The sequence below is a fragment of the Culex pipiens genome, chromosome 3, assembly GCF_016801865.2.
Source record: "Culex pipiens pallens isolate TS chromosome 3, TS_CPP_V2, whole genome shotgun sequence".
Taxonomy (NCBI): Eukaryota; Metazoa; Arthropoda; class Insecta; order Diptera; family Culicidae; genus Culex; species Culex pipiens.
This window is the reverse complement of record NC_068939.1, coordinates 129042253-129186431: the sequence shown is the minus strand read 5'-3', so window position 1 is coordinate 129186431 and position 144179 is coordinate 129042253. Positions and strand designations below refer to the sequence as shown.

Genomic DNA, 144179 nt, shown 5'->3' with positions numbered 1-144179 from the left:
TGATCATGTTTGCCCACACAAATTAAAGCCAAATTAATTAAGACGAGATAGAGAGCTCTCGGCGGCGGCATTTTCAAATGGAGACACTCTACTGCAAGCTGTTTTGAAGGAGACACGCGCGAGCTTTACCGTTTTACCGGAAAGTTTCGAACTGGGTGTCGACAGTCGTCGCCTGGCCTGGCTGGTTTGAGACGAGATTGGTTGTGATATAATTGGATCCACGCGGTGACTTCAACGAGGACGAAGGCAGTGAGCGTATAAACTTAAAAATGGAAGTAAGAAGTCGTTGCAGGTGTGGAATGAACTCTTTCTTGGTTGGGCCGAATTAATGGAAAAAGATTGTGAATGAGTCTGCGCGCGACAGACAGGAAACTAATTTTGGGTTTGGGTTTTGGGTTTTACACCTAGCGAGAGTGGCCAAATCAAGAGATACATTTGTAAAATGGCAGAGTTCGTTGCTCGTGGTCCAATGGTGATGTTCGGAAAAGCGGCAACTTTTTATTTGGTTTATAAATAGGGTGATTCACGATTAGGGTGTTTCTGAAATTATTTTTGGGATTTTGTTTAACTTTTAGAAAGTTGAAAGGCTTACCTATCTAAGTAACTTTGTTAAAGACTTCAACATTTTATCTCGCAGCCTACGCCTTCTACGACCAAATTTCGAGGAAGCAAAATTACTCGATCGTCCTAGTAAATCTTCCACCGGGACCCCGGAACATGGGCCAATTCTGTACTGTCTCGTAAGATCGTTATTCTTACAACTTTGATATTTCCATAATGATGAATTGTTACTAGTAACTTTGAAGTCGTGCCATCTATAGAATCTTCTTTTTTCTCTGCTTAGAATATAATTTATCTAATGTTTCTGATTGGCTCACGGATTGGCTTTATATTAGTTTGCTTCAATTTGCCGGGACCGTATCGACCAAATTTCCCGGGGATCAAGAGTTCCAAAAATGGCAAATTTCCCGCTTGTCGCCCTCTAGTTTTATCATTTCGTTGTTGAAAGCTGTTTGATAACCTTGTTCAGGTGGAACAAGTGCACTGTAAGGATTTAGTTATGGAGGATATGTACACAGCAAAAAAAGTAGTAATCCAGCTGCGTGTGAAAGGCTTGGGTGAAAATAAATGTTGCATTATTTTATGAAATTCTATGTAATAATACACCCTGGAATATGTAACCCATCAGTATGGGAAACCTACTTGACCGAAATGTCAAGCTTATATACACAGAAAAAAAAGTTGAATTTTGGAATGTTGAAAATTTGGTAGGTTGAATATTAACTCTTTTTTGAGTTAAATATAAAAAAAAATGTGTAAAAATGTGAACCTGATAAATATTTATCAAAAACTGATGAAAATTCATCATTTTCTGGGGTAAAATTAATCATTTTATTTGCCACAAAATTTGTCACCATTTCCTGATGAATTTTACCATCATTTTTTTTCTGTGTATGCGTTCATCCTTTCCATTCTTCATTGGTCTAATGGCCGAGCGGGCTAAGGCGCCAGTTCTTACTGTTGGTGCTAGGTTTGAATCCCGTCGGTTGCAACTTTTTTTTGTGTTTACAAAAAATGTACATGCAGTGTGTAATATTTAGTGTCTTTTTTGACGAAGGTGATATACATGCTTTTGCATGCGATTTACCTTCGGATTTATTGCTGTGTAGTTAAAAATTGAAAAAATGTATAACAATAGTCTATATAATTCTAAATAATTTTTTTTTCGAAAATGCGAAAAAAATGTCAGGAGTATCGTGCAAGCAGTGGTGATGGGAAGGTGGATTTTTGTGGTGTTCTCTTTGTGCTATGTCCTTGTTCATGTTCGAGTCATGCATGCAGTGGGGGGTCATTATGGTAATTGATATTATTGCGCGTCAGTATCGTGCAAGCAGTGGTGATGGGAAGGTGGATTTTTGTGGTGTTCTCTTTGTGCTATGTCCGTGTTCATGTTCGAGTCATGCATGCAGTGGGGGGTCATTATGGTAATTGATATTATTGCGCGTCAGTATCGTGCAAGCAGTGGTGATGGGAAGGTGGATTTTTGTAGTGTTCTCTTTGTGCTATGTTCGTGTTCATGTTCGAGTCATGCATGCAGTGGGGGGTCATTATGGTAATTGATATTATTGCGCGTCAGTATCGTGCAAGCAGTGGTGATGGGAAGGTGGATTTTTGTAGTGTTCTCTTTGTGCTATGTTCGTGTTCATGTTCGAGTCATGCATGCAGTGGGGGGTCATTATGGTAATTGATATTATTGCGCGTCAGTATCGTGCAAGCAGTGGTGATGGGAAGGTGGATTTTTGTGGTGTTCTCTTTGTGCTATGTCCTTGTTCATGTTCGAGTCATGCATGCAGTGGGGGATCATTATGGTAATTGATATTATTGCGCGTCAGTATCGTGCAAGCAGTGGTGATGGGAAGGTGGATTTTTGTAGTGTTCTCTTTGTGCTATGTTCGTGTTCATGTTCGAGTCATGCATGCAGTGGGGGGTCATTATGGTAATTGATATTATTGCGCGTCAGTATCGTGCAAGCAGTGGTGATGGGAAGGTGGATTTTTGTAGTGTTCTCTTTGTGCTATGTTCGTGTTCATGTTCGAGTCATGCATGCAGTGGGGGGTCATTATGGTAATTGATATTATTGCGCGTCAGTATCGTGCAAGCAGTGGTGATGGGAAGGTGGATTTTTGTGGTGTTCTCTTTGTGCTATGTCCGTGTTCATGTTCGAGTCATGCATGCAGTGGGGGGTCATTATGGTAATTGATATTATTGCGCGTCAGTATCGTGCAAGCAGTGGTGATGGGAAGGTGGATTTTTGTAGTGTTCTCTTTGTGCTATGTTCGTGTTCATGTTCGAGTCATGCATGCAGTGGGGGGTCATTATGGTAATTGATATTATTGCGCGTCAGTATCGTGCAAGCAGTGGTGATGGGAAGGTGGATTTTTGTAGTGTTCTCTTTGTGCTATGTTCGTGTTCATGTTCGAGTCATGCATGCAGTGGGGGGTCATTATGGTAATTGATATTATTGCGCGTCAGTATCGTGCAAGCAGTGGTGATGGGAAGGTGGATTTTTGTGGTGTTCTCTTTGTGCTATGTCCGTGTTCATGTTCGAGTCATGCATGCAGTGGGGGGTCATTATGGTAATTGATATTATTGCGCGTCAGTATCGTGCAAGCAGTGGTGATGGGAAGGTGGATTTTTGTAGTGTTCTCTTTGTGCTATGTTCGTGTTCATGTTCGAGTCATGCATGCAGTGGGGGGTCATTATGGTAATTGATATTATTGCGCGTCAGTATCGTGCAAGCAGTGGTGATGGGAAGGTGGATTTTTGTAGTGTTCTCTTTGTGCTATGTTCGTGTTCATGTTCGAGTCATGCATGCAGTGGGGGGTCATTATGGTAATTGATATTATTGCGCGTCAGTATCGTGCAAGCAGTGGTGATGGGAAGGTGGATTTTTGTGGTGTTCTCTTTGTGCTATGTCCGTGTTCATGTTCGAGTCATGCATGCAGTGGGGGGTCATTATGGTAATTGATATTATTGCGCGTCAGTATCGTGCAAGCAGTGGTGATGGGAAGGTGGATTTTTGTAGTGTTCTCTTTGTGCTATGTTCGTGTTCATGTTCGAGTCATGCATGCAGTGGGGGGTCATTATGGTAATTGATATTATTGCGCGTCAGTATCGTGCAAGCAGTGGTGATGGGAAGGTGGATTTTTGTAGTGTTCTCTTTGTGCTATGTTCGTGTTCATGTTCGAGTCATGCATGCAGTGGGGGGTCATTATGGTAATTGATATTATTGCGCGTCAGTATCGTGCAAGCAGTGGTGATGGGAAGGTGGATTTTTGTAGTGTTCTCTTTGTGCTATGTTCGTGTTCATGTTCGAGTCATGCATGCAGTGGGGGGTCATTATGGTAATTGATATTATTGCGCGTCAGTATCGTGCAAGCAGTGGTGATGGGAAGGTGGATTTTTGTAGTGTTCTCTTTGTGCTATGTTCGTGTTCATGTTCGAGTCATGCATGCAGTGGGGGGTCATTATGGTAATTGATATTATTGCGCGTCAGTATCGTGCAAGCAGTGGTGATGGGAAGGTGGATTTTTGTGGTGTTCTCTTTGTGCTATGTCCGTGTTCATGTTCGAGTCATGCATGCAGTGGGGGGTCATTATGGTAATTGATATTATTGCGCGTCAGTATCGTGCAAGCAGTGGTGATGGGAAGGTGGATTTTTGTAGTGTTCTCTTTGTGCTATGTTCGTGTTCATGTTCGAGTCATGCATGCAGTGGGGGGTCATTATGGTAATTGATATTATTGCGCGTCAGTATCGTGCAAGCAGTGGTGATGGGAAGGTGGATTTTTGTAGTGTTCTCTTTGTGCTATGTTCGTGTTCATGTTCGAGTCATGCATGCAGTGGGGGGTCATTATGGTAATTGATATTATTGCGCGTCAGTATCGTGCAAGCAGTGGTGATGGGAAGGTGGATTTTTGTGGTGTTCTCTTTGTGCTATGTTCGTGTTCATGTTCGAGTCATGCATGCAGTGGGGGGTCATTATGGTAATTGATATTATTGCGCGTCAGTATCGTGCAAGCAGTGGTGATGGGAAGGTGGATTTTTGTGGTGTTCTCTTTGTGCTATGTTCGTGTTCATGTTCGAGTCATGCATGCAGTGGGGGGTCATTATGGTAATTGATATTATTGCGCGTCAGTATCGTGCAAGCAGTGGTGATGGGAAGGTGGATTTTTGTAGTGTTCTCTTTGTGCTATGTTCGTGTTCATGTTCGAGTCATGCATGCAGTGGGGGGTCATTATGGTAATTGATATTATTGCGCGTCAGTATCGTGCAAGCAGTGGTGATGGGAAGGTGGATTTTTGTGGTGTTCTCTTTGTGCTATGTCCGTGTTCATGTTCGAGTCATGCATGCAGTGGGGGGTCATTATGGTAATTGATATTATTGCGCGTCAGTATCGTGCAAGCAGTGGTGATGGGAAGGTGGATTTTTGTAGTGTTCTCTTTGTGCTATGTTCGTGTTCATGTTCGAGTCATGCATGCAGTGGGGGGTCATTATGGTAATTGATATTATTGCGCGTCAGTATCGTGCAAGCAGTGGTGATGGGAAGGTGGATTTTTGTAGTGTTCTCTTTGTGCTATGTTCGTGTTCATGTTCGAGTCATGCATGCAGTGGGGGGTCATTATGGTAATTGATATTATTGCGCGTCAGTATCGTGCAAGCAGTGGTGATGGGAAGGTGGATTTTTGTAGTGTTCTCTTTGTGCTATGTTCGTGTTCATGTTCGAGTCATGCATGCAGTGGGGGGTCATTATGGTAATTGATATTATTGCGCGTCAGTATCGTGCAAGCAGTGGTGATGGGAAGGTGGATTTTTGTAGTGTTCTCTTTGTGCTATGTTCGTGTTCATGTTCGAGTCATGCATGCAGTGGGGGTCATTATGGTAATTGATATTATTGCGCGTCAGTATCGTGCAAGCAGTGGTGATGGGAAGGTGGATTTTTGTAGTGTTCTCTTTGTGCTATGTTCGTGTTCATGTTCGAGTCATGCATGCAGTGGGGGGTCATTATGGTAATTGATATTATTGCGCGTCAGTATCGTGCAAGCAGTGGTGATGGGAAGGTGGATTTTTGTAGTGTTCTCTTTGTGCTATGTTCGTGTTCATGTTCGAGTCATGCATGCAGTGGGGGGTCATTATGGTAATTGATATTATTGCGCGTCAGTATCGTGCAAGCAGTGGTGATGGGAAGGTGGATTTTTGTAGTGTTCTCTTTGTGCTATGTTCGTGTTCATGTTCGAGTCATGCATGCAGTGGGGGGTCATTATGGTAATTGATATTATTGCGCGTCAGTATCGTGCAAGCAGTGGTGATGGGAAGGTGGATTTTTGTGGTGTTCTCTTTGTGCTATGTTCGTGTTCATGTTCGAGTCATGCATGCAGTGGGGGGTCATTATGGTAATTGATATTATTGCGCGTCAGTATCGTGCAAGCAGTGGTGATGGGAAGGTGGATTTTTGTAGTGTTCTCTTTGTGCTATGTTCGTGTTCATGTTCGAGTCATGCATGCAGTGGGGGGTCATTATGGTAATTGATATTATTGCGCGTCAGTATCGTGCAAGCAGTGGTGATGGGAAGGTGGATTTTTGTAGTGTTCTCTTTGTGCTATGTTCGTGTTCATGTTCGAGTCATGCATGCAGTGGGGGGTCATTATGGTAATTGATATTATTGCGCGTCAGTATCGTGCAAGCAGTGGTGATGGGAAGGTGGATTTTTGTGGTGTTCTCTTTGTGCTATGTTCGTGTTCATGTTCGAGTCATGCATGCAGTGGGGGGTCATTATGGTAATTGATATTATTGCGCGTCAGTATCGTGCAAGCAGTGGTGATGGGAAGGTGGATTTTTGTGGTGTTCTCTTTGTGCTATGTTCGTGTTCATGTTCGAGTCATGCATGCAGTGGGGGGTCATTATGGTAATTGATATTATTGCGCGTCAGTATCGTGCAAGCAGTGGTGATGGGAAGGTGGATTTTTGTAGTGTTCTCTTTGTGCTATGTTCGTGTTCATGTTCGAGTCATGCATGCAGTGGGGGGTCATTATGGTAATTGATATTATTGCGCGTCAGTATCGTGCAAGCAGTGGTGATGGGAAGGTGGATTTTTGTGGTGTTCTCTTTGTGCTATGTCCGTGTTCATGTTCGAGTCATGCATGCAGTGGGGGGTCATTATGGTAATTGATATTATTGCGCGTCAGTATCGTGCAAGCAGTGGTGATGGGAAGGTGGATTTTTGTAGTGTTCTCTTTGTGCTATGTTCGTGTTCATGTTCGAGTCATGCATGCAGTGGGGGGTCATTATGGTAATTGATATTATTGCGCGTCAGTATCGTGCAAGCAGTGGTGATGGGAAGGTGGATTTTTGTAGTGTTCTCTTTGTGCTATGTTCGTGTTCATGTTCGAGTCATGCATGCAGTGGGGGGTCATTGTTGTAATTGATATTATTGCGCGTCAGTATCGTGCAAGCAGTGGTGATGGGAAGGTGGATTTTTGTGGTGTCCTCTTTGTGCTATGTTCGTGTTCATGTTCGAGTCATGCATGCAGTGGGGGGTCATTATGGTAATTGATATTATTGCGCGTCAGTATCGTGCAAGCAGTGGTGATGGGAAGGTGGATTTTTGTGGTGTCCTCTTTGTGCTATGTTCGTGTTCATGTTCGAGTCATGCATGCAGTGGGGGGTCATTATGGTAATTGATATTATTGCGCGTCAGTATCGTGCAAGCAGTGGTGATGGGAAGGTGGATTTTTGTAGTGTTCTCTTTGTGCTATGTTCGTGTTCATGTTCGAGTCATGCATGCAGTGGGGGGTCATTATGGTAATTGATATTATTGCGCGTCAGTATCGTGCAAGCAGTGGTGATGGGAAGGTGGATTTTTGTAGTGTTCTCTTTGTGCTATGTTCGTGTTCATGTTCGAGTCATGCATGCAGTGGGGGGTCATTATGGTAATTGATATTATTGCGCGTCAGTATCGTGCAAGCAGTGGTGATGGGAAGGTGGATTTTTGTGGTGTTCTCTTTGTGCTATGTTCGTGTTCATGTTCGAGTCATGCATGCAGTGGGGGGTCATTATGGTAATTGATATTATTGCGCGTCAGTATCGTGCAAGCAGTGGTGATGGGAAGGTGGATTTTTGTGGTGTTCTCTTTGTGCTATGTCCGTGTTCATGTTCGAGTCATGCATGCAGTGGGGGGTCATTATGGTAATTGATATTATTGCGCGTCAGTATCGTGCAAGCAGTGGTGATGGGAAGGTGGATTTTTGTGGTGTTCTCTTTGTGCTATGTCCGTGTTCATGTTCGAGTCATGCATGCAGTGGGGGGTCATTATGGTAATTGATATTATTGCGCGTCAGTATCGTGCAAGCAGTGGTGATGGGAAGGTGGATTTTTGTGGTGTTCTCTTTGTGCTATGTTCGTGTTCATGTTCGAGTCATGCATGCAGTGGGGGGTCATTATGGTAATTGATATTATTGCGCGTCAGTATCGTGCAAGCAGTGGTGATGGGAAGGTGGATTTTTGTGGTGTTCTCTTTGTGCTATGTCCGTGTTCATGTTCGAGTCATGCATGCAGTGGGGGGTCATTATGGTAATTGATATTATTGCGCGTCAGTATCGTGCAAGCAGTGGTGATGGGAAGGTGGATTTTTGTGGTGTTCTCTTTGTGCTATGTCCGTGTTCATGTTCGAGTCATGCATGCAGTGGGGGGTCATTATGGTAATTGATATTATTGCGCGTCAGTATCGTGCAAGCAGTGGTGATGGGAAGGTGGATTTTTGTGGTGTTCTCTTTGTGCTATGTCCGTGTTCATGTTCGAGTCATGCATGCAGTGGGGGGTCATTATGGTAATTGATATTATTGCGCGTCAGTATCGTGCAAGCAGTGGTGATGGGAAGGTGGATTTTTGTGGTGTTCTCTTTGTGCTATGTCCGTGTTCATGTTCGAGTCATGCATGCAGTGGGGGGTCATTATGGTAATTGATATTATTGCGCGTCAGTATCGTGCAAGCAGTGGTGATGGGAAGGTGGATTTTTGTGGTGTTCTCTTTGTGCTATGTCCGTGTTCATGTTCGAGTCATGCATGCAGTGGGGGGTCATTATGGTAATTGATATTATTGCGCGTCAGTATCGTGCAAGCAGTGGTGATGGGAAGGTGGATTTTTGTGGTGTTCTCTTTGTGCTATGTCCGTGTTCATGTTCGAGTCATGCATGCAGTGGGGGGTCATTATGGTAATTGATATTATTGCGCGTCAGTATCGTGCAAGCAGTGGTGATGGGAAGGTGGATTTTTGTAGTGTTCTCTTTGTGCTATGTTCGTGTTCATGTTCGAGTCATGCATGCAGTGGGGGGTCATTATGGTAATTGATATTATTGCGCGTCAGTATCGTGCAAGCAGTGGTGATGGGAAGGTGGATTTTTGTAGTGTTCTCTTTGTGCTATGTTCGTGTTCATGTTCGAGTCATGCATGCAGTGGGGGGTCATTATGGTAATTGATATTATTGCGCGTCAGTATCGTGCAAGCAGTGGTGATGGGAAGGTGGATTTTTGTGGTGTTCTCTTTGTGCTATGTTCGTGTTCATGTTCGAGTCATGCATGCAGTGGGGGGTCATTATGGTAATTGATATTATTGCGCGTCAGTATCGTGCAAGCAGTGGTGATGGGAAGGTGGATTTTTGTGGTGTTCTCTTTGTGCTATGTCCGTGTTCATGTTCGAGTCATGCATGCAGTGGGGGGTCATTATGGTAATTGATATTATTGCGCGTCAGTATCGTGCAAGCAGTGGTGATGGGAAGGTGGATTTTTGTAGTGTTCTCTTTGTGCTATGTTCGTGTTCATGTTCGAGTCATGCATGCAGTGGGGGGTCATTATGGTAATTGATATTATTGCGCGTCAGTATCGTGCAAGCAGTGGTGATGGGAAGGTGGATTTTTGTAGTGTTCTCTTTGTGCTATGTTCGTGTTCATGTTCGAGTCATGCATGCAGTGGGGGGTCATTATGGTAATTGATATTATTGCGCGTCAGTATCGTGCAAGCAGTGGTGATGGGAAGGTGGATTTTTGTAGTGTTCTCTTTGTGCTATGTTCGTGTTCATGTCCGAGTCATGCATGCAGTGGGGGGTCATTATGGTAATTGATATTATTGCGCGTCAGTATCGTGCAAGCAGTGGTGATGGGAAGGTGGATTTTTGTGGTGTTCTCTTTGTGCTATGTCCGTGTTCATGTTCGAGTCATGCATGCAGTGGGGGGTCATTATGGTAATTGATATTATTGCGCGTCAGTATCGTGCAAGCAGTGGTGATGGGAAGGTGGATTTTTGTAGTGTTCTCTTTGTGCTATGTTCGTGTTCATGTTCGAGTCATGCATGCAGTGGGGGGTCATTATGGTAATTGATATTATTGCGCGTCAGTATCGTGCAAGCAGTGGTGATGGGAAGGTGGATTTTTGTGGTGTTCTCTTTGTGCTATGTTCGTGTTCATGTTCGAGTCATGCATGCAGTGGGGGGTCATTGTGGTAATTAATATTATTGCGCGTCAGTATCGTGTGGGCAGCAGGGCCAGGTAGATGGTTTTATTGTTGTGTTCGTTTTGTAATGTATTTGTATTAAAATCTAGCATGGGTTTTTTTGGTGATGGTATGGTTTTGGTGGTGGTGGTGATGGTGTTAAAAAAACAAACGTTCAATTTACTAACATTGAGTCCAAAACCTCCCTACAAACATCTATACCACTAGGTGACGTAGAGATCTCTGCGCATTCTAGATAGATGTTTACTAACATACCTTCCAATCCCCGAGGTTAGCAAGGTACCGGCCAGGAGCCCCTTATCTTACTGGATAGTATTACACGCTCATCTAAAGAGGAAAACATGGTATCTCCCGTGTTGGAATATTGTAACCGGATGAGAGTCTAGTGCTATCATACGTTTAATTACAGTTAAACAGCAAGATAAGCGTTGTGCAGCCATCCGGAATTGTGCGACCTTTATTGCTAATGCTAATTGCTTGCTAATGCTAATGCGAAAAAAATGTCAGTAAAATTTTATTATATCATCTGAAAATTTTCCTCTTGTCCCAACGCGTTGTTTGTCTAGCCCCACTAGTTGAGCAGAAGGTACTGAAAATCAATAATTTTAAAATATTTTTTTTAATTAACTTGGTTTATAACAGTCATAGCCAAAACCTGGAATGAGATGATTGTAAAAACATAGGACAAATTTTTAAAGGTTTGAATCGGTTTTAACGAGCATTTCACAGCAAAAAATCCGATGGTAAAATTGCATGAAATAGCATGCACATCACCTTTGTGAAAAAAGACACTTAATATTACACACTGCATGTCCAATTTTTGTAAACATAAAAAAAATCGCTACCGACTGGTTTCAAACCCAGCACCAACAGCAAGGACTGGCGCCTTAGCCCGCTCGGCCGTTAGACCAATGAAGAATGCAAAAGATAAACGCCTATATCAGCTTGACATTTCGGTCAAGTAGATTTTCCATAGGGACGTGGCGATACATCGTGCTGCCATCTGTTTTTTTAAGTGCAAGAGTGGAAAAGTGCTGAGTCATCGTCTAAAAATAGACGACTTCCTATCTCGCCCAGCTAGAGCGTCCAATTTCCCGTCCCGGGAAAAAAATTCCCGGGAATTCCCGGGATTTCCCGTAAAATTATATTTCCCGTTTCCCGGGAAATTTGTAAATTTCCCGGGAATTCCCGAAATTCAAGCGGAAGTATACATTTTCCTTACTTTTTGGTCCCAATTTTTTGAAAATTTAAAAAAAAATAAAATAATGAGAGATCCTAACTAAATTTTATTCATTTAAATCTACTGTGCATATTGAACTAATAATAAAAAATCAGGTTCATTTCAGGTGTATTTCAGATAATATTTGTTGTAAAACGGGGTAACAATGATAGGATTTCATTCTGTTTTTATATTTTTTCCCAACTGGTAAGGTTTGTCTCAAGATTATTATTTTGTAAAACATGTACTGGGGTAGGCCACACAAGGTCCATTCACTATCGTTGCAAAATAAAAATTTTACAATAGTATTTGAAAAATAGTGGCGTTGAAAATTGTATTTAGCATTTTGGGGTGACTTTGTAATAAGTATTTGTTGGTAAAATCAGATTTAAAGTGTTCAAACGAAGGTTGCTGATAAGTTTTTAAGAAGAAAAAAAAATCAATGTGAAAATTTACTTAACTAAGTTTATAAGCTTTTTAACAATATACATATAATATAAAGTCAAAATTTTGCCTAAAAATCTTTAAAATGTGTTTTGTTGCTAACATTACGGTCTAGAACAAGTTATTTTCCATGACAAACATAATTTCTGCATGAGTCAACGTTATTCTTAAACATATTCCCTTGAAATGGTAACAGAGACAAATTTAAAAGCATTTTTATGGTTGAGAAGTATGGATTTTACACACTGATTTTAAAATTTGATTTAAAAAATAATACTTCTTAACAACAAAAAAAATACAATTGATTTTTTTTTTGATTTGGTAGGAGTTAAAAGACAGCATATAAAATTATAAAATTTCAATATTTTTATAAAGTTGTATGATTTTTAAAAGCAGTCAAGCCATTAATTGACCCCCACACTCATTTTGAACATTAAAGTTGCTGTTCTATACATATTTGTTGCAAAATATCAATCAGAAGCAGGATAAGATCAATTTTCGATAAATTTCAAATTTCCCGGGAATTCCCGGGATTTCCCGGGAAATTTGTTAAAAATTTCCCGTTTCCCGGGAATTTTGTAACCCCGGGAAATTGGACGCTCTACGCCCAGCGAAATGAAGTCGATAAAGAAGTCGGTTTCGATGGAGAAAAAGTGGAAAACGTGGTCTAAAAAAGTTACGCCATCCCCCTATTCTGATGGGCTACATATTTCTGGGGGTAAAATTACATAAAATTTCATAAATTAATGCAAAATTTATGTTTGCAAATTCTATGAATAAAAACAAAGCCATTTCGGGATCTTTATGGCACATTTCAAAATGCTATGAAAAAAGAATTGAATTTCATAGAATTTTACGAAAATCCGAGGGCAGCGAGTGACCAAGAAGGTTAAAGCTGCCAGAAATAAATGAATCAACAATATCAACCGAGCAATTCTAAGCTTTGTATGTATCAGGGCACCTCGATATGTCCTGTGAAAAAATCGTTCTTAAAGGCATTTGGAAAAAAAATGTCTGTCAAACACCTTAACTCATTTATTTTTGTTTTCGAGCAGTGAACTTTTTAAGTTTACCTGCTAAACCAACGCGAATTCTGAGCAAATGTCTGTGCGTGTGTGGGATGTTGATCAAAATTATGCACTTGATTTCCTCAGCTTTGGCTGAAAGAATTTCGTCCGGATATGGTCTACGCGGTCCAGTTTCGGGTCCCACAGCTTGATTTTTAAAATTGTAATGTTTCATTTAGTTGTTTAGAAGTTATGAATAAAAAAACTTTAGACGACTACAAAATGGGTAATTTACAACATAACCTCAAATGGCCTTGTCTGATCGTCACGAATGAGCCGTGTAGAGGGTTCTCATTTTCTTTAAAGGCGATGTTTGTATTTTATTGACAAAAAGTCTGCAATGAAGGCACCAACCAGGTGGATTAAGACTGTGCTCTGTTGTTCTTTTGTATTGTATTCTTTTCATTAAAACTTATTGTATTTCTGTATTTTTATCCAAATCCTGAAACTCAGAAAATCCCACAATAGACCCAAGGACACTGCCCAGTGCCAGTCCGGCAATCACGTCCGTAGCACGGCCGATGATGGCCGCATAAATTGATCATAACTATAATGGTTTTATTGATATTGCGCCTGCAATTTGTATCGGCGGTATTTCTATTACGGGGGGTGGGGTGAGAAGGGGGGGGGGGGGGGCAAACTCTATTTTCCATTACCGTCGGTTAGCGTCGCGTCAGCTCCGCTGGACGTTTGAGCTGTCAATATGACCGATTCAGAGTGATAAATTTTCGCAAATTATGATCCCGTCGGAAGGAGCGCCACCCGTCGGCTGGTTGGCCACAGAGCTTAAATCAAAATGGGCCATAGATGAATAGATAAAACTCTTTTTGATACTTAAATTTATCTGCAGCATTTTTTTTTACAATTTTTAAAATATTTTTATTTTGCTTGTATTCCCAAATCATAAATTATATTAAATAAATCTGTGTCTTCATACAACAGGTCAGATTCATTGTGGTCACCTGGTGGCCTTCCACCGACGGCGTGACGACCGGTCACGGAACCAGGTTGGCAACCGGGCTGACGCCACCCTCTCCACCAACAAGCGCCCGCCCGGTAACGACGCCCATCAATTGTGGCAAATTTGTCTATGACTTAATTGCCCCATCGGTGTGGCGTGGACAGTTGACTGGCGCGACGGGAAATTCAATCAGCTTGCCTATCGGGGTCCACCTTATAATGTTGTTGTGGAATCGACCCGGGCAATTTATCGGGGGCTTTAGCAACTAATTAACATGTGTTGCTGAAGAAATTTAGATAAAAATGGAAAACTTTATGTCCTGGCTAGTTGGTTTGCTGATGGTTATGAATATTTAGAAGGTGAAAGAGATAATTTATCCGAGTTATTGGGATACATTTTCTTTAAGTGGCTTGTAGAGGGAAGCAAAACATTGTTTTTGTTTGTAAAATAGTACAAAATCGTATTGTTAAAAATATATGAATAATTTACATTGTTTTATCAGACTTGTTTTGAATTAGGTTTTCATTCTTCTAGTACTTTTCTGCAACATCATTACCACTTTAAATGAAATCCCTTGCAGCTAATTCCCAGAACTCTTCCTCGTAGGCCTTCTAATAGCACATTTGCATAAAGTGTTGTTTTATTTTCCTCCCCCACAGGGTTAGCCGCCCCGGACATTCACACGCCCAGCGGTCAGTCAGCGGAAAGTAAATCACGGATTGCACTGCACCTCTTAAGAGCCATCTTCTCCTTCGAAACAACATCATCATCCCCCGCAGCAGCAGCAGCAGATGCACATGACTCATGAAGATGCTGTTTGTAATGACGGTAATGCGTAACGGCCCCCTCCCAACTGCAGCGGACGACTCCGACTCCGCGGGACCATATTTTACACGCTTAAAACGCCTTTTAGAAAGCTTTTAAGGCCTTTCCGAAACTGCTGGCTGGCGGTTGAATGCTGACGATATGGTGGTGTAGGAATTACAAGAGCCAGAAGACTACAAGCCGGCAGGTAATCTTCTTTTATTCAGGCTTGTTTTTGCCCCGTTCCGAACCCGTTGGAATATCGGACTTGGACGCGTGCGCGGGAGGAATTAACGCCACGAGGTTCGTCGCTCACAAACATGGAAAACGGGGAACAATTCGATCAAGTCTCTGCGAGGGGTCCATCGAAAAATTCTGTGGCATTTTTTTATTAGTTTTCTTTTTATGTCTTTTTTGTCTTTTTTTGTCTTTTTTGTCTTTTTTTGTCTTTTTTTGTCTTTTTTGTCTTTTTTGTCTTTTTTGTCTTTTTTGTCTTGTTTGTCTTTTTTGTCTTTTTTGTCTTTTTTGTCTTTTTTGTCTTTTTTGTCTTTTTTGTCTTTTTTGTCTTTTTTGTCTTTTTTGTCTTTTTTGTCTTTTTTGTCTTTTTTGTCTTTTTTGTCTTTTTTGTCTTTTTTGTCTTTTTTGTCTTTTTTGTCTTTTTTGTCTTTTTTGTCTTTTTTTTTGTCTTTTTTGTCTTTTTTGTCTTTTTTGTCTTTTTTGTCTTTTTTGTCTTTTTTGTCTTTTTTGTCTTTTTTGTCTTTTTTGTCTTTTTTGTCTTTTTTGTCTTTTTTGTCTTTTTTGTCTTTTTTGTCTTTTTTGTCTTTTTTGTCTTTTTTGTCTTTTTTGTCTTTTTTGTCTTTTTTGTCTTTTTTGTCTTTTTTGTCTTTTTTGTCTTTTTTGTCTTTTTTGTCTTTTTTGTCTTTTTTGTCTTTTTTGTCTTTTTTGTCTTTTTTGTCTTTTTTGTCTTTTTTGTCTTTTTTGTCTTTTTTGTCTTTTTTGTCTTTTTTGTCTTTTTGTCTTTTTTGTCTTTTTTGTCTTTTTTGTCTTTTTTGTCTTTTTTGTCTTTTTTGTCTTTTTTGTCTTTTTTGTCTTTTTTGTCTTTTTTGTCTTTTTTGTCTTTTTTGTCTTTTTTGTCTTTTTTGTCTTTTTTGTCTTTTTTGTCTTTTTTGTCTTTTTTGTCTTTTTTGTCTTTTTTGTCTTTTTTGTCTTTTTTGTCTTTTTTGTCTTTTTTGTCTTTTTTGTCTTTTTTGTCTTTTTTGTCTTTTTTGTCTTTTTTGTCTTTTTTGTCTTTTTTGTCTTTTTTGTCTTTTTTGTCTTTTTTGTCTTTTTTGTCTTTTTTGTCTTTTTTGTCTTTTTTGTAACCGGGACCGTGGTGTAGGGGTAAGCGTAATTGCCTCTCACCCAGTCGGCCTGGGAGAGACGAGACGGGAAGTAAATGTTGGCCCCGGACTAACCTAAAAAAAAGGTTAGGTCGTTAGCTCAGTCCAGGTGTAGGAGTCGTCTCCCTGGGTCCTGCCTCGGTGGAGTCGCTGGTAGGCAGTTGGACTAACAATCCAAAGGTCGTCAGTTCGAATCCCGGGGTGGATGGAAGCTAAGGTGTAAAAAGAGGTTTGCAATTGCCTCAACAATCAAGCCTTCGAACACCTAGTTTCGAGTAGGAATCTCGCAATCGAGAACGCCAAGGCAATGCTGTAGAGCGAATAATTGGATTTTTTTTGTCTTTTTTGTCTTTTTTGTCTTTGTCTGTTTGTCTGTTTGTCTGTTGTCTGTTGTCTGTTGTCTGTTGTCTGTTGTCTGTTTGTCTGTTGTCTGTTGTCTGTTGTCTGTTTGTCTGTTGTCTGTTGTCTGTTGTCTGTTGTCTGTTGTCTGTTGTCTGTTGTCTGTTGTCTGTTGTCTGTTGTCTGTTGTCTGTTGTCTGTTGTCTGTTGTCTGTTGTCTGTTGTCTGTTGTCTGTTGTCTGTTGTCTGTTGTCTGTTGTCTGTTGTCTGTTTGTCTGTTTGTCTGTTGTCTGTTGTCTGTTGTCTGTTGTCTGTTGTCTGTTGTCTGTTGTCTGTTGTCTGTTGTCTGTTGTCTGTTGTCTGTTGTCTGTTGTCTGTTGTCTGTTGTCTGTTGTCTGTTGTCTGTTGTCTGTTGTCTGTTGTCTGTTGTCTGTTGTCTGTTGTCTGTTGTCTGTTGTCTGTTGTCTGTTGTCTGTTGTCTGTTGTCTGTTGTCTGTTGTCTGTTGTCTGTTGTCTGTTGTCTGTTGTCTGTTGTCTGTTGTCTGTTGTCTGTTTGTCTGTTGTCTGTTGTCTGTTGTCTGTTGTCTGTTGTCTGTTGTCTGTTGTCTGTTGTCTGTTGTCTGTTGTCTGTTGTCTGTTGTCTGTTGTCTGTTGTCTGTTGTCTGTTGTCTGTTGTCTGTTGTCTGTTGTCTGTTGTCTGTTGTCTGTTGTCTGTTGTCTGTTGTCTGTTGTCTGTTGTCTGTTGTCTGTTGTCTGTTGTCTGTTGTCTGTTGTCTGTTGTCTGTTGTCTGTTGTCTGTTGTCTGTTGTCTGTTGTCTGTTGTCTGTTGTCTGTTGTCTGTTGTCTGTTGTCTGTTGTCTGTTGTCTGTTGTCTGTTGTCTGTTGTCTGTTGTCTGTTGTCTGTTGTCTGTTGTCTGTTGTCTGTTGTCTGTTGTCTGTTGTCTGTTGTCTGTTGTCTGTTGTCTGTTGTCTGTTGTCTGTTGTCTGTTGTCTGTTGTCTGTTGTCTGTTGTCTGTTGTCTGTTGTCTGTTGTCTGTTGTCTGTTGTCTCTTCTCTGGTATTTTTTTTTGTTTTGTTCAAGATTAAGAAATCTACGCCTCACTTCATGGTGGACCCCTCGATCGATTCCCAGGTACTATCGCGTTCGCACTATTGGTACCACACAACAAGAAGAAGCATCTCCCTCTCCAAACTGCGCTTCTTCGAAAACAGCAAAAACACAACATCAAAAGACGATAATCCTGCGCTGTGAGTCGCGTGGCGTGGGTGACACCCACGTGGTTCCCCAGAAGATGGGGCCTGGGCTCATCATCATCATCTCCAAACGGCTTCACGAGAATTGCTGCCTCGCTGCTGGGGAACTCTTTTTCGTAGTTTCTTTCTCCTTCAGGTAAATCATCATAATAAAATCGTATGAAATGACGCGAAGCTGAGAATAAATAATAGCCACACGGATGACTCGTTGTCTGTCGAGATGCACTCTTCTTCCCAGAGGTTTCGTTCTAGAAGGCGATCTCCCTCAGGAAAAAAAAAAACACACATCATAACAGAGTTCAGAGCACAAGTCAGCCCCACGACAGTTCAAGTCCCGGAAGAGGAAGAAGAAGCTAAAGTTTAGGCGCGTGGCGTCGGCTTGTAAAAACATCGCAAGTACAAGATATGTTTTCACCCCCGCCCATGCGGCTTGGCCCATTTGGCGCGGGATCTTGGAAGTCGAACGGCTTGTTGTCGTCTGCTCTGGCTGGTGGTGGCAGACGAGACCAGGTCGGAGAGCACCCAAAGCTCATGTCACTCAAACGGTGTTCTGTACAATTGTGGATATGATGTGATACACTGGGAATCTTGGATGGTTTATGGATTCTTGTATCAAAAAATGTCAATAATTTTCGAAGTTCTACTCAGTAATAATTTTATTAAATTAACCCTCTACTGCCCAAATTTTTTTTCCGGAAATTTTTATTTTTCCCATGTTCAGGAGATCATTTTGAGCAACTTTTGTTCTATGAAAAACTTTACTTCTCTTGTTTTATGTTTTTCTTGTTTAATTTTTAGTATTTTAATTTGCATTTATCTTGTTTAGTTTATGTTTGTTTTTGGTAGTATTTGGCCTATTCTACCACCTAATATCATTACATTTTGCCTATCTAATTTTTTCATGTTTTTACAGTCACTTTTTCAATTTTTTGCCTGTTTTTCACATTTTCTGCTATGAAATGGCACTATTATCATTTAAGTTGTAAAAAAATGCGTAGAGGCATAGTCTGGGACACTAGAAAAATTACTGCATACTTCTTTTTACTAAAAATATAGGAAATGTTAGTAAAAAACACAGCCAAAGTTGACCCCTAAAAAAATTACAAATTTAAAAACATTGGCAAAGTCACATAAAACAAGTAAAACTTCCAACCCATAAATTTTCTAAATTTTAAGAGTTCTTCTTTCCAATGCTTTTTAAAGATATAAAATTGATTGAAAATGGATTTTTGGAGATTTTTTAAATCGAAGCCCGTCTAAAGGTGGGGTTGGGTTGTAGAGGGTTAAAGGAGCAAAATTATGATTAATTTTAAAATTATTTAGGAAATTGTCCAAGAAATTTATTAAAAATAAAATGTCAACCCTCAAATGCCATCCAATATTGCTTCTTTGCTGTTTATGATTTAAAACGTGATTTTGTCTCATTGATTAATATTTTTTTTTAATTTGATACATCGTGTTCCCCGGACAATTTTAAATTAAAATAGTTGAATATCTCAAACTTAACCAAACCATTGCTGAACCCTCGAAAAATAAAAAAATATTAATATTTGTCAATTTTTCCACAGAGTAAAAAAAATCATGGTAATATTATATGTGGAAAAGGGTAAATCTTCTATGTCACAAAATAGTTTAATTTTACCTCTGAAAATGTGTAATTTTACCATTTTTCTGGTGAAAACTTTTTCAGTTTAAAATGAGGTAAAATTAAATCATAAAAGAGGTAAATATTACCTTTCAAATTTACACACTTTTTTACTGTGCCCTTTCACAAAACACCATAACTTATCCGGAGCGTTTGGTATGGTACACCACGCCTGTTGAATCTGTGAAATGAGCTCAATTCACAGAATCTGTCTCAGCAGTCTGTTTTACAACACATCATTTGTTTAAAATTTCAGTATCAAATCATCGGCAGATGCCCGATCATTTTGATCCATATTGCAGAAATATAACAATAAAGTGATTTTCAAAACATATGAAGTTTTATGAAAACCTGAGTATTTAAAACAAATGCTTTTATTATCGATATCTATGAGGAAATCTCGCTCATATCATAATCATCTTATAATATCGTCAAATTGGATATTTTTTTAAATAAATTATTTGGAGAATTTTTTTGTTTTTTTGATTTGAAAAAAATCTAAAATCAGCCATCAGCCTGATCAGCCATGCCAAATATAAAGATAAATTTGTATTTTACAGATTTTTCGATCCCATGTATCAAAAATATCTGTACAAAAAAAAATTGTACAAAGGTGTTTTTTCTGAAATTTTTACAATTTAGTAATTGAATTATGCTTTGATATAAATGAAAAGCTCAAATTTGTTGTTTAAAAATATCTATGGCACTTTGGGAGAAAAAAACTTGTAATTTCATCAAAAATATTTTGAACTTTAAACGAGACGAAACAAGCTAAATATAATTATCAATGCTGAAAAAGGCATTTTAGGTTGTTTTGAGCTTATTAGACTTCTATTTTCATTGAAATTTTCCAGTTTTGAGAAAACATATTTTTTTGCCCCCTGATTTTTCGAACCAATTTTGAAGGGGCGACATAAACTTTGAAAAATATCTGCAACGCACTAATTTTTTTTTAATTTTTTTTAGTAAAATCAAAATAATGCATTCAGTATCCATATTTATGCGACATCCGATCATTTCATGAGGGGTTTTCATAGTGTTAGGTAAGCTAGCTACGCTCAAAATAGCAAAACCACGGGGACCATTATTTAATAACACTCAATTTCACGGAAATTCTCGAAATGTGGAAAATGTTAAATTAACCTAGGAAATCTAATGTTAGAAGTACAGATAGTATTTTATACACATTATTATGTATCGAATTTAAATGATCTCTACCCATATTAACAGTGATAAAAATAGTTTTTCTTTTCGTTTGTTCTGCATTTTTTAAAATTCAGGTTAGATTGTAAAGTTGTTTAATCAAATTACCTAAAAAATAAATCCTAAAAAAAAACGGAATCCAGAAGATTTTAAGAAACAGATTTTTTAAGGCTGGTTTTAATAATTTTGTTTAGTAAATATAGAAAAGTATTTCATTTTTAACATTCAAAATATGTATAAAATGGATCAAGGAAGCAAAAAATTAAAAGAGTCGAAATCATATCATTTAATTGACCGCGACGTACAAAATTGTTGCATGACTGTACTTTTGTACAGATTTTTTATTACAATTTTTATTCCTTTCAACTCATGAAAACATTTGAAAATCTCGAGATTATAAAAATATTTTTTCTTCACGGAATACACAACTGATTTGTAAAATCGTTTTTCGCTAAAAATCCAGAAAAATATCCCAAACGTGTTTTATGCACGATCTCTAAGTGTATATCAAAAAGAATAAATAAGTTATAAAAATCTAAACATTGCAATAAATCAATAAATGATTTTTTATCATTCAAAACTCTTTTTCAAGATATATTTTTACAAGTTCATTCAAAACACTCTACCCATTATCCGAGGTGCTAATATTTCCCCCTGTTCATAGCGCCTCAACTCAAACGTCCACGTGTCAACTAACCCGTATCTACCGTCCGAGGGTCTCACAATGGAAATCACTTAACCTTTCAGCGAGCCTTCCGACCGCACCGTTGTTCCCTGGCGTGGTCCACAGGGGTGTCAACAAGCGCCAAACGCGCGCCTTCCCCGTAAGCCATTTTTCCTCGCCACAAAAGCGGATTTTCTCATAAACCACGTGACACCTCCTCCTCGTTGGACCGCGTTCCGTCACCGTGGTCGGTTGGCCCCAAAAGCTGTCGTCGTTTGATATGCATTTGATTTACTGCAACGTGATGTGTTACATGCGCGGTTCTACGCGCGATACACCGTAATCCGCGGTCCGGGTTTGGCCGTTGGCGCGATGATTGACAGTAATAAGTACCTGGGTTGGCACCGCGCGTCGGTTTCAATCCCCGTGATACTGTGTGAATGGATAGCTGGCCGACTGGCTGGATGGATAAGTTGGGGCAATGACAGTCGGGGCAAAGCTTGTGACGTGTTTGTGTACCATAGAGCACTTATCAGTAAACTGGTAGATATCTTCGGTGACGATGATAGAATTCGAAAATGAAACTAGAAATAGCAGTAATCTATCGGGATATAGAACCTGGATTGTGTTCTTCGGTCTTTGAGGGTTACATTACTTTATAATTTCAATTTAATACATTTCTTCAATATCGTAACAATTTTCTTAATAGCTTTTATGGAAACTTTGTTCCCTCGAGCACCCTCGTTAAATTTAATCAATCACCTCAAGCGCAAAAGAAATTCAATTTCGTAAATCCCACCGAAATCATCCGCACTCATCACAGAGGCCCTCATAACCGCACCGTAACCTCAAACTTATCGCAAAGGGTTGATCCAACACGCCTTGCAAAAGGGGCACCACCCCGATCCGGCACCCGGGCTCCAATGATTGATGATGATCGTCGGGATCTGATTGCGCACCCGGTCCAGGACCCAGTCCCAACAGGTACTTACGAGACGCGGTTAAGTACGTAATGAGGTGACCTTTTCAATTTACCACCACTAAAAGCCACATTACGACCTGCCGCTTTCTCACCTCTTGGAAAGTGGCTCCTGACGGTCGAAGACGATTCGACGAAAACTGATCCTGATCACGAAGGATTGGATAATGATGAGTCGCCTGCGCGCTCTCTCTCTTTAAGTGTGTGTAATCACCTCGTCCATTTGGGCTCAGGAAGTAGGTCACACGACGAGTCAATGGGGGTGATTGAGGATAAAAACAGTCATTGAGCACGTTTTGTTGGGTAAATTGAAAAGAATTGTGATTGAATTATCTGATCCTGGCTGGATAAAGGATAATGATTGAAGCGACGCACGAAACCATAAACTCAAAATGATGAATTTGAAATGGGATTCAGTTACGCTATCGCACATTTAGTACATAAAGGACGATGTCACTTAAAAGCTGTTGACACCGTTTTGTATGCAGGAACAATGTAACAAATTGTTGTCCCCACAAAAGCGTGGACAATCCCCGACAATCTGGAACGATGAATCAACGGGTTTCCGCCTTCGCGCGTTTTGTGGGTAGGGATTTATGAATGCAAAAATAATTTATGCACTGACAAAACGTGCTAACGAAACAATGACAGAATCAGGACATCTTTAACGCGTTATTAATGGGAGGGTTTATGTTGGAACGAGTTGAAGATATTTGTATCAGGATAAAATTTGGTACTAAACTGTTAAAATGGATTTCATAAAGTATACAAAAATCAAAACAACTTGAAATAAATCATTTTGATATTGAGCGCTCACTCATTCATGAGTATAAGGACTTAACAGGTAGCTGGTGCTCGCTACTGCTCATCGCATTCGCTCGCGCTCGATGAGCGCTCATCAGCAAAGTAGGTAGATTTTTAGTAATGTTGATGAATCTCGCACAGACCAATTGAGTTGCCACTTTTGAAGCTCATTAAATTTTAATTAAATTTTTAATTACATTTTTTTTTATTCCTGAGATGATTTCATCACGAGAAATGTGCATGTACTTATCTAATGTTGTCAGCTTAGTATTTTTTTGATAATTAACCCACTACTGCCCAAATTATTTTTCGATTTTTTTCTTTTTCCCTTGTTCAGGAGGTCATTTTGACCATTTTTTGTTCTACGAAAAAGTTTACTTCTCTTGTTTTATGTTTTTCTTGTTTTATTTATACATAGTATTTTAATTTGCATTTATCTTGTTCTGTTGCTTTATGTTTTTGATAGTATTTGGCCTATTCTACCACCCCCAATCATTACATTTCGCCTTTCTATTTTTTTCATGTTTTAACAGTAACTTTTACAATTTTTTGCTTGTTTTTCACATTTTGCCTTTCTTACTAAAGAAAGGTATAGGTTTTACTTTAAGGCTGGACGTCATTTTCATCTTCGTAAATATGTCGATTCAGCATGAATTTTAATCGGAAAAATCGTCAAAAAATCACATTGCATCGATTTTCGACGCTTTATCGATTCACCTTGACAGAACTCGTCTATCTCAAACCCTCGAATTTTGAGTATATAAATTCCGTGGAGTTCGAGTGATGTCCGTGTGTGGTAAAATTTTTGCCAAATTCTGTGTCGCGTAGTTCTCGGCTCACCTATTTTCGATTTTGATTGTTCCAAGTGCATTTGAAAGCTGGTGTGCTGAACAAGGGTCAGTTTGAGACCGAATTTCGAAATATCCATCTGTTTTCGGATGCGGCCAGACTTTTCAACAAAAAACACAGTTTTCAAATGAAAATATGGTCAAAATTTTTCATTTTCAAATCTTTTATTTATCTCAAAAATTGCATTTTTCGAGCTCTACAACCTCCCAAATTTTCATCCAGATCCATAATCTGGTTCTGGAGTTAGAGCCGTTTGATTAATCTACCAAATGAAAAAAAAAATCCATAAAAAAGGTAAAAGTCCACCTGGTGAACTTCGCCAACACTTTTTATTTCCGATTTTATCCGAAATTTCTTTCTACATTCATAGTACAGACCATGAGTGAGCATCTGAAACAAATTTGACATCTATCGGCAATCCGGATCAATTTTTAGAACGAATTACTTTTTGCCTTTCTTACTAAAGAAAGGTATAGGTTTTACTTTAAGGCTGGACGTCATTTTCATCTTCGTAAATATGTCGATTCAGCATGAATTTTAATCGGAAAAATTGTCAAAAAATCATACTGCATCGATTTTCGACGCTTCGTCGCCAAGTCGACAAGTTGTCAAGTTGAGCTTCGAATACTGGCGCGAGAATGCTGGAGCATATATTTTGTGGTTCGACTTATACTCGTTTTGTAGTAGCTTGTCTACCGATGTTACCTACAACATGCAAGATATCGTAGCTTTTCGGTTTCCTTTGCCCTGTCCGTTTTTGCATAACTGTCCAATGTTTATGCAAAAACTTTTGTGACATAGGACATTCAACCGGCTGCAATCAATTTGTTTCCCGTGTGCTCCTAAAATCGCCTTAAAGTAGGCTTAATTTTTTCGTGATTTCGTAAGTTTATTCAACAGAGTTCATTGGATTCCAATAGGAGCTTTCTAAGCTATTCATCGTTTATATCGTTTTCTAAGTTTTCAATGCTCGCGACGCCAATGGCTTGCTACCTAAGGTACTTGCGTTTGAGTGTGTAGTGGTGCGGTTGTTAAAATAGCTATCTCTGACTCTGTCACGTTCGTAGAAGCAGAATGGCAAAGTCGATTTTATGAATTTAACGAAGTTCTACCATTGTTATATTCTTTAGTAAGAAAGGCTCTATCTCACCCCAGGTGGGATTAAATCGGGTTTTTGTTCTAGAATGGCATCATTATCATTTGAATTGTAAAAAAAATGCGAAAAGGCATAGTCTGGGACACTACATAAATTACTGCATACTTCTTTTCACTTTAAATATACGAAATGCTAGTTAACAAAAAAATGCCAAAGTTGACCTCTAAAAATAAGATAGTTGATGCATGATGCGCATTTTTTTCATCTATGACACATTTCATCTATGACCGAGCCACTTAGCCCAGTGGTAACGCTTCCGCCTCGTAAGCGGTAGATCGGGGTTCAAATCCCGGCTCGGACCAACACAACTGGTGATCTTTTCTCTTCTGGAATCGATTGCTTAGTAAAGGGAAGATAGTGTATCGTCACAAACTGGACCTTATCACGACACCTTAGGGAGGCGACCTATGGAATGTTAACATTAACCTTAACATGTTTACATGAGTTGAGTTAAAAAACTGCCACTGAATCCGCTTTGTAAATGCTGGCCCCGATACTCTTTAAGGGTGTCCCCCTCAGGAACTGGGAAAGATTTACTTTTTTTTACATAGATTTGACATTTATTTTGCTAAATTATTTACAAATAATTGATTAAACAAGATGAGGTGCCCAGACTTCAAAACGTTCACGAATTTAAGAACATGACGTAATATATTACCAAGAAAACATTTGTGTGTTCCTTAAAAGCTACTTTTCAGCTTAATTGAATAGTTCACTTTAACGTGTTACTCTTTGATCAACATTATTTTTAGAAGTCGGATTATATCTTCAGATAACGAAGAAATCCCTAATTTGACACTAAACTCTGACTTCAAAACAAGCTTCGAAACAAAATAATGAAAAACATCATCATCCAATATTATTAAGATTAGCCTTTTCTAGCCATCATTAAAAAAAACAACCTCGAAGTTCTGCTGAAAAAAAAGTAACAGGTAAAAAATTACCGCTCATTTTGCTCAATGAGCAAAAAATGAGCGCGAGCGCGAGCGATGAGCATTTTCGCTCATAAAATTTATGAGCAAACATGAGCAGGAGCATACGTAAGAATGCTCGCGTAGCGCTCCTCCTCACGAATGAGCGAAAAATGCTCGTTCATGAGCGGGTGAGCGCTCAAAATCACAACACTGTATTGGGTTTGAGGGCTTAAGTGAATTTAAGGGTCATCAACCGTTGTTAAACTATTTATTTTTCCTGGAGCAAATTATTATAAACCAAGGTACCTCATCGGAGATTTAGATGTTGAAAGTTCTGTTTTACCGGCCTGAATCATATTCAGTATAAATTAAAAAAAAATTCTATTAGTAAAGATAGAGTTTTTTCAAATTAAAAGAGGTTTTTGACTTATTGTACAGGTTGTTAATTAACCTGCCCTTTAAGGTAAATCAATCTTTAAAAAGTATCTGTTATAAAAGATTCATATAGAAAATTCTTACCTTTAAAGTCCCTTTTAAATTTTGTACATCCGTTTTGACAGTCATAAGATATTCCAATTTCAACCCAAGCATATTAAGACCGATTTTGAGTGACATGCATGTTCCCAGAAATTCGCATTAAGAATTATTGTCTTCAAAGTGAATATATTTTGACAATAAATACTGATTTACAAACATTTAGAACAGGCCTGCCCAACCTACGGCCCGCGGGCCGGATCCGGCCCGTGAAGCCATTTCATCTGGCCCGCGAGATCTCCTGAAATTTTTTTAATGGCTGGCCCTTCAAGACATTGCAAATGTTTATTTAATGAAATAATGAAATGAAAGCAATAAACAATGTAGTTGATTTTAGCTTAAATGAAATTTTCATGCTTTCAAAAATATTTGCTTCAAATTTCTTTGTTTTTTTTTAATTTTTGGTTAATGCTATAAAAAATTATTTAAAATCCTGTTTTAAATATCAAGCAAAATTTTTCAAATTTGTAGCATAAAATATTTTGAACATAATAACTACGCTGCTGTAAAAAATTTGCAAAAAGTTTTGAAAATGTTTTCCCTATAATTTGGACAGCTTTTTATCATTGTTATTTGAATTTTTTTAATCTTTTGATACAGCAATAACAACCTGGGTGCAGAATAGTCGTTCGTAAAGCGGCCTCAATTTAGAACTGTCAAAGCGGAACCAATTTACTGTTTGAAAATTGATACCAAGAAGCGGCAAGTATTGTAATCGATCTTTAATTCAAATATTTTGTCGGGAATAAAAAAGTCGATGGCGTCGAGTTTTTGAGGTATTCGAAGTCAACAAATCTTAAAAAAGATGGTTGAAATCAAGATTGGCACCATTTGTCAATGAGTATGTCTCATGCAAAACCTATGTTTATGGCGCTTTTTGAAATGTTAGTGACGAATCATCAATAACTATGAATGGCACCTGGCAAATAATATTGAATAATCCTACTCCGATATTATCACTGCGCTTCAAAGATACACAATCATGGAATTCTATTCGGTTGCTCTTCTGATTCACTAAATTCCACCCATTTCTGACGCATTGTTTCGTCTCGTGGAAAATAAAAAAGGGTTTGTTGGCTGCTCATCGTTTAGTCTTCGAACAAAAAATGCGCGAAGCACTTAATTTTTCAGCGAAAACATTCACATCAGCAGATCCAAAATGTTTCAAAACAAGTCACTTCAGCAGCAAAAAATATGTCACGCTTGAGCTTAAACATAGCCTTCTACTTTGTTTATATTTACAGCTATAGTGCAGTTGTATTAGTGTGGAGCAGCGGGGAGCATACTAAAATCACGTTACGCATTCTGTCTTTTCAGCACCCAGATAACAACTATAAAAAAAAAAACAGAAAACGAGATTTATTCGAAGATTGTGTGCATCCTCTTTTTTCAGTATTCTTTGCAACTTATGTTTAGAATAAAAATTGAGAAATATTTATTTAAAAATTAAAACATATGCTTTTCGTCATCGAAAATTATAATCAAAAATTATCCGGCCCGCCAATGCTTTAGAAATAACAAATTTGGCCCGCAGGGCCAAAAGGTTGGGCACCCCTGATTTAGAAGGTTTTTTTTTTCTGTCATACGACTGCTAAGACCATACAAGGGTTTTTTTTAAGTTTTTAAACTTTTTTTTAAAGATCGATCCACCTATAAGGCCAGGCCATTTTAAAAATCCGTAAAAACAATCTAAAACCTAAAAGTTTTGTAAAACGCAAATTTCACCGACAGAATTTTTTTTTACAGATTCTGATTAAGGGCGATAAAAACACAACTTTCTACGTTTAAATCTCACATGGGGTATCTCAATTTATGGTTATTTGCTCAAGCCACGCTGTTAATGACATAACGACCTACTTTTCATCGCTAAAGTTAACAGCACTCAAAGGCAGCAAAGAAGTGCTTAAAAGTTCAACATTAGATTTTGGAATTTTACAGTGCAACGTTTGTTTTCCAGCTTGAATGTTGTAAGCTATCTTGTTTCAACCTCCAAAACAGTATCGAAAAGTATCACTTTTCGATACTGTTTTGGAGTTTGACACAAGATAGCTTACAACATTCAAGCTGGAAATTGTTTGATGCACTGTAAAAATCCAATTGCGGAATTAAAAAAATTTGTGACTGTATTTTTTGAAACAAAATATTTTGACAAAATACGAAATATTTATGGTGAACCATTTTAAAACTGAAAATCAACAGTTTACAAAAAAAAAATCAAGTTTTATCGTGCCATGGTCCAGCTATATAGAAGATCCTGGCAAGCTTTGTGAAAATTTGGAAGTGTTACTCATTGTTTTTGCTGTCACATTCAAAACTCGAAATTTTTTTTGAAAAAGCGCTTTCTCAAAAAAAATGCCAAAAATTAATTTTCAATCAATTGTGTATCTTCCTGAAGGCATGGGATAAAAGAAAAAGTCTCAATTCGGAAAGATTTTGAGCATGAGCATGAGCATGAGAGATCACCCATGGTTGCCCCTCCGTTGCTGAACAGAACCGTAATATCCAGTGCTGTTAAACGTTAATTAACGTTAACGCGTCCGTTAATCGTTAAAATTAACGTGAACGCGAACGGAGCCTACGTTGATCTTAACTTTAACGCGAACGGAGCACGTTAATTAACGTCGTTAATTAACGCGTTGATTAACGTCGTTAATTAACGCGTTGATTAACGTCGTTAATTAACGCGTTGATTAACGCGTTAATCTTTGTGAGGCTCCGACTTTGAGGGCCAGTATCTCCCAAACGGTAACATCTAGCGGGTTACTTCCAGTTGCATTTTACGGGCATTAACTGTGACTATGAGTTCCCGGTGAGGTAATTTGTCCAAAGTGGCCACCGGTTCCGGCAACCCGGAACATCCGTCAAGCATGTTTTTTTTTAAGTTTTTGCCGTTCAATCGTCATTTGAGCCAATGTTATGAGACGTTGTTTGTAGAACATAGGTATACTGACTATATTGGGTCAGTTCAGGGTATCTGTGGCCACTCCGGAACCGATTCCCTGGTACCATGCAAATGGTTCCGACGATTGTGATATTCAAAAGTCGACCTGTTGCTTATCAAACTTCGTATAATTAAAATCAATAATCATCCATTATCATGCTGTGCCCTTTGACCTGATCGGACCACTCCGGAACCGGTTACCGGTGGCCTCGGAGGAAGTGTACTGAGTATAGAAAAAGTCCTTTCATGTGACATATCAAACTTCATGAAACTGAAAATTATGACCACTTAGATGAATGTCGGTGCCTTATGATTCAGTATAAAGATTTTTTATATTATTCGGGAAATATTTCCGATGCACTTTTGTATTGGTTCCGGTTGACCCGTCTTTAAACTCCATTGCGCTTGCAATTAGTAGGCTACAAGATGAAGTCCCATTGCACTGTATCCAAGTAGGCCAATTAACCAGCTGAATTGTACAGGTTTGACACTCTCGCCGGTTACCATGGAAACCCGATCAGAGAGCCAGTAGTTGCTGTTTATTACGTCAATTGTCAAATTTTTAGTTCAAGACCTCCCAGATTGCGTTATGGAACCACTTCTGAATGTTCTGTCGATGATTTTAAAACAAGCCAACCAAACCAGTGTATAGCTAATATATATTTTTATTAACATAAAATTCTTCATAAGACGTCGGCACTTTCTCTATGATGCAGGAGAAGCGAGAGGGGGGAGGGGTAAGCACTGTAGCATCCAGTGACCGATTCCGGAAGGATCAACCCTGAAGACGTCAGTTTGGCCTTCGTTAGTTATAATTTTCAGTTTCATGAAGTTTGATATGTCACATGAAAGGACTTTTTCTATACTCAGTACACTTCCTCCGAGGCCACCGGTAACCGGTTCCGGAATGGTCCGATCAGGTCAAAGGGCACAGCATGATAATGGATGATTATTGATTTTAATTATACGAAGTTTGATAAGCAACAGGTCGACTTTTGAATATCACAATCGTCGGAACCATTTGCGTGGTACCATGGAATCGGTTCCGGAGTGGCCACAGATACCCTGAACTGACCCAATATAGTCAGTATACCTATGTTCTACAAACAACGTCTCATAACATTGGCTCAAATGACGATTGAACAGCAAAAACTTTAAAAAACATGCTTGACGGATGTTCCGGGTTGCCGGAACCGGTGGCCACTTTGAACAAATTACCTCACCGGGAACTCATAGTCACAGTTAATGCCCGTAAAATGCAACTGGAAGTAACCCGCTAGATGTTACCGTTTGGGAGATACAGGCCCTCAAAGTCGGAGCCTCACAAAGATTAACGCGTTAATCAACGCGTTAATTATCGACGCTAATTAACGTGCTCCGTTCGCGTTAAAGTTAAGATCAACGTAGGCTCCGTTCGCGTTCGCGTTTATGTTAACTTTTAACGATTCCGTTAAGTTAAACGTCGTTAATCTAAACGTTTAACAGCACTGGTAATATCCTTTCACCACTACTGATTATAGGCTTCGACGATCTAGTAGTGTTTCCCTTATCAACAGCATGTATGAATGCGCTGAAAAGATAAAACACCATGATTGCTAAAGCTAGATCAGTTGCGAATAGGTAACAGTCATTGGCCACCAACGGCGCCCGCCATGTCAGTTTGTAGACCTCGATTTTAAGGGACGGGAATGTTAGTTAGCGCAGGTTGCTACTAGGGCAGCTGATTTACTCTGTGCTTACACCCCACGAGCGCCAGGAACCTGAAAATTTGTTAGTAGGATAGGGTGCTTGGTCAGGATTCATCATAGAAGATGATGATGCGACCCAAAATCATAGTGTTTGTTGAAAGGTATTATATATTATTCTCAAGGCAAGCAATCCGATGCTGCGGATGAGAAATTTCCCGTTTATCGGTTGTTAATTTTAAATGAAATGGTTTAGTCTTAGACAGCCGGCTGTGGAAAGATGGAACCAAAATCATTTGTAATTAAATAATGAAGGATTAAACAATGTAAAATTTAGCTTGAGATGATTTTACGAGTTTTAAATGATTGATGTTTAGTGAGGTACTGATTAACGGTGCGAACGACGAGTTTCGATGTGTATCGAGCTGAAATGGTATGATAAGGTTATGTTGTTGTTGCGCACCGACGACGAACGCGAAAAATCTTACGACCCTACGGAAAGGCATCGCAAATCTGTCTGGCTCAACTGTCATCGGGACAGCCTGAGCCAGCCGCACCTTCACACACACACACGCACACGAAAAAAAAACGAAAAACGCACCGACGGCGGACGCGAACATTCTTACGACCCTACGGAAAGGAATCGCAAATCTGACTGGCTCAACTGTCCAGTCTCAATTCGAAAAGATTTTGTAGTTTTACTTGTATATATTCTTGAAAAGATATTAGGGTAATTCTCTACCAACTCACACGAATCGGGAAAAGTTGCCCCGACCCCTCTCCGATTTGCGTGAAACTTTGTCCTTAGGGGTAACTTTTGTCCCTGATCACGAATCCGAGGTCCGTTTTTTGATATCTCATGACGGAGGGGAGGTACGTCCCCTTCCATTTTTGAGCATGCGAAAAAAGAGGTGATTTTCAATAATTTGCAGCCTGAAACGGTGATGAGATAGAAATTTGGTGTCAAAGGGACTTTTATGTAAAATTTCCAAAAAAAATTACAGTCAAGTAACGGAAAATGGGAGAATTTTTAAAACTTTTTTAGTGTTTTTTTCGATGGAAAATACGTTTTTTCGGAATTCTGAGTACGCCATCAAATCGGGCGTCTAATTTTAAATAAAAGTCCCTTTGACACCAAATTTCTATCTCATCACCGTTTCAGGCTGCAAATTATTGAAAAACACCTCTTTTTTCGCATGTTCAAAAAAAGGAGGGGTCGTACCTCTCCTCCGTCACGAGATATCGAAAAACGGACCTCGTATTCGTGATCAGGGACAAAAGTTACCCTTTAGGACAAAGTTTCACGCAAATCGAAGAGGGGTCGGGGCAACTGCTGTAAGAGTTGGCAGAGAATTACCCATTATTTTTATCAGTTTTGGCCATTTAGAAAATCCATACAAATCTACTGTTGAGTCTGTTAAGAAAATAGAAAGTTGCAATTTTTCTAAACATTAGTAAGAAAAAATATTTACACATATTTGTAATTTATTATTGACAACAAAATTAATTTTTCAGCAAGAATTAAACAAATTTACAATGATTATTCAATTCCACCCTAATCATTCTGCATGATCTGCATCGAAAACCACAAAAAAATCCCAAAATTGCAATGCTGCACTGCGCTTCACAGACAGTAAAAATCCAATTTATTTCATGATTAAGCCATATTCATTAATATTGTGGCCCACCCCCACCAGAAGCAAAGGGCGGATCGTGGTCGGTCCGCCAAAGGCCTCGACCCCATGGCTGACGTGTCGTAATTAAGCCCAACTTTGTGCACTACCTGCAACTGAATCCATTCCGCAGATCTGGCGGCAGGCTGGGATTGAAACATTTCTCCTGGGTTTCATAGGGGAGAAGGGTCAGTAGTAGGTCGATTCACAAAATTAATATCAGCAATTTTGGATTTAAGAAGTATCTAAGTGTAGTTTAATAACTCGAAGAAATATTCTCGAAAAGTGTGACGTTCTTCCCCTACCAGATGTAGATCTGCAGATGTAGATCCACCTTCGGGACGGTGTAGCTATAATTTCCACTTGTCAAAAAGTTTGACCTTTTACCGGGTAAGGAGCCGAGAAAAAACGACCGATTAACGCAGATTTCACGGACCACGGATCGTCCGAGGAGGATCCCTCGCATGGGCCATTGTTTATCACTTTACAGCACCCATTAAAACATGATTTCAAGGGGGCTCCGATGTTTTTACGACCGCGGCACGACGCATAAAGCATTCCGGCCGGGAAGCGCTTTTTTTCGGGAGGGGGCTCAAGTATTTTTTGAGATTTTTTGTTGTTTTTGCTCGCGAAACCACTTTGAGCTGAAAGAGGTGCAGTATAATACCAGAAAATAATAACAGCTTCAATTAATAATAAAAACCATCCGACACCTCAATGATAACTGCTTCGATTTAACACCCGGTGGAGGAGCGCGATTTTCTCACCGAAATTTTCAAACAGGTTCATAGATTCGATGTGCGCCGATGGTTTCTTACACTCAAATATGTAATGTTGGTGATCTTTTGCCACAACTCTATTCTGGAAAAATAAACTATAATCATAGAATGCAAAATGATTAATCATCCAGTTATAATAATTTTAGCCAGTTTTGCATGAACTTTTTTATTATCAAAAGTGCATCAAAATCTTGATCAAAATACATATTTTTCCTAAGAAAGCATGACCATGCCAAATATGTTGCCAACACGGCTACTCCATACAACTGTTTTACTCCTGTGTGATACGTACTTTGCGTGCGAGTCGATAAGTGAAACAAGAGCAGGTAAATTTGCCACGTGAATAATGGTATTGTGATCATGTATCAGTGTGAAGTGTGAAACTAAATTTGCTTATAACTTTTAAAAAAATAATGTGAAATAAAAGTTAGCATTCCCTAAAGAATATGGTCTCTTTAAATATTATGTCCCAAAAATATTAAAACTTTGTTAACTGACAGATTGATTTAATTAGAAAACTTAGCAAACCTCAACATTCTACTGACTTATGTTTTTAACAGCTCAGAAGCATTTCATTCTTTATTGAGAAAACAATCTCATTGACACCTTTGTGTATGATCAATAAAAGGTTCCGATCATCAATTATGATTATGTGAAAATTACTATGAACATTTTCACAAAAAATGTAAGTGAAAAAATAGATTCTATCGTTAAAGTTTAAGATCCTATAAACATATGAAACACAATAGCTTATAGAACCCTTTCAAAAAATTTAAATTCATGAAAATAAATATCTATGTATCAGGTTCCATGTCATACTAAATCGATCTGCAGCTTAAAAATGTAATGCAATTTAAAGATTTCCAATTTTGTAAATCTATATATAAAAACAAATCATGTCCGATAACATACACTCAAAGTCAGAAGTATCCCTCAAAAGGGTACTTTCAATCCTCAAAAAGGATACTTTCTATCCTTTTTTAAAGTTCACCCGGCGTCACCCTTTTAAAAGGGTATGTCAAATTCAGTACATTTTCGATACCCTTTTAAAGGGTGACGACGGATGAACTTGAAAAAAGGATACTTTTTACTTTGAGTGTACACTGCCCACTTGCGAATTGGTTTTCTAAAAAGTCACTTGTTTTTAATGACATAATAGCATAGCATTGGTGTCTACCCGTAGTTGCTGACTCTGTTATTGACCAGGACCTCCAAGAATTGCTCCGTGGACCACAGATGAAGAGTAGGAACCAATCATCACCACTTCGCAACTTTCAAATGTCCCTATCATGCTAGCCAATCACAGCGCCGGTCACTTGTTTTTAATGACATAATTTCCAAAAAGGCTAAAACTGTTATACATTTATCTGGATATCCCATTTTTGTTTTAAACAGAATCATTTTCCAAAACTTTTCTCCAATAGTTTATTCTGAAAGAAAATTTTTTTCACTGATAATAGATTTGAATCCATTTAAATTATTTTTTTTAATAAAGAAGTGAAAAATTATTTGAAAAAAATAATTAACCAATGTGAATATCAATCATGACACTTCATCGATGACATAAGTTCTTGTTAACACCATTCCACAGTGGTCCAGATTGCAAAGTTGAGTGGAAAATGGATTTTCCGAAAAATGGTGACGTTTTGGAGCTTTGGTGTCTTCAGAAAAGTTGTTGTAAATAGAACTCGAGTTATCTTCTTTTGAAAAAGTCTAATTTTCAAGGGAATACCATATGGGACCACCCTAAGAAATTCGAAAATAGTCCAAATATATGTTTTTCCATGTTATTTTGCCCGCTGAATCTGAATCTGCGCTCAGAATTGAGCCAAAGTATCGAAAAATCTATTTTTGGTCATAATTTGGGTTTAAATGATAATTTTACATGGAAACCAAAATTATGACCAAAAATCGATTTTTCGATACTTTGGCTCAATTCTATGGGCAATTTCGAATTTCGTTAGGGTGGTCCCATATGGTTTTCCCTTGAAAATTAGACTTTTTCAAATGAAGATATCTTGAGTTTAAAGAAAAACATCGCTGAGATTGATTGAGTCTTATTCTCCTCTTTCAAATGCAACCTGGTGCTTCAAATTTGGCTTGCGCCTTTTCGAGATATTTAAGTTTGAAATTTGCATCTTTCTTACCTTAAAATGGCTGTAACTTTTGACCCTTAAGTCAAAATTGACATGCCAAAAAATAAAAATGTTTGTTTTTTAGAGCTCTAAAAGTGCTCGGAACAGGGATGCCAGATACACAGATTTGTCTGTGTTTCACAGACATTTGAGCTCGTGTCAGACATTTTTTGAGGTACACAGACTTTTTAAAAACTTCATTGAATTGTTATTTTGTTAAAATATCAATCGAAACTTATTTCGTTAGTCTTCAAATGCTTAAAAACACAATTTTTGATAGATTTCTATGACTGTAAATTGATTTATTTGAATTTTAGACTAAGACACAGACATACACAGACTTTTTCACAGACATTTTAAAAAATCATGTGGCATCCCTGGCTCGGAATATCAATTTACTCTAAAACTTACCCCTGAATTGCCACGTTCAAAAAACTGATTTTTGAAGGTTTGCACAGAAGCTATCTACAAATTTGGTCAAAGAAAGCGTAGAATACGAGATAAAATTTGGCAAGCCCAACAACTTTCTACAAGACGAAAAAAATCCCAAAAATATTCCTGTAAAGTTAGATTTTCAAAATCACCCTAATCGTGAACCACCCTAATTTTCAACCAAACCTAATGTTGGCCCTTTCCATTTGCAACAAATCTTTTGAAGACACCAAAGCTCTAAAACTTCACCATTTTCCACTAAATTTTGCGATCTGGACCACTGTGCATTCTGCTCAATTTGGTATCTTCAGCAAAGTTGTAGGTTTTGATTAGGACTTTACTTTTAAACAATAAAAGATTGATTCTTAAAATATATATAATTATAAAATAAAATATGTATATTTTGTTTTTAAAAAAATACGTTGTTAGAAGAAACATCTTTTGCGTATGAGTTAAGAATGGTGAAAAATCTGGCACCGGAAATATGATTTTTAAAAACAAGTGACCTTTTGATAGGGCTGAAATGATTTATTTGTGTTTTTAAATGTCGGTCATGATTTTTAAAATTTGAAATTACTATCGTAGCAAAAAAAAATTATGCAGGTTTAATGTTTTACATTTTATCCAATAAATATCTTCAAGAACAACCAGCAGTCCAATAAATAAGAAGTTTTGGTCAGCTTTTTTAAATATTTTTTTAGCGATGATTTCCTTCATGAAGTATTTTTGATTCGCAAAAAATGTAAACATTTTCCGAAAAACTTTACCTGAAAATGCCTATAACTTATTAGTAGTTAATTTGATTTTGCATCTAAAAGTAATTTTAGAAAATCGTTTGAATCGTTTTGACAAATTAATTTGTTTCCAGACTGGTGGCAAGCTTGTCAAAAAGTGTATCTCGCTTTTGACAGACCATATAGGGTGAACGTTCCGTAAAGTGGTTGCGCAAAATAGGGTATACAGGCCATTTTTGAGTAAATTTGAAAATTAATTTATTTAATGTAATTGTTTTTATTTCTTTTAATAGATTGTCGAGTTTATTTTTAGCAATTTGTTTTTATTGAGTTAATGGAATTTAATGTGACAATAAAAACTTATGTAGCGAATGGTTATTTTTGATTGTTGAGCTTTAGTACTGAAGTAATTCAGAATTTTTGAATTTCTCAATCCAAGATGGCCGCCAAAATAGCGGTGATGAAATATTGAAAAAAATGCATTTTTAAATTTAAAAGGCAATCAACCATTCAAATTTTACTAAAATGGTGTCGCAGAATTCGAATTTGATGATAAAAGTAGGAAAAAAATAAAAAAGAAAATAAACACATTTTTTCCACATCCACAAACCACGTGGACTTTTTTGTAAATCTAAACCCCCCCCCCCCCCATCGTGGACAATTTCCATACAAATAAAATCTTATTTGTATGGAGCGTGGACAACCACCATACCCCCCCCCCCCAAGGTGTCCACGTGGTTTATGGATGGTCCCATCCGAAAATTCCATTATTCGAAGTGAAATTTTCCCAAGGCCTTCGAATAATCGAGTCTGGACTGTTGGGGATCAATATTGAGAATTAATCATTGAACGAAAATGGACCTGTTTAAGAAACATAATTTGAAAAATATTTTGTTAAGACTAGAATTTGACATCATAAACTGCTAGTGATATCAATTTCATACACGTTTTATAAAAAATAAGGAATCTTTTATAGCCGAATATGCATCGACCGATTCTGGTGTATGTGTTTGAAACAATTCCTGAGAATTTTTAGAAATTTTTAATATGAATTGCAGTACTTGTTCCTTCATCTCAAAAACCATAAATCAAAGCAAAGCTGCGAAAGGCCACCACCGACACTGCACTGCACACTATCCGTAGAGCCAGGCGCCAGAAAGAGAAAGCCTTGACCAGAGAGCCTCACAACCAAAATCCCAAGGAACAATCCGACGCCGACGACTTCTCCGATAAGCGGCACCAGCGAACAGCTCAGCCGAGGCCACACGACCGGCGTCCTCTTCAGCAGAGTAGAAGAAGCAGCCGAAAAGGTTACATAACAACGCACACACACTACACTAAATGGCACTCTATTAATCAAGTGCAGATCAGCAATGAGAAGTAAAAAACAAGCACAATCAGAAAAGAGAAGAGGTTGAGAAAAAAAGGGGAAACAAAAAATGTTCCTAAAAGTTTAAAGTGGAGAAGCGAAACAAAACAATCTTTAAACGTTAAGAAAAGAAGTAAACAGAAAAAAAAACAGATAAACTGACACGCGAAATGGCACATCGTAATTGTGGAACATGCACTTGTGCCCAAACAATCGCGCACACACACAGACTCACATAATCGAAGTACTTGCAACGAAGGCGAAGAAGAGCACTCAAAGTACTCTTATTGTTGTTGAGGTTGTTGTTTTAGTTGTAATTGATAAATCCCCGGATGCTGGAAATTATCGGGTCGCATAATTCGGCTTCGGCATCTTAAAAAGAAAGAGAGAGAGAGAAAACAAAAGAGCTCGGGCACTTGCTTTGCATGCCAGAGTCGATCGATCAGCGATCTTAAAAAGAAAGAGAGAGAGAGAAAACAAAAGAGCTCGGGCACTTGCTTTGCATGCCAGAGTCGATCGATCAGCGAGAGTATGTGCCTGTGTGTGTGATCGTGAACTTTGTTGTGGTTTCGGGTTTGGGAGAGACCACGGTTTGACCTTTCGAGGTATTTTAATCACCATGGTGTGGGAAGCCTGCAACAGGTTGCGACCTTGACTACTGAACGTTAAAATTGGCTGGGAAATTTAATTGAAGCTTAATTACGTTGCATTTTTTTCCTTGGTTTAGTGAATGTTTATCGATTTTGCACAGCAAAGGAAATATTTTTAGATTGAAACAGATAAAAGATTTTTGTTATAGTACTGATCAAAATTTAACAAAATAAGTTTTTTTTTAACAGTTTTAATTCATTTGAACTGAATGGGAAAATCTAAGAATTTTATTTTTATAGAAAAGGCAGAATATTTATATTTTAACATTGAAATTCGAAACAGTTTCCGAGCTCGCGAAAAATGAGGACCAATTAGATGACACTCAAACCATATTTTTTAACAAAATTTAATCCGAATTAGGCTGTATCTCAGCAATAAGTAGTCTGATCAACAATGCCAAAAAGGAAATAGTTTTTTTGAATTTTGAAAATTTCTTTTTAAAGGGTGCTTTTCATGAAGTATTTAGAAATTGCAAAAAAAAAAATAAAAATCGAAAAATGTATCATTTGCGCTTTATTAAAAAAATGTGTTATGCAATTTTCGATTGAAAATTAGATTTGGCATCTAAAAATTATTTTGAAGTTTTGTTTGACAATATTTTCTATTTTTCCAAAAATCCCAATTTGAAAAAACTTTATCCTCGGTATCAGATTTAGCACAATCTTAAATTATAGTGCAAAAGTTGTCCCCTTAAACATATACAAAAAAAAAATATTGGAAAATTTTATTTGGGAATCTGCATTTAGCCGAAATTTTGCGACGATTTATCTGACACTACCGAAGGGATCTCTTCGCTAACTTATCTACTCTAATTCTGAGTGCAACGACATGTTGTGTTGAACACGAAGTTAAACGTTACTAAATAAACGAATGAAAGAGTTAGTTTCCTTTCCGCATTTTCTGTCAAACTAAATTTAGTATATTGCGAAATTTTGATTTATTTCCGAAACCTCCATTTATTGTCTATAAAAAATCCGTTAGTTTCACTTTTTACCTAAAAAATAGTTATAAATATTAGATTAATTTTCGTCAATCAAAACAAGAACACAACAAAGTTGGCTTACACACTGATCGAGTAATACCAAATTTAGTTTGACAGAAAATGCGGAAAAAAAAGTGCGGCGAGAGTTGAAATCGCTCGTTTTGATTTAGTGCCATAGTGACAATACACATGGTAGCAATTCTCCACCAAAAACGGAAATTAATTGTATTAATATTTTTTTATATGGTTCAAACTTTGTGGGATCATTCCTTATGACTAAAGAAGCCATTTTGTGTCTCCATACAATTTTTGCACACAGCAAATAAAGTAGTAATCCAGCTGCGTGTAAAAGGCCTGGATGTAAAATAAATGTTGCATTATTTTATGAAATTCTATGTAATATTACACCCTGAAATATGTAGCCCATCAGTATGGGAAACCTACTTGACCGAAATGTCAAGCTCATATATGCCGATATGCGTTTATCCTTTCAATTCTTCATCGGTCTGATGGCCGAGCGGGCTAAGGCGCCAGCCCTTACTGTTGGTGCTGGGTTGGAATCCCGTCGGTTGCAACTTTTTTTTTGTGAGTAGAAAAGTTGTACATGCAGTGTGTAATATTAAGTGTTTATTTTGACGAAGGTGATGTGCATGCTTTTGCATGCGATTTTACCATCGGATTTTTTGCTGTGCATGGTACGTAAATATTCGAAAATCTGTAAATTTTGAAGGAATTTTCTGATCGTTTTGGTGTCTTTGGCAACGTTCAAGGTTTTAATAAGGACTTTTCAGAAAAAAGCAAAAAAAAATATTCAAAAAATAAAAACTGTTGAGCAGCGTTCTTAATTTTTTGATAATTTTTCGGTGAAAATGAGTTTTTTTTAATATTGAGTAAACTATCAAATCGGGCGTCAAATTTTACATAAAAGTCTCTTTGACATTAAAATTCCAAATTACATATCACCTTTTCAGGCTGTAAATTGTTGAAAAATTGAAAGGGGTCGTACCCATGGTTGCCAGGTTGCCACACAGAAAAAAAATGATGGTAATATTCATCAGGAAATGGTGACAGATTTTGTGGCAAATAAATGATCAATTTTACCTCTGAAAATGATGAATTTTCATCAATTTTTGATGAATATTCATCAGGTTTACATTTTTACACATTTTTTAAGTAATATTACACAAAAAAGAGGTAATATTCAACCTACCAAATTTTCAACATTCCTTAATTCAACTTTTTTTTTGCTGTGCAGATAAATCTGGGAATGCCAGATTTTGCAAGTTTCAGCTAGAATAAAGATTCATCCTTTTCTAAGCCAGATATTGACAGATTCTGCCAGATTGTTCACATTATGCCCATTTTGAACAAAGTGTCGATTATAAATTATATAACGTGTTTTTCTTGAAAAAGAGTAAATTTAACATTTTTGAAGCCATATAATCAGTTAAAACATTGGAATTCCACAAATTTTTAAATTAACTTATACTTTCCCTCCCCTTCACCATTCAGAATTGTTAGATTTTCGTCAGCAAGATTTTTCAAGATTTTTTATCGATACTTGGCCAGATTTTTCAAATATTGACCTGGTAACCTTCTCTTAGGACAAAGTTTATCGTAAATCAAAGTGAAATCATGGCAACTTTCTAAGATTTTCTGTGAGTGCATAGAGAAAACCCATAAAACTAATTTAACTCTTCTCCGTGGATTTTGGAATTTATCTTAATTAACGATCTCACTATTTTAATTCGAACATCCAATTATTTTTTTTTCCTGTACAGATCTTTTACGTCTGAATTCCAGAAAACTCCAAGCGAAACTGAACACCAAACGAGCAAGTCTGTTTTCAATCCTGATCAAACTCTCAAAGCTTCAGTGCGCTCTCTCTCAGACCACCTCAACGACTCCCTCTCCCGTTTATCTCACGATCACTCACTCTCTCCCTCCTTCCTCTCTCCGATAACTGTACCTTTTCGTAACGCCATCACCCACCACTTCTTTGAGCCTCTCTCTGCATCACAGTTTCCCCCAACGAATCCCACGCGTTCATTCGCTGCGATCGTCGACGGAAAAGGCGGGTGCAGTTCCCTCACCCTTCAGACCTACCAAACCGTAACGCCACCAGCGGTGGTGGTGGTGGTCAAAGCAGATCGCGCGATCGTTGAGAGTGAATGAATCGAGAGTGAGAGCGCGATCGCGCGTGGGGGGCGAACCTCCTGAAGAACTCCCAGAGGTTACACGGACCACGCACACGCCGGATCGTAACACCTTGTGGTGACACACTGGGGGGACTCCGTGGCCTGGTGGGTCCGTCCGCGAGTCTCAGTGCGATTGCGTCTGTCGCGCGGGTTGGATGCGAGTCTCGGAAGGTTTTTTTTGGAAGATCAACGGTCGCGTACGATCAGCTGTTTGCGAAGGAGTTGTTGAGTGGTGGCGGAGTTCGTGTTTGGGCGGTTGGTGAAGAAACCGAAAGTGGTGGTCTGCGCCCATACGCGGGTTGTTCAAGTGGAGATATACCTTAGTGGTTGGTGGCGCCAGCGTAGTAGAAGATCCTCCCGGGGGTGATCGCGAAGGCGTTACGGAAAGTGATTTTGGATTTCGAAGGAGGTTGTGATCGCGGCGCAACAAAAGCAAAACACGGGTGAAGAATTGATCATTACCATATACTCAAGTGGTGATTGTCCGGCGCGGAACTTCAGGTCGCGGTCAAGGAAGATAACCGCTGGAGGTCTCCGTACGATCGAACACAAAGAAGTGCACGCGGTGACGGCGAAGGCGGCCAGACAACCGGACTAACTCCGCATAAAAGTGGAGTTATAAGTTGCGAAATTTTAATAAACAGCACTGCATACGATTATCGCGGATAATCTCGGTGGATTTTCATACCTTGGCTGGAAGCTGAACAGGCAGTTCAAGAAGTTGATCGGTGAACGGTGATAGTGACCGGAGCAACTCCGAAGGGAAGATACGCGGTGTGCCTGGAGTGCGGTGCAGAGTGGTCGCGGAGTCGTTAATAATATTTTAAAAGATCGTTTTGTGGAGTTGAAGCGAGAAAAAAAAAGGCAGCGGTATTACAAGCCGCGACGCGGTGATCGCACAGATATTTATCGAAGAATTAAATTATCGTTTTGCGCTAGTGGTTGTTAAGGATTGTAGTACTGCAGATCGACGAGACCAGGTCGTCGATTCGGGGGCTACCGTCGGCGCCGACGGAACGACGATTGTTGGATAGCAAATTGACCACGGTAGGTACCAATCGCGGACAAGATCGGGCATCAACTGAGTCGTTTTTTTTCTTCTTCTGTTTTTGTTTTGTGGGGAATGACCGCGGTAGGGTCGGTATCATTAATTTATTTTTAATGCTATCCTGTTATTGGGCGGGTTGTGAGGGGCACGATCCCGCAGGGATTGGAATGGGTTTTGTTTTTTAACGAGTAATCTTGATGGGGGAGGTTTCGGTTAACTGTGATTTTTGGTTTATTGATTTATTTTTTTTGCTCAGTTTATCGTAATGTGATGAATTTGGACCAGTTTTATTTATTGTTTCATTTTGTTATGAATTTGATTTGGACAGCATATCTGAAAATGTTAGTAATCAAAATTACCCACACGATAAGAAATACTGTAAGCTTATCCGGTATCGCTATGTTGTTGAATTTGTAAACATTGAAATGTTTCCAAACCCGTCAACATTTAATTTGATTTCGTTGCAAATGTTCTCAAAACAAAATGCTCAAGGAATTGTTACACTTATGTTGATGTCAAAACATTAAAAAAATTAAAAAATGATGAAAAAGGATATTGTTTCATTTACAGTCTGTGAATTAAAAAAAGCAAAAAATTATGATATGAAATTGACTGAAATTATGGTTAAAGACTCTCAATAAATATCCCATGTGCATGACAAAGCCCAATTTTTAAATTTTGTGTTATGTAAAAATAAAACAGAATAAATAAAACTAACCCCTTAAATTTGTTCAAACGATCATGGTGGAATTTGTTTTGTATCGTAGTTTGGCAACATAGAAATTTTTATGTAGTAATAGGCCAGATTTCTCGTTTTATCGTTTTGCTAAAAATTGCCCGTTTAAACTTTTGTTATATAACAAACGATAGGTTTAAGACTGGCCAAATGCTCCACTCAGAAGTCTTTGAAAATTAGGTTGGGTTTCTTTCCACAATGCACAATATTTCTTTTATAATGTTGTTGTGTAGCCAAATCGGAGACGAAATTTTCGTTTTATTGGATTCACAATTTTGGTCCGTTTGATAGGCTAATTTTTGGAATAATTTTCATAAAATGCATTAAAATTCAAAGAAATCATTTTTTTTTTAAAGTCATTCAAAATCTTGCACTATCGAGAAATTAAAAGTGAGAGTGTGTGCAACATGGAGTTAAACTTTATGTGAAGTTGCTGTGAAGATTACCATAGCACTTTGAAAAGTTTAACTCCATGTTGCACGCACACACTCTCACTTTTAATTTCTCGATAATCTGCTAGTGACACAAAATTTAAGCTTTTTCAAAGTTTATTTCCGATGATAGAACTATTATAGTGATTTAGGGGAAAAATATCATCGAAAAAAAACAAATCATCATCATCATCAAACAACGATCTTAAATATTTTTTGTTTAAAATTTGTTCGAAAATGTCAATACAGATTGCAAATATAGATTTTTGTCTCCATGATACAGATATACAGATTTTTGACCATCGAAAATACAGATTAACATGTAGGAACCCTGCTGTGCACTCCATTTGGTTTTCCAGTTGGTAAATTTTTGCCATATTACATGTTACAGCACAATTTATTTCTGAAAAATATTTGAAATAATTAGTATACTTTTAAATTCTTGCTTTAAGAAAAACATTATTTTATTCACATTTATTGTTCTATTTGGTAACAAAGGAATGATTCCACATCTAGGTGGATTAAATCTGGTGATTTCTGCTTTTTTTCAAAACATTAGCACAGGGGTGCCCAACCTTTTGGCCCTGCGGGCCATATCTGATTTTTCTGAAGCAGTGGCGGGCCGGAACTAATATTTGAAAAAGTTGAAAAAAGTAAAAAGTATATCTTCATTTTAAGAATAAAACACAAAGATAACTTTCAAAAATGTGTTTATCAAACATATTTTAATTTTTGTTTGTTTAAAATTGTATAGTTATGTTTTTTGACGTTTGCAATAAATACCTCGATATAATTTAAAAAGAACATTGAACTTTCAATTGTCGCTGCAATTTTTTTAAGTTTATATCCTCTACACTATAATATAAAAAAATCAATGAGACTAAAATTTATTCAAACGAAATAAGGATTCTTTTATGGAAAAATATATTTTTGCTCCCTTATTTCTTAGCTCATAATTTGCTTTTTGAAGCTTTTCTTAAAAAAAACATAATCACAGAAAATTTGTTAAGGAAAAATATACTAGTCTTTGCTTAGTTATTTATTAAAAAAAAACAAATGAAAATAGAAAAAAAACTTCAGTTAAAACTGAAAGAAATTTAAATTTAGAGTAATTTTGTACATTTTTAGACAACAATCCAAGTTTTTTTTTTCATTTATTTCACAATTTTACGAAATGGATAATTTTGTTTTCTTGCACTATTTTTCAGTTTAAAAAATATCAATATAGAAAATATAAGAATTAAATTCAAATATGAAGAATGTTGTTATAATATGTTAAAATTTGATCTCAAGCTTACTTTTTTTTGACCGCGCCACGTAGCCCAGTGGTAACGCTTCCGCCTCGTAAGCGGTAGATCGGGGTTCAAATCCCGGCTCGGACCAACACAACTGGTGAACTTTTCCCTTCTGGAATCGATTGCTTAGTAAAGGGAAGGTAGTGTATCGTCACAAACTGGACCTTATCACGACACCTTAGGGAGGCGACCTATGGAATGTTAACATTAACCGTAACATGTTAACATTAAGTTGAGAATGAAACTGCCACTGAATCCGCTTTGTAAATGCCGGCCCCGATACTCTTCAAGGGTGTTCCCCTCAGGAACTGGGAAAGATTTACTTTTACTTTTTTTTAAATTCAGACAATCAATTTATTTATTTAATAATTCATGGACAGCCTTAAGGGCCGGTAATATAATTATTTTGAAAAGCCGTCGCGGGCCGGATGAAATGGCTTCACGGGCCGGATTCAGCCCGCGGGCCGGACGTTGGGCAGGCCTGCATTAGCACTTATCTGAAATGATATCCTATGTATAACTTTAACTATAACTTTCAACTAATAAGATTATGCTTAGTGGGTGACCAGCGGGAGTTCCCAGAAAATTGGCAATTGTTTAGCCTCTCGATTCCCGGGAAATTAAGTCGAGACTGGAATTTATACATAAAAATGTTGAGGCAAAACAAAAAAAAAATCCAATCAACGACAAAAGAAGAGTTGTATTTCATAGACAGAAAACATACATAACGCCATTTTTAAGTTCAATTTTATCAATGCTTCTTTGATTCGCAAATTCAGAAAATTTTGAATTAAACATGTAATATTTGTAATTGATGACACGTCCACTTGCAGTCACAGCCCAGAAATTAAAACCAAGATGGTTATTTAAAATGGGTATACTTTTTTCAGACAAATTTAGAGGCATTTTTTTGCGAGTTTTGAAAGGGCAGCAAAAATCAATTATTATTTTACTAGTGATCCTTACCCTGTAACTTGGATTTTGCCCGCACTATCCTCTAGGCAACCAGTTGTTGTTTATTTACATTTCCAGTCACAGTTTACACTGGTCTTTCTTACTTTAAAATTTCGATTGAAAGCTAAAAAACAAGTGGGCAACCTCGACTAGCTTTGATCATGTTTTAGGAAATTTGAAATTTCCCAATCAAGCTTGAAAAGTCGCAAAAGTGCGTTCGATAGCATTATTTAGTGCAAAGTCTAAGTTAGTGGTTTTTGCGCAATAAAATTATGGCATTTTTATTACGCCAACTGTTCATATTTAGTTCAGTTCAGTTTTCCTTGAAATTGTAAATATTCCTTTACTGATAACAATCAGTTAAGAACGGAAAAAAACAAGTCTTAACGCAAAAAAAATCATTCAGTGAGAAACTAGAATAAAAAAAAAGTGTTGAGTCCCAAAAAATCGCTTAATTGATCTTGTACTAGCAGATTTGGAAAACTTGTTTAACAAATAGAAAGTATTCCACAAAGTCATTGAAGATTCGATAATAAAATTAAATTGTGAAGCATAACTAAGACCTAATGATATTGAATTTATGCAAATGTTTAAAATTTGTTATAAAACCTAAAAAAAACTCAAAAAATTTGCCAAAAAAAAACAAAGGTCAAGGGAATTCCCAGATTGTACATTCCCAGGAAATTTACAATCTCGAGAATCGTCACCCTCTATATGCTCATTCATAATGCTGCAAAAGTTGATGATTTTTATAATATTTGCTATGACATGGTCTCTACGAATACTTAGGTTTATGTAAAGTCTCCTTTTATTGTGTTTTTTGCCTTGAAAAGTCAAAGTTTTGCGAACACTTTTCTCGAAAACAGTTTTCTGTCAATTCTTCATTTAATTCCTGTTCCCTTTCCATTTGCATTTTCTCGCCGTAAAATTCGTGTAAACTTCAATGAATGACAGTAAAATTACTATTCCACACACCAACCTCCCCCAAAACGGCCTAATTGAATGGCGCGTTCGAGTACACCACAAATTGCTTCGAGTAACATCTCTGTATGTCATCGGATCAACCCACGACCGACGCGTCGCAGACTATGGCGACAATAACAACCTTAAGTGTCTCAAAAAAAAAATGTTTCAAATCACGTACGTGGTCGTGGTCAACCGCCGCCACCGCCACAGCTCGCCGTACGCGTCTAATTTATGTGGGAAAAAGCGCATCACTTCACGTGGTCTGGCCACGGTTCCAAAAATCGAACTTTAAATTGAAAATGGCCATTGTCGAGTTGGACGAGTGTCAAGTCACTCAATTTTCGACACCTCCGGGGTCGGACACAGGTGGGTGTCCACCGCAAGCCGATGAGCCTAGACGTTGAGAAGTGGAGCTGAGGAGGTACTCGCCGGCAGGTTTCGTGAGTGCGAACTAATTTGAATAAAAATGAAGACATTTATCATTCAATGCTTTTTATACGTGCCAGCGATACCGATGGAACTAGCCGTATGTCTTTCCCCCTTTCCACTTCGAAAGCTCTCGCAATTGCGCCAATACCGGCTCTGAGCTGCCAAAGGTAAACGATGAGTAATTGAGGTTGACCTTTCCGACCAGCAGCCTCTACAATGTCTCTACCGTCGAGGCTGACGCGTTGAGAGGTGTGTATTAGAGGTATGCCCAGTTCTTAAGACCGGGGCTTTGTTCCATGGTGGTAACTCAATTAGTGAGTCCATCAAGCAGTGAAAATTTGTATGACAATTGGATGATTTGAACAAAAAAATCAACGTTCCCTAATGAATTTTGTGTTACAAAAGTGTCCACGTGGTTCATAGATGGGAATAGTTTTTGATGTTTGTGTCCCTCCTTATCATTAGTTTCCAAAATTTTCTAAGCATGGAAGAAACTTATATGTTTGGCTAAACCTTTTTTTGTAATGTACATTGGAATATCTTAATGCAGTCCAGACTCGGATAATCGAATCACGAACAGAAGAAATTTTTTTTTTCATTTTTTTCTTTTTCTTGTTTGTAACATCAAATTCGAGTTCAGCGACCTCATTTTAGTCAAATTTGAATAGTTGATTGCCTAATAAATAATAAAATGCATTTTTTGAATTATTCGTCACCGCCATATTGGCCGCCATCTTGGAATTAAAAATTCTAAATCTTTTTAGCGTAGTTTAGGGGTCATACTTAAGCTCGACGATCAATAATAAGACAACGAAAAAACATTTTTTTTTCAGGCCTGCGTATAATCGAGTCTGGACTGTAATTCTAAAAAAATAAACGAGCATTTTTTTTAATTATGTTATAAACATAATTAAAACGATTTTCAATACAGGGGAATGCATTTCAAATTGATTTCGTTTGATAAGACTTATATTTTCATTATAATTTTGTTTTAGGTTACTGGAAAACATATGTTTTAAATCATTAAAAATAGTGTACAAAAGCTAAAAATAATCTGCACAATTTGTTGCTATCAAAGAATGAAAATTATCGAAAATTAGATTTTTTTTTCAGTTTTTCTACCCAATTGTGCCGTTTTTAAATTACGAATTCTTTAATCTAAAATATTTTTTCAAAGAGTTTCAAAATTTCACACAAATTTTACTTTTAACATTGAGAATCTGATCAATGGTATCAAAAATAGCATCTGACCAAAAAAAAAAATGGAAATTACAAGCCAAGATTTCAACATTTAGATGAAAAAAGTGTCTTCAAATGCATTTCGCACGAGACGAATTTGCGACATAAACTTAGAAAAATATTTGCAACGGCCTTATCTAGAATTTTACAAATCAAATTTTGTTTTTTTTTTCATTTCCTTGGAGGAAATTCTTTTCCTAGTTGAACTAGAACATTTAACTTAAAGTGTTTTTCTTATAATTCACTTGCTGGGGTATTTTTTTATTCACATTTATTCATACCTAATATCCACCGAATTTCCAATTATATTCAACAATATTTTATATGTATAAAAATAAAATTATCATAATTTTTATATATTTTTTAAATCAAACTTAAAAGTATATGAAAAAGTGCATAACAACTTGATAAAATTTAACAAAAATAAACCAATAAAATTACGAAAAAAGCGAGTCATCGTCTCAAATATTCTTATTTTTTTAATTTAATTTGGCCAATCACAGCTGAAGGGATAGGATAGGATTGCGATTGATGTTAACTAAAAGGGGGGGGATACATCAGGTCTGAAAAAAAAAGTGTAATTTTAACACTTTTTTAGTGTAATTTAACTTTTTCAGTCTAAATTGAGGTAAAATTACAATATAAAAGAGGTAATATTGAAGCTTTCAAAATTACATCTTTCAAATTTAAACAATTTTTTACTGTTTATGTGCCTTTGTGTTAATTAAGTAGCAAACTAAGAATTTGGCTGTGTATTTCAATCAAATTTTTTAAATAAACTAAATAACTTTTGAAAGAAGCTTCGATGAAAACTAATAATTACGCTATTCATTGCTTAATTTTTGAAATAAAAAAATTTCCCTAGATTTGACTTTGACATCACGACAATCACGATTAGTTTGGATAACGAGGTTTTATACCCACTTAGGTTTTTTTTGACCGAATTCGGTAGTTGAAAAATCGCTGAACCATATGTCAAAATGAACGAAGTTTTACAATAATGAACTTCATTACCAAATTTCGGTAATTTTCAGTTTATCGAACAAAGCAGCTGAAAATTCGGTAAAGTTGTCTGAATTTGGTTAAAAAAATCCTTTTTTTTAGCCTCTTGACATTCTCTGTAAACAAATCATTTTCAAGCATCTAAAACGATAGCTGTTTTTGGTACCGTAATCTGGGATGAATCGGGACTACAGTCTGAATAGGGACAGCAGTTTTTAGAGCGCTTATAGCTTTTAATTTGGAAATGGATGTACACATTTTATTGGCCTGAGTCTGTTCTAACCGAAACCAACCAGAAAAATCAAAATATTGTGCTCCAACATGGTAAAAACTGCTTTCCCAATTCGCCCCATGTGTCCCGATTGACCCCAGTGTACGGTAAATAAAGTTAAGTTGTTGCAAAAAAAGGAAAAAATAATTTTGAAAAAAAAAATCGATATTTAAATTCATATTGAACTCAAATATTTTCAAAAAAGAACGCTTTTTAGACGTTTACCGTCATCGAATCTTATGTCTTTTTTGACGTTTCGAGAAATCGCGTTTTAAAGATTATTCTAGAACAAACAAAAATCAAATCACTTAATGCAAACACAAACAAACACGTTTTGTTTAGTTAACCAGTTTGGTTGCGATAACGATTACGTAATCACAACAATTTAAGGTGATTAAATCAAATTTGGGTAAATAAATAATCAGTCCCAATACTGAGCAAAGTTTGGTTGCCGGAGTCCCGAGTTTTGATCAAAAATGTAAACAGTAGACATCCATGCAAGCGTGGCAAAATGGCCTCTGACTAAAATTTCCTTTGTCAGTTTGTCGCAATTGCAGGGTGTGTCAAGTAGCACGATCTACTCAGAACTACATTTCATATGAAGAGTGACAACATTGCACGAAGTTTTGAGGTTTTTGTCAAATATTTCAGAATTGAAATCGAGTTTTGAGGATTATCACCAAACTTTGCCTAAAAGGACATTTGAAAACACTTTAAAGGTCGCCACCATGGATCCACCCGCACTGAGAAATCTGAGAAATGTCTTCCACGACGAGACATTACGTCTACTGAACTCCACCGTGGTCCAAAGTCTGTCCAAGTCCCCTGTTCAACGCCGCTCAAATTCTGGTCGCCGCAGCAGGACGCAATGATAAATGTCGCCTTTGTCTCGGCTGATTATTTCCTCACATTCGTACTCGTTACGACGGCGTTTGTGTTTGGATTTGTTTTTTTTTTGTTTTCGAGGAGATGACCTGTACGCATTTGTTGTACTTCTCGAGTTTTTTTTGAAAAGGTCCTATAAACATAATTTTCACTTTTTGCTTTTTGGGTGTTTTTGAATACCCCTGACTCAAGGCGGTTCTAAAGACACCCAAAATGCAAAAATTAAAAATTTTGTTTATAGGACCTTTTCAAAAAAAACTCGAGACTTGATCTTTCTCTCGTAGACCGTCTTGTCTCGGCCACACTTCGTCGTCGTCGTCGTGATAAATGGAATCATTATGCGCGGTGATAGATCAAGACGTCAGACACACGTTTTATTTTGACTGGAGTGCGTGTCATAAAACAATGGACTGGAGCTGTTTGTTTGCCTGTTGGAAGGCTTACGGGGAAGCTCATCACGAATTTCGTGAAATTTGTTTGTTGATTGTGCACTCGAGTGATTCAGCGTGGACCTTTTTTTTTGTTTGTTTGAAGTGATGAGCTGGTGAATGTTTGCTTGGTGGAAGTTTAAATCAATATTTTTGGATGCTTTTTCAGAGGTGATGTTTGCGGTATTTATGGCACGTGTTGCTTAATCAAACATATTTCTTGAAATTCAATTTTATAAATGTATTTATAGGAATTTTCGGAGTAAAATACTGAAAATACAAAACTCTCAGCTTAATTTCTGGTGTAAATTTCGGGTGACGTTTATTCGACCTCGTTTTATTGATTTTTTTTTTTTGTTAAGGCCAAATTAAACGATAATTGGTTCGAAATTCCTCAAAGGCTGTCTGTCACTGCTGTGTAGGGAGAAAGAAAAAATCAACGAAAGCCTTCCCGATGAATGGAACCGTCATAAAACGTGTGCCCAAATTTGGTGCACTTTTAGACACCCGCGGGCCTGCGCTCGCCAGCAAGAGTTTGACTTTATTTCCCAATTAGGGGAATTAAGCGCGCGAACTGCACGCAAGGAATTGAACCGAATTTGGCGATTAATGACTTTAAGCCGGTTGGTGTCAAAACGGTTTGAGAAATTGTGACGAATTTGGCAATCTCCAAATGAATTGAAGATTCGTCGTTTTTACGGTCCCAAGTGCGAGCGATTTCTCAAAGTAAGATTGACAACTGCCGCTCAATTCTGGTGAAATTTAATTTCGACATGTCCAAAAATTTCGGAAGTCTCCACACCGCTTTCTTCGGCAGTCCTTCAAACGATTTGATTGGAATTTTCATTCGCTTCTTTTAGGTAATTTCCCCCTCCCAGCATCGAATCAACAAAAAAAAAAAAAAATCGAACGTTCGCAACCGATAATTACGCTTTAAAAACTGCAAACTCGACAAAGACGGCTTCCTCCCAAAATGATCACTCCTCGAGGGCTTGAATTAACCCTTTTATGAAGTTACGTGAAGGCATCTCCCTGGTAGCTTTCCCGCCGTCATCAAAATAAAAATAAACTACCAAAAAAAAGAGCTACACCGCACCCGATTCTCCGCCATCGAGTGCGACTCCTGATTGAAAATATAATTAATAAAGTCGACCGGAGAAAATTGCGGCCGCCCCGCGCGATCACATCGTGATTTTATTGTGACGCGTACCGGTTTTTTGGGGTTCGAGCCTTCCGGGAGTGTCAGGAGCTGCCCCGGCCCACTTTCTTTGAGGTGGTCACAGTCGGTCAAGGGATAACGTTACGGTGAAGTGACTCCAAATGGGTCGATGAAATGAATATTTATGTTAACTTATAAAAAATAGGAAAATATCACATTTTCTTTTCGTTGTTTTTTAACATTTGTTCGGAGGGAAATTGTTCCGGAAGTGTGCTAAAAACTCCACCGGTAATCAGTCCATAGTAACCAGAATGGGTCAGAGAACGACTGCATGTCCGTAGATTGACATATGTTTCAATTTCATGAAGTTTGATATGTCGGATGGTAGGGTTTCTTGCATATTTCGAAAGTGTCCTCAAAGGACCACGGTTAATCTGTTCCAGATTGGCCAAGATAAGATAGAGAAGCAATGCTCTACGAAATCGGTCTTTTTTTGATTTTTTTTTGTATTTTTTAATCCGGCTGAAACTTTTTTGGTGTCTTCGTTATGCCCATTTTGCCATTTGCATCATTAGTTTTTCCATAAAATTTTCCAAATTAATTTGGCAGCTGTCAATACAAAAATGATATATGAAAATTTAAAAATCTGTATCTAATCATAGAACTTTTTAATTGATTTCGTGTCTTCGGCAAAGTTGTAGGCATGGATAAAAACTATAATGAAAATAAAAAATGATACAAGGTAAAAAAAAATTTTAGATTTTAATTTAACTTTTTGTCACTAAAACTTGATTTGCAAAAAAAAAACACTATTTTAACTTTTTTTCATTTTTTGATATGATTTAAGAGACTTCAAAGCCCAACTTTTCAGAAATGTCCAGTTTGTGCAAAAAATATTTGACCGAATTATAATTTTTTGAATTAATACTGATTTTAAAATATATTCAAAATTTTTAAATCAGGCCTAACATTTCAAAAGGGCCAAACATGCAATATTAGGCCATTTTGAAATGTTAGTCTTGATTTAAAATTTTTGAAAACATTGCATTCGAAAAGATCGGAAAATTTCACGAATGTTTCATGTTTTAACATTGTAAATCGTACCATTAGTTGCTAAGATATCGACATTAGAAAATGTTGGCATGTTTGGGTGAGACTTAGAAAACATCAATTTTCCTGTTTTTAAACCTGTATATGGCAATATCTCTGCAATTAAAGGTTCGTATTAACAAAGTTCAAAAAAGCAAAATATAGAGATTTTTCTCAGCTATTATTTTTTTTTTCAAGAGTGTGCAAACATGTGCACTGATTTAAAAAAAAATAAAATCTGCTACAATTTTCAAAAAAGTTACATAAAAATGGCTTTAACTTGAAAACGGTGCTCTTTATCAAAATTTCACTAAAGTACTTTTTGATTGCAAATTTGATTTTACATCGAAAAATGAAGTTGAAAAATTTTGGCGACCAATATTTCGATTTTTTGAAAAAATCAATATTGATTGATAACTCGGTCAAAGATTTTTTTCACAACCTGGAAATTTTTGCAAAGTTGGCATTTAATGTCCCCTAAAACATATCAAAAGATAAAACAAATTAAAAATGGCGTTTTTTTGAAAAAAAAATTTTTGTTACAAAAAGTTAAATTAAAAATCACATTTTTTTTTACCATGTTTCATTTTTTGCAGTGTAGTTCTTATCCATAAAAAACGCCGCCAAGCGTATCCTGCACACTCTTATTTCTTTGATGCAAGATTGTATGCAACGCATTTCTTAGTGCAACATTGTTTACACAGAAGTTCGAGCATAGATGTACATCTGTTCTCTGTGACAATGTCTTATGTGTAAAGTTTTTTTTGTGTATTCAACATAACTTTGGAAGGGACCGAACTTTGATTTCTCGAAAAAAAAAAATACCAACCGGGGTTGACTGGATTCAACCCAGGCCAACTGGAGTGAGGGGCATCACGCTCACCACTACACAACCGACCCCGACAAAACTTTACACCTCTTAAATCGTAAATTCATCTCAAATCTCCCATGAAATCCACTCCTTTGTCCCAGCTCAGCGCGCTACGTCACGTCTGACAGCGCACTCAACATCGGCTAAAAAGATCATCAAAAGAAAAAAAAAACTAACTTAATCCACCTATGTGGTTGGAGCCTTCCTCACTCATTACCAACAGTGGCTGATATGATGGGGTTGTACACAAATTTCATCTATTTTTTAGATCCGGAATAAAAAAAAGTACATAAATATAACTTAAGAGGCCATATCTCGAAAACGGGTTGCCAGATCTTCAATGTGTTTGGACCCGTTGGAAAGGTCTTTTGATAACCTAACCAACGATGGGTCGGATGGTGGATCCGGACATAGTTTACATACATTTAAGTGAGATCCGGCTTTCAAAAAGTACATCAATATCACTTAAGTGGCCATATCTCGAGACAGGGTTGCCAGTTCTTCAATGTTTTGGACTCGTTGGAAAGGTTTTTTGATAACCTAACCAATGATGGGTCGGATGTTGGATCCGGACATAGTTTACATACATTTAGTGAGATCTGGCTTCCAAAAAGAACATCAATATCACTTAAGTGGCCATATCTCGAGACAGGGTTGCCAGATCTTCAATGTTTTGGACTCGTTAGAAAGGTCTTTTGATAACCTAACCAATGATGGGTCGGATGGTGGATCCGGACATAGTTTACATACATTTAAGTGAGATCCGGCTTTCAAAAAGTACATCAATATCACTTAAGTGGCCATATCTCGAGACAGGGTTGCCAGATCTTCAATGTTTTGGACTCGTTGGAAAGGTCTTTTGATAACCTAACCAACGATGGGTCGGATGGTGGATCCGGACATAGTTTACATACATTTAAGTGAGATCCGGCTTTCAAAAAGTACATCAATATCACTTAAGTGGCCATATCTCGAGACAGGGTTGCCAGATCTTCAATGTTTTGGACTCGTTGGAAAGGTCTTTTGATAACCTAACCAACGATGGGTCGGATGGTGGATCCGGACATAGTTTACATACATTTAAGTGAGATCCGGCTTTCAAAAAGTACATCAATATCACTTAAGTGGCCATATCTCGAGACAGGGTTGCCAGATCTTCAATGTTTTGGACTCGTTAGAAAGGTCTTTTGATAACCTAACCAATGATGGGTCGGATGGTGGATCCGGACATAGTTTACATACATTTAAGTGAGATCCGGCTTTCAAAAAGTACACCAATATCACTTAAGTGGCCATATCTCGAGACAGGGTTGCCAGATCTTCAATGTTTTGGACTCGTTGGAAAGGTCTTTTGATAACCTAACCAACGATGGGTCGGATGGTGGATCCGGACATAGTTTACATACATTTAACAGTCTGGACCCGAAGCCTGATTTTTCTGTTACATTCTTATTGGAATTCCATATAAACTGTAACGGGAACTGCAGGCACCGGGTCCTGACTATTAAGTGAGATCCGGCTTTCAAAAAGTACATCAATATCACTTAAGTGGCCATATCTCGAGACAGGGTTGCCAGATCTTCAATGTTTTGGACTCGTTGGAAAGGTCTTTTGATAACCTACCCAACGATGGGTCGGATGGTGGACCCGGACATAGTTTACATACATTTAAGAGAGATCCGGATATATGTGAAAACACATTTTTATACATAACTTTTGAACTACTTATCGAAACTTCAATCTGTATAAAACTCGATCTATGGGACCCTAAACCAAGTCGAATGCACCAGGTTCGGGTCAAATCGGTTCAGCCAGTGCCGAGAAACATGAGCTAGTTTGTTGGTCACATACATACATACACACACACATACACACACACATACACACACACATACACACAGAAATTTGTTCAGTTTTCGATTCTGAGTCGATATGTATACATGAAGGTGGGTCTACGACGTTTTTATACAAAGTTCATTTTTAGAGCAGGATTATAGCCTTACCTCAGTGAGGAAGGCAAAACCCCCAAAAGAACCCTGCCAAATCAATTACTTCGCGCATCTCTCACTAATTGAATTCGGCGACACTCTAATTTGTCTTTGTGTGTACGTGTGAGTTTCGCCGCATTACACCACCGACTGTTTACAGATGATTAACAGGTTTGAGTAATTTGTTCCACCCGGTTTGCTGTTGTTGTTGCTCTGGCGTTTTTGTTGACGTTGTTTCTCGCTGGCGACTGACAGCTCGCCTCTGGCCTCTGCTGGACAAAACGGCACATCAGAGTGAAAGAACCTTTACAAAAAAAAGTCGGAGAAACAAACGAAAACATCCGTCAAGCGGCGACGACGACGAGAATTGACGTCGGATTTAAAATGCAGACTTCGACCTCCACGATGCCGAGCAACAGGTGGCCCCTCCGAGCTGGAAACCCGGTCATACTGGATCTGGGGCTGTCCCCAACCTCCAAAAGTCCGATAACCGATCCTTCTAGCAGTGTTTTCTTGGATTTTTTTTGGAGAGACTTCAACGAGCGCATATGAAAGGGAAGCAACGAACCTCAAAATTTAAACGAAATCTTGACCAATTTCAAGCAAATCGAACCGTAAAAACGAAAAAAAAAGTCCCAAATTGGTCACATTTACTGGGCAGATTGACCAATCAATCCAGCAACCTGTTGATCCGGTCATGTCTCCGCCTTGGACAAATGAACCAAAAACTGCGCCCGGTTTTGAAAAGGAATCGACCTTTTCAATAATGCTCTGCGTAGCGACGAAAGCGGGCTCCACAAATTGAAAGTGAAAACATTAGACGTCCTAATTTGACGTCGCGCGTGCCTTTCGGGCCCCGTCAAACGAGACATTCAAAGTGGGCAGCTTTGAGTTGACCGATTGGAGTGTTTAATTGTACGGTACGCGGACGTAATTATTCCACTTGACGAAAGGCAAGGACTTTGGGCCGCGGCGGCCGAGATTGGTGCCAATTCGCCAATCATTGTATCCGTTCGCACATTAACGAGACTCGCGAGAGCAGCGCTCGATTGACAATTAGCGCGGGACATGACAACATGGCAGGGGTCTTGTTTAAACATGTAACCAAGTGTTGGACAGTTTTCACACTTCTAACTACTCCCGCGAACAGACACGGAGTGCAGGCCGTTCGTCAATCGGAGGGAGTTTAATTTGAATACCAGGGGCGCTCGCTCTTATAACAAATAATGAAATTTAAAGTTTTAAAACAATCATCGAAAATTTGACAGACATTTCGAATGTTATTATTAATTTAGAAAAGCGAAAAAGTTCACCTCAGCCCTATGCAATTTTCATGAAAATTTGTCCTAAAGGATAATTCTGGTTCCTGGTTATGAATCCACGGTATGACTTAAAAAAAAAACAAGTTCTTCAACAATGTACAATTCAAAACAGTGAAAAAGGGAAATTCAATGTCAACACGATCTTTGGTAAACAAAGCACCAGTGCTGAACATTTCAATAAAAAGTTTTTTTCATCAAAAAAGTTATTATTTCACACTTTTTGAATCTGCAGCAACCTGGTAAAGTTGTTTTTGCATTAGAGTAATTCTCTGGAACTCCGTAGGAATCTCGAGATTTTTAAATTTGTATGTTTTCAAAAGAAGTCATTTTGCATCATTAGTAATACACGAGACACGGGTGATTTGGGACAGTAGTTTTAGCCATGTTTTGGCACAATATTTTAATACTTTTAGTTGTTTTTGATCAGAACAGATTACAGAATAACAAAATGAGTTTCTAAAGTTGAAGCTTTCGCGTGCTCAAACTTCTGTTCCTATACAGATTGCAGTTCCGATTCGCCCCAGATGACGGTAAGTGGATATTCGGAAATTCTAATCTTTGGAAGGAATTTTCTGACATCTGTCTGTCTTCGGCAAAGTTTAAGGTTCAAAAGAAAATGGTACACGGAAAAACAAATTCCCAATATTTTAATTTCACTTTTACATGTTAAACAATTTAAAATGTTGAATTTCCACAAAACATATTATTTTTATTTAATTATATATTTTACCATAGGAAAAAGAAATTTTTTGCTCAAGAATTAAGGATGGGACAAAAGCTAATGATTTTCCTTTTAAGACTATATTGATCGGACAACTTGATGCTAAGACAAAGCCTCTTAAAGTTTATAAATAGTAAAAAGTGTTGTTTTTCAAATGTCACCTAGTAAGCCTTAGTTTTTAAACTATTGGATCGATTTTCATACTTATTTCAGGCATTTTACAAAAACAAAATTTCTTTCATGAACTATTTTTAGACTGCAAAATAGACTTTTTCGAAAAATTTAACCGAGAACTACCTTTAACTTGAAAACGGTGCATATTGTAGAGATGTCGGTGAGCATCTCTCTGCATTACCCAATATTTGTGTAACCTTTCATTAGAATGATCTGTTACTGATATCCGTGTTACCGGATGATTGAGGAATCGGGAGAGAGTGACAGATCGGGAAACGTGTGTGACGTGTACGGAGCGGAGCGGATCTCTACTGAATCCGAACAGGGCAATCTGCAACCGGACCGTGGTCAGTGGGCGGTCGGGAGGATGGCTACTGCAGCCTTCGTGCTGCGTCCGGAAGCAGGACGTCCCTACACATATTACGATTTTGCAAAAAAAAAAAATCTGGACCACATTTTCGATTTTTTGCAAAAAACATCATTTAAAAAATATATGCTTAAAGCAAGGGTCCTGATTTTCGGTTCAATGAACAGAAACCACTCACTCATCGCCTATCCATTCGTCGCCTATTCTAACCCGCTAGCATTCATGAGCGAATGATACTCGCAAGCAGCCAGCGAGTGGCCCAAACTGTTCACTCAGCGAACAAATACATCGTGAAAATTGTTGCCTGCTCCGTCGCTCAACGACACTCACACACTACCATGCTCAGCGGAGAGCCATTCTCACAAAATGCCAGCGCGGCAGTCCTTTTGTCTTCACGCCCTCAGTTTGCCATCAATTTGATTTTTACTTGGTGGAAGTTTCTTTGAATGGTGTCTATAATGTTATGAAATCAAAATAAATCCACAATTTAATTGATAACATTGATTTTAGGCAACCCAAATGAATGAATATAGCGCAGCGCATCAGAGAAAAAATGTTTTCAGTTCAGAGTGATCGGAGACGATCAGCCTGTCAGAACCGTTCGGAGACTGAGCCGATCAGAGAGAGAAGGAAAGTAGAAAAGTCAAAGTAGTTATGTCACAGACATAACCGGAATGGCGTAGACTACGTAAAGTTTTGAGATGTGGAAATAGAGTTTTCCATGTCTTAATTTTGAAGAATTAGCTAGATACTTGAAATACATTAACGGAATAAGATCGTAAATAGAGATCTCCAAGGTTTCTCTCACGCACACCATGATTCTGTGTTAGTATTTGTAATTAACGTATTGTTTTGGTTTTGATCGATTGTGATTGGCTACGCAGACATAGGCAAATCGAGTAGACAAATTGCCTGTAAAAACCAGCTGTTTTCCACGTGCTCTTGTATAACAAAAGACACAGCTGATTTTGACAGACGAATCATTCTACTCGATTTGCCTATGTCTGCGTGTAATTCTGTTACAAACTAACACACTCTCGCGCGTGGATATCTCTATTAGGTTTTACACCGTGACGTCATTTGACAGGTCGTGTGCACTGTTTACATAGTCTTCGTCGATTGTCGACGAATTTCCCCGAACAAAATCGAGGACCGCATCGAACTGTGCTAAGTCCATGTAAACAGTGCACTCCTTTCTAACCTCCAAATCGAGTCGGCGTAAAACCTAATGGGAGATGGACCCCCCAACAAGACAGAACTTACACACTCCAGTCAACTCAATCGGACCGCAACTGCCATGTAACCATACTTTGAATGTGTTGGTAAATCTTTGACTAGAAAGCCTTATTTAAACAATGGAAACATCGAATGGAGGAGAGAAGAACGAAAAACGATTTTTTCGCGAACCGAATGAAAGTTTGGTAGAATAATGTGGGGGAGAGAGAGGGGTTGGGGCGAGAGCAGCCTCAGAAAGCTGTGCAATCCGTCACCCCCGAAGACCAACACTAGTTCCTGAAAGGCATTTCACCGACTCATTACGGGTGGGACGAGAGACGGGGAGTGAGGCAACTCCGAAGAGTTGGGAAGTCTTCACCCCCTTCCTGATTGTTTCACAACCACGGCTTGACCCACGAGAGGCAACTGTTCGGCGAGAAGGCAGCAGGCGCGCGCCTCATCTTGTTGCTGCCTCGTCCCGGGTGGGACGAGGGACGGGGAGTGAGGCAACTCCGAAGAGTTGGGAAATCCTCACCCCCTACCACGAAAGATCCAAACGGTCCGGCCATCGAGAGGCAACTGGCTGACGGTGACGACGAGAAGGCGATGCGCGCTTCTTTTGCAGTTCTGGTCCCTCTTTTCTCCTGCTGCTGCTGCCGGTCCGACGTCTGAGACGTGAATGATGGTCTGAAATCTGGCGCAGTTTCTTATATATGTTTTCGGCCCGCTTCTTCCCCTCCTTTTTCGCGACCGGTACCAGTCGCGCTGCTTGTGTGATTTTCCCCTCAAAATAGGTACTTGACCTTCCCGTCCGTGAGTGGGAAGCGCTCATTTTGCTTGCAAATCTCTGCATTTTGAAAACATTTTAAAACATTGAGTTGTTACAATAGTAAAACTATTTTGCCAACATTGAAAATTTAATAGCAAATTGCTGAATAATTTTCGAATCGAATGGAACCAAAATCGTGCCGATTCGATTTGAGGGAAGGAAGATATAAGCGATTGACGGATGACGCAGTATTCCAGGGCCTTCGGCCCGGGTTTTATGGAATGGCACCCCAGTACCTTCGACAAAGACGTAAGTCTACGTCAAAAGAGAGTGTTCGGGAGCGAATGGTGTGAAAGTGACAAACAGTAGGAATTCATCAGGGCAGTATCGCGTCGCCTGCTATTTGTGCTCAAGGTTACTGTAAGAAAGGTTGGGCTGAAAACGTGTTGGTTTAGTATTAGTAAGCAAAAAAGTGTCAACATTTGCGATGCTTCAAGTGATGACGTCACAACGCTCTCGTTTCTTATGGATAGTATACGGAATTGAATGAAAATTTGAATAATTTTAAATTAAACGGTGATTTTTGAGATAAACTGGATTAAAGGAATAAAAAGCAGATACATACACTTGTTGAAAGAATTAAATGAGGATTTCTTTATTACAAAAATATAAATAAATTGATTTAATTTTCGACTGCAATAAGAGTACAACAGTTGTTACATCTTGTCCCGCTTTTAGACGTGCGCGACTTCGACCAGCTCGGAGTCTGGATAGACCGTGGACCGCCCCTTCAGCGTCACCTTCGACGAGACGGATTTGGTGGATGCTCTTCTTCGATTTGGATTTAACTTCGTCCTGCGGGATTCGGCTATGCGGATCACAGCCCCAATTGCAGATGGACTTGCTTGTAATGCATGAAAACACGCCGCCGGCCTTACCATCTTCGATGTAATCTTCCGGCTCGACCTGGGTCTACTTATCTTTGACCTCCTGCATGCGACTGCCCATCCTTTCAACTTCTACCGGGTTCGAGATGATGGCCACGATTGGTTGTTGATTTTGGTGTCCATTTTGCCGCCATGCGTACGCCAGTGGTGCTTCAACTCCGGCATCGACATGCCCAGCTCGCGGGTCACCTCGTCGAACGCTTCGTCCCGTTTGGCCAGCACGGGGTGGTCCGGATGGGACCGGTTCCAGATCACTTCCCGGTCGTGTACCAGCTGGGTGAGCTGCATGCGATTGTTGGCGGGAAGTGGTTCCACTTCTTCGGGCAGATGTTTGCGGTGGTGGAGTGGACCCGGTTGCCTGAGCTGGTCGTGAATTTTTGATCCACATTTTATAGAAGTAGCCAAATTTGCGTTGAACATTGTTTCCAGTAGCTGGTAGAGTTGAACGTCCGACGCGTCAGAACCCCAGCGTTTCCGGTGGAAAATGTCGATCAAGCTGCACCTCATTTTCTTCAGTTTGTCCTTGTTCAGTTCCGTGGCAAGCACGATCTCGCTGGTACGACTGCCAGTGACCATCCTGATTTGCATTCCTCAGCACCGAACGTCTATGAATTGCTTTGGCCAGCATAAGTGAATCCAACTCTCAGTTGACTCGTGTTCTTTTCTGTCGCGGAGCACCATTATCATCGCATCCCTCCTCCATGCCTTCTTCAACATCATCCTCGTCATCGCTGCCAACCTCCTGCTTAATGGCCACCATCTCTTCGACGTCCTCCCACTCGAACCCAGCCTCGGCTGCTCCTTGTTGACCCTTCACAAACACCGTCTCCGGCAAGTAACGACTTACGCCAACATCCTCCTCCTGCTGCGGTTCCAGCAACTTCCTAAAATGATACGAGAAGCTCTTCCATCGTGCCGGACCAAACCCGGTCACTCCACCAAACGTCGCCCGATCAAAACTTCAATTGGACTGTCTGCACAGGTTCCGGAACTCGTCGACAAAGTGAACCGTTTCGACGCAGTTGGTGCACGCCGCGGTGGGTGAGTCCTGCCACGTTACGTACACTCCGGTGCATTCATGCACTCAGTCGCCCCGTTGTTGCCGCGGAATATGTCCTTTAGATTGGTTCGGTCCGAGTCGGAGAAGACGGTCAGGAACAGCCGACAATGATGAGTGCGTGAGGCTAGATTTGGAGGAAAGATTAAATTAAAACATGTCCTGATAAAATAATTATGCTGCAAATTACCTTCCGTTACGATTATCGACTATTTTGCGATAATTTTAGTCAAGATGGGACGGAATATCGTTACCGATTCCTCAAAACTAACTCAAAATCGCCCGTCTGCCACTTAGCTCAAAGGAAAAACAAACTTTGTGACGTCACAGTGTTCCTCTTCAACTGTGCACGGAGATAAAAAATTTCGAAAAATGAATTTTCATGCGAAAACTGACGTTTTATTTTTTCCTCCGTGTTCGCACTAATACAACTTTACAAAGACAGCCCAACCTGTCTTAGAGTAACCTTGATTTGTGCTAGCAAATGGAGTGGTTGATTTTGAGCAATCAGGACCCTTGGCTTAAAGTACCAAATTTTGCACCGTCCTAACTCTGGCGCAAATATTGCCTTTTTGGCAGTCAGATTAGAAAATCAGAATTTATTTTCCATGTTCTTGATTTTTTCTAATTCCTGATCATAACCTAGAAATTTGCCAAAGACACCAAACCGGTCAGAAAATCCCTTTTCAAGATTCAAAAGTTTTTATAATACTCACATGCCCATGACCGACCTGCAAATTTATATAAAAACTTGTGTGGAAATACTTATCATTCAAAATGGCTTGTTTTGTCAAACCTAAAACGAATAATAAAAATAAATAAATTAGCAAAAAAAATTGTTAACTTCACAGTACCTAAATTAAATGCCGCAAGTTACAGAGCATTTGAATTTTGACATTTCGTAATATATTTTGAGTTGCATGTAAATTCAAATTTGCAACCGATTTGGTTTCAAATAAAGGTAACCAACTCTAACAATGATATTTAGTACTTTTCGCTAAAAAGAATTAAATAAACATTAAATATTTTTTATTTTATTCAACATTGATTTTGTAAGGTTTCACTTAATTATTATTATTTTTTAATTTCTAATTTCATTATATTTTGTATTGAGATTGTGCCAATGTTATGTTTCGTCATACAATATATATATACAATATATGTTTCGTCATACAAGCACAAATGAGCGAACTGGATTTTCAATGGAGTGGAACCTTTCAATCAACAAGTATGTTCTGATTATATCCTAAAACTTTGCACAAGACACCGAATTGCTCAGAACAATACATACCTATTTTTGAATATTTTTATAGCAATTTTGTGTGGATTCTTTGCCAGTCTGTTTTTAAGAAACTTTAAGTTTGATTTAAAAAGTTTAGTCATTTTTTTATAGAGGGGAAAAAACAAAAAAGTTTATTGAAAAGTTTAGAACTAGAAAATGAGTTGTTTTTTTAGAAATCCTTCTCGATTGCAAATAAAATTGTGCCTTTTAAAATCAGATTGGAAAATATTAGGTGCATTTTGAAAATAAATAAATCGTCGTTCAATGAAAAAATCTATCGTCTCCCGGAAAAATTCGACGCAAAGCGACATTAAAACATAAACTCAAATTTTACAAATATGTTGTTTCAGGAATTTAAGTTTTTGTCCTTATTAATACATAAAAAAAAGCAGAGAAAATCAAGTCAGTCAGAAAATCAAATTTCACGATATAACGAATGATTTTAGCAAAATGTTTACCTTGGATATTCACCCGCCCATGTGGATCAATCAGACCGCACACTGAACTCACAAACCAGAGGTCGCCGATTCGAATCCCGTGGCAGGCGTCCTTAAATTTGCTCAATTTTGTCGCCGGCACTTTTCAATAAGAACATTAATAAGTATGGGTATTTGGCACCTTCGCCATACATTCATACACTTAGGAGCCCACGGCGGCGAAGTCCTTGTAGATAAAAAGAAGGAAGTGGTTGGTACTAGCTATAAAGTCAACTTTGTCTTCCTTGAACTTAAGGAATTTATGAATAAATTTTGTTTAAAATTTAAAAATTCATTGAAAACTCGAATTGCAAAACCTCAGCTCAGACACTTACGTAGTTTCCTAAAGCCGCCACAAAATCTGTGGTGGCGCTGTTTCAGACCCGACTTTGGAAAAGGGCGTAAAAATTTATTTTGTAATTTCAACAAATAAAATTTTGACCATTAAAAATAAAAAAAGTCATTAATAACAATGCTTTCATTAAATTCTATTCAAATTTTACCTCAGCAATACCGTCAGTGGGGGTGACGGGTCAAAAAATGATACACCTCTCGTAATTTCATAATAACAAAAACAATGTAAATAACATCGAAAATCTTTCAACGTAGATTTGTTCTTAGATAGTTTACTAACATTTTCCCAAAATATGGTGGATTTTGATGAAAAAAAAAAACGAAGTTGACTTTATAGCTGTTGGCCACCATTGCTAGTACCAACCACTAGTGTCTTCCTTTTTATCTACAAGGACTTCGCCGCCCTGGGCTCCTAAGTGTATGAAAGTATGGCACGGAGCGACGGGTAGTTTTCATTTGGGGGTTTTCGAGCAATTCTACCAAAAATATTAGAAAAATGATTTTTCGAGAGGTAATTTTTGGCCAAAAACGTACTCCAAATTTAGATATCTGCCAAAATGACAGGATTTGTTCTAGGAACATGATTTTTTCAGCGCAGTCATCTTAAGATGTCCCCTACACAACCCTTTTAACAAAATTCAGTTTCATTGAGAATAAATAACTTGAGAAATGGTAAAATCCGTAAAAATCTGATTGACCAAATCTTACCCCTCAGACCCAATGTCACCCCCACTGACGGTATTCAATAAATATATTTTGTTTATATGTTATTTCTCTTGATTTCACGGAAAATTTCATGGCAGACAGACAATAAATTTTTTTTTGCATGCCAATCGAAGTTTTATTTAGTTTTGATTAAAATAATTATATTTTTGCACAATTTGGTAATACGCCATTTTAACAATGTTACTCTCGATATTTTGACGTTCAGTCACCGAAATTTTGGTGCATTCTTCACTGTAACTGAAAATCGCACCTTACTGGGTTTTGGTCCACAAAAAAAGTGAAATCGCAGTACAAATGAAAAATTCCATACAAAAAAGTGCAAAACAGACTTACAAAAAGGCGACTTTCAGTTACAGTGTAGACTTCAGTGACATACAGAACGTATGTAATTTTTATTTTTTTAACTCCAAGAAAAATTGGGTGTTTCTGATTCAATTCAATTAGTGTTTATTAGAATTTAACAGTTCTGCTCCACACATTAAAAAATTGTGTAAATTTGGAAGCTGTGTAATTTTGGAAGGTTGAATATTATTTCTTTTGCGATGTAATTTTACCTCAATTCAGACTGAAAAAGTGACATTACACAAGAAAAGTGGTAAAATTACACATTTTCTCTGACATAAAAGATGTACCTCTCCCAGACGTCATATTACCATGATTTTTTTTTACTGCAGGATGTTACATTTGCGATTCAGAGATTTGGAGAACCTTTCAACTGAGATTAGTTCATAAGCCTTTGCAAGGAGGGTACATATTTCTAAGTTTAGAGTTTGCTAGCTGAGTGCTCTTCTAGGGAAAAAGTTTCTGATTAATATTTCATTATTTTAAGGATTCAAAAGCACTTCCAAAACATCTCCCTTCGTATCACTTTCGTACGCCACTGCTCAAATCAAAACTTGTGCAAAAAGCTCTCCATTACTGCCGCCACGACAACACACGCGTATCGTCGGCAACTAATTGTACCTGCCTGCCAGCCAGGTCGAAGCTTACAAACAGACAGAATGAAAGAGTACGAGGGTACTTGGCGCGAGCGAGCTTTTCAGACAAACAGAAAGCAACAAACCGCGCACGCTTTTTAAGTAGGCTTAATTTGCACTTCTTCACCGCTTCGTACACTTAGCACCAACGCGCGCTCTGCGGCACTGTGCAAATTGACGGGATGTGATTAGTACCAATAGTTTTAACAAGCGCGCTCCAAGAGCAATTGATACCCCCCGAACCTTAGAGCGCGATCGATGGGGTCCTTAACGGCGGTCTCTGAAACAAATTATTGACCGACTTGGACCCGGCGTGTCGATTGGACGTATGTAAATGCTTCTAATTGGGCTGTTGAGCATAATTATGCGAAGTAAGACACTCTTGAGTAACTCCAACCTTTTGGGGCGGGCTGTGATTGAGAGTGGCTTGTCAATGTCTTCCATTTGTCAGAACTCAATGGCGGAGTGCGGCGTCAATTACCACTCCAAATGTTTGCCTTTATCTCTGGCTGGCGAGACTCGAAGAAATATCACCCATCCCGAAGGAAGCGATTTTTTCTCATTTTCACCCTGCGGGTTTGCAGGCAATCAAAACAGTTGTATACAAGCTTGGTTTTAATTGAATTAAATTTTTCACAGAACGACACTTTGGCGATGTTATAAATTCTTGACACAATTGCTTTTTACAACATTTAAAGAAATCCTGAATTTGAATATTTTCGACAAGAGACCACAAACGCGACGATTTGGTCCTCGGAAGAATAATGGCGACCTTCTCGATACGAGCGGCTTCGATCCGGCAACTTCACGTAGGTCTGTGAACTCAACCAGTATCAGCGACACAACGGTTGGTGGTGAAATATTAATTAAACTTCGATAACCAGCCTTGGGGGCAGCTGCAGCAAAAAGCAAACTCTGGACACTCGAAGATAGCGGCAGCGAGACGGTTCTGCCAGGATCTCGGCTTCTTTTTGGTGAGGTTTGGCAGAGAATGTGGGCGATAGCCGGAACGAAATAAAATGTATGGGTTTATTGATTTTACTTCATTGCGTGAACCGGGTTGTGTGCACCAATTTTTGCACGAGTTGGAACGGACTTTTTGAAAAGAATTTGGATGGTTGCAGTTTACATCAGGAATCTCTAAACGAGGTTTATTTAATTAAAAAATACTATGAAAATTTTAATAGCAAAGTCGTAGAAAATGTTTTGTTTCAATAAGTTTGTATGTTTTTTTTTCAGAATTCACGGACAAATTCTTAAACCAACCCAATAATCTTTTTTCTCTTTCTTTTTCAGGTAATACAATATACCAAATTCCAAGGATAAAATAATTGCAGTAAGTTTTGGAAGTATTGTTCATAAAAGAATACTTTTTTTGTTACCGAAATAACTATCTTAATAATTTATTTATATTTGATAGTAAATTTGAAAATTTATTTTTAATAATCAGTGGTCGTAGAACGCAATACATTGAGACCAAACTGAAACCAAGGCCCAATTGACATTTACAAATCCTTTCTTTCGTCAACACCGCAACGGTACCTTAAACGAAACAGTTCAAGAAAAAAAGCATTTCAGCACACTTTAGCACTAAACAAGCTCATTAAGGTGGTGCTTACGCACGGTCACCGCCGTAAATCTTCCCTTTTGGTCAAGTCCCATTTCTTTATGCAAAACTACGCATGACTGCCCAAATTAAAAGCCGATTTCTTGTGCACGTGTCTATGATCTTAATTAAAACATGTCACCCCCCTCTCCCCTCTGTCAGCTCAAGCACGCGTTGGTCACGTTCTGCTGGACCCAAAACACATCCTGGGCTGAACGAAAAAAATGGCACAACTCCAATTAAATTAATTAACTTTAAAGCCCATTTTCGCTAGCTTTTCTTATCCCCATTTAGCGCAAAACACTTTGACACCGCCCGAGGCCTCCAGAATTAAGATTTATCGACCATTTCGGGCTCGTGTCGGTCGTTTGACGTTTCGTCGCCGGTTCGTCCGTCCAAGTTTTTTGCTCGCGTTGACGGCGGCCCTGCCCTGGACCTAATTATGCTACACGAACGAGAGCGAAGATTGAGCACCAAAAGCAGTCATTAACACCCCGCGAAAAAAAAAGAACTCGGCGACATGTCCTCCAACGGTATCAACGGGGAGTTCCCCCCTTCGAAAAAAGGTCCATCTCGGACTGGTGGTGATAGACAACTGAAGAGGTGGAGAGAAAAAAAAACCCCGAACCGATTAGAAGGACCGCGCGGTGACAAGTGGCCAAACTGGTTCAACTGCTGCCCTGATAAACCTGCGCTGCCAAATTTTCGCTAATGAGCCCGCCAAAGCAGGGTCTGACTCTGGTAGGTGATATGCAACTTTGTTACGGGGTCGGATTTCTCAGGCTACCGGTAATACCGGGGAGCAGGTCCAGCGATATTTGAGGAATGTCATTGTGGTAGTTTCGAAAAAGAGGGGGTTCAACAGGTGCATGAGTTGGTTGATCCGTTTGGAGAAAAAAAAACTCCGTGCCTAAACTCAACTCACTTCAACGAATCATCTCTGCGGTAAACTTTACGCAGTTGGCCTGGCCGCTTTAACGTTTGTGATGTTTTATTGCATTCTAATGCAATGGCGCACTACAAATGTTGATAAAAGATAATAAGAAGGCTACGCGAAATCTAACCTGGCCTTCTCCAGGATCTCTTCGAAAAATTGGCTGCGCTAGGGTTTGATATCAAACTGGTCATTAAGTTCTAGACTAGGGTGATCTTCACGACGCTTTAAAAAAATTCTTTTTTTTTGTATTTTGTTATTTGTATTGTTGTTTTTTGTAAATTTATTCAGAACGTCAAAAAAATATTTTTGCAATTCCGTCGTGAAACTACTTACTTTTCCTGTCATTCTTGAACGACGAAATATCCTACTTTTCTGTACCAAAAATAACAGAATCGAATAGCAACACTTTTCAAAATAAATGCTGAAAAGTTCTACTTTTCAGCACTGAAATCGGTGCTGAAAAGTTGAACTTTTCAGCACTTGTTTCGAAAAGTAACACTTTTCAACATTTTTTTTTTATTTAAACGATTTATTGACAAAATACATGAAAATTCGACTTAAAATTTCACTCAATGGGTGTTTTTCGAAATTGCAAAAAATTTTGTATGGAACTCGTGGCAAAACTTGATTTTTTCAGCTCTCGTCGTATTTATCCAACTCGGTCAACCTCGTTGGATAAATGTACGACTCGTGCTGAAAAAATCCTCTTTTTGCAACTTGTTGCATAAACTACTATTTAAAAACCCAACAAGAGAACCATCATCACCTTAAAATTCCAACTTTAACGTCACTGAACAAATCAACGACATTCAATACCACACGGGTCAGCATTACTCACAGCTAGGGCGTTCAAATTTCCCAGGTTTTGAATTTCCGGGGAAACGGGAAAAATATTGTTGAAATCCCTGGAATTTCCGGGATCCCGGGAAATTTTTGAAACAGTCATAAAATATATGTTTTCATTTTTTCATTATATTTGTTATGTTTTTCATAGAATTAGCTCAATCATATTAATTGTCAATCTTAACAAGAACGATAGTTTTTAAATAGCTTAAGGGGTTACATACATGTAAATCGGCCAAAATGTCAGAGGCTGGTATGAGCACAAATTTAAACTTTTTTTAAATCTGTTTTCAGGGTATTGAAATATACATTTTCATCTGTTAACAAAATAAATTTGAGGACATTTGGTTGCATCTTTGCTGAGATATAGCTATTTGAAGTTAGCAGTTTCAAAAAACGGGTGCCACGATATCTCAACACTGCTTTGACCAAATCGGCTCAAAATTTTGGTGAAGACTCGTTAAACCGGTCCTGTGTGCATGACGAAAGCCGATTTTCAAAAACCTAATTAAAAAAAATAAAAATATTTGTATGTTTTTCATATAAAAAATCGATAGTTTTTGATTTTTGTATTTTTTAAAAACGCAAAATTTCAAAATCGGGCTTCGTCATGCACACGGAATATGTCTTGGGAGTCTTCACCCCAAATTTCAGCCAATTTGGTCTATCTCATCTCGAGATATCGTGGCACCCGTAAATCAACTCGGTGTTTGACAGTTCGCTTTGCGCATGGCAAAATTGTGAACTTAAATCGTCTCTTACTCAGTTTAGTCACGAAATATCTTCATGAAACTTTCAGGAGTGATTGAAAATTATCTTTTTAGTGGATTTAGTGAATTTTCTGTGATATGAAATTTTGTGATTTTCTACATGTATGTAACCCCTTAAATGAAATTAAAAGAAAGTTTTTTTTTCATGTTCTGCTTTGAACTACAATGTGGTTCAAATTAAATAAACTTTTATAAATATATAATTTTTTTCAAATGAAATGATTAGAAAAGCTTGAAAAAATTCTTTGAAAATATCTTTAAAAAAAGCAAGAGGTGTCAACAAATAAAATTACACCAGTCAATGTAAAATTTTAGATAACTTTTTAATTTCATGTTTTATAAAATAAAAGTTTAAGCAACAAGTGGCAAAAAGAAGATTTTTTCAGCACTAGTCGTACATGTCCTATTTACATAGGATGGCACATTGGTTGTTTTGAAAAAATAATCTAGAGATACGACAAGTGCTGGAAAAAAAAACAAGTTTACAACATTTTTTCAATCCCGATGGAATTTTTGCAAACATTCATGTGTTAAATAAAATCACCGTTAAAATAAAAAAAAATAAAAAAAATTACTTATTGGTACTAGTGCTGAAAAGTTCAACATTCACAAAAAAAATTGCGAAATAAAGATATTTTACAAATTATCTAGGGAAAAACAGAATTACTGTCTGAATATTTAAGGAGATTTTAGAGCAATAAATTTAAAAATCGGTGTTCTGTGAAATTGTTTTGTTCTTTTCCTGTTTTAACCAAAGTCATTCAAAACATCATGCAACAAAAAAAAATGCAAATAGCAGCAAATGCAATTGATTCGTTTCATTTGTCCTGATTTGCCCCACATGTCAGCGTTTGATGAAAAATCATTTGATTTGTTTTTTTTTTCCAAAAATTTAATCATAAATATGCGTTGATATCTCAATCTTAAAAAAAAAATATTAAATCAGATAGGAAATATTTGAAGCGTTCGGTAAGCTAAAATTTTACCAGTTTTCCTTTATAGATCAAAATGATGCTAAAACATGCCGAATACAAATTATAATGCTTAAAATTTATTATCGATTATGAGTTATTCAACTATTCATCTATTTCCACAATCAAATCTGAATTTCCAGACCAAAATTAATTTTTATTTTATTTCGGGAATTTCCGGCACAAATTATAAAAAAAAAATCTCGGGATTCGGGAATTCTCGGTTTAAGAAAAATCCTGGGAATTTTGTCCCGGGAATTCCCGGAATGGACGCACTAACTTTCCGGTCTTTCAGCTTGGTATTGAAAATTGTACAGTTTCATTTAGTAGTTTAAAAGTTATGATAAAAAAAACCATTTAGACGACTACAAAAAAGGGTGATTTTCAACATAACCTCAAATGGCCATTTGCTTCAAAGGCGGTGTCTGTATATTCTTGACTAAAAGTCTGCAGTGATTTTGTTTTTTATATGCATAACTTTTTTTATTATGGCCATCCATATACAATTGTGACACTTCAGCGGGGAGGGGATTTACTCTATAAATGAGAGGAAGGCACCAATCACCTAAAGGTGAATGAAGTAACTGTTTTTTTATTGGCGGAGAATTGCCAACTCACACACCAGTTGCTCCGACCCCTCTTCGATTTGCGTGAAACTTTGTCTTAAGGGGTAACTTTTGTCCCTGATCACGAATCCGAGGTCCGTTTTTTGATATCTCGTGACGGAGGGGCAGTACGACCACTTCCATTTTTGAACATGCGAAAAAAGAGGTGTTTTTTAATAATTTGCAGCCTAAAACGGTGATTAGATAGAAATTTGGTGTCAAAGGTACTTTTATGTAAAATTGAGTTGGTAGAGTGAGTGATAAAAAGTGATAAAAAGTGAGTTGGTAGAGAATTACCCATTGGGTTTTTTTTAATTTATTCAGAGAAAGAAAGTCGAAAAAAATCTAAAAAAAAAACAATCAAGAGAACCATCATCACCCTAAAATTCCAACTTCAACATCACTGAACAAATCGACGACATTCAATACCACACGGGTCAGCATTACTCACAGCCCTTCCACATTCACGACAACAATTTGTTTACTCTGCTCATAATTTATTCACGCAACCTACACAATCAAAAAAGGTTCCACTCGTGACGTAAACTGAAAGCATGCTTTTGATAAAAACCTTCAGCCAAGTTCATTCAACAGTCGACCACCGTTAGAATGAGACCGTATCGAGGGCTAGAGCTGTGGCTGGGACTTTCCATCCTAAGTGTTCTAAACAGCAGCTGCTGCTCGACGACATTCGAAGATAAGCTGAAGGAATTCGAGGAGAGGTTAGATTTTCGTTTTTGGTGTTAGATTTTAACTGTATTTTTTAACAGAATTTCAGCACAGTTTAATCAGTTGAGTGAGCAGATTAAGTCGATAAAAGGTTTGACATTCTTGAAGCCATCTTGAGTAAAATTGAATGATTCATCTTAATTCCAGAACAACAAATCATTCTACGCGAAGAACTCTCCAAAAACAGTAAGGTTTAAGGTAAAGTCCATCCTAGTAGCCCAACCCTAAAAAGGTTCACATTTCAGCCGGCGCCTACTACGCGTCTTGCCGAGCGGTTCCCTCAAACTCCAGCAATCTGCACATGATCCGTCCGCGGGCCGGCATCACCCTGCCCTTCATAGCCTACTGCAATCAGCGCAGCTCGCTTGGATCCGGCGGCTGGATCGTGATTCATCGTCGCTACAACGGGCAGCTGGACTTTGAGCGCAGCTGGCAGGAGTACAAGGAGGGCTTCGGCGAGCCGGACGAGGAGCACTGGCTGGGGCTGAAGAAGATTCACGGGATAACGCGGTCCGGGGAGCACGAACTGCTGGTGGAGTTGCGGGACTTTGACGGAACGAGCAAGTACGCGCTGTACGATGGATTTGAGGTGTCGGATGAGAGGACGAATTTTACTTTGAGCTTGGGAAGGATGAGCCGGGGAACGGCTGGGGATTCGATGAGGGTGAGCGATGGGATGCAGTTTTCTACGCCGGATCGCGACAACGACCGGGACGGGAACAAATCTTGTGCGGAGTTTTATAGGAGCGGATGGTGGTTCAATTTCTGCATGGAAGCGTGAGTTCCGAAGAGTTGAGGGCAATTGCGAATGTTAAAAATGTGATTTCTTGTAGAAACCTTAACGGATTGTACAAGCAGAAGGACGACCAGCACCAGACTATGAATTGGTACCGATTTAGGAAGGACTACCAGGGATTGAAGGAAGCTACCATGATGATTCGAGAGAAATTAGATGTAAATTAGGACTAAATAAAAGCAAAAACTGTGTTGTTTGTCCAAGTTATTTCTGTAGAAGGGACTTACTTTTGTGTATTTTTGCCCGGTAACTCAACGTCCGCCAAAATATGCCAAACAGTGGCCATAAATAATTTGCCAGCATCGATCAATCAACGCGATGACCTCTCGTGACAATGAAAAATCCTTCCACCGCAGATTCCAGTCGATTGCACAAGAGGTCAATTTCTACACGACAACCTGCGCTACTAACCAACCTCTCCTCAAGGTCCACCGGAATGCCACACGAGGTATCGGGCGCGCTCTCCCCTAATGATTAATATTCATATGAAGATTAATGACACTCCAAGCACGCGTGAGCAGCAGATTCACGCGCCGGTGTGGAAAGTCTGCGTTTAAGGTGGAGGGGGTTGGCAATCGATAGTCCTACGACAGTGGATTCCCCGATCTTCGTCAAGCTGCTGATTTGGATACAATCGTGGAGAAATCAAATCTGGGACGGTCAACATTTTACAAGGTCACAAGAAGTGAAGAACTTTGGAGCGAGGACAAAATCGGACTGGACCCACGATTCCTCGGTACAATGAGTCAACGGATTTGTGTATTTTTAGAAAAGCGATCACCTTGAAGAATGAAAGTGAAAAAATATTTTATGAAAAAAGGTGTTCGGTCCTGATAAAAAAGCAGTAGAAGGCCTATGTCCCGCGAGTTGTTGTTCTTTCCCCCAGTGACTTGCAACTATCACCTCTTGGCGTCTGTTGAAGAGAGACTCTTGGGTTGAACCGGTTGAACCCGCGCGTTTGTTGCGGAGTTGTCCCACAGCCGGCGAGACGGACGAGTGGGACGAATCGGTTCCGAGTGGCCGGTCCCTGAGAGAGTTGTATGGCAGTCAGTGTCTGTGGCAGGGATGGGAAGATAGAAATGTAACGTCAACTTTAGAAACTATTAGTAAAAACAATCTAAAATATTTTAGAACTAATAACGTCGTAGTGAAACTTAAAAAAAACCTCTGATAACGCGGAGGCGTTACACTATTCATTTAATCGATTTCTTTTAAACCATATAATATTTTTGCATGCTTCAAAATGCGTTTTGTAGATCTGCACATAACGTACACATTGATTTTAAAAGATTGCAAAAATGTTGCGTCGTTCCAGAGAAAACGACAAATAAGAAAAACGTAACGCCTCACGGTATCATGCGTTACGATTCTTAGTACGTTTGTATTTTGTTGTTTTTCTAAATTAAAGCATTATTTTTGCGAAAAAGTTTCAAACTTGTTGCGTTCATCTGGAAACGCCGACTTCACGTCAGCGTAACGCACTTCAAGATTCACGCTGTCATGAACAAATGTCACAAAATGTTGATGCTTCCCATCCCTGTGCTCAATTTTCGTCAACAACAAGAGACAGAGAGACAGCGACAGAGAGACACAGCGTTTGGGCACGGGACAAAACGGCTTGAGCTTGAAGAAGTGGGCTCCCCGCTGGTTCCGTGAATGCAATGCACTTTTCAAAGTGAGAAGAACCTGTGCCACGCGCCACGCGAACTTCCCACGCACTATCACTCGTTGCTGGTCCGATCGGTGGAGGTTTCGGATAATGGTTCGATTTTTTTTGCTTTGACATTGAGCTAGGGTTGTCCCAAAATTTGGGATTTGATTAAAAAATAGTTTCTTGAATGTTTTAGGCAAATTTTGTAAAGTTCCTCGAATAGACTCATCATATTTTTTATGAAATGAACCACCCTAAACACAATATCAAAAACAAAAATAAAGTCCAGCCACATTCGATCATTTTCTGGCCCAGCGAAGCTGTCTACGACCGGTGGACGGTGACGGCGAGTGGCCGGCGTCCAGATTTTTTTTTGCTTTTTTTTCGTCCGCCCTTCTGAGTTGTTGTCGTGGAACATGTTCATATTTTACGTTTTTATTGCCATTTTTGCACTTTTCGCGTTGTTTTGACCTGTTTTGTAATACCGCACAACCTGAAAGGATTGCATGCTCCAGAAAAGCTGTGATTGCAATCTGGACATGATGAATGGTGCATTTGTTCAGTTTTTTGGAACAAATATTCACTATTCTTATTAAACAGCTTGCAACATTAATTTAAAAAGAGCTGTAGAGTATTATTTTACTAAACAAATCTTATCAACGTAACTTCCCAACAAAATTTACACCTTTATCTTTTTAAAAGATTTTCATCCTAATGACCTAAACCCTTAAAGTTCAATAAAAGATTGTCCAAATTAAAGACCAATTACTGTACTGTCTAAAAATGGGGCCCTTTACCCTTTTGTCAAATACCAGGGCCGTAGTATCAGATTTCTCTAACCCTCATTTGACTGTCTTTTGATAAAATTTCGATTAATTTTATCTTTAAATTGATATGCTGCCATAAGTTCATTGAAATTTAATGGAATGAAGTTTCAGATCTGTCATTCTATTGTTTTACTCTGTGGTTTTACGGTAATGCAAAACCAAACAAAACTTCAAATGACACAGTTACTGGTCATCGCTCGTCAGGTTCTCCGCGAGAAGCGGTGGATGTTTACCTGTTTACCAGCTGTCAATATTTGACAGATCTCCTCCGCTTGGCAGCACTTACTCTTGAACAGCTCAAACAGCCTTCACATCATCTCCAACATCTCCTCGGTTCGTCACCAACCCCTTCTGTTTGCGCAAATATTTTACTCTTTTAAATGCGACTTAATGACAACTGTATGCTCCTTCCTCGCAATCTGGCAATCTATTTGCAAACAATATTAAGTCATTTCAGTAAACCGAGTCAAATGCGACCACCATCAAATTCCCAATCCCCAATCATCATAATCCATTCTTAATTAATGTTTGTTGGACGCTAACTCGATAATAACATATTATGGACCGACGTCGTTTCTTCAAACTTTGCCTCCAGACCTGAAACTATCATTTTCGAGTTTACCATTCCATTTTTGCCCTCAAACGTCCGAATCACTCTTCCATTTGGGGCCGAACAACTTTATGTCCATTAAAAGATTTGAAATTCCTCCCCTCTCCCCAACCACTCTCTCTCTCGTCAAACATGGTCAGAAAATATAATCATCAATGAATTAAGCATCTCACCTCGGGGCAATCATTTTCTGGTTGCGGCTGCCGACCTCGACAGCATAAAAATGTTGGCATTTGAAAAATGCCTTAAAATGTTTTGGCAACCAACCAAAATAAACGCGACATGCGACGACGTTTTCTGAAGAGTGATGGCTGCGAGGCATCACTCATTTATGTTGACCTTTTTGTGATAATCGTTTGAAGATTTGAGAGTTTACAATGAGGTGAAATTTTAAAACATTAGACTCGGATATTAAATTTGAAGCTTCAAGATTTTAACTTAAAACTTTTAATCAAGCTGCACAAAGTTCAATTTCACTCTTCTTACTTTAAAATCTAACATGAAACTTAGAACTGATAAAATCTATTATCTATTTTTTAAAACATGGTTTCATATTTTCTAACTCAAAATATCAAACATTACAATTCAAACCTCAAACTTCAGAAGTAGCAATTTCAAATCTAGAAACGTTTAGATTCAAACTAAAAACTTTATGTTTCTTTTTTCAAACTTTCTCCATGCATCAAAAATATCATTCAAATATCAAACAGTCAAATTTTGATATCATTGAACTTTTTTTTTACATTTGGGTATATGAAAAATCATCCAAACATTAAAACAAATCTAGTGTTTTAAAATCATGATGATGTCAGTTATCCATTGCAATTATAATTACATGAAAATTTTCACAAAAATACGTATTTATCTAGTATTATGAAAAAGCAAATTTTTCTCGAAAAAAAAAAACTCCAAGTTATTGATTTTGCTACATTGGTATCAAATGATCGGTTTTTTCACACATTTCGAAAGTTATAATAAACATTTTTGAAATTTTCTAACAGTTTTCACAAAACTATGTTTTTTAAAAAATACTTAATTTTTTTTTACAATACGAGTATTAAAAGATCGAGATTTTTTTCATACATTTCGAAAGCTATTGCACAAATTTTCGAAAATACTCAAAAGTTACACAAAGCTGCGTATTTTCGAAAAAGTATAAAAAATTTCGATTTTTAACAGTTTAGGTATCAAATTATCGGAATTTTTCATACATTTTGAAAGCTATTACACACATTTTTGAAAATACTCAAAATTTTCACAAATCTACGTATTTTTGAAAAAGTATTGAAAATATCCGTTTTTTTTAAATATGGGTACGGGATTTTTTTTCAAAAATTTCGAAAGTAATGATGTTATGCGAAATACTCGAAATTTTCACGAAACTTAGTATTTTTACCAAACATTTAGATGGAAATATATTTTCAAATACCGTCAACTGGGGCGAATTGGGACAGCAGTTTTTGCCGAGCTTCGCCTTGTAAGCGGAAGGTGATGGGTTCGATTCCTGTCTGGCTCGCAAGTCAGATCCCTTCAAAGAGTAAATCTGCTCACTGGGAAGACTGACCGGTAGGGGACGGATTTCGACTAGCGGCGTGCTGGATTTCCAATCCAGAGGTCTTGAGTTCGATTCTCGTACCGGGATGATGAAGTTAGCCATGTTTGAGTACAATATTTTGTTTTTTTTTTCTGGTTGGTTTCGGATGGAACAGACTCAGATCAACAATATGTGTACATCCATTTTCAAATTTAAAACCTTTAGGTGCTCTAAACACTGCTGTCCCTATTCAGACTGTAGTCCCGATTCACCCCAGATAATGGTACTCAAAATTTTCTCAAAACTACGTGTTTTGAAAATAAAAAATACTCAATATTTCAGTTTTTCTATACAGCTATCCAAGCTATCAAATGATCAAACATTTTCCCAAAAAAGTGTCCACGTGGTTTATGGATGGTCCCATCATTTGGTTTTTTTCAAAATTACGTAGCTCTGTAAAAAAATTCAGTACCGTAAACCGGGGTGACTTTGATAGGATTTCAATTTGTTTTTGGAATATTTTCCCACAGGTAAGGTTTTTCTCAAGATTATTATTTTTAAAACATGTACTGGGGTAGACTACACAAAGTCCATGCACTATTTCGGAAAAAAAGTTTTTTAAATAATGTTTAGAAAAATAGTTACGTCAAAAATTCTTAGTTTGAATTCCGGGGTGACTTTGATAGTCATAGTTTTTCTTGTTAAAATCATATTTAAGATGTTCAAACTTCATTTGTACGTTGAATGTACCATCGCTAAAGTAGCTGATATAGTATTTAAGAAAAAAAATCAATGTTTATATTTGGTTAACTAAGTGTATAAGCTTTTAAGCAAAATACATATAAATTTGAGATAAAATTGTTAAAAGTCGGAATTTTGCCTGAAATTTGTTAAAACTAGTTATGTTTATAAAATTATCGATTTATATTGCATTTTATACTGAATTCGAAGCACGAATCACAAGTTTTCACATTATACATGAAATTTGTACAACTGAAATTGCCTATAAATTTAGAGAGTTTTTATAATTGTGTTTCAAAAACACATATTATTTATTTTTACAAACTTTTTTAACCTTCTCTTAGTGGAAAATTGTGCAAAGAATCCGAAAATTCATTCCGTTTTCCGATTAAAAATCATACACATTGAGAAAATCATGACACTTTGAGAAGTTTAAAATAATGACTTTCATCAACATTTTCTTAACTGTAGTAAACTAACTTTTTAAACTTGTCAAAATTTTATGAAAAGTTCTTCTTGAGGTACTTTGAACACTTCTCTACCACGATGAGTATGTTTCTAAACCATTCCTTACGTTTTTTAATTGTACTCTTCATTTTGCGAAAAAATCGCAAACCTATCAAAGTCACCCCGGCTATCAAAGTCACCCCGTTTTACGGTACTTCTCAAAAAATATTATTACTATCGAATAGTATGAAAAATTCCCGATCATATTGTTAAAAATATGTTTTTTTAGTTTTTTTATTTCTAAAATACGTAGTATTGGGAAATTTTGAATATTTAAAAAATGTGGTAAAGCTTTCGAAATGTATGAAAAATTCCGATCATTTGATACGTATATTGTAGAAATTGAATTATTATTTCTTTTTCGAAAATACGTGGTTTTGTAAAACATATTTCCATCGAAATGTATGCAAAATTTCCGATCGTTTAAAAAAACAACTTTGTCAAAATTTTTGTATTTCACAAAAAAAAATACTGTCGAAATGTATGAAAAATCCCGTTCATTTGATACCCATATTGTTAAAAACATAAATTTTAAGTATTTTTTTCTCTGAAATACGTTGTTTTGAGACATTTTGAGTATTTAAAAAAATGCGGTATAACTTTCGAAATGTATGAAAAATTCCGATCATTTGATACACATATTGTAAAAAACTGATATTTTTACTACTTTTATGAAAATAAGTATTTAAAAAATGGGAAAATTTTGAGCGTTAAAAAAAAATATTTCCATCGAAATGTTTGCAAAGTTTCCGATAATTTGATACCTATTTTAAAAAAACAAAAAAATATTATTTTTTAAATTAAGTAAAAATAATACAAAACAATCCCGTTTATTTGATACCCATATTCTTAAAAACTGAAATTTGCTGTATTTTTTTTTCGAAAATACATTGCATCATTGATGCATCATTTGTGTTAAGAATCGTGACCCATTTTATTGTGTTTTTTCCTTCTCCTGTAATTTTTTTTTATTTTAAGTTATTGTTTTTTGTTTTATATTATTTTCAATTTTTATGTTATTTTTATCTTTAGTTTGATTTAAAAACCCGATTTAATATCACCAGAAGTGAAATAGAGCCTTTCTTACAAAATGATGAAACTCCGAAAAATATATTGGTGCAATTAATTTTTCAGAAACATAATGATACCACCCTGGGTGCTGAAAAGACAGAATGCGTAACGTGATTTTCGAATGCTCCCAACTGCTCCTCACTAATACAAGTGCACTACTGCTGTAAACATAAACAAACTAGAAGGCTTTGTTCAAGCTCAAGCGTGACTTTTTTTTGCTGCTGAAGTGACTTGTTTTGAAACATTTTGGATCTGTTGATGTTAAAGTTTTTGCTGAAAAATTAAGTGCTTCGCGCATTTTTTGTTCGTAGACTAAACGATGGGTGGCCAAAAGATGCTTTTTTTTATTTTCCACGTGACGAAAAATTGCGTCAGAAGTGGGTGGAATTTTGTGAACCAGAAGAACAACCGAATGGAAGTTCCGAGATTATGTATCTTTGTATCTTAAGATTTGTTGACTTCGAATACCTCAAAAGTTCGAGTCATTTTTTTAATCCTGACAAAATAAATTATAGATCGATTACAATACTTGCCACTTCTTGGTATCATTTTGCAAACAGTAAATTGGTTCCGCTTTGACAGTTCTAAATTGAGGCCGCTTTGCGAACCACTATTCTGCACCCAGATACCACCCAGTGAGAATTTGACCTGAAGTTTCGAATCTTTTTAGACTGAACTTCGAATGCCATTTTATTTAATTTCAGATGTACATTCTGGGTCGCAAGATAACTATATTTAATTAAGAAAAACTTATTGGATTGACATTATTAGAACAAAAATAAAGGGTACTCAGTCTTTAATGTTAGTCTATGATTAACTTGAAAAAATATATACATCGATATTGCACTTTGTCGATCTATTAAAAGAAGCCAGAAAGAAAACTTTCACGCGCAGCGTGAAACGCGCAAGCGTAAATGTGCTGGTGTTTATGCTTCGACTTGACGGCTTATCGATCTTTCGAGCGAGAAGGAGCCGTGACTTCGAATTTGATGTTCAGTATATGATTTTGCATAAAACCAAAAATTTTATAGGAAAAATAGGGTGAAAATAAGACGAAAAACACTAAACAAACCTTAAACCTTTCTTTTGTAAGAAAGGCAAAAACTACGGTTTTTTTGCATGTTATTCACTTATTAATTGTTGATCAACATTGCGTAGCTAATGACCCACTTGCCTACACCAGATCAGGTTTTACGTCCCTCTTCCTTTTAAGGCTTAAACGACATTCTCTTCAAACTATTGCTGAAAAAATCCTAACATGTTCAAGGCACACGACCACTCCAGAGTTGCTTCTAATTTAGGCAATTTCCCCCTCTCCGTTTTCGGCATCTCTCGTTTTTCGCCGATGATGATGACCCGTTTCGGCGAGCCTCTAATAAACCAATAATCATTATCACCCGTGGCAAATTTAGTAATGGCACGCGATTTTTCGAGACCCCTTCCCCAGATGAATGAATGCTCAGCGATTCCTAGACCTGGGGGCCCCGGGGGCTATGCGTTCAACTAAGCCTGGAGTTGAGCGTGTTTTTGATGCGTGTGGAATTTGCCGACGCACGGACGGATTTAAGGAGGGGAAATGGGCGCTCAAATGACCACCAATTAGGGCAATTCACGGCTACCGGGTGGAAATGCCACCTTAGATATACCTTTTTGGCTGCCGCGAATGACGATTCAATTCGGTGGCAAATCGGACTTTCGAATTAAGCCAGGCTTAAGAGGAGTTGGAGATGATGAACAGGTTGCACTTTCGTGAGCCGCTCCAATTTTCAATCTAGGTCATTTGAATTATCAACCACTTCACCAATCCTTTTGGTCAAGGACATCTAGAAGGCGGCGGTGGTTCAAATATTGTTCTCAAAACTGACTAGTCCTGGATATGATCTGCACTGTTGGATGCACGGAAAAGATAATGAAAAAGGAATTCTGAAAATTACCATTGAACAACTACACCACTGAACCATTGAACAACTGTACCACTGTACAACTGTACCGCTGAACAATTATGTCACTGGACAGCTAAACCTCAGAACTGATGAAACACTGAACAATTGCTCAACTGCACAACTGAAATTCTTAAATAAACATAACTTTTGACAATCTGAAGTGCGTTTTTCTTTCCGTGGCGGTGCCTCCAACTTGTACTCCTTTCAGTTGCAATCAATTTCGTTTGAGTCTCCGAGGGGTGAAGGGACGTGCGTCAGTCTGCACGTGTGGCTCAATTGACTGTATCGTGTAAACAAGCCCGTTCACAGATAACATTTTATGCGCCCGACGGATCGGGAAATATACCTTCTGATTCTGGGCTCCTTTCGAAAATAAGCAGGGCAAGCGAAAGGATCGCTCGAAACACCTAGAAGTCACATTTCCAGCTTTCTTGTAACATTTAAAAAATAAATTTGGTTAATGACCCTGATGAAGACTTTCTGGGGGCCGAAACGTCAAAACCTAAACCTAATTGTAGTTATTTTAAATTTTCAAAATTACTTGACGATTCCTCCCCCTTAAAACCGTCCCAAATCCTTTCGTTTCTCAAAAAAAACCGTTCTCCTCCTGGTTTTGGGGTGCTGTCTCGAGGCCACCTCAAATCAAAGCACCTGTTTTCGCGGCGGTGGCGGTCTCCTTTCTGGAGGAACCTCTGCGCGAGAGACATGTTAACAAGTTAAGCGGTGCGACGGTCTGACGTCCCCGTCAACTCTGGGGCCTTCTGGGGGCACCCCCATTAAAATCCCCGGGAGATGGCAACAACAAACAGCAGATCAGGTTCAAAAGAAAACGGACAAGGTAGCGCAGCAGAACTTTGTCGGCGAAACTACCTTCGCGGCTTACGGTAGGCGGTAGAAAGGGACAGTGAGTCAAACATTTTTGGAAGTTTTCGAACAGTTTGAGTGCAAAAGAAAAGTGGTTTAAAACTATATTTTGTTTGGTAATTTATTTTATTTCATAATTTCCTATTTTCTTTAATTTATAAATATTTTTTGTCAATATGTTCGATTCAATTAAATTTCTCGGATAAGTTTTCAAAAAGCCGTAAGAGCCAATGGTAAACAAAGTCTTTTTTGCCTCGGTATTCGACCTACTTACGAAAAACCAATTTCAAAAATGCTTAAGATTGTTCATCTACACGTCTTTCAAGTGCCCCAAACTAAAAATAAATGAAATTTTGTTACAATTTGGAGAAAAACGAATATTAGTGTCGAAGGTCACGGTGGCTCTTACGACTTTTTAAAATCTCACCCGAGATTTATTTGCATTTTATTCACGTGATTTTAATTTAATTCAATTTTAAACAATTTATAAACTTTTATTTAATTGCATAAAGGAAAAAAACTTAATTTTATTAAATTTCAATTAATTATTGAATTTTATGCAATTTTTGAAAATTATATTTATTTTGTTTATCTTATTTATTTAATTTACTACTTTTGATTTTCAGCTTTTTCTATTTATTTAATTTACTTCTTTTGATTGTTAGCTGTTTTATTCAATTTTATTTATTTTTTGTTTAATTTTTTTCTTTTTATTTAATTTCATTCAAATTCAAGTTGTTTAAATTTAAATAAAAAAATGGTTTATTTTTGTCCTTTTTAATTATTAAAATCTATTCCATTTCATTCAACATTTTCAGGTTGGATCGTAGTAATCGGCGCGCGCGGACGTGAAAATTTTTTGCTGCGTCATGTTTTTTTCCATAAATTCTTTAAAGATTTTTTTTTTATATAATTTCAACTGTGTTTATGTGTAATCAGTGAATTTAAGGGAATGAATACCTTCCCCTGATCCGGTGGCCATCCATAGGGATAATGGCACTAAAGAATTTGGGGTCGTTTCGGTGAAAAAGTGTTTTGCACGGTTTGTCGGCAGCGAAAAGGAAGAGACCGGCCGAATAACAAAAAAAAAGGGAATTATACAAAGTGACCAGGAGATGCAGCCCGAATCCAGTGAACAATTGCATGTGTTTGAGGAGTGGTTTTAACAGTCCCATTCCAAGAACTGCTTCCCATAAGCATGAGCGTTGATCATGGCCACAATTCCTAGCAGCAGAAGAAATTTCGAGTGATGACCATTCAACGGGTGGTGCACGCAGTCGATCATGCACAACCAGAAGAGCTGCAGATGCTGCAGATGGAATTGGAAACTTTGAACAGTTGAAGATTCAGGACTAGAGGGTGACGATTCTCGAGATTTTCAATTTCCCGGGAATCGAGAGTTGAATTTGGAAATTTCCCGGGAATTCCCGGGACCCGGGAGTGTTTTTAACTATGCCAATAGTGCCAATAATGTATAAAGAAAAGTTAAAAATATGTTTCTTTTCAATGAATTCAGTTACGATTTATTCATACTTATTCAATGAAACGTTAATTAGTAGCCTCATTATTTTTGGGAACTATGATCTACCTTTTGATTTTTTTTCTGAATCTGCAAATACAACTTGTTGTACGAACTTGTTATTAGATTTTTGTGAAGTGAAAAAATAGCTAATATACAACTTCCCAGTACCGGAATTTTTGCAATATGATAAATAGCGACTCAATTAAATTCAATTCAATTCGGTTTTATTGGTGAATAATCAAGATACAATGAGTTATTTTGAAGTGCATAACAGAGTTTTGGAGTTCCTTTCAGCTGTGTGTTGCATCATAATCCATTTTGGAACAATTATTTCTTTAACTAAGGCACTAGCAAGAGTAAGAAAAAATTTAAAAAAAAACTTACAGAAATTAAATAGCGACTCAAAAGAACAATTTAAAGTTGTTTTTCCTTTTTTAAGGATTTTCATTGAAGAAATAGTTTTCAGGAAACCCCGAATGTTCACATTTGGCGGACCTTAACTTTACAAAGATAACCAGAGTTTTTTTCTTCCAAATTATAATTTAATATTGAGGTTGAAGTGAAACACAAAATAACTTATTGGCATCAAAAAAGGAAATTACCTTGATACAGCGAAATTAAATTAATAAGAATTTAAAGAAAACTAGATTATAAGGATTGCTATGCCTGAAAGAGGAAATGGAAATTATACTAATCTTGAAAAGGCTTTTCCCTCTTACAAATAATAAATTTAAAAAAATATTTAAAAAAAATAGACTTTCTTTCTGGGGTCTAACTGCTAAGTATGCTTTATTGTAAATTTTGGGGTCCACATTATTTTAAGTTTTCTCAATTATAGTAATTAGAAATTTTTGGAAGTTAAGAAGATAAGAGAAGCATTGGTTCATTCGAACTTGAACATCTTACATTGAACATCCAATTATTCTGATTAATTTATATAATTTCGCTTCGATATTTATAAAATTAAAATTTCCCGGGAGTCTCGACCAAATTTCCCGGGAATCGAGAGGTCCTAAAATGGTCGATTTCCCGGGAATTTTTTCCCGGGAATTCCCGCTCGTCATCCTCTATTCAGGACACAAGTGACGAGACGATCAAATGGATTGAAGCCCAAGATTTCTGATTTGGTGAGATCTTTCCATTTTGAATTTCAGAAGATTCTTTCATTTACACTGACATATACAAACATTCCATTTAAGACAATATTTTTATTATTTCAAATGAATTGATGAATTATTTTTTTATATTGATCTCTTTGTGATTGGATAATCCAATTTTCTCTCCATCTGCATTGACTATTTCTTATTCCTGATTTTCTGTTCTTCTTTTGCTCCCTAACATCTCCCTTTTGCTCCCTAACATCTATCTCTTTTATGTCCTTGTGAGGGGATCATCGATCCATCCGCATTGACATACTATCTTTTCATTATTCTTCTTGTCTTTCTTCCTCTATTTCATTATTTATTCACACTTACTACCAGTCTTTGTGAGGGGATACTGAGCTCGATTTGCTCTCCATCCGCATTGACCTGTTCTCATCTATGAATTTCCTTTTTATTAGTAGAGCAATTCTCTGAGATTTCGGTCATTCGATTTTTTTTGTATTTTTTAATCCGGCTGAAACTTTTTTGGTGCCTTCGGTATGCCCAAAGAAGCCATTTTGCATAATTAGTTCGTTCATATAATTTTCCATACAAATTTGGCAGCTGTCCATACAAAAATGATATGTGAAAATTCAAAAATCTGTATCTTTTGAAGGAATTTTTTGATCGATTTGGTGTCTTCGGCAAAGTTGTAGGTATGGATATGGACTACACTGAAAAAAAAAATGATACACGATAAATTTTTTTTGGTGATTTTTAATTTAACTTTTTGTTACTAAAACTTGATTTGCAAAAAAACACTATTTTTAATTTTTTTTATTTTTTGATATGTTTTAGAGGACATAAAATGCCAACTTTTCAGAAATTTCCAGAATGGGCAAAAAATCTTTGACCGAGTTATGATTTTTTGAATCAATACTGATTTTTTCAAAAAATCGAAATATTGGTCGCAAAAAATTTTCAACTTCATTTTTCGATGTAAAATTGAATTTGCAATCAAAAAGTACTTTAGTGAATTTTTGATAAAGTGCACCGTTTTCAAGTTATAACCATTTTTAGGTAACTTTTTTGAAAATAGTCGCAGTTTTTTATTTTTTAATATTAGTGCCCATGTTTGCCCACCTTTGAAAAAAATATTTTTGAAAAGCTGAGAAAATTCTCTATATTTTGCTTTATTGAACTTTGTTGATACGACCTTTAGTTGCTGAGATATTGCCATGCAAAGGTTAAAAAACAGGAAAATTGATGTTTTCTAAGTTTCACCCAAACAACCCACCATTTTCTAATGTCGATATCTCAGCAATTAATGGTCCGATTTACAATGTGAAAATATGAAACATTCGTGAAATTTTCCGATCTTTTCGAAAAAAATATTTTCAAAATTTTTAAATCAAGACAAACATTTCAAATGGGCGTAATATTGAAAGTTTGGCCCGTTTAAAATGTTAGTCTTGATTTTAAATTTTTGAAAATATTTTTTTCGAAAAGATCGGAAAATTTCACGAATGTTTCATGTTTTAACATTGCAAATCGGACCTATAGTTGCTGAGATATCGACATTAGAAAATGGTGGGTTGTTTGGGTGAGACTTAGAAAACATCAATTTTCCTGTTTTTTAACCTTTGCATGGCAATATCTCAGCAACTAAAGGTCGTATCAACAAAGTTCAATAAAGCAAAATACAGAGAATTTTCTCAGCTTTTCGAAAATATTTTTTTCAAAGGTGGGCAAACATGGGCACTAATTTAAAAAAATGAAAAACTGCGACTATTTTCAAAAAAGTTACCTAAAAATGGTTATAACTTGAAAACGGTGCACTTTATCAAAAATTCACTGAAGTACTTTTTGATTGCAAATTCAATTTTACATCGAAAAATGAAGTCGAAAAATTTTTGCGACCAATATTTCGATTTTTTGAAAAAATCTGTATTGATTCAAAAAATCATAACTCGGTCAAAGATTTTTTGCCCATTCTGGAAATTTCTGAAAAGTTGACATTTTATGTCCTCTAAAACATATCAAAAAATAAAAAAAAATTAAAAATAGTGTTTTTTTGCAAATCAAGTTTTAGTGACAAAAAGTTAAATTAAAAATCACCCAAATTTTTTTTACCGTGTATCATTTTTTTTCAGTGTAGTCCATATCCATACCTACAACTTTGCCGAAGACACCAAATCGATCAAAAAATTCCTTCAAAAGATACAGATTTTTGAATTTTCACATATCATTTTTGTATGGACAGCTGCCAAATTTGTATGGAAAATTATATGGACAAACTAATGATGCAAAATGGCTTCTTTGGGCATACCGAAGGCACCAAAAAAGTTTCAGCCGGATTAAAAAATACAAAAATTAAAATTAAAGAAAAAAGACCGATTCCGTAGAGAACTGCTCAGTAGTTAGAATCAAAGCCGGGGATTGGGGAGGGAGCATCAGGGCAGTGGATGGTATGCTGTAATGGCGGAGACTGGATGTAGATAGTGGAAGACCAGAACTACGTCACAAGGGGGAAATAGTGTATTAATTGTACAATTCTTAAGGATTGTCTAATTACTACATCTATTGACCTCTGTCAGTCTCCAACCGTCTGCCGCGCTCTTTTAGGCCCCCAACAGGGTGCGAGCCCTGTTTTTCAGCTTTGTCTGACTTTTTTCGGAGTTATCGGAGGTTACTGTCGGAAGGAGATTCTCATCCCCTGAGGACACCGTGAGTGATTTTGCTTGTTCGCGTCCAACCACCCCCTTTTGGCCCTTCATACGGCAGTAATTTGAAGATGCTCCCTTTAAGTCTGAGCCACTGTAATTCTAGGCAACCGCTACATAGGTCATCCTTGTGGCCCTGTTGGTTATCACATCAAATCAAATCAAATCAAAATCCATTTCATTCAACATTTTCAATTTCGATTTGATTTGATTTTATATCTATCTTGAAATTTATTGAATTTTATTCGATTTATCCCAACTTCATTATATTTTATCAAATTTTATAAAAATAAACAAATATAATATAATAATTACATTCTACTTTATATTTTTTTTTAAATTAATTTTAATAAAATCAATAAGATTGATGGTATCTTAGACGTTTAAAAGTTATATTCTTTTATTTTTAAAAAAAAATGTTATTAAATTTGATTAAATTTTATTGAACATTTAATGTTTTTTATAAAACTTCATTACATTTAATAAATTTTATAAAATTAAATGCAGTTTTATGAAGTTTTTTGAAGTTTTATGATTATTTGTGAAATTATATAATCATTTATGAAATTTTATGATTTTTGATAAAATTTTAAAATTTCTTGAAATTTTAAGAAATTTTAAGAATTTCTTTCGAATTTCTTAAAATTTCTTAAAATTTCTTAGAATTTCTTAAAATTTCTTAAAATTTCTTAAAATTTCTTAAAATTTCATAAAATTTCTTAGAATTTCTTAAAATTTCCTAAAATTTTATAAAATTTCTTTAAATTTCATAAAATTTCTTTAAATTTCATTAAAAATTTCTTAAAATTTCATAAAATTTCATAAAGTTTCACAAAATTTCATAAAATTTCATAATTTCATAAAATTTCATAAAATTTCATAAAATTTCATAAAATTTCATAAAATTTCATAAAATTTCATAAAATTTCATAAAATTTCATAAAATTTCATAAAATTTCTTAAAATTTCTTAAAATTTCTTAAAATTTCTTAAAATTTCTTAAAATTTCTTAATATTTCTTCAAATTTTAAAAAGTTTCTTAAAATTTCATAAAATTTCATAAAATTTCATAAAATTTCATAAAATTTCATAAAATTTCATAAAATTTCATAAAATTTCATAAAATTTCATAAAATTTCATAAAATTTCATAAAATTTCATAAAATTTCATAAAATTTCATAAAATTTCATAAAATTTCATAAAATTTCATAAAATTTCATAAAATTTCATAAAATTTCATAAAATTTCATAAAATTTCATAAAATTTCATAAAATTTCATAAAATTTCATAAAATTTCATAAAATTTCATAAAATTTCATAAAATTTCATAAAATTTCATAAAATTTCATAAAATTTCATAAAATTTCATAAAATTTCATAAAATTTCATAAAATTTCATAAAATTTCATTAAATTTCATAAAATTTCATAAAATTTCATAAAATTTCATAAAATTTCATAAAATTTCATAAAATTTCATAAAATTTCATAAAATTTCATAAAATTTTATAAAATTTTATAAAATTTCTTTAAATTTCATAAAATTTCTTTAAATTTCATTAAAAATTTCTTAAAATTTCATAAAATTTCATAAAGTTTCACAAAATTTCATAAAATTTCATAATTTCATAAAATTTCATAAAATTTCATAAAATTTCATAAAATTTCATAAAATTTCATAAAATTTCATAAAATTTCATAAAATTTCATAAAATTTCATAAAATTTCTTAAAATTTCTTAAAATTTCTTAAAATTTCTTAAAATTTCTTAAAATTTCTTAAAATTTCTTAAAATTTCTTAAAATTTCTTAAAATTTCTTAAAATTTTTTAAAATTTCTTAAAATTTCTTAAAATTTCTTGAAATTTCTTAAAATTTCTTAAAAATTCATTTAATTTCATTAAGTTTCTTAAAATTTCTTAAAATCTCATAAAATCTCATAAATTTTCATAAAATTTCATAAAATTTCACAAACTTTCATAAACATCATGACTTTTCATTAAATTTTATAAAATTTTGCTATTTTTTTTTTAATTTTTCAATAGTTTTCAATTTAATGCAATGTTCCAACTATTTTAGTCAAGTAACAATAATCCATTTTTTTTAAAGATTTTATTGCATTTTATGATATTTTAGTAAATTTTGTAAAATTTGATTAAGTTTAATGAAATTCTTGTTTTAACATACATTTTATTATTTTTTGTATAATGAATTGTTTTTTCAATGGTTTTCAAAGTTATCAAATCAAATTTAATTTTTTGCCTTTTCATTAAATTTTTATCAATTTATCCCATGTTAATTTAATTTCAAACAATTTTCGAAACTTTGTTAAAGCCAATTATTTTTATTGTAAAGTATTAGAATTTGTTTTTCGGTTTTACACCATTTCTTTGAAATTCATTCTTTTATGAAATAACTATTAAATTACTGTGAAATGTATATCTTTTTAAAATAATATTAAATTTCAGTAAAATTTAATGATATTTTATTCAAATTATTAAATTTTATTAAATTTTTTAAATTTATTAAATTTTATTCAATTTATTAAATTTTGTTCAATTTAGTTGAGCTAGCGATCCTACTCACTTTTATTAAATTAATTCTTATGTTTTAAATTTTATTCCATTTTTCTATATTTTGCATTTTTTTATTCTGCTTAATTTATTTTTGAATTCATTATATTTTAATAAAATCAAATTTGTTTTTTTTTTAACTTTCCAAATTTTCGCACTTTTTCGTATTTTTCCATTATTTTTTATCAATAAACTTACAAAATACAATGAGATTAAGATTTTCTTATTTTATAAAAGCAAGTTTTTTTTTATAAAATTTATAGGAAAATAAAATTGTTTTATAATATTTCAATTCCTTTTCTTAGAATCTTTTATCTGACCTTAATTATTGGAAAAGATTGATTTTCACTGTCAAATTGTCGTTACTTTGTAAATATTACAGTTATGTTTAGTATGTCTTCTGTTACATTACGGTGATTTTCTAAAGAAAAATCTTAAATTATGTTAATGAGCAATTCTCTACCAAAACCGGAAATGGATTTTATTTGTATTTTTTGATTTGGCTCAAACTTTGTGGGGGCCTTCCCTATGTCCAAATAAGCTATTTTGTGTGATTGATTCATCCATACAAGTCTCCATACAATTTTGGCTGCTGTCCATACAAAAATGGTATGTAAATATTCAAACAGCTGTAACTTTTGAGTGAATTTTCTGATCAATTTGGTGTCTTTGGCAAAGTTGTAGGTATTGTTGAGGACTTTTGAGAAAAAAATAGGTACACGGACAAAAAAAATTTGCAGATTTTTTAATCAACTTTTTTTTTACTAAAACTCAATTTCCCAAAATACGTATTTTTTGATTTTCGAGATTTTTTGATATGTTTTAGGGGACAAAAATCCGCAACTTTTGAGCCATAGAGAAACATGGTCAAAAAATCTGCCGCCGAGTTATGAATTTTTGAAAAAATAGTGATTTTTGGAAAAAATCGAAGTTTCATGCAAAAACAAGTTTGACATTATTTTTCAATGCAAAATTGAATTTGCAATCGAAAAGTACCTTTACACATTTTTTGATAAAGGGCTCCGTTTTCAAGATTTAGCCACCGAAAGTTTGATTTTAGCGAAATATTTGCAGTTTTTCAATTTTTAAAAATAGTGACCATGAATGACCATTTCTAAAAATATTTTTTTTGAAAAGTTCAGAAAATTTGCTATAAAATTGTCTAAGAGACATTGAAGATTGGACCTCGGGTTGCTGAGATAGAGCCGCTTTAAGAAAAAGAAACACGAAAATTGAAGTTTTCTTAATCTCACCAAAATAACCCACCATTTTCTAATGACGATATCTCAGCAACTAATGGTCCGATTATCAATGTTAATACATGAAACATTCGTGAAATTTTCCGATCTTTTCGAAAAAAATATTTTGAATTTTTTTAAATCAAGACTAACATTTTAAAAGGGCTAACAATGAATATTAGGCCCATTTAAAATGCTAGTCTTGATTTAAAAAAATTCAAAATATTTTTTTCGAAATGATCGGAAAATTTCACGAATGTTTCATGTATTAACAATGATAATCGGACCATTAGTTGCTGAGATATCGTCATTAGAAAATGGTGGGTTATTTTGTTGAGATTAAGAAAACTTCAATTTTCGTGTTTCTTTTTCTTAACGCGGCTGTATCTCAGCATTCCGAGGTCCAATCTTCAATGTCTCTTAGACAATTGTATAGCAAATTTTCTAAACTTTTCAAAAAAAAATATTTTTAGAAATGGTCAATCATGGTCACTATTTTTAAAAATTGAAAAATGGCAAATATTTCGCTAAAATCAAACTTTCAGTGGCGATATCTTGAAAACGGAGCCCTTTATCAAAAAATGTGTAAAGGTACTTTTCGATTGCAAATTCAATTTTGCATTCAAAATAATGTCAAACTTGTTTTTGCATGAAACTTTGATTTTTTCCAAAAATCACTGTTTTTTCAAAAATTCATAACCCGGCGGCAGATTTTTAAACCATGTTTCTCTATGGCTCAAAAGTTGCGGATTTTTGTCTCCTAAAACATATCAAAAAATCTCGAAAATCAAAAAATAAGTATTTTAGGAAATTGAGTTTTAGTGAAAAAAAGTTGATAAAAAAATCTGCAAATTTTTTTGTCCGTGTACCTATTTTTTTCTCAAAAGTCCTCAACAATACCTACAGCTTTGCCGAAGACACCAAATTGATCAGAAAATTCACTCAAATGTTCACCATTTTTGTATGGACAGCAGCCAAAATTGTATGGAGACTTGTATGGGTGAACCAATGACGCAAAATAGCTTATTTGGTCATAGGCAGAGTTGTTAAAATATCAAAATATCAGCTCTCAGCAACTACAATTATCCCGCCTGAATTTTCATGCCTCAAATACAACTGCTCTTCTCTCTTCATTGAAACTCTCAGCGCCGAACATAGCCGAACACGTTTTCGTGTTAACCCACTCGCGATTGACTTTTTCCTTTTCTCTCTCATTCCCGCTTCCACTATCATCCTACCGCAACAGCGTTTAACCACAAAAGCCGCCACAAAACCAATTTTGCAAACGCAGTTTAACGGGACGTCATGCGTGGTCGGCTCATAATCGCCATCTCGCGTTCTCTCATTGGAGTTTTCGGAGATATTGAGAGACTCAGCGGTGAGAGCGCATAGTCAAGGAAAAGGGGAGGAGTGATAGGGAGAGAGAATGACATCGGTGGGAATCACGAGACGCAAGAAGAGATCTCACAAGCTATAGTGACGGCCGCTATACTCTCGGATATTTTTGGTGCAGAGATAATCTATTGATAGCTTTTTTATCACTCATTTGCAACACTGGTCATAGGGAAGGCCCCCACAAAGTTTAAGTCAAATCAAAAAATACAAAAAATAAAAATTGTCGAAATCGGCCGATTTCGTAGAGAGTTGCTCTAATCTTTTTCATTGTGATCAACAAAACATTAATTTTTTTATTCGAAGACAATTATTAGAAGCATTTTTGAAATAATATTGAACATCAAATTTAAGATGATGAGTTTAAAATTTGGAGCTTAAAAAATCACAAAAAATTAAATTACATAGGAAAAGAGACAGTTTACATCTCGCTGATGTGGTTCTGATCAGTTTTCGATGTAAAATTACACAACAACTTTTTTGAGAAACTTTCCACTTTCAAAATCCCACTATCCCCTCTCGAAAAAAGAACCTCAACCTTCCGATAGCAGCGAAGGGACTCGCCTGAAACGCCGCGGCGTTCAAAAACCCATTCGCTCAAACAAATATACATATTGACATTAAAAGCAGGGCACAGAACCCAAGAAAAATTTCAAGCCCGGACCGAGTGCGTTGGGAGTGGGACCACAAACAAGCCTTCGATCAACTTTACGCGTGATAAGACGGTAAAATCCTGTCCAGTTTTTTTTCTTCTTTTTCGTATTCGATTGATTTTGGTTTAAAGACACGCAACCTATAGGGTCGGTCTGTCTATGTTAATTAGCCAGATTAAAGTTTAATGTTTCAATCAACATCAGTTTTGAGGAGGGGGGAAGGGGCTTTTTTTCTCTGACTGGATTACACAAATGCTTTTTTGATAAGTGAATTTGAGTTGGGTTAGGAAGTTTGATTGACTTTATTAACATTAAAATTGTTTTCTTTTTGTTCTTTTTTGAAAGCGAAAAAGCGATCCCAATTATAATCGCACTTTGGGAAGGTAAATAAATTTAAATTAACATACTCCTCTCCAGAAAATGACACCTTTTCTTTTGCTTTTTGGGGGCTGCCAAAAAGCAGAGGCGGCGACTTGAGCGCAAATAACACACTTTTTGATTTAAGACATCCCCTCGTTTTTTTTACCTTTTTTTTTTTGTTTCGAGGGAAGGCCAGTCTGGGCATCCTTTCGTTTTATGTCCATTTAATGAGTGGCCTTCTTTAAACGAAAAACCCATTACCTGGTGTCCTCTTTCGATTCTGAGGTCTTTTGGAAAGATTGTTTTAATATCTTGTGTGTTTTTTTTCTTTCTTTTTTTACAGATCCTTGCTGCCAGTCACCACGTAGTACCACGCAGTACGTCAGCTGATATCGTCGAAATTGCACTATGGTGAGTAGGAAGACTGGCTAATTTTTTGGGTTAAAATATACCAAAGCTTAATTTTAACTGAAAATTAAGAATTTTTATGTATTTTGAAAACATTATTTTGAAGCAAATTTTACCCCTATTGCCCCCCTTAACTAACCAAGATAAATTGAATTGCACCATGCACCTTCCAAGTCAATCAAGGGGCAGATTTGGACCACACCGATATCAACAGACTGGAGGCTGGTAAATCCCCGTCACAAAGTAGTTTATTGTTTTGAATTCACTTCTTAATGAAAACGGGGTTTGTGCGATGATTCGACGGGTGCACTTTAGAGCCTGATGTTGTTGTTGATTTATTGTGGCATTTCTATGAACTTTGGCATAGTCGGTTGATTTGATTTTTTTGGGTTCTGAACTACCCTAAATTTAGTGATTGTTTCGATCAAATTGATAATTTAAGTATATTTAATTAAAAAATCATACAAAAATACTCTCAAATTCAAACATTTTCATTAAAATTTAATGTCTTCGGAAAAAGTTTAAGGATTTAGCGAAAAAATAGTTACATTCTGGACAAAACGGGGTAAGCTATACCTCGACAGGATTGGCCACATATTGGTACCGGGGCCTTTTAGGATGTTATGAGTATGTTTAAGTTTGGGGTTTTTGACGAAGCATCAAAAAGATTCAGGAGTTCTACAAGACCTCTTCTAGCAGTTTGGACAACGACAGGGTCAAATTCCATTGGAGAGAGTTTTATTCTGCCGCGGTCCAAACTGCTATGCGGTAGCTATCTAGAAGAGGTCTTGAATAATTCATGATACTTTTGATTACTTGGGCGTTATCTGCTAGAACAGCGATTCTCAACGGGGTTACCGGGCCTACTTGATTAACATGGCAGGAGGTACCAGCCTACACAGAAAAAAATATGTGAATTTACTCGACACGGAAAAATTAATCACATGTAAACTCAGTTGATGTAAACTTGAGATTCGAAGTAAACGGTTGAATCACACGTTAAATCATGATTTTAAGTATAATTTGTTGCACATTTACATCAAATTGCGCTTAAATTTAAATGTTTAATGACGTGCAAAAGTGTTTCATCATAAATGATGTAACATTCGGAAATATTTTTTTGTGTGTAGAAGAAGGTTGAGAATCACTGTGCTAGACAATTTACACTTCGATAGAATTGGTCACACTTGGAAAGGCTGCAAGCCCTCAGGGTAGTTTCAGATGCTGGAGTGTACCATATTTTGTACTTTTTAATCCAGTTGTGTTCTTTTCCATACTGATCTATCTGTAAGATAACCACCTAATAAGAGGTAATCTGGCTATTTCAATAACATGTTGAGATTTTGGTTATTAAATTGTATCAAAACTTGTTATTCTTGAGTTATTTTAACCTGCTCGGGTTGGGTTTACATTGGGTCTAAGGGTTGAGATTGGGTCAAAGTGATTTTTAAGGATTTGGCAATTTCGTAGGTTCATCTTAAGAAAATTTTGCAGGAAAAAATCACGTTCCTAGAACAAATCCTGTCATTTTGTAAGATATCTAAAGTTGGAAACGTTTTTCGCCAAAAATAACCCATGCGAAAAATCAGCGATTTTATATTCCTCAAAAAAATACTTAAATGTTTAAAAATCTCCACTCACATAGAAAAAACTTGTGTAAATTTGGAAAGAGTAATTTTGGGAGCATTTATTATGTCACTCTACCTCAATTTGGAATGAAAAAGTGACATTACACCAGAAAAATTGTAAAATTACAAATTTTCAGAGGTAAAATTACACATTTTTTCTGACATAAAAGTTGTCCCCCTACTCAGACGAAATATTACCATGATTTGTTTAACTTAGCATTGTAGCATGTCAATACGATTCCCTAGAACAAATAACTCTGTTGAATGACTTTTGAGACCCATTTTTGAATCCGAGCAAAATTTTAGTTTCATTTGACCCAATGTCACACTCCCTAAAGTGTGAGATTGGATCAATTAACACTCCTCCGTCCAAGCCTCCGAAACCGTTGCTTCGCTAATTTCAACTCGCTCGCATTTGGCCCCATTTCAACCAATCTTGATCGTTCTTGCAGCATTCGAACCGGTAGGATTTCAAGATTCATCTGAAACAAGAACGAACTTGATCCGACTTACCTGCTAGTCACACCGACTAAATTCGTCGAAGCAACTCTTTTTAGGCGCTCGTTTTAGGGAACACGTCATGGCCAAATCAACAAGAAAGCATTAAAATTTGAAATCAACCATTCAAATTTAACTAATTTGGGGTCGCTGAACACGAATATGACACTTAGAATATTCCAAAGTATTCAGAAATCTAGAAATCCAAGATGGCGGCCAATATGGCGCCTGTAGTATATTGGGAACATATATTTGAGGGTGTAATAGTGATTCAACCACTCAAATCCAACTAATTTGAGGTCGCTGAACACGAATATGACACTTGGTATATTCCAAAGTATTATGAAATTCAGAAATCCAAGATGGCGGCCAATATGGCGCCTGTAGTATATTGGGAATATTTATTTGAGGTTGTAATAGTGATTCAACCACTCAAATCTAACTGATTTGAGGTTGCTGAACATGAATATGACACTTGGTATAATCCAAAGTATTCAGAAATCCAGAAATCCAAGATGGCGGCCAATATGGCGCTTGTAGAATTTTGGGAATATTTATTTGAGGGTGTAATAGCCATTCAACCACTCAAATCTAACTAATTTGGGGTCGCTGAACACGAATATGACACTTGGTATATTCCAAAGTATTATGAAATTCAGAAATCCAAGATGGCGGCCAATAAGGCGCCTGTAGAATTTTGGGAATATTTATTTGAGGGTGTAATAGCCATTCAACCACTCAAATCCAACTAATTTGGGGTCGCTGAACACGAATATGACACTTGGTATATTCCAAAGTATTATGAAATTCAGAAATCCAAGATGGCGGCCAATATGGCGCCTGTAGTATATTGGGAATATTTATTTGAGGTTGTAATAGTGATTCAACCACTCAAATCTAACTGATTTGAGGTTGCTGAACATGAATATGACACTTGGTATAATCCAAAGTATTCAGAAATCCAGAAATCCAAGATGGCGGCCAATATGGCGCCTGTAGAATTTTGGGAATATTTATTTGAGGGTGTAATAGCCATTCAACCACTCAAATCTAACTAATTTGGGGTCGCTGAACACGAATATGACACTTGGTATATTCCAAAGTATTATGAAATTCAGAAATCCAAGATGGCGGCCAATATGGCGCCTGTAGAATTTTGGGAATATTTATTTGAGGGTGTAATAGCCATTCAACCACTCAAATCTAACTAATTTGGGGTCGCTGAACACGAATAAGACACTTAGAATATCCCAAAGTATTCCGATATCAAGAATTTCAATATGGCGGCCAATATGGCGCCTGTAGAATATTGGGAATATTTATTTGAGGGTGTAATAGCCATTCAACCACTCAAATCTAACTAATTTGGGGTCGCTGAACACGAATATGACACTTGGTATATTCCAAAGTATTATGAAATTCAGAAATCCAAGATGGCGGCCAATATGGCGCCTGTAGTATATTGGGAATATTTATTTGAGGTTGTAATAGTGATTCAACCACTCAAATCCAACTAATTTGAGGTCGCTGAACACGAATATGACACTTAGAATATTCCAAAGTATTCAGAAATCCAGAAATCCAAGCTGGCGGCCTATATGGCGCCTGTAGAATTTTGGGAATATTTATATGAGAGTGTTAAAGCCATTCAACCACTCAAATCTTTCTTATTTGGGGTCGCTGAACATGAATATGACACTTGGTATATTCCAAAGTATTCTGAAATTCAGAAATCCAAGATGGCGGCCAATATGGCGCCTGTAGTATATTGGGAATATTTATTTGAGGTTGTAATAGTGATTCAACCACTCAAATGTAACTAATTTGGTGTCGCTGAACACGAATATGACACTAAGAATATCCCAAAGTATTCAGAAATCCAGAAAAAAAACTATTCCCAACATACTACAGGCGCTATTTTGGCAGCCATCTTAGATTTCTGGATTTCTGAATACTTTGGGATATTCTTAGTGTCATATTCGTTGTCAGTGACTTCACATTATTTAGATTTAAGATGTTGAATTACTATTACAACCTCAAATCAATATTCCCAATATACTACAGGCGCCATATTGGCCGCCATCTTGGATTTCTGAATTTCAGAATACTTTGGAATATACCAAGTGTCATATTCATGTTGAGCGACCCCAAATAAGTAAGATTTGAGTGGTTGAATGGCTTTTACAACCTCAAATAAATTTTCCCAATATTCTACAGGCGCCATATTGAAATTCTTGATATCGGAATACTTTGGGATATTCTTTGTGTCATATACGTGTTCAGCGACTCAAATCAGTTAGATTTGAGTGGTTGAATCACTATTACAACCTCAAATAAATATTCCCAAAATTCTACAGGCGCCATATTGGCCGCCATCTTGGATTTCTGGATTTCTGAATACTTTGGAATATTCTAAGTGTCATATTCGTGTTCAGCGACCTCAAATCAGTTAGATTTGAGTGGTTGAATCACTATTACAACTTCAAATAAATATTCCCAATATACTACAGGCGCCATATTGGCCGCCACCTTGGATTTCTGGATTTCGGAATACTTTGGAATAGTCTTAGTGTCATATTCGTGTTCAGCGACCTCAAATTAGATAGATTTGAGTGGTTGAATCACTATTACAACCTCAAATAAATATTCCCAATATACTACAGGCGCCATATTGGCCGCCATCTTGGATTACTGAATTTCATAATACTTTGGAATATACCAAGTGTCATATTCGTGTTCAGCGACCCCAAATTAGTTGGATTTGAGTGGTTGAATGGCTTTTACAACCCCAAATAAATACTCCCAATATACTACAGGCGCCATATTGGCAACCATCTTGGATTTTTGGATTTCTGAATACTTTGGGATTTTCTAAGTGTCATATTCTTGTTCAGCGACCTCAAATTAGTTAGATTTGAGTGGTTGAATGACTATTACACCCTCATATAAATATTCCCAATATACTACAGGCGCCATATTGGCCGCCATCTTGGATTTCTGGATTTCTGAATACTTTGGAATATTCTAAGTGTCATATTCGTGTTCAGCGACCCCAAATTAGTTACATTTGAGTGGTTGAATCACTATTACAACCTCAAAAAAATATTCCCAATATACTACAGGCGCCATATTGGCCGCCATCTTGGATTTCTGGATTTCTGAATACTTTGGGATTTTCTTAGTGTCATATTCTTGTTCAGCGACCTCAAATTAGTTAGATTTGAGTGGTTGAATCACTATCAAATAAATATTTCCAATATACTACAGGCGCCATATTAGCCGCCAGCTTGGATTTCTGAATTTCATAATACTTTGGAATATACCAAGTGTCATATTCATGTTGAGCGACCCCAAATAAGTAAGATTTGAGTGGTTGAATGGCTTTTACAACCTCAAATAAATTTTCCCAATATTCTACAGGCGCCATATTGGCCGCCATATTGAAATTCTTGATATCGGAATACTTTGGGATATTCTTAGTGTCATATACGTGTTCAGCGACTCAAATCAGTTAGATTTGAGTGGTTGAATCACTATTACAACCTCAAAAAAATATTCCCAATATACTACAGGCGCCATATTGGCCGCCATCTTGGATTTCTGGATTTCTGAATACTTTGGGATTTTCTTAGTGTCATATTCTTGTTCAGCGACCTCAAATTAGTTAGATTTGAGTGGTTGAATCACTATCAAATAAATATTCCCAATATACTACAGGCGCCATATTGGCCGCCATCTTGGATTTCTGAATTTCAGAATACTTTGGAATATACCAAGTGTCATATTCATGTTCAGCGACCCCAAATAAGTAAGATTTGAGTGGTTGAATGGCTTTTACAACCTCAAATAAATTTTCCCAATATTCTACAGGCGCCATATTGGCCGCCATATTGAAATTCTTGATATCGGAATACTTTGGGATATTCTTAGTGTCATATACGTGTTCAGCGACTCAAATCAGTTAGATTTGAGTGGTTGAATCACTATTACAACCTCAAAAAAATATTCCCAATATACTACAGGCGCCATATTGGCCGCCATCTTGGATTTCTGGATTTCTGAATACTTTGGGATTTTCTTAGTGTCATATTCTTGTTCAGCGACCTCAAATTAGTTAGATTTGAGTGGTTGAATCACTATCAAATAAATATTCCCAATATACTACAGGCGCCATATTGGCCGCCATCTTGGATTTCTGAATTTCAGAATACTTTGGAATATACCAAGTGTCATATTCATGTTCAGCGACCCCAAATAAGTAAGATTTGAGTGGTTGAATGGCTTTTACAACCTCAAATAAATTTTCCCAATATTCTACAGGCGCCATATTGGCCGCCATATTGAAATTCTTGATATCGGAATACTTTGGGATATTCTTAGTGTCATATACGTGTTCAGCGACTCAAATCAGTTAGATTTGAGTGGTTGAATCACTATTACAACCTCAAATAAATATTCCCAAAATTCTACAGGCGCCATATTGGCCGCCATCTTGGATTTCTGGATTTCTGAATACTTTGGAATATTCTAAGTGTCATATTCGTGTTCAGCGACCTCAAATCAGTTAGATTTGAGTGGTTGAATCACTATTACAACTTCAAATAAATATTCCCAATATACTACAGGCGCCATATTGGCCGCCACCTTGGATTTCTGGATTTCGGAATACTTTGGAATAGTCTTAGTGTCATATTCGTGTTCAGCGACCTCAAATTAGATAGATTTGAGTGGTTGAATCACTATTACAACCTCAAATAAATATTCCCAATATACTACAGGCGCCATATTGGCCGCCATCTTGGATTTCTGAATTTCATAATACTTTGGAATATACCAAGTGTCATATTCGTGTTCAGCGACCCCAAATTAGTTGGATTTGAGTGGTTGAATGGCTTTTACAACCCCAAATAAATACTCCCAATATACTACAGGCGCCATATTGGCAACCATCTTGGATTTTTGGATTTCTGAATACTTTGGGATTTTCTAAGTGTCATATTCTTGTTCAGCGACCTCAAATTAGTTAGATTTGAGTGGTTGAATGACTATTACACCCTCATATAAATATTCCCAATATACTACAGGCGCCATATTGGCCGCCATCTTGGATTTCTGGATTTCTGAATACTTTGGATTATACCAAGTTTCATATTCTTGTTCAGCGACCTCAATTAGTTAGATTTGAGTGGTTGAATCACTATTACACCCTCAAATATATGTTCCCAATATACTACAGGCGCCATATTGGTCGCCATCTTGGATTTCTGGATTTCTGAATACTTTGGAATATTCTAAGTGTCATATTCGTGTTCAGCGACCCCAAATTAGTTACATTTGAGTGGTTGAATCACTATTACAACCTCAAAAAAATATTCCCAATATACTACAGGCGCCATATTGGCCGCCATCTTGGATTTCTGGATTTCTGAATACTTTGGGATTTTCTAAGTGTCATATTCTTGTTCAGCGACCTCAAATTAGTTAGATTTGAGTGGTTGAATGGCTATTACACCCTCATATAAATATTCCCAATATACTACAGGCGCCATATTGGCCGCCATCTTGGATTTCTGGATTTCATAATACTTTGGAATATACCAAGTGTCATATCGTGTTCAGCGACCCCAAATTAGTTACATTTGAGTGGTTGAATCACTATTACAACCTCAAAAAAATATTCCCAATATACTACAGGCGCCATATTGGCCGCCATCTTGGATTTCTGGATTTCTGAATACTTTGGGATTTTCTAAGTGTCATATTCTTGTTCAGCGACCTCAAATTAGTTGGATTTGAGTGGTTGAATCACTATTACACCCTCAAATATATGTTCCCAATATACTACAGGCGCCATATTGGCCGCCATCTTGGATTTCTGGATTTCTGAATACTTTGGAATATTCTAAGTGTCATATTCGTGTTCAGCGACCCCAAATTAGTTAAATTTGAATGGTTGATTTCAAATTTTAATGCTTTCTTGTTGATTTGGCCATGACGTGTTCCCTAAAACGAGCGCCTAAAAAGAGTTGCTTCGACGAATTTAGTCGGTGTGACTAGCAGGTAAGTCGGATCAGGTTCGTTCTTGTTTTAGATGAATCTTGAAATCCTACCGGTTCGAATGCTGCAAGAACGATCAAGATTGGTTGAAATGGAGCCAAATGCGAGCGAGTTGAATTTAGCGAAGCAACGGTTTCGGAGGCTTGGTCGTCCGTGTAAGTGAAATATGCCTTGGACGGAGGAGTGTTAACAAACGATTAGCACAGAAAAAAAATCATGGTAATATCACATCTGGGAAGGGGTACATCTTTTATGTCAGATAATATGTGTATTTTTACCTCTGAAAATGTGTAATTTTACCACTTTTCCAGTGTAATGTCGCTTTTTCAGTCTAAATTGAGGTCAAATTACATCATAAAAGAGGTAATATTCAACCTTCCAAAATTACACCTTCCAAATTTACACAATTTTTTTCTGAAGCCTTTAAGGCAAAGTTCATCAAATTTCACCATATTTTAGGAAAATGTTGGTAAACTATCGAAAATTAATTCTACGGTAACAGTTTTTCGATATATATATTTTTTTTTGTTACCTAGAAGTGTATTGACCCACAGTCACCCCCACTTGCGATATTTAAAATGATTATTTTTGGGACCATACACAAACCACGTGGACACTTTTTTTGATATCTCAACCCCCCCCCCCCCCCCCCTTCCTTCGTTGACAATTGTCCAAACAAAAAAAACCTTTTTTTATGGAGCGTGGACAATCGCCATACCCCCCTCCCCCCTTAAGTGTCCACGTGGTTTATGGATAGTCCCTTTGGAATAATTCTTATTTATAAATTTATTTTCGTTTTTCTGACCCACTCACAACGTTTGAAAAAAAAACCTATTTTCTGATTATCATAGTTTTTATAATAAGTTTTATTTTGGCAAGACAAGACCAAAAATCCTACTTCAACATTTCGTCGCCGTCTTGACACAGCCTGAAAATTGATTTAAGTGCGACAACTGGCCAAAGTGATTTCGGTCAGAACGCGTTTGACACAAGAACGAGCTCAACTACCGTAAACATTTGTCATTTTAACTCGGGACACCAGCAACCAAATTCAACCAAACTTAAGGACAATGCAAAGAATGGTTAACCAAACAAAACATTTTTGTTATTGTTTACATTGCGTGCTATACAAATTGATAAAAACAAACCATGGTTTCAACATTTGAATGGAAAAAAGTGTTTTAACGTGCATTTTACACCTGTCCAGTTGTTTTGCAATCATTAGTTTTTGAAAAAACTTTTTGCGGTGCTGTACATTGGAATTCCACAAAAATTGGAAATATTTTTGATCGATCCCAGACTTGCTAAATATGATTTTTAACGCAAGAAAATGCATTTCTAATTGTTTCAGTTGGTTGGACTTCTGTCTCCTTTAAAATTTTGAAGTTTTTTGAAAAAATATTTTTTGCCCCTTGATTTTTTAACCGACTTTGAAGGGGGGGGGGGGAATATACTTAGCTTAGATAATTGTATCATCTTTCATCATTATTCCACTTGTATATTTATCCAATTTGATGATGTTCATTTGAAATTTCAGAAGAAGCTCCTAGCTTTTGTTTCAAAAACTATATCAACTTACTTAAATTCAAACGAGTAAGCAAACAACTTAAAATCAGATTAAACCCAAATAACCGCCAAAATAAACGGCTAACGGTCACCGATCAGCAGATAAACCGCCGAAAATACCCCCAAATGTGTCAAATCGATTGTCAGATTCGGGTTTTGATAGCAAACACACAAACAACAATCGCCGGCACCAGCACCACAAGAACCGGTAACCTGGTCGGGGCGGTAAAATCTGGTCCCAGATGACACTGAGCCGGCTCTCCGGAGTTTGCTTCCAAGGTGTGAAAAGTCGTACACACGAGTCAAGTCGCACTAGCCAGTTGCGGGGAGTCAATTGAGACCTTCGGATCAATGGTCCCCCACTGAAGCTGATCGGACGTGACAAGTGGCAAAGCGTACCGGTTTTGTGCGCATTGTTTTGAACGTTTTGTTTGTTTTTCGCTCACTTTCAATTTTTGCGATTTTCTTGCTAATGATTTCAATGTCATAATAACTCATATTATGTTAGTTTCGACCTTTTTTCAAAACATCAAAATGTAATTTCCAACTAGACTTATTTTTTAAGAAAAGTACTTCAATGTTCAGGAAATTTCTGGCTTGTTAAACGTAATAAAATTTAGTGATAATCTTGATTGCGATGTTCGTAGAGGCGTTAAACTTTACACCTCAATCAGCAATTTATGCATCGCACTTGTGAACAAAAAATATCTTTTTTCCCCTCCTGTCCAATCGATTTCGCCCTTTTGGTTCACCCTCAACGAAAAAAAAACTGCACTTGCACCTTAAGTGAGGTCCCCAAAAACAAGACGCGCGATGGTGCTAATGAATTCGTTCTTATCAGCTGGGGTCGATCGCGCGACGCGCCTCTCGATTTATGTCGCTCGAGCCCGCGCTTGGATCTTTTTCGAGCAGTTGTAAATCTAGTCACGTCCAATTTCGAGCAAATTTATGCACTGACCGCTGCTGCTGGCTGCTGCTGCACGGCAGATCGTGCGAAGCCGATAACGAGACGGTGTCAGCTTCTCTTTTTTTGAAGTTTATTGTTGATGTTTTGCTTTTCTTATAGGGTGAAAGAATTTCTTTTTTTTATAGCATTCTGTTATGTAAAGAAATCAAAAAATAGAAAGATAAAAAATATGATCAAATCAATATGCCTTAAGGACACTTTTTATTTGTCTCATAAATATTATGCTTCATATACAAATTGTTTAGGCTGTTGCATATATTTTTCATAGTTTATGTCACCTCATCATTTTTTTTCTCGTGAGAAAAATCGTCAATGTTTACATATTTTGAAAACTTATGCATGCAAAACAATTATACTCGTGTTAAATGCATTTTAAAATACTTCATTCATCTTTAATTTGAAAATTTGGCTTGTTATTCAAATTTTCATATTTTTATTTTTTTTATCGCATTTTGACAGGTATGTTAAGTTCAGTGGAAAATTTCCCATATCAATTATTATGGAACAGTTGTCCATTTCTACACAATGTCATGTTGTTTTTTTTTACTTTCAGACCTTCAGTCCTTCTAAATATTTAATGGTCCTTATTTCAAATAGGGTATTTTAACCATTAGTGGACCCCCTAGTAGAGCCGAAGCACATTTTTCACAAATTTTCAATATTTTAAGCACTTTTTCATAACCCTTTGTACAAAACAATGAAATCTGAAGTCTTTTGAACAATTTTGACTATTTGTTTCATCAGTTATTTGTTTTTGAGCAGAAAAATAGCAATTTGAAAAAAACATTTTTTTTGCCTTGTTATGGACCCCCTTTTCCTATAGTGGACCCGGGTCCATAATCCGATTGTGGACCCGGGTCCACTATAGGCAAACTGTTATTTTTATACCAAATTTAACCGATATTTGATGTTTTGATGCATTGTGTAGGTCTAATGATAGATATAATGAATAAAAGATGGATTTTGCTCACTTTTCATTATAAACAAATATGTTTTGTTAACAAATTTGGCTTTAAACAATAAAAAACCTAACAGACATTTAAACACATTTATTTACGAAAAAAATCATAGAAAACGTCTCAAAAACCACTATAAACATAAAAATAAAAAAAGTAGTCTTGATGCAAATTTTTTCCATATTAATTACATAAATGGTTGACCGAAACTAAATAATAGATTTGTTTACAGTTGCTGATAAAACCACGCATGTTTATTTAAAAAAATGTTTTGTTATTGATTTATTATTATAAAATATCATTTCAAACTGCAATTATGATGCTTCAGTTAAGTACAATTAACTATAGTTTTGATTAATTATAAATTTTTACGACTTCAGCATTTTTGGTACTTTTAACATGAAAACAGCTATATTTATACTCATAATTGAAAAAATATGCGTTTAGGTTGATAACAACAAGCATTTATTGTTTGTTTTAGAGAAACTTTTGCTTGAATACACAGTTTTCTTCATTTTTAAGACTAAATTAACAGGGGTCCACTTTTGGAAAAGTTTGGATTTCGTTGTCCTATTTTGGACCCCCCTAATTTTTGCTCGAAAATGACAGTTCTTCGCTTTATTTTAGTAAAGATCCTTAAACTTACATTATTTCGACTTGCTGAAGTTAAATAATCTGTCAAAAAATGATTGGATGGTTAATTCAATCATAAAATATAAATGCAGTTTTGTTGTGAAAATGCTAGTGGCCATGGCTGATTGCAGATGTCGAACTCAAAACACTTATTTTGGTGAAAAGGACAATTCAATGTCAGTCAATATTGTTTTAAATGATGCTGAACGTGCCAAATAAAAGATTTGTAGACAACAACACGCTTTAAATTGTGATTTTATTGAATTTTTCATCAAAAACCCTTCAGAGGGTCCACTATAGGACAGGGGTCCACTAATGGATAACGTACCCTACTCCATCAATTTGATGAAGTATTGATTTAATCTTTTTAATTTTTGTAAATCTTTGATTTTTTCTCGCAGCAATCGCAATGATCTTTGATATTTCATTCTTACGATTCTCATTTTTTTCTAATTTTATTACTCTGTACCATAATAATTAAATTAATTTTACAATATTTCAAAACACTAGCCACTAAAGATAGCATATTTTTATAAAAATTGCAAAAATCTAAATGATAATTTTCAAGAATGAAGAATTGCCATAAATTGTATTTCCTAGAACTCAAGCTTGTCATGAAATACATATTAATTTATTAAAGAATCAATTATTCATAAAATTTTAAACAAGTCGTCGCACATTTCAAAAGCGCAATATATCGCGTGGAGGCTATGTACACGATGTTTTTGAATGATGCAATATTGAAAGTATCAGCAGAGCATTGAAGAATTCATAATTTCTTTACACTATTTTAGCTATTAAATTAAAAAACCCTAATTATTTAACTATTAGTGAAGCCGTTGCAAATATTTTTCAAAGTATATGTCGCAAAAAAATATTTAAAAAAAAAACTTCAAAAGTTTTATGAAAATTAAAGTTTAATCAACTTAAAACCAGTTAAAATGCATTTTGAGTTGCTTTGGAGAATTTGAACGGTTCGCGTCGCGGTAAACAAGCCGGATTTTCGTTGCCGTTTCCGTCTATGTTTCCCCCCCGATTGTGTGTGTATTTCGATGCGATGTTTGACAGTTGCTTTGGAGAATTTGAACGGTTCGCGTCGCGGTCAGCAAGCCGGATTTTCGTTGCCGTTTCCGTCTTTTTTCCCCCCGATTGTGTGTGTTTTTCGGTCCGAGCGGTTTCGCGTTTTCGCATTTTATTTGGTTTTATCTTTCCACAGCCGGCTGTCTAAGATTGAATCATTTATGCTAAACTCAACACCAAATAACCGGGAATAATCTCATCCGCATCCTCCGACTGTTTGCCTTGAGAATGCATAATACATCACATCATTAAACAAAATTTATTGATTATTGGGTCGCATCATCATCCTTTATGATGAATCCTGGCCATTACCCTTCCCCACTAACAAAATCCCAAGTAGAAGTAGTTTTCCGGCACACGTGGGGGTGTGGATATCGTATAGAACCCACCCTTGGTAGCAGCCTGTGCTAACTAACATTCCCGTCCCATTCCCTCGAGATCTACAAACTGACATGGCGGGCGCCGTTGGTGGCCAATGACTGTTACCTATTTGCTTCAGATCTAGTTTTAATGATCTTGATGTTTTATCTTTTCAACGCATTCATACATGCTGTTGATAAGGGAAACACCATTAGATCGTTTAAGCGTATGGTCAGTTGTATTGATAGGATATTACGGTCCTGTTCAGCAACGGAGAAGGACAACCATGGGTGGTCTCTCATGCTCATGCTCATGCTCAAACCAGTTAAAATGCATTTTCCTGCGTTTCCATGTTTGAACTCCTTTGAAGACATTTCAAATTTTCATGAAATACCAATGTACAGTCCCACGATAAGTTTTTTTCCGCGATAAAAAATTCCGTCAATACATCGATATTTTTAAAACGTATGATTGGAAAGCAACTGGACGCGTGTAAAATGCATTTTAAAACACTTTTTTCATCCAAAACTTGAAACCTAGGCTTTTAATTTCAATTTAATGATAAAGAGTTTGAAGGGATAAACGTCTCTATTTAAGATTAGTTTTCTAAAGGCGAGCCATTTGTAAATTGATACGTTTCTCGATCGGTATTCGATCTATTTACAAAAAAACAAATTCAAAAATGCTTCAGATTGTTCATCTACACGTCCTTCAAATGCTCGCATCTGAAAAACAATGAAATTTTGTTTTGTTTTAGAGAGAATTGCAAATTGGTGTCACAGGACAGAACAAATTTCCCCTTAACGGAGCACATCAACCAGAGCTTTTGCACCCAGATTAATGTTACAGACATTTTGGTATCTTCAAAACTACGGGAACTATCGAATTATTTTTTTATTCATCCCCTAAGCTTCTATTTCCAAAGAGATTTACATCCAAATTTGTCAATTTCAATAATCAAATTAATAGAGGAATTAAGTTCAACAATTTTGGAATAAGAAGACAACAACATCCTTGGTTGCTGTGTGCCCTTAATAAATTTTGGGCGGTTTTCATATAAATTTCATCAAATTGTAGTGAATGTTGTTCTCAAGTCCTGAACAATATTGTAAGAAAGACTTGCTATCACTCTTTAGGGTAATGAAAACAAAAACTTTTTAAATACCCCCTTGCGCACTATTATTTTATCAGTTTGGTCAAGTGCCCTGTCGACTTTCGCCTTGACAGGTCTCAGGTGTTTATTTCCAGTGACATTCCAGCGCGTTTCCCGCCGAACAAATTGCCGCGCACAATTGCTCATAAAAACTCTCTCGAGTAGGGGGAAAAAAGGCTCTAATTACCATAATTTTGAGCCATAAATCCCGGCCCCGCGCGACAATTGGCCGGAATGTCAGGACCTTGACACGACGCGACAACCACCAATTGGTATTTACAGTGAAAAGAAGAGTGTGACTGGCTGCGTGTTGATTCTTATCGGCTGACAATCACCCGTTGGCGGATAGATGGCGCGCGCTACTGCGGCCTAACGCCTGAAGAGCCACTTCACCCCGCCGTCGTCGGATGATGCGCATGAATGGGGACATAAATTCTAAGCAAATGTCAACCGCTTATCTCCGATAGTAATTTGTGTTTCGTCCGAGCGGACCTTGGACACGAGACGGTCCAGACAGTTGGAGATGATTGCGAGACATCTCCCCCTCAAGTAGAAGGTATAGAAAATTAGCTGGCATCTTGAAAATGAAGACGTTTTCGATGGGAATGACACTTGGTTGAGGACTTGAGGGTCTACTGGCTTCCCCAGGTGAATGGAGATTGGTCACGCGGATTAGAGCACGTGCTAGGGATTTCTGCGAGGGATTCCAGCGTTCCAGCGTTTCATGTGTGTTATGATCAGCTGGGATTGAGATTTCTGATTGGGGGTTAAGATACGGAATAACAGAAAGTTGACAAAGCATGATGGTTTAACAGTTGAGAAATTTGATTGAAATATAAGCTATTTTTATCTATTAACTATTTGGCAAAAGTGATTTTATGGCAAATATTTCTATGGAAAAACAGACTAGAAATACCAGTAAAACAACATTGAAAATTGGTGAAATGAAAACATCAACAACGAAGGTGTAGATTTACCTTTTTGTCGATGTTATTTTACATCAAATAGTGTGGAATTTGTGAAATTACACATTAAAAAATATTTTATTACATTTTTTGCTGACACAAAGTCTGACAACATTTCCTGATGGAATATTACCATTAATTTTTCACTGTTTAAGAAAATAAAATGTGTATTCGCAAAAAAGGGTTAAACAAAATAGGGGAAATATACCCTTTCTAATCAAACACCTATTTTTCGTCATATGGAGAGTTTGATGCTCGATTAAAGCTCCAAAAACAACAACAACAGCACCGCTTCAAGTAAGCACGCAAATTTACGCCACTTACTGGCCAAAAAGATCAAAGTTAATGCACTTTTGATCATAACTTCTATTATGCGAGACCATTTCTCATCATTTTGTTGGCACACACATCCACACGCAAGATGAGAGCTTAACTGCTTGACGCCATCAATATCTTTTCACTTGTGCTAACGTTTTAAAAGCGCTTAAGATATAAATTTGCTTCCAACTACCGGCAACATGTTCTTTTGCACATTAGTTAGTCACTCACTTGAAAAATAATCCTGAAACATGTAAATAATTAGCAAGCGCCATAAAAAAAAAACAAACGCGCCAAGTCTTTTGACGTTTGAATTTGGACGACCCATTCCAATCGAAGGCTGAAGAAAACCGAGTGAGAAGCGAAGGCAAATAAAGAACAAAGGGTAGCCACCAACACCACCAGTGATGCCAGGAAATTTTCTCTATAAATGATACTTTTTGTGAGTGTTCGCTAAAAATTTCATCAATTTTGGCAGCACTAAGCAGACCCAAAAAAGCGCTGGAAGAAAACAGAACTAAGCTGAAAATAGGAAAATGGGCGTGGCCCAATGCACTCGACTGATTAGAATGCATTTGAAATATATTTTTTTGCAATTCCGTCGTGAAACTAATTACTTTTCCTGTCATTCTTGAACGACGAAATAGCCTACTTTTCTGTACCAAAAATAACAGAATCGAATAGCAACACTTTTCAAAATAAATGCTGAAAAGTTCTACTTTTCAGCACTGAAATGGGTGCTGAAAAGTTGAACTTTTCAGCACTTGTTTCGAAAAGTAACACTTTTCAATATTTTTTTGATTTAAACGATTTATTGACAAAATACATGAAAATTCGACATAAAATTTCACTCAATGGGTGTTTTTCGAAATTGCAAAAAATGTTGTATGGAACTCGTTGCAAAACTTGATTTTTTCAGCACTCGTCGTATTTATCCAACTCGGTGAACCTCGTTGGATAAATGTACGACTCGTGCTGAAAAAATCCTCTTTTTGCAACTTGTTGCATAAACTACTATTTTGCAATTCCGTCGTGAAACTACTTACTTTTCCTGTCATTCTTGAACGACGAAATAGCCTACTTTTCTGTACCAAAAATAACAGAATCGAATAGCAACACTTTTCAAAATAAATGCTGAAAAGTTCTACTTTTCTGCACTGAAATGGGTGCTGAAAAGTTGAACTTTTCAGCACTTGTTTCGAAAAGTAACACTTTTCAACATTTTTTTGATTTAAACGATTTATTGACAAAATACATGAAAATTTGACATAAAATTTCACTCAATGGGTGTTTTTCGGAATTGCAAAAAATGTTGTATGGAACTCGTTGCAAAACTTGATTTTTTCAGCACTCTTCGTATTTATCCAACTCGGTGAACCTCGTTGGATAAATGTACGACTCGTGCTGATAAAATCCTCTTTTTGCAACTTGTTGCTTAAACTACTATTTTTAAATGCTTGTAAAAAATTGGCATAACTTTTAATAAAAGTGAAAATAAACAGAAATGTTCACAAAAAGTTGCTCTACTCGTTGGTGTACTTGGTTTAAGTGAATTTCAAGGAACAATCCAGATTATCCAGCATCATTCAAACACGACCGCTTATTAGGCTTAAAATGGGTATAAATCCCCTATTTTGTTAAATCTCATCGTGCGACAAACACAAACAATTTTTCTTATCTGTGACAATGACAAACAATAAAGGGATAGCTATTCAACAACACAAGGCATGTCCCAACATTTTTTAAACACCCTGAGCAGTACCAACCAACGCACTGTTATCCCCCACATCATCGATCACCATCCACCACTTTAAAGTTCTACGTGCGCACAAAACGTGATCCAACTCCACTACCCGATGTCGGTACAGTTGTGCCAAACCTCATCAAACGCAAAACCAAAGTGCAACTGCAGCAGCACCAACGAGTCTGCTAAACAACAGTTCAGTCAACAGCTCAAACATAAAAATGACACACGACTTGCCCCTAGGTTTGGAGTAGTCAACGTCGGGGTGACGCCAAACTTCTTTGTGTAAATTGTAAGGTTAGAATATTTCCGGATGTTGTGTGAATTTGAACTGTGGAATCAGGCAACTTTTGGTTAAACTCCGACTTCTGAGAGATTTGACAACTCCAACTCCGACTCGAAGTCTGGCTTTTCTGGATTTGTCGGTTCTGACTCCATGTTCTCGAAAATATCCGATTCTACCAATTTCGACTTCGACTCCCTTAAAAGAAGGTCTCAAAAAGGAAATCCTAAACAATGTCAACCTTTTCAACTCAAGCACCTCGAATCGGACGTGACCAGCTCGAAACGCACCGCATCGTCGGAACAACACGCCTTAAGGGTCTTAACGCTCTCGAAAGCGTGAGCATTACGCGAGATTGCCGCGGGTCGTGACATGCGCCTTCTGTTTTGACCCCGGACCTCTTCTTGAAGCTGATTGGTGGTGACATTCAGCGGACTCTGCGGACGATGACGCGGTGCGGTCCGGGGCTGGCACGTTTATGATCTAAAGTGGGTCTCGGGACCATCACACCCGCGCATGAAATTTGAGGAGCGGCGGCGGCAGTCTGTAAAGAGTCTGCACGTGGTATTTACACTTCGTGTGAGAAAATCAGTGGTCGCGAGGTCAACCGTCGTGGCCCCAGATATTCCAGAAGCGCGGGTGCGGGACCCCTTTTGTTTTTTGAACGCTGTCTTCGCGGTTCAGTGAGCATTTCGTTGATGATCTGCGATGGCTGGGTTGTGTGGGTGCGGGCAAGCCCTTGGGTAGTCGTGGCCAGTGGGCCTGTCGGAGCATCAGACCCCGGTCATTCCGATGATGACTCAGACTCAGTTCAGAACGCAGTCTTTGTCGACCCAATTTGTGCCATTTATGACAGTCACAAAATAATTGAATTGCCTTCGACAACTCCACGAATACGCAAACCGCACTTTCTTAAACCAACTCCGTGCGCCGCCACGTGAATACAAATGTAAATATTGATCAACTCGCGCGCAAAGTTTGATTGATACCTGCGCTACCCGGTGGGTGACACTATCGGACCTGTGCGATCGCAACCACGGCGGCGGCGGCACAAGTCCCTCAATCGTTTCGTTAGTGCAGGTGGGACTCACTAGATGTGCAACGCACACGTTGGAGGTTAGGTTACGCGAATATCTGGCCAAACAATCGCCGGCACGGACCAATTGCCTCCGGGCGGGAGGCCACCTACGACTCTTCGGGGAGTTGATGCTAGGGTTGAAGGGTGTAATTTGAGAACTTCAGCGATAACTCGCTTGGAGTCCCACCTTGGTTCGGAAACACACCCCCTCACCCTAACGCTTGCACAGGTGCCGGATCGTGCCAGCTCAACCATTTTTCACCGAGGTTATGCCGTTGATCGTTTGCGGGGGCGTTCTCCGTGCTTAAATCTCCACTTTAGATAACCGAGGGAACGTTTTGCGATACAAGCTCGCGATTATGGCGCGAGCCCCGAGTGTGGTTATTAATTGTTCCCCCGATCGCTGAGACTTCACGGATCCAAGCCAGGAAGTGGGACTCAACACGGCTGATCGTGGAGAGTTGATACGCGGACGAGGTGTCAAAGACCTTACCAATTTGGGTAGAGATCGAGCTGCGCGAAAAAAAAACCCGCCGATGATCTGGAATTCCGTTGAGCAAACATGGTCGCGGAGATCGCATTCCGAGCAGTGGCAGTGAGTGATTGCATCGCGCGAAGACATGTTTGTACCGTTCGGTGGAGCAAGTTCAGCTCTAGACAGCTTGGAGGCGATTCCCACCGGCTATCGATCGTTTCTTCTTCCGTGGCGAGCGTTCGAGCTGTTCGATCCGATATGGATCTTATCTCCTTTTGTGGGATCCAGAAGGTGGTTGGGGTTGTGCTATCTTGGATCATCAGTTGGTCATGTTGATCAAGGAATCAAGAATCATCAATATTGAAAAAAATAACAGTCAAAATTATGATTCAAATAATGATCAAAGTCATGATCAAAATTGTGAACAAAATTAAGATCAAAATTTTGATCAAAATTATGATCAAACTTGTGATCAAAATTGTGATCAAAATTGTGATCAAACTTGTGATCAAACTTGTGATCAAAATTGTGATCAAAATTGTGATCAAAATTGTGTTCAAAATTGTGATCAAAATTGTGATCAAAATTGTGATCAAAATTGTGATCAAAATTGTGATCAAAATTGTGTTTAAAATTGTGATCAAAATTGTGATCAAAATTGTGATCAAAATTGTGATCAAAATTGTGATCAAAATTGTGATCAAAATTGTGATCAAAATTGTGATCAAAATTGTGATCAAATTTGTGATCAAAATTATGATCAAAATTATGATCAAACTTGTGATCAAAATTGTGATCAAACTTGTGATCAAAATTGTGATCAAACTTGTGATCAAAATTGTGTTCAAAATTGTGATCAAAATTGTGATCAAAATTGTGATCAAAATTGTGATCAAAATTGTGATCAAAATTGTGATCAAAATTGTGTTTAAAATTGTGATCAAAATTGTGATCAAAATTGTGATCAAAATTGTGATCAAAACTGTAAACAAAATTGTGATCAAAATTGTGATCAAAATTGAGATCAAAATTGTGATCAAAATTGTGATCAAAATTGTGATCAAAATTGTGATCAAAATTGTGATCAAAATTGTGAACAAAATTATGATCAAAATTTTGATCAAAATTATGATCAAACTTGTGATCAAAATTGTGATCAAACTTGTGATCAAAATTGTGATCAAACTTGTGATCAAAATTGTGATCAAAATTGTGTTCAAAATTGTGATCAAAATTGTGATCAAAATTTTGATCAAAATTGTGATCATAGTTGTGAACAAAATTGTGTTCAAAATTGTGATCAAAATTGTGATCAAAATTGTGATCAAAATTGTGTTCAAAATTGAGATCAAAATTGTGAACAAAATTGTGAACAAAATTATGATCAAAATTATGATCAAAATTTTGATCAAAATTATGATCAAACATGTGATCAAAATTGTGATCAAAATTTTGATCAAAATTATGATCAAACTTGTGATCAAAATTGTGATCAAACTTGTGATCAAAATTGTGATCAAAATTGTGATCAAAATTGTGATCAAAATTGTGTTCAAAATTGTGTTCAAAATTGTGATCAAAATTGTGATCAATATTGTGTTCAAAATTGTGATCAAAATAGTGATCAAAATAGTCTTCAAAATTGTGATCAAAATTGTGATCAAAATTGTGTACAAAATTGTGATCAAAATTGTGTTCAAAATTGTCATCAAAATTGTGATCAAAATTGGGTCCTAAAATGAAGCTTAGATTGCTGATATTATTGTTTACAGCGATAAAGCTTATTTTTCTGAGTACAATGACCCTTTGTACAACCACAAAGAGTTTAAAATGGATTTTTAAATCAATTTTGAAAAATTAACCTCGCGGTCCTTCTTGACAGAAAAGCTCCTACTTGACAGCTCGTTCCAAGGGGACCATAGTTGATCCATCGAAAAAATGTCGTCCTGTCAAAAAAAAAATTGCATTAAAATGAAAAAAGTGATCAGAAATGGTTTTAAATCGTGTTTTTTACTGTTGTACATAAAAATTGACATAGGGCGTTAGTACCCAATTGTGTTCAGAACTATGATCAAAATAATGATCAAAACCATGATCAAAATTATGATCAAAATTGTGATCAAAACTGTGATCAATGTTATGATCAAAGTTATGATCAAGATTTTGATCAAAATTGTGATCAAAATTGTGATCAAAATTGTGATCACAATAATGATCAAAATTATGATCATAGTTATGATCAAAGTTATGATCAAAATTATGATCAAAATTATGATCAAAATTATGATCAAAATTATGATCAAACTCATGATCAAAATCATGATCAAAATTATGATCATAATTATAATCAAAATTATAATCAAAATTATGATCAAAATTATGATCAAAATCATGATCAAAATCATGATCAAAATTATGATCAAAATTATAATCAAAATTAAAATCAAAATTATGATCAAAATTATGGTCAAAACGGTGATCATACTTATGACCAACATGGTGATCATAATGGTGATCAAAACTATGATCATAAAATGAATAAAATGGTCCAAATATGATCAAATTAACAATCAAAACGATGATTAAAATTATGATCGAAAGTTGATCCAGGTTAACCTCAAAATCCCTATATGTCAAGATAGCACAACGATAACGAACGATTTCTTCAGATTTTTAAACAACCCCTCCATATCACGATGATGATCGGCCCGGAGACTCTTTATCAGCCCATGTTGCTACCGAGTTGCGCAAACCGTCGTCGTCAATCTCTTACGCCAGCGCGATGTGATTTCTTCGGTTATCACAAAACAGGTTGCCGCTGCTGCGGGCAGGTTGGCTATTTTGGTCCGATCCGGTGTGGTTTCTTCCCTTTTTTGGGGACGCCGGCGATGAACCTGTCTGGTCTTTGATTCAATGCCCGGTTGATGCGCGCTCCTTTTGGGTCAACCAGTTTGTGTGAGCTTTCGAGCGGAATGTCCCTTTTTTGGCCGGGGACCACTTTTCATGGGAAAAAAACGGTGGATAGCGGTGAAGTTGGTTGCGTTATTCTTGGAATGTCTTGTGAACGATCGATGCTGGTGAAGATGATGTTTTTTAAACGAATATCTATCACGAAAAAATGATATCTCATAATCGTGTAAAGTCATTACAGTGTTGAAAGCCACTTTGCACTGAAACAAAGCAATTAGTCAGATCCTCGTTACTCACACCCCACCCAAGAGCTGCTTTAATCATAATCATAAAGTTAAACTGCACACAACGCCGGAGATGGGCGTGCACCCAAAGGTTAAAATAATATCTTCAATCACTCACTCATCATTCTGCTGGCCCATGTCCTGCGATGGCGTTGATGGCCTCCTTAGCCGTTTCGAGCACTTAAATCAGGATTCTTGACCGCAACCAAAACAATCATCCCTGGAGGTGGGTCAACCGCGGTGTCACAGACATTCAGATCTTGAAGCGTCAAGTTATTCGAAATCTTCTCCAAATATTCCGCAATTTTGACAGTTGAAGTTCCAAACCATCCCGTTTGGCGGCGCTAGCGTTCAAAAACCAGGTCCGCCAATCTGTGACCCCTCCCGTCGCATCTTGATTGACCACAGGATCTGCGCGCCCGCTCTGCGGTCAGTTGAGGGTGCACTTAATCACAATGCACTTTGACGACCTGCACATCATCTTTTGGGGTGCCCCTTGGTTAAGCTGGACTTAAACCCTGTGGTAATAATCGTAAACTGAAGAATTACCACGCGCGAGGCTTTTGTTTCGAGCCGATCTTAAAATGGCTTATTAACCGGCTTATAAAACGGCAACTTTGTCCACGGATGACCGCGGCCGAGCTTCAAAAATTAAGGCCAGCGACGTGTCGGATTTTACGCCCGAATGAAGGGTGATGTGCGATTGTTGGCACGGAAAGATCTTCAAAGATATCAAAGTATGATGCTTGAAATCATAAAAAGTCAAAATTTTATGACGTTTATTGTGACATCGTGATTTCTATACATTAAATCCCCTAATTTTATGATATTTTTCACGGCAATCAAATCACGTTTAAGTCGTAGATCCCGAAGATCAGCTATGGCAAACTTATCCGATCGATGAATCTCCACATCTCACGGGACGGGGCAAATCACCGTTATCAGGTCACATTTCGGCGGTGACCATAAAAGGTAGCAAATTGCCACGTCGTGGTCAATTGAGGTCTCACCTGAAGACACCGGTGTTGATGACGGTGACATCCGTTAAATCGCGGGCTTTACGTCGCCGTGACCATTGACCACGCTGGATGGTGTGGTGAATCACGCACTACTGAATTACATGGCCCGTTGCAGACACTCTGCGAAAGCGCCGCAGCCGCCGCGTTCGAGTAAATCATCAGTCATAACGGTAATGAGCGCTGACACCGTGCCATTTAACCACACACCGGCGCAGTTGATCTCGGAATCGGGTGGACATTTTGAATGGTGGAATGTGCTAAATTGAATTCTTCAGTCATGACAAACTGTTTAGAAACAAATTCTGAATAAAATTTACTCACGACAAAGTAAGGACGTTACAAATATTATTCAAAGTTTATGTCCGAAACCGGAACCAAAATACCAATACCAATACCAATACCAATACCAATACCAATTCCAATACCAATACTGGTAAATACAACAGAGCAACTCTCTACGAAATCGGCCGATTTCGACCATTTTTTTTTTTTGTATTTTTTGATTTGACTCAAACTTTGTGGGGGCCTTCCCAATGACCAAATAAGCTATTTTGCGTCATTGGTTCACCCATACAAGTCTCCATACAATTTTGGCTGCTGTCCATACAAAAATGGTATGTAAATATTCAAACAGCTGTAACTTTTGAGTGAATTTTCTGACCAATTTGGTGTCTTCGGCAAAGTTGTAGGTATTGTTGAGGACTTTTGAGAAAAAAAATTGGTACACGGAAAAAAAATTGCATATTTTTTTATCAACTTTTTTTTCACTAAACTCAATTTCCCAAAATACGTATTTTTTTATTTTCGAGATTTTTTGATATGTTTTAGGGGACAAAAATCCGCAACTTTTGAGCCATAGAGAAACATGGTCAAAAAATCTGCCGCCGAGTTATGAATTTTTGAAAAAATAGTGATTTTTGGAAAAAAATAAGTTTCATGCAAAAACAAGTTTGACATTATTTTTTAATGCAAAATTGAATTTGCAATCGAAAAGCACTTTACAGATTTTTTGATAAAGGGCTCCGTTTTCAAGATATAGCCACCGAAAGTTTGATTTTAGCGAAATATTTGCAATTTTTCAATTTTTAAAAATAGTGACAATGAGTGACCATTTCTAAAAATATTTTTTTTGAAAAGTTCAGAAAATTTGCTATACAATTGTCAAAGAGACATTGAAGATTGGACCTCGGGTTGCTGAGATAGAGCCGCTTTAAGAAAAAGAAACACGAAAATGGAAGTTTTCTAAGTCTCACCAAAATAACCCACCATTTTCTAATGACGATATCTCAGCAACTAATGGTCCGATTTTCAATGTTAATACATATATTGCCTATTGAGAGATAAAATCACGTTTCTCCTTCGCTGTGAGTGACAGGAGATTATTGCCGCATAACTACCGCAGTGCAAAAAACAGCAAGTTGAACTGAAATTCTGCGTTGATTAAGCTGTCAACTGGGTTTGTTTTGAATATTTTCCAAAAAGTCAGCTGAAAACTCAAGGCAACCTTTGACAACAGCCAAAAATGTTTTCTGCGGTTGTCATGCGGCTGTCATGCGACCATTATCTTGCGGTCGTATCACCGCGCGTGAACTCTAATTATTGACGCCCGCAATAATAACATTCGTGAAATTTTCCGATCTTTTCGAACAAAATATTTTGAAAATTTTGAAATCAAGACTAACATTTTAAAAGGGCCAAACGTTGAAAATTACGCCCATTTAAAATGCTAGTCTTGATTTAAAAATTTTCAAAATATTTTTTTCGAAGAGATCGAAAAATTTCACGAATGTTTCATGTGTTAACATTGAAAATCGGACCAATAGTTGCTGAGATATCGTCATTTGAAAATGGTGGGTTGTTTTGGTGAGATTTAGAAAACTTCAATTTTCGTGTTCCTTTTTCTTAACGGTACACATCAACCATAGCTTTTGCACCCAAATTTTTGTTACAGAAATTTTAGTATCTTCAAAACTACGGGAACTATCGATATAATTTTTTATTCATCCCCTAAATTACTGTCTTCGTAGTTATTTACAACAAAATTTGACTATTTTTACAATCAGATTCTTGCAGGATTGGGTCCGTAAGTTTGACAATTTTGGAATAAGAAGACAACAACTTCCTTGGTTGCTGTGCACCCTTAAAGCGGCTCTATCTCAGCAACCCGAGGTCCAATCTTCAATGTCTTTTAGACAATTTTATAGCAAATTTTCTGAACTTTTCAAAAAAAATATTTTTAGAAATGGTCACTCATGGTCACCATTTTTAAAAATTGAAAAACTGCAAATATTTCGCTAAAATCAAACCTTCGGTGGCTATATTTTGAAAACGGAGCCCTTTATCAAAAAATCTGTAAAGTACTTTTCGATTGCAAATTCAATTTTGCATTAAAAAATAATGTCAAACTTGTTTTTGCATGAAACTTATTTTTTTTCCAAAAATCACTATTTTTTCAAAAATTCATAACTCGTCGGCAGATTTTTTGACCATGTTTCTCTATGGCTCAAAAGTTGCGGATTTTTGTCCCCTAAAACATATCAAAAAATCTCGAAAATCAAAAAAATACGTATTTTGGGAAACTGAGTTTTAGTAAAAAAAAAGTTGGTAAAAAAATCTGCAATTTTTTTTTTCCGTGTACCTATTTTTTTCTCAAAAGTACTCAACAATACCTACAACTTTGCCGAAGACACCAAATTGATCAGAAAATTCACTCAAAAGTTACAGCTGTTTGAATATTTACATACCATTTTTGTATGGACAGCAGCCAAAATTGTATGGAGACTTGTATGGGTGAACCAATGACACAAAATAGCTTATTTGGTCATTGGGAAGGCCCCCACAAAGTTTGAGCCAAATCAAAAAATACAAATAAAATCCATTTTCGGTTTTAGTAGAGAATTGCTCAACAATTTTAAAAGACGAACACAAAAACCTTTCCTGATTTTTTGGAAACTGTTTGGCAACCCTGCTCCCATCTTTCAACGAGGGATGCTTACTTTTCCCGTACAACCACTCATGACCAAGTGCAAAACCCTTTGCGTCGTCACCATCCGCAATCACGGCTTGTCAAATCGCCGTCATCGTGCGCACTTTCGCACCGCACGATTGCACCATTGCACAAACCTGACCAGAATACGCACTCTGGCTGATGATGCAAATGCCGCCGCCGCCGCCTTGGATCGCCGGAGAGGTCGGTCGCCTTTGACAGCGATTTTCGCCGTTACGCGCGGATAATTAAATTAACGACGCCGCCGTTGGTCGTTTGGGATGTGCCGGGTTGTTGTATACGGGATGCAAAAGGGGAAAAGAACCCATTTTGGCAGGTTTGACATGTGAACCTATTTTGGTCACTTTCGTTGTTTCTTTCTTACTAGCAGTGAAACTTGCTGGATGTGGTGACGAAAAACCAAATTGATGCTGAAAAATACTGACGAGTGTTGTAAATAAGTAGCTTTACCCTATTTTTCGTTGAAAAGTGCATTTCCTTCAAGGTTTAACGCAACGCATAATAGGCTGCAAATCGGTTTTCAGCAATGTGTGTGGTTTTTGCGTAATCTTGTGGCGACTTTTCCCGGGGGGTCACTGCTTTGATGGTGGCGACGGCGCCGGTGACTGGACCCTCCTCCTAGGGGGTTGGGCTTATGCTGGTTTTGGCGGCCCCTGCAGGTCAAACGGTGAGGATGGACGTGATGCACGACTGGACGGCACCGTTAAATCAACGCTCAATTATGATGTTTACTTTGCCTTGCAGCTTGCAATATTGCAGCGCAGAGACGTTCAGTTCAGGAAGAGTCTGTATTTTGAGTAGAGAGTTGGTGTAGTTCACAAAACTGTATGGAGGATTGCCTGAAATATTTAATAATAAAAAAATACGAATAAAATTCCGCAAATGCGTCACGACGCTATATTCTACCCGCCCTGTAATGTGGTCACCAACCGTCACCTCGAAAAGGGCGCAGCACGTCGGCAGCGCCATCAGCTGGTCATTAATCTCTCCACCTGAGGTTGCGGTTTTTCGGTGAGCGATTGAGCAGGATGTCAGGTGTCAGTGATCACTGCCTCGGAGAGTGAAACTGAGTACAACTCCATTGTATTGCTCGGCGAGTGTAATTCTTAAAAAGCAACCAATACCTGCCAGGAACTTCAGGGAACCCGCAGGGTCTGGTGATAAACATTTCTTTTGTCGCGGGGCTTTTGTCGAGTGATTTACAAGCGAGTTGTAAATTGTGTTCAGAGGATTCTTTGTAAAACTTGAATGCAACTTGCGCGCGTTGATTGTAATTGCCGAAAAGAGGGGTCCCCGCACAATCACACAACCGCACAGCACAAAAGGTCGCCGCAGTGGACGGATTTGATTGCTTCACGTGTGCGTTTTTCAGGTCGACCGGTAAGAAGGTGAAGTAGGGTGTCCTGAATTGTTGTAAAGAACACATCTCAAGTTTGTACCTTTTCATGAAATCCTTTAAAAAAAATCTAAAAAAGCACGTAAATTTTTCGTTTGAAATTTTATGATTATTCTTTCTTAAAAAAAGAAAAATTACATAAATTAACCACATTTTAGGTTCACACTTTTTTGCTGCTCAATTTCTTGAAAAAATATGTTTTTGTTAAACATAATTATGCCGTTGCAAATATTTTTCAAAGTTTATGTCGCCCCCCCCCCCCCCCCCCCTTCAAAATTGGTCTGAAAAATCAGGGGGTAAAAAAATATTTTTCCAAAAAACTTCAAAATTTCCATGAAAATAGAAGTCTAATCAACTGAGAACAATCTAAAATGATTTTTTCTGCATTGATAATCATATTTAGCATGTTTGGGCTTGTTTAAAAATGTTTTGAATTTTTATGAAATTCCAATGTACAGCACCGCAAAAAAAATAATTTTAGCAAAAAAATAATTTATTTTGTCGTGAGATGGACTTTTGCGGTATTCGTTTTGTGCTGTTTTCGGGATCGTGAAAATCAGGAGTGAGTCGCGCTGTAGTTATAAAACAAAGTCGATCTTGAAAATTATTTATATTAATCGGTGAGTTATTTTGTGCTTCAAGCCCTTTCTTCATCATCGCTGATTGGATGGCAAGTTGACGATTGAGTTCGTTAGGTTTATCGCGTAACAAAATTATTTTGATTCATCAAGAACGTCGTGTGGTGCGCTAGTCTTTTTTTGTGTTGAAAAGACCTTCCCATAGCTCCGTAGCTCGGAGGGCTCGACGTCGGTTGTTTGTGTGCTAAGTCCTCTCCATAGCATCGTAGCTCGAGAGGCAACGAAAATCAATACCTTATCTAGCTAAAAGAAATAAGATCGGAAGGCACTTGATGGTTGAGTTCGTCGCGTCTATTCCGTAACAAATTTGTGAACTAAATGATTATATAATTAAAAATCAGACTACGCTATCATTGCAGCATTGCGTTTAACAACTCATTTTATAAATAAATATTATTTGGTTTTATCTTTCCACAGCCGGCTGTCTAAGATTAAACCATTTAATTAAAAAATTAACAACAGTTAAACGGGAAATGTCTCATCCGCAGCATCCGATTGTTTGCCTTGAGAATAATATATAACACCTTTTAACAAACACTATGATTTTGGGTCGCATCATCATCTTCTATGATGAATCCTGACCAAACACCCTATCCTACTAACAAGTTTTCAGGTTCCTGGCGCTCGTGGGGTGTAAGCACAGAGTAAATCAGCTGCCCTAGTAGCAACCTGCGCTAACTAACATTCCCGTCCCTTAAAATCGAGATCTACAAACTGACATGGCGGGCGCCGTTGGTGGCCAATGACTGTTACCTATTCGCAACTGATCTTGTTTTGGCAATCATGGTGTTTTATCTTTTCAGCGCATTCATACATGCTGTTGATAAGGGAAACACCACTTGATAGTCGAAGCCTATGATCAGTAGTGCTGAAAGGATATTACGGTTCTGTTCAGCAACGGAGGGGCAACCATGGGTGATCTCTCATGCTCATGCTCATGCTCATGCTCAAAAAAATAATTTATTTTGTCAATACTTAGATATTTTGGAAACTAATTATGGCAAAACAACTGGACAGGTGTATAATGCATTTTAAAACACTTTTTTCATTGGAATTTTGAAACCATGGTTAGTAATTTCAATTTTTATACTTTTTTATTTTTTTGCCCCCCCCCCCCCTTGACTTTGGTCAGAGTTGAGGGACATAAACTTCAAAAAATATTTGCAACGGCCTTATTTAATAAAAAAAAACTTTCTACAACCCAATCCAACATCTAGGCTTCGAACTTAAAAAAATCGCCAAAAATATTTTTTTGATAAAAGCATTGGAAAGAAGAACTTTTAATTTTTTGAAAAATTACATATTTACACAAAGAATTTTAGAGCGCCCGCCGCGGGATTCGAACCAGCAACTTTTGGATTGTGAGCCAGTGCGCGGTCCGATTGATCCACACGGGCGGGACAACTTGTTTTATGTGACTTTGCCAATGTTTTTAAAAATGTAGTTTTTTAGGGGTCGAATTTGACTGTGTTTTCATATAACGTTTTATATATTTTAAGTAAAAAGAAGTATGCAGTAATTTTAATAATAATAATAGACATCACACCGTCTTTTCAGACTGAATTTACTAACTAACGGGACAACACAGAACACCCAGAGGAGATGGGCGGGAATCGAACCCGGGCCCCTTAACACACATGAGGGATCGGCAGCCAAAGCCGCTAACCACCGCGCCACGGGGTCCTCAAAACTATTCCTCTACGCATTTTTTACAATTTAAAAATAATAGCATTGCCATTCTATAGCAAAAAAATGTGAAAAACAAGCAAAAAATAAAAATTTCTGTAAAAATATAAAGAAAAAATAGAAAGACAAAATGTTATGATATCAGGTCGTAGAACAGGCTAAATACTATCAAAAACAAACCAAAACTAAACAAGATAAATGCACATTAAAATACTAAAATAAAACAAGAAAAACATTAAACAAGAGAAGTAAAGTTTTTCGTAGAACAAAAGTTGTACTCAATAACCTACTAAACATGGGAAAAAAAAATCGAAAAACAATTGGGCGGTACAGGGTTCAAGAAATATCAAGCAAACAAATTATTCGACTGGGATTCTTACAAAAATGTATGGTTCAAAATTCAATATTTCTGTTTCCAGAATTGTTTGATTTGATTTGCACTATTAAACAAAAAAATATGAGAATTTGCATGTTGTTTGCTTTTTTGAAAAGCGACAATTTTTTGCATTTAATTACAAAAAAAATATTTGAATTTTGCTTAGCTATTTGCTTTTTTTCAAATTTATTGATGCTTTGCAAGGATTTTTTAGAAATGATTAAATTGTTATTACATTGTGACAACTAAATGTAATACTTCACAAAATTGAAAAAAAAAATAGTTTTTTGTTGACAAAATATTCCGTCCTAATTATCGCACTGCTTAGGTCGATGCAAACATGCTTAAAAATGATTCTAAACGCAGTGGAATGCATTTTAAATTGATTTCAGCTGATTGCACTTCAATTTAATAAAAAAGTTTTTGAAAAAAACTATTTTTTTTTGCCCCTGATTATTCAGGTTAATTTTGAAAGCAGGGGGAAGGGGTACAAAAACTTTGAATAAAATTTGTACCAGCCTTATTTGAAGAAAAAAAATTGTCATTTTTGAAGTTCATGTCAGTAAACGCTTCAGTTTCGTCAAGGTATTATAAATTTGGGCTTCGTGAATACGCTCCAATCTACAAAATTGATTTTTAGTAATTTTCCTGCTAAAGATTAAAGTTGTAATATTAGGATATAATTGCTATGAAATCATTCTAAGAATTCAAGTGTCTCCATTGAATGTCTCTTTCCCAGATTGAAACCATGGAGGCGCCTGGTTTTTTAGCAGAGAATTTTGTCATTTGCTGGTGATAAATACAAATTTATAAGATACTACCCCGCCTGCAAAGTTGGCCTGAATAATCAGGAAGCAAAAAAAAATTGTTTTCAAGCTACTGTACGCCTGTAAAATACATTTTGAAAAACTTTGTTGAAACCTTGGCTTGTTATTTCATTTTTTTATAATTTGTTTGCTCCCCCCCCCCCTCGACTTAGGTCAGAGCTGAGGGACATAAACTTCAAAAAATATTTGCAATGGCCTTATTATGCAAAATTCTTCTGTGACACTGGAAGTATTCCATCCCAAAAAGTTTAAATCTTCATGATTTGCAGTTGAATTCATCAGAATTTATAAGACTCCAAAGTGACAAGTATGGAAACAACAACTCAAATCAGACAATTTCCAGTCACCCTACCCGTGCCCTTTTACAAGAAAGTATCGGCAATAATCACCACGCACCAGCAGCACCGTCTGAGGACACCCCCTCGAAGGGGGCCATCGGCGGACAGGTCAAGCCGCCGCGCCGCCTCCGAAGAAAACGCATCTTGTAATTACGAAGGTGATTAATCACTGGCTCGTTTAAAGTCTTTTAAGTTTCCCTCCAAGTTAATTATAAGCCCCGAAAAAAATCCCCCCAAATACAACAATGCTGCATTCAAAGTCTCAATGGAGAATGAGGAGCAGCATAAGGCAAGTGTGACCTGGGCTCATCATGTGAGCGAAGCTTTTGTTGATGAACTTACGGGGTTGAACAAGTTACACAAAGCCTTTGGAAGTAATCAGCGAGACGCGTTGGTTGAGTTTTGTTTTGGGTATTATTAGTCAAGTGGTCTCGAGGAGTTAAGTAGGAGCAGTTACACAATCTGATCAGCTGAAGGTGAGATATCGTTTTCAGCAATCAGTTATGATACTTTGCGTCTATTGTTGTGATAATCATCAGTCGCTATGTAGTAACGTGTGTTTTGATAAATGATTAGTTTTGTCTAGACACACTTACTGAAGATATTTTCAAACCTATTTAACACCGTTGACCTCAGCATCGCCAAGTTCATCCAATTCCCAGACCACCGCGGCACGTCGTTCCCAGAAGCAATCTACATTTAATCATAAATCGAATCATCCTCGAACGCCCAACCCAACCTCCAGGAAATCTCGCCACCTCTTAGGATTCGAACCTCATAAATTATCTCTCGAACGAAACGATGCGAAAATTTATCGTTCTCGATCCGCGGGCGACTGTCGCGACTTCAGCGAGGCAGAACTCCAAGTGACCCGCTTGTTGTTGGGATCAAACGATACGTCCAGATGACTTGCATGCATCGTGGGTCATACCAGCTGACGGACGTTCAGGTATGAGGAGGCTAGATAAAGGTGTTTTATGATTTGCGTTTTGATTGTGAGTTCCAAGCCGGTACGGGCTGGCGGCATCTCGGTGGCCTCTCTCCGTGAGATGTGATCACCTCGAGGACTGTGGACTTGCACTGGAGATGTGAAAAGAGTTAGGAGTCGTATGTTTGAACTTATTACTAGAAATTGTATCATTCTGCAATGCCTATTGTTCTGTTTTTGAAAATATACTGATAAAGTCGGTTAGCTCCCTTTCCAAAGTCAATTTCAACAACTATAAACTCCACAATTGAAAGACAGTCTCGAAATATTTTCTTTGGAAGGTAGAGATAATTTTCTGAGAAATCAAATAGTTCGTTGTCTTTAAAAAACGGGAAAGGACAAAATTAGATTTTTTAAAGTAATGGAAATTTGCTATCAATTTTAAAAATATATCTTATTAAAATTTTGCTGCGATTCAAATACAATTTTTATAACTTTTTAATCAATAAATACATTAAAACATATATTTGAACATAGTAGCTTAAAAAAATTCTCAAATTTTGAAAAGATTTTTTTTTATCGTTTATGTCCGCAGTTGAAATCGGATATTATTCAGGTACAACAAAATAAAATCAGCGTAAAATTTGCATTTTTTTTCTCATAGGTTGAATTTAATTATTTATTTAGATTTATTTTTTTATATTTGTCTATGGGTCATTCCTTCCCAAGTGACCACGCGTCCAACATCGACCTTCACCAAATCTGCTCATATTTGGCATGGGGGTTGTTTTTGCTCCAAAAAAAAGAATCCCAAGTTTGGTGACATTTGGTCCACCCCCGCGCCCGTAGCACCCCCCTCTTTTTTTGAGGTTTTTGAAAAACCTCATTTTGAAAATGCATTTTGCTAAGAGAAAAGTTTACAAAAAGTCAACTTTTGGGTATGCATATTTGAAGATTTTTTGACGTAGAATCGAATGGCGTACTCAAAATTTACTTACAGTGTTGCCAGATATGAAAATTTTGCGCTTTAAGTTTTAAAATGCATTTTTAACCCTTTGGACGAGCTTTTACGGGAAAACTGACAATTGCATTCGATTGCTGAGAGTTTTTTACATTAAATTCAATCAAAACCTCAGGGTAAATTAAATATTTCTTGAGATATCACATTTTTAAGTTGGAAAGCTCTGTATTGCATAGCAAATTTTTTACTCAACCATCAATTTTCAACAGTACATTGCGTGAGAGCACAGTAAGCCTTGAAATTTGAATATTTTTTTTTCAATTTCTTAACGGAAGCAAGTGAATGTCCCAAAATTTAATTTATGTATGTATGTATTGTATGTACGTATGTATTTATGTATGTATGCATTGTATGTATGCATTTGAACCCCCGTCTTCGCAGGACTTGGCGTGGTTCACTGATATAAGAAAATGACAGAATGTTTAATTTCGAGCGCTTCAACAGGATTTTTTTTTTGTTTTATGGCCCCAGAAGCTAGCCTGTTAATATGAGCCCATTTGGTTAATGTTTAGTGGGTCCAGTTTTGACCTGAAGTAAGAATGGAACTTTAATTAATTTACTATGGGGAATTTTCACTTTTAACATCTTCTTCGACAAAGTTTCCCAAAACGCTTTCAAATTTTCTTATTGTCAATATTCTCAAAGATTTTGATCCGGGGAACAACTTTGTAGAACATAGCAAAGCGTTAGGAATTGATCCCGAAAATATATAGAGGTTAATTTGTTGAGCATGTTTTAAAATTTTGCAAAAAAAAACTCCAAAAATCCTTCAGATAAAAATTGGACCCACCAACCTTAACCAAATGAGCACATATTTTCAGGCTAGCTTCTGGGGCCATAAAACTGGAAAATTCCGGTTGATGCTTTCGAAATAAAACATTTTGTCATTTTCTTATATACGCGAACCACGCCAAGTCCTGCGAAGACGGGGGTTCAAATGCATACATACAATGCATACATACATAAATACATACGTACATACAATACATACATACATAAATTAAATTTTGGGACATTCACTTGCTTCCGTTAAGAAATTGAAAAAAAAATATTCAAATTTCAAGGCTTACTGTGCTCTCACGCAATGTACTGTTGAAAATTGATGGTTAAGTAAAACATTTGCTATGCAATACAGAGCTTTCCAACTTAAAAATGTGATATCTCAAGAAATATTCAATTTACCCTGAGGTTTTGATTGAATTAAATGTAAAAAACTCTCAGCAATCGAATGCAATTGTCAGTTTTCCCGTAAAAGCTCGTCCAAAGGGTTAAAAATGCATTTTAAAACTTAAAGCGCAAAATTTTCATATCTGGCAACACTGTAAGTAAATTTTGAGTACGCCATTCGATTCTACGTCAAAAAATCTTCAAATATGCATACCCAAAAGTTGACTTTTTGTAAACTTTTCTCTTAGCAAAATGCATTTTCAAAATGAGGTTTTTCAAAAACCTCAGAAAAAGAGGGGGGTGCCACGGGCGCGGGGGTGGACCAAATGTCACCAAACTTGGGATTCTTTTTTTTGGAGCAAAAACAACCCCCATGCCAAATATGAGCAGATTTGGTGAAGGTCGATGTTGGACGCGTGGTCACTTGGGAAGGAATGACCCCTATACGACCTTACATAAGATACACGATTTTAAATGACTTTTTATCCCTAATTTGAATTCCTGAAATATATGGTATCAAAGTTATGATTTTTTCGAAAAAAAGTGTGTTAAAAAACAAAAATTTTGTCAAACAGAATATGAAAATTTGATGATAGATGCACAATCAAATTATAAATCTAAAATGACCTATTTTTTTCTAAATTTCTTTTTTTTTAAGTTAGGCCATTGCAAACATTGCTCAGTATTGGGTCTGATTTTTTATTTACTCAAATTGTTTTAATCACCTTAAATTGTTGAAATTACGGGCTCTTATCGGTAGTTAATTGTTTTAATCACCATAAATTGATGGTACCGCTAAGAGCCCGTTATTGCAAATATTTTTGAATGTTTATGTTTGACTCGAAAAATCAAGGGCAAATTTTCTTTTCAAAAATATTTAAATTCAATGGAATTTGACTTGCAATAACTTGAAAACAATTGAACATTCATTTTATCGCTTTGACATTACTTTCTTTTATTTTTGTGAAATTTCGTGTACAATAAACGGCATTTTTTTTGCGAAAAAAAAACATTTTGTTCGGCAAAACTTAATTTTACAATCTAACAGAAAAACAACTGTTTCTTCACTTTTAAGTTAAGTTAAAAAATAAACAAACATATTCAGTACGTTGTTGTAAAAATTGGGAGGAGATCCAGTTTTGGCGCAAAAAACATAACATGCTTTTTTCTCAGTTTGCTATTTTTGCATATGGGACATTTATACGAACATTGGCAATATAATGAATTTAAAACGGTGCTTTTTATGAAATTTTTAAAACATGCCAAGTAAATTTTCGGTAAATTTGATTCGTATAAATAAATACTTTGAGTCCTTCTTTTGGTTTCCAGAGTTATTTTATTAATAGTTTAAATATTAAATAAGAGTTATCGGTTGTGCAATTTTTAAATAATTTCATTTGAATACTTCGTATAGAGCCTCAAATTTATTTGATATTTTCAATATTTTTTCATAAAGCGAAAAGTAATTCAGTTATTAAAGTAGTTAATCATTTTGGCTCGATAGTTAGAGTAATTAAATGATAGACTGGCAAGTAAAAAAATCTTATGCAAACTCTTGATTAGAAGCTCTTTATATTAGTGACATTTAAAAATGGAATTGATGATTTTTGAAAAATATCGATTCAATTCTCATGCATGCAAAGAAATATAAATGCAGAACAAATTCAAAGGGGGCAAACGATATTTATTGAGTACTGATTAATAAATTAAGATTTTTTAAAGAAAATGCTACACAAAATAATTACGAGAAAAAAGCTCAAAAGACATAACTTTAACAGAAAATAAGAGTACTTAAGTTTTTGTAGAATTGAAGCTAAATTTTACCTTTTGAACAAGGAAAATTATAAAAAATCTTTTAAATTTGCTATCTTTTTGGAATTTGTTTTAACAAACAAATATCCTGTTCTAAATCTCGTAACACAATAAATCATGTTTTCCATTAACTCTCTGCAACCCGACACCACCTTTAGACGGTCTTCGATTTAAAAAATTGTTCAAGTTCAATTTTTCTATCAATTTTTAATCTTTAAAAAGAATTGGATAGAATAACTTTCAAAATTCTAGAAAAATTTAGGGTTTGAAGTATTACTTTTTTTACTATTTTTTAATAACATTTCTTATAATTTTAGTAAAGAAAAATATGCAATATTTTTTGTAGTGTCCCAGACTACGCCTCTACGAATTTTTTACAATTTAAATGCTAATGGTGCCATTCTATAGCTGAAAATATGAAAACAAGCAAAATATTGAAAAAGTGACTATAAAAACATTTAAAACTTAGAAAGGTAAAATGTGATGATAGGAGGTGGTACAATAGGCTAAAACTAGAGATCCTAAATAGGGAGACTGGACGAAGTGAATTTGACGTACCCAAACAGACGCGAGTTTGACGTATCCAAACGAGCACTTGCCTTTACGCTCAGCAAAACTTATCAGTGTTGCTAAGCTCAAAACATACGTTGCCAGATCGATTTAGCAAGCTTAGACCAGTCTCCCTATTTAGGGTCTCTACTAAAAACTACCAAAAACAAACATTAACTAAAGAAGCTAAATGCAAATTACAAAACTAAAAATAAAACAAGAGATATAAAGTTTTTCGTAGAAAAAAAGTTGTTCAAAATTACCTCTTAAACAAGAGAAAAAAAAATTCCCGAAAAAAATTGGGCAGTAGAGGGTTAATTGAAAAAATAATAATAATGCTTTTTTTGTTGATGAGATAAGATTGCAACATTCACTATTTTTCGAATTAAACCCCCTCCGGGGTCCAATTCAGGTCCCCCAACCCTGAACCTTCGCACAATAAAGTATCGCAAAGAGTGCGGGCGGCGATTATAAAAAAAGAAGCGAATCTTATTAACAGTGTTGACCGCCGGGCCTCGAATCCTAGTGTCATCGTAAATAATCACCGCCGTCGCGCGCAACTCTCGGGAGAGCAACCCTATTGTTGGTCGGAATTCAAGCCGCAGGTTGAAATACGACCTATTTCGATTGCGCAGGTCCTGCGCTAACGTTTATGGGGTGATTTATGGCTAATGAAGTTGGACCCTTTGGGGGGGCAACTGCAGTGGCCGGTTCGTGGGAATCGGGTTGAAATCCCATTAAGGTTCCTCTCCCTTCTTTTCCACTAATCGAACCTTTGCGCAATTTGGCACTTTGAAAGTACAAAAGCAAGGAAAAAAAAAAGAAACCATCAAGTTCCATCTCATTTCCATCATTAACTGCCATAAAGCTGTCGAATGCGTATATTATTTTAACACCTTCGAAAACGTTTTACGATGACACGATGACAATTTTATTTCCCATGAAGAATTCACTGTTGAAGCGACGTCACAGATGAACAGACGAGAAACTTTGATTTTTCTAAAACTAGTGCAATCTGTTAGCCAACAATATAAACTCATCTGTCAAACTCAAATTTGAAATTTGAAACTTGCATTGGTTTGATGGTGTTGCCACCTGTGCTAAAAGATCGTTATTTTCACGTCCGAAAATCTGTGCCATAAACATCGCAAAAGATGAAATAAGAAGGTGTTGTCGATCGACGTCGCGTCGCCATCAACGAACGATGACGAGGACCAAAGTTAGCACATCTCTCGTAATTGAAAGACAAAGCCAGTGCTGGCAGCCCGGAGGCGCCAACAACACTGGAACTGATGAAGATGACCCCCTCTGAAGGTTGCATTCGGGCAGAACCGTCCGAAAAATTTTGCCACATTTGGTAGTCCATATAAAGATGAATACGTAATGAAGGGACTGAATGAGGTGGGCGATGTGGCTGATGATGGTTGGACAGCAAAAGAGCAAGTTTGACGATTTGACACATTTTATTTACTTCAAGTTGGACGCGCTCTTTGTTAGTCCTGGAGGCTTCTTGTCTTAGGTGTTTTGCATTTTATTTATTATTATTTTTCCTTTATTGTTGTGTTTTAAATGATGTTACACATTTTTGGCTTTGCATTACTCTTCACAAAAAAATCAAAAAAAAAACGAAACTATTGGCACTACGCCCCCCGGGGCATGGCCTTCCTCTAACGTGGGATTTCTGCTCCAGCGCCTCTGACGAGACAGGAGAAACCGGGACCGACGTTTTACTTCACCATCCGATAGAAGCTCAGTGGATAAGGCGGGAATCGAACCCGCGTCTCATAGCATCATCGGGATCGGCAGCCGAAGCCGCTACCCCTGCGCCACGAGACCCACGCCAAAATCATATATTTCTCTAATTCTCTTCAATTTTTTCTCTTTCTTCCAGGTATAGCACCTAACCTGAACCACAAAGTACAAACCTGCAACACTCTTCAGCAAAAATGCACCACACGCTGAAACCGCTCGGCCACCTCAACTTCCACCAGATGCCCATCATGGCGGCGCTGGCCGACGCCAACAACAACAGCAACAGCAGCATCAGCAGCCTCACGAGCAGTCTCAGCAGCAGCAGTCCAAGCAGCGGAAGTGACGAAGCCATGGCCAAGAAAGACTCGGAGAAGTACTCCCTAAGGCAGCGCCAAACCCGGAGGTCCACTCCGGCGGCCAAAGCCAGTGTGGCCGCCGCTGTAAGCGAGAAGAAGACGGTTCCGAAGGAGAAGCCCAAGCAGAAGGCACCACCGTTGAGCAAGTACCGACGGAAGACGGCGAACGCCCGCGAGCGGACCCGTATGAGGGAGATCAACAGTGCGTTCGAGAATCTGAGGCAAGCGGTGCCGGTGGCGGTGGCCGGGCCCAGTGGGAACCAATCTCCGGTGGGATCGCCGGGCCAGAGTGGGGCGAACGAGAAGCTGACGAAGATTACGACCTTGCGGTTGGCCATGAAGTACATCCGGATATTGAGCGACATCCTGAACAACGAGGACGGTAGCTTGATGATTGACAACAACAATGACGTTGACATGGTTAATCATAACGACATTGAGCGGGAGGTCATGCTGAAGGGGGCGTTGCTGAACGAGACCATCTTCAAGGCAGTGAGCCCAGCGATGGTCAAGACGACTCCGAGTAAAAAGGCTAACGCAAACCTTTCAACCCCAAAAAAAGCCAAACCCAAGAAATCCCCCAGCAAAGCGTCCACCCGGAAGTCCTCCCGAAACTCCAAACCCAACAAACCACCCTCCCTGAACCTGATGCCCAGCCTCGACGCCAAGGACGACCTACTCGACCTAGGCATGATGCTCGACTCGGACAACGACTCCCTCCATCTGTCCGAGCCCTGCCTGAGTCCACCCCTCCCCTCAACCACCTCCCTCCACAAGCAACCCTTCGGAACGACCTCCTGCAACTCGATCGTCGGCGGAACCGTCGTGACCCCGCCCAGTCACGCGGACCTGGAGTTTGGCCTGTTCCTCGAGTCGGACGCCGATTCGCTCCAGCTGTCCGAGCCCTGTCTCAGTCCGCTCAGCCACCTGGACTCGCTGAACCCGTTCAACGATCTGCTGCACACGGGGTTCAACGAGCAGACGGCGCTCGAGCTCTACTTATAACGATTACAGATTACTTCCAGAGTAGCATTCCAATAAGCAAGCAACAAATATGCCCGTGATAGAAATGAAAATTCCTCTTACTTTGTAGCGATTGTTAGGATTTAAGTGAAAACGTGCATTAGAATATTCGTGTTTGTTTGTAACCTATTTATTCTCAGTGTGTCATATTAGGTAAGGAGATCACGAAGTGCAACTTAAGTAGCCAGAAAAAAAGTCAACGTCACAAAAAGTTTTTAGAGCATACTTTAATTAATCTACTTTCACTGTTAGTAAATAGAGAATGAGTATGGAGCATTGTTGTCGAACAGTTGTCGGATTTCTTTTCATTTTATTAGAACGTTGCAAATATTTTCCAAAGTTTATGTCACCTCCTCTTCAAATTTATCTAAAAAATTAAGTGGCAAAGAACATGTTTTTTTTTATGAAAACTTCACAATTTAATTGAAAATAGAAGTCTAATCAACTGAAAATAATATAAATTGTATGTTTCTGCATTGGCAATCATAATTAACATGATATTATGATTTTTTTTATGAATTTCTAATGTATAGCATGAGCATGAGCATGAGCATGGTTTTATGAATTTCTAATGTATAGCACCAAAAAACATTTAGTTTTTACATGTTTTAGAAACCAATTTTTGCAATACACTTTTTTAATTCAGGTGTTGAAACCATGGCTCGTAATTTCATTTTTAATTTATTTTTCTGTTATTATTTTGGGTTATTATAACAGGTAATCTAGGTGTTTTTATAACAAGTCCCAAACTTGTGACAATAACAGAACTTGAACTTTTCCAGTTAAGTGAATCTCCTCGGGTATCAATAGAAAATGGAAATAACAATCCATCCAATTAAAAATTTGTTGTAAAATGCATTATTTCACAGTACAGTGGTATTGCAATCTTTAGTTTTTAAAAAATCTTTGTTTCGAGGATTTTTTTCTGGAATTAAAAAAACTCTAAAAAATCATAATTTCCTACCAAGCAAGCACTATATTTTCAAATATTTTAGATTTACTTGTTATGTTGAAACTATTGGTTTGTTTTCAAAAAAACACTTTTAGCATTTTGTGAACATTCGGCAATTGCATTGTTTTTTAAACGATTGGCATTAAAAACAGGTTTCATCAAACTTCACCCAATTATGGAAAATATTAGTACAAACTCGATAATCCGAAGGCCTCGGAAGAATTTCACTTCTGATAATTGAATCACGAAAAAACATTTTTTTCAAATTTGAATAAAACGATGCTAAAAATAAGAAAAAAAAATAACTCCAAAAAACATTTTTCCCCCATATGTTCAAACCTTCGAATAATCGAGGCTTCGGATAATCGAGTCTGGACTGTAATTTATTTAGAAAAAAACCAAAACGATTGATATCATTTTAAATTAATTTTGTTATTTAGAAATTACGAAAGGTGACCAGAGTCACCTCCACTAGCATTGTCTTAATAATTAACCATTTCGCATAATTTTAAAATACTTAAATCCCAAATTTTGAACTTTTCAAATAAAATGATTGGTTCAATCAAGATTATTGTTCGAAAATAAATATATCAAGATTGAATATTCGAAAATAAATACTTATATGATGTTGCAAATCGGACCAAAGGTTTCAGAAACTTATTTTGCAGCCACCTGTCAGATCAATAAAATTCAAATTAGAAAATTTTAGGAAATTTTCTCAGCTTTCAAGATTAATTTTACAGAGTAATTTTTAGCAGTTTATACAACAAGTAGCAAAAAGAAGATTTTCAGCACCATTCCTAACCAAACAATTTGTTATGAGGTTCCCAATGATTCTTATGTAAAATTGTTCAGGGAACAAGATTACGATAAAAAAATGATAAATTGGAAATTTTGTCAAAACCACTTTCAAAAAACTTATACTGTGATAAAATAATATTGGGTACATTTGAGGGTTGATATTGTATATTTATCGAGTTCCTTGAAAAATTGCATATGAAATGGAATCGGAAGCTATGAGTAAAAGAAAAAAAAGTTTATTTGAAAATCATAAAAACAGGCGGTGCTGATTGGTTCCTACTCTTCATCTGTAGTCCACGGAGCAATTCTTGGAGGTCCTGGTCAATAACAGAGTAGCAACTACGGGTAGACACCAATGCTAAATCGTAAAAAAGGGCGGTGCTAAAATAAAGGGAAGGTCCAATCAGCATCAAAGTTGGGATATCTGTTAAATATCGATAGACGAACGTTTTCTCCAAGTTTCGTCTAAATAGGTGATGGTCGAGTCCATAAGTGTACCCAGTTGACTTTTTTTTTTATTTAAACCATGTTAAAAAAATCAAGGAACAGATTTTTGTTCAATTCAATATTGAAACGTGACTCTGCTCTGAATGCAAAACCAATTAAACAAAAAATGTGATAACTATTTTTATAATTCGAAATCAAAATTAAAAGTTTCGAAGGAAATTTAAAATTATTTCAATCACGCTCATGTTGTTTGTTTATTTGTTTTATTTCCACCATGAATCAATTTAAAAAGCTCCTATGACCACCACGCTGCGCCCCCTTAAACCCAAATTACCTTAAGGCTCCACGCCTCCACAATTTGCTTTGTTGATTTTTTTTTTCATTGCTAACATCTTTGCCTCCAGCACCATCGCAGCAAATTTGCTCTCATTTTTCCTCCATTGTTTTCCACTCGGCGATTAATTCCCACACCGACCGACCAGCTGGACCGTGACGAAAACTCCGCCCACGCTTTTTTCTGCTGTGCACCTTTGTTGGGGTTGGGGCAGTGTGTTAAAGACTATAACTGGCGTGAAACATGCGCAACAGTAGCATGTTTTGTACACCGCTGCTCGGTTTTAGATCTACTCCATTTTCAAGGCACTTGTTCCATAGGTTTACACTGAAGAAAATAATACAATTAGTTTTATTGTTTTGCTTCAATTTTTTTAAAGTTTCAAAAATGTTTTAAATTTGCTGTTATCTAAGAATTTATTTCAAATTTTCAAAATTCTTCAAATATCGATTTTTTCCCGTGTTGGCTGGCGTCAACGTGGGTGGTGGGGAGAGCTGAATGGTGTAGGGGTGGCCACCAGGGGGTTTCATTCACTCATTCGGCATCGTTCCGGTGCAAATTGCGCAATCGCGTACCACCATTTGTGGGCAGACATTAGGGCATTTCAATTGGCGGAAAATGAAGCTCATTAGCAGGGGGTGTGAATTGGCAATTGTTGCACATTCTTTGTACGGACTTATTAGGAATGTAAACATTTTAAATGTTAAAAATATAAAGCATGTAACTATAAGCTTTTCAATACATCGAGTCCATAAAAACTCAATTGATCAGTTACAAATTCAAGAGATTCCGATTGGTGGCGCTGTGTAACGAAATGTCACTCCAAATGATATGTGTGAGTAGAGTCTGTAGAAACAAAAGAATGGGGGCATGACATTTGTAAGATCTACGAGGCCGACCTAAAATAGGGCTAACGCGCGTGGTAGATTTCGTTGTTTGTTTTAATGCAAATAAGATGCAGGTGGGTTTGTCAGTCGGGCAAGTGTAACTGATGTGGAAATAGTCAATTAAAATACTAGCCATTCCGATGTCAACGGATTGGTCCTAATTTGGGTTTTGAGGGAGATTTATTGGGGCGCACTTGTTTGAAGAACTTGTTTGTCATATGGATTTGCAGTTTCTTTCCCTTTATAACTGTGGATATTTTTATTAGTTTATAGATCATTTAACACAATTCAGCTGATTTGCAATCATAGCCCGGAAAAACAAACAAAATTTTGGTTTCCACTTTGGTTAGTACTTGGACTATTTTCCAATCATATGACAGACATACATAACGTCATGATTCGAATTCCCTGACGCTTCGAAACCCGGACATCTCCGTGAACATCGTGAAACATTCCACTGAAATATTTCATGGGCGTCCGATGCACCGGAAAGGCAAAGCAGAAAATTACTGTTTTGATTTCCTTAAATTCTAACAAATTTTTATATAAAATATCGATTGTTTTGATGTTAACAGCTTATTTGATATCAAAAGAATGCCATTCACTTACATTTCCGTCCAAATTTGTGCGGTTCATAAGCAAAATCGAGTGTCCGGAATCCGAAGCAAAAGTGTCCGGATTTTGAATCAGCTTTTATCAGTGTCCGGGATTCGAAGCACAACAAGTCATTTTAATTTTAAAATTTTGATGATTTTTTTTTTAGAAAATCCATTTTTTGCATGCATTCTTTTAAAACTGACTGTTTATACTACATCCTGATGATATTTCTACATTTCCAATTTGTTACATGATTTTTTGCCAGCTATAACGAAAATGATATACTACCAAGTGTCCGTCTTTCGCATCATGGCGTTATTCAACGATAATGTTCTGTTTTTAAGTTTTTTTCATTAGAGGTTACCCAGTCGTTTGGAGCAGTTGTTGAAAAGAACACCAAAACCTCGGAAAAATATTTTCACCGCACTTTGAAAATTAATTAATCATTTTCGACATTATTTTAAAATCCTTAAAAAAATATAAGCAATGATTATTTATTGTTTTTAAAATTTACAACATGAACGAAAAATTGGAAGTGCATTGAAATTGTTTTGTTCAAGATTCAAAAAATTTAACCATTCAATATATTTATTTAAAGACCTTAAAAATTACAATTAATCATTATTTGCAAATCCACACATTTTTTATAGTTTTTGGTTGATTCTTATTTGAAAAAAAAATCAATGTATAATCCCTCTAACGCAAATTCTAAATAAATTTGAAGTGTTTATGAATTTATGAAACTTTCTTTTTCCCCTAAACTTTTTCGTCTTTTACCGATCTGTGGTCTAAAAATTCCGAATTTATTAAAACATTGAAAAGTAATTTTTCGATTGAAAAGGCATAAATAAGCGTTATACATTGTGTTCTGAATAGTATACAGTTAATTTATTAAAAAATAAGCATTTTAAATATAGGTCAATAATTATTGCATTGTCATCTTATTTAAAAAAATATATGGGGGAAATAAAATTTAAGAAACTAGGAAAATCGATTGAAAACTGTTTAGAAAATTGTGTATATTTTCATGAATTAATGTGAATGTTTATATAAATATAATTAATTATTCTTCTCACGTTTTATCGCTATTTTTTAAGAATTGAGTTGAAACTTGTAAATATTTAAAAATTTCAATAATGAAATATAATTGTGGATTTGAGTTAAAATATGCTCAAAACTTATCAAGAATGGTGATCAATTCTCAAAATTTCTAGAATCTTTTTGCAAACCATCTCTACGAAATTGGTAAACAATCGATATCAATCTTGAACTCTATGATTACCCAGTGATTACTCAAATTTAGAACCTATTTATGATTCTCCAACAATTTTATATAAAATCATACTAGTTGCCTTTCTGAGATCAATTATAAAATTTTCTTTGGTTGGTGTTCAAATCGTTTTTTTTATTCCTAATCGTTTTCCTTGACTTTTTTTTATTATTATAGTAAGTCGGACTTTTTTTTAAACAAATATCACATTCTTAGTCTCTGAAATTCCATATTAATTATTCAAAGCATTCCCACAAACATCAACCTAAGCTATTCCAGCCATAAACATCACTCTTGCCAATCCCGCGCGACAAATCCGACAGCTCGCCGACAACTCTTGTTGCCACCGTCAATTTCTTCAATTATGGCCATAAATTCTACTGCGAGAGAGACAGAGATAGAAAAAAAGAAAACATATTTTATACCTCATAGTCGTTAAAACTAGCACACACACACACTTACATGAAAAAAAAGTAATAATCAGTCCAGTAAAGTTGCAGCACAAAGCAGTAAAAAGTGCAGCAAAAAAAAAAAAAAATAATACTTTCAAAGCCAGAGCAAAACATGCAAATGAAGAGCAGTGCCTAGTACTTAATAGCCATCAACCACCCGCTAAATCGGATCAGCCAGCATCAACATTAGGGGGATTGCGGAAAAAAAATAGCTTAGAAGAGAAGAAATAAGCCAACCTGTGTAAACACAGCGCTAGAGATAAATGTAAATATTAGTATAACTATTATGATTGTCACTATTTATTCGACGAGATCGAGCGCGAGCGCGCACGTGGACACTTCTGGTCTGGCCTCAAGAAGCTTGCTGACAGCACACAGCTTTTCATTTGAGCCGTTTTAACGTGTCACCATAGACTAGGATTGAAGACCAGGTGGAATCAAACCGAAATTTGAAACGGCCGCTCTCGGTTTGTGTCTCTGCAATGTTAAATGAACCCGTTGGTGGGTGTCTTCGCTAAAAATCTAGAACAAATCCTTTTGTCCAACTTTGTCTTCATACCTAGTCTATGCAATCACCACGAAAAAGAAGTCTCCAACTCGTACCGTCAATATTGATGATAAATACCGACGGAAATTATGTTTTCAAAACGGCTTAAATTTGCATAAAACAATCACGCTGCTCGAGTCCGCTTGGAATGCACTTTGCACCAGGCTTGAGATTGGATCAAACGTCCAGCTTTCAGGCCAAGTGACGCCGATTGGCCAGACTTGGAGTTGGTCGCGCGCGCTGGTCAATGTACAAACATATCGGAAAAGCTTCCCTCCTCCATACGCGAAACATTCCCAATTAAGAGAGTAAAATGTTAACTAGCCTTAAGTGTAAAGATATGCCACAGGACTTGTAAGCGATAATCATGACGACGATGATGATGATGTAATTGTATAGATTGGTCGAGATTGTTCGATGATTCCCCCCGCAATGAGCATGTAAATGTCTAGTTATTGGAGTGTGTAAACGAGGCCTTGAAACGAGCCACTATTCCGAAATGCCATTACTTGTTTAGTGAGTTAGGTGAAACTGTACAGACGAAACGAATAGGGTCAATTGATGTTATTAAACAATAAATATTTAAAATGTTAAACTTGATTTCAATCGATCTTGTTTTTTTTTAATATCACATGTCCCATTTGCCTCAAGAAACCTAAATAAATGTTTCGTAAAAGCACAAACGTTTTTCAATCGACATATAGAAGAAAGGGTTTTCTCACATTTGTATAACATAAACAGATTGATAAATTAATTAGCTTAACCGTCAACTAACACAGCAGTTGCCCCGACTTTGTCCTAAAGGGTAACTTTTGTTCTTGATCACTAGGCTTAGTGATTTTTCACGCTAAAAAAAGCAATTTTCCCGGGGATTACTATTCGAAAACCCAAAATTTCGCGGAAATTTCACGGAACGTGAAAAATGTTGTTATAATCAATTAAATTTTATGTTAAACAACCGGAATGATTTTTGTACATTTTCAAGTGATTTTTCAAGCTGAAAATTTCCAGTTTCACGGGACCATCAAGTTTCGTTGAAATTGTATGGGTTTAA

The 144179-nt window shown here is 36.7% G+C and overlaps 3 protein-coding genes across 3 annotated transcripts; 2 read left to right on the top strand and 1 right to left on the bottom strand.

The window, feature by feature from the left end:
- Window positions 1-41952: 41952 nt before the first annotated feature.
- LOC120414838 (helix-loop-helix protein delilah) lies at window positions 41953-143725 on the top strand. Its single transcript, XM_039576164.2, has 3 exons — window positions 41953-42901; window positions 95924-95991; window positions 135599-143725. The coding sequence occupies exon 3, from the start codon at window positions 135654-135656 to the stop codon at window positions 136818-136820; it is 1167 nt and encodes a 388-aa protein (XP_039432098.1). The 5' UTR covers window positions 41953-42901; window positions 95924-95991; window positions 135599-135653; the 3' UTR covers window positions 136821-143725.
- Window positions 61630-63684, bottom strand: LOC120414839 (uncharacterized). The gene has a single exon (XM_052709410.1). It carries the CDS (start codon window positions 62746-62748, stop codon window positions 62233-62235), a length of 516 nt encoding a protein of 171 aa, XP_052565370.1. The 5' UTR covers window positions 62749-63684; the 3' UTR covers window positions 61630-62232.
- Window positions 73334-74492, top strand: LOC120414841 (fibrinogen-like protein 1). Its single transcript, XM_039576165.2, has 5 exons — window positions 73334-73486; window positions 73535-73584; window positions 73641-73679; window positions 73739-74270; window positions 74327-74492. Exons 1-5 carry the CDS (start codon window positions 73374-73376, stop codon window positions 74454-74456), a joined length of 864 nt encoding a protein of 287 aa, XP_039432099.1. The 5' UTR covers window positions 73334-73373; the 3' UTR covers window positions 74457-74492.
- Window positions 143726-144179: the final 454 nt, after the last annotated feature.

What these genes read in the sequence shown, in the direction of transcription:
- LOC120414839 (XM_052709410.1), bottom strand. Translation starts at nt 62,748, where the DNA reads ATGCAAATCAGGATGGTCACTGGCAGTCGTACCAGCGAGATCGTGCTT.
- LOC120414841 (XM_039576165.2), top strand. Translation starts at nt 73,374, where the DNA reads ATGAGACCGTATCGAGGGCTAGAGCTGTGGCTGGGACTTTCCATCCTA. An exon ending in CTGAAGGAATTCGAGGAGAG is followed by an intron (nt 73,487 to 73,534) that starts GTTAGATTTTCG and finishes ATTTTTTAACAG; the next exon opens with AATTTCAGCACAGTTTAATC. An exon ending in GCAGATTAAGTCGATAAAAG is followed by an intron (nt 73,585 to 73,640) that starts GTTTGACATTCT and finishes TCTTAATTCCAG; the next exon opens with AACAACAAATCATTCTACGC.
- LOC120414838 (XM_039576164.2), top strand. Translation starts at nt 135,654, where the DNA reads ATGCACCACACGCTGAAACCGCTCGGCCACCTCAACTTCCACCAGATG.